The 144,179-nt window shown below is 40.9% G+C and overlaps 5 protein-coding genes, 1 long non-coding RNA gene, 1 other non-coding gene and 1 pseudogene across 9 annotated transcripts; 5 read left to right on the top strand and 3 right to left on the bottom strand.

Annotated features, from left to right (window-relative positions):
- The first annotated feature begins 14,685 nt into the window (after nucleotides 1-14,685).
- Nucleotides 14,686-15,923, top strand: LOC147636493 (uncharacterized). The gene has a single exon (XM_086801951.1). It carries the CDS (start codon nucleotides 15,194-15,196, stop codon nucleotides 15,707-15,709), a length of 516 nt encoding a protein of 171 aa, XP_086658077.1. The 5' UTR covers nucleotides 14,686-15,193; the 3' UTR covers nucleotides 15,710-15,923.
- Nucleotides 15,924-20,740: 4,817 nt separating this feature from the next.
- LOC147636492 (uncharacterized) lies at nucleotides 20,741-22,158 on the top strand (annotated as a pseudogene).
- Nucleotides 22,159-22,830: 672 nt separating this feature from the next.
- On the top strand, nucleotides 22,831-24,195 carry LOC147636491 (uncharacterized). Its single transcript, XR_015266412.1, has 3 exons — nucleotides 22,831-23,308; nucleotides 23,403-23,753; nucleotides 23,844-24,195. It is a non-coding gene; the product is annotated as an uncharacterized LOC147636491 (long non-coding RNA).
- A 30,106-nt stretch (nucleotides 24,196-54,301) lies between these two features.
- Nucleotides 54,302-55,712, bottom strand: LOC147636490 (thioredoxin-like protein CDSP32, chloroplastic). The gene has a single exon (XM_086801950.1). It carries the CDS (start codon nucleotides 55,539-55,541, stop codon nucleotides 54,546-54,548), a length of 996 nt encoding a protein of 331 aa, XP_086658076.1. The 5' UTR covers nucleotides 55,542-55,712; the 3' UTR covers nucleotides 54,302-54,545.
- A 38,501-nt stretch (nucleotides 55,713-94,213) lies between these two features.
- On the top strand, nucleotides 94,214-94,286 carry TRNAR-ACG (transfer RNA arginine (anticodon ACG)). Its single transcript has one exon. It is a non-coding gene; the product is annotated as a tRNA-Arg (tRNA).
- A 1,482-nt stretch (nucleotides 94,287-95,768) lies between these two features.
- On the bottom strand, nucleotides 95,769-124,185 carry LOC147636487 (Phosphoglycerate mutase family protein). 3 transcript variants are annotated; one of them, XR_015266553.1, is made up of 5 exons: nucleotides 123,698-124,185; nucleotides 122,757-122,856; nucleotides 122,474-122,653; nucleotides 122,179-122,312; nucleotides 95,769-96,208 (listed from the first exon to the last, which is right to left on the bottom strand). XR_015266553.1 is itself a non-coding variant. In XM_086801947.1 (5 exons), the coding sequence occupies exons 1-5, from the start codon at nucleotides 124,125-124,127 to the stop codon at nucleotides 96,137-96,139; spliced, it is 900 nt and encodes a 299-aa protein (XP_086658073.1). In that variant the 5' UTR covers nucleotides 124,128-124,182; the 3' UTR covers nucleotides 95,769-96,136. The 3 variants fall into 3 exon arrangements, 2 of the variants coding, with proteins under 2 accessions (XP_086658073.1, XP_086658074.1); XM_086801947.1 differs by having other exon boundaries at nucleotides 122,179-122,296; nucleotides 123,698-124,182; XM_086801948.1 differs by having other exon boundaries at nucleotides 122,179-122,296; nucleotides 122,757-122,884; nucleotides 123,698-123,837.
- LOC147636488 (uncharacterized) lies at nucleotides 96,217-102,387 on the bottom strand. The gene is made up of 3 exons (XM_086801949.1): nucleotides 100,905-102,387; nucleotides 99,640-100,792; nucleotides 96,217-99,509 (listed from the first exon to the last, which is right to left on the bottom strand). The coding sequence occupies exons 1-2, from the start codon at nucleotides 101,977-101,979 to the stop codon at nucleotides 100,350-100,352; spliced, it is 1,518 nt and encodes a 505-aa protein (XP_086658075.1). The 5' UTR covers nucleotides 101,980-102,387; the 3' UTR covers nucleotides 96,217-99,509; nucleotides 99,640-100,349.
- A 6,586-nt stretch (nucleotides 124,186-130,771) lies between the features above and the next one.
- LOC147636486 (chitinase 2-like) lies at nucleotides 130,772-132,314 on the top strand. The gene is made up of 2 exons (XM_086801156.1): nucleotides 130,772-131,105; nucleotides 131,205-132,314. Exons 1-2 carry the CDS (start codon nucleotides 130,958-130,960, stop codon nucleotides 132,077-132,079), a joined length of 1,023 nt encoding a protein of 340 aa, XP_086657282.1. The 5' UTR covers nucleotides 130,772-130,957; the 3' UTR covers nucleotides 132,080-132,314.
- The last annotated feature ends 11,865 nt before the right edge of the window (nucleotides 132,315-144,179 follow it).

The raw sequence follows: 144,179 nt of genomic DNA, 5'->3' as shown, positions 1-144,179 counted from the left end.
TGATAGTGCTGGTGTCAGTAGGAAGGGATATGAAGCCATCTACAGGGTGTTTACACTAGGTCATCGTGCTAAAGGTTTTCTTCGACCCATGCTACCAACTCCATACAATGTAACCATGGCAAGAAAAAGTGCAAACTCAGAAATTGCGACCATGTTAGGTGGCTACCGTCATGTGGAGGATGCTCTGCCTGTATGTACTACAAAGGTATTTGAATACAACAAGTACAACAATGTCTTTATTGATTTAAGGACCCTTCAAAGAGCTATGATTTCTTATTATGGTCTAAGCATTGAGGAGTGCCAAGGTCAGGCTGTGTTTGTGTTAAAGCTTGATGAGTGTCAAATTGTAAAAGGACGAAAATTAGAAAGAGTCAGCCTAACACTTATGAACAGGGCTATCAAAGGAAATCTGGAACAGGATGATAATCTTCTTGACTGTAGTGCACAAGCCTCAAATTCCAACAAGGGAAGTCAATCTCAGGGAAAAGATTACTATGGAGTGCAATCAGAAAAGAATATATGGTGGTTGGCAGCATTTGAGCTTCCACAGGAGACGAATGATACATTGCGATGGTACCTTACCCGAACAGGCATCCCAAATGTCATATCATTGCAATCTAAAGGAGAAACTTTGCATGTGGAAGATGTAGGAACATTTACAGTTGAGTGGCACATGGCAGGTGATTTAAAGACATTGAAGTGTATGCTGGGATGCAAGCTAGGAGCAAATACTTTTTTTCCATGTATTTATTGCTGCCATTCAAAATCAGAGTATATTGATCGCGGCAAAGCTTCAGGCAAGGTTGCAGCCACCAAGACGACCAAATCTCATGCAAAGGGCAAGAAAAATGCATAACCAACTTCAGTGAGTGTAACGCAAAACAAAGATCCAAAGAAACCTATGCAGTGGGTTAATGGCATCATGAATTGTAATACCAATTGTCCGCCTAATCGTGATCAAGAAGATATCTCATGGAGCCCTATATTAGAGATTCCACTTTCCTGTGTTCATATTTGCACGCTTCACGCTAGGTTACGCATAATGGACAAATTATTGAAGTTACATATCAATTATGCATGGAATATGGAGCCTGAACATCTTCGCAACGAATGCATCAGTAAGCTGGAAGATGTCCTTTCAAGTGTGGGGCTTCATGGTGGTGCTGTAAAGTTGACTAAGGATACTAAAAAGTCAGGTCCGGGTCAGGATAATCCAAACAAAATATGCATGGGTGGGTCCAAAGCAAGACACCTTCTCTCAAATTACGAGGGGTACAATAGTCACACAAAATATGAATTATGGAAGGCCATTTGTGAATGCACCACTTATCGTGGGAATAATGCAGAGCTTGGTCTCAAGCGGGCAAGGCTGTGGGAGTCACTTAACAAAATGATTCAATTGCTAGAAAAGGCTCCACTTGTTGCTGAGGAGATTGCAAACTTAAAGACTGCAATACATACATTTACTCAGCAAATGGTTGATGCATGGGGAGAAACACATATCACCCACTATATGGTATTTACCTTTCTATCTATTTACTGATATTAATCACCAAATAGTAAAATTCTGATATGATCTTTGTTGCAGCACATTATATTTGCCCACGCACAGTTTTTTCTCGACGAATATGGTCCAATGGCAATTTGGAGCACCCAAGGAATGGAGTGCTCTCATTATCAAGCTAAGGCAGCATACTTTAAGAACACGCGACATGGTGGAGGTGGTAAGGAAAAAAGTAATGCCTTGCATGAGATATTTAATTGGTTTTATCGCAGTTTGGGAGGTCGACGCCGACAGAAACCAAAAGGGCAGGTGTCATTACTACGAAGGGTTGTAAAAAATGTCAATCTGCAACGAGCAATTGCATGGCGAGCATCAAGTGCCGTGCATGGGATGCGTGAGTGGTTCGCTGCGCGGAGGCGTATGGGTCGAAAATGGGTTCCATATTAAAAAATTGTAGCCTTTTTTAAGTTAAAGCTTTTTTATTAATGTCGAGATTTTTTTTTATTAATAAGTTTTTTTTCAAAAACTATATAAACCTGTAAAAGTGAGTTTTAAAATTACATTTTTACGTTCATTCACTCGTGTAAGTCAATGGATGGCTAGAACTAAGCACACTGCACGCAAAACTGAGAGCCCAAACGTACCGTCTGGTGCACACAACTTAATACACGCAGTAGCCACGGCACATGCATTTCAACAAGTGCAAAAACGTATCAAAAAGAAGCATACAAGCATGGACAGAGAGGTAGAGACCCGACAGGAAGATGTACAGCCGGATGTGTTCTCAGGACTGGACAATATTGAGGATGTCTCCAAGCAGCCTGGAGACACCGGCTCATTTAGAGCCACGCGTACACCATTCCCCCGACCTCTCTCAGAGGCTGAGCAGCAGGAGCGTGTGCTGGAAGAGCAACAACGCCAGATTGATGAGGAGGAGCATAGAAGAAGAGAGCAACAGCAAGCCCTATTCCCTCAGCAGCTAGAAGAGGAGCTAAGGGTTGCATTTGAGGAAGACCAGGAAGCACTTCTGTGTATTGAGCAAGAGCAGTATCAATAGGCTGCTGACTTCTATGAAGCAGAGGAAATAAGCCATCATGAAGAGCAGGATAGGCTCTTAGCACAAACACTACATGAGGAACTTGAGAGGCATCAGCCCCCGTCTCCACCTAAAAAACAAAGAATAAAGATTCGTGTCAAGAGAAAGAAGGAACGTGCAAACAGGCAGCAAGAGGTGGAGATGGAAGAGGAGGATCGACGACAAGTAGAGGAGCAAAGGGAGAGGGAAAGACTGGAGCAGGAGGAGCAAAGGGAGAGGGAAAGACTGGAGCAGGAGGTGCAAAGGGAGAGGGAAAGACGGGAACAAAGAATTCAAGAAGCACACAGATTAAAACAAGAACAAGAAAAGAAGAAGGCAGAAGCAAGTAAGAGAAGACTAAATCTAGATCCAGCCGAGCAAGAAAGGCGAAAAAAATTTAGAAATGATAGACAACCATGGGAAGAGAGGTCGCATCCACCACCACCCCCTGTAGCCAACAAGAAGAGAAGATGGAAACCAGGGACCGTGGCTCTGCGAGAAATCAGAAAGTACCAAAAGAGCACAGACCCCATCATGGCGAAGGCCCCTTTTGCAAGAGTTGTAAAATAAGTCATCGACAAGTACAGTGACAGGGTCACTCGGGTACAGAGTACGGCACTGGAGGCCCTCCAAGAGGCGTCAGAAACAATTTTGGTCTCTCTGTTTCAAGACTCGGTGCTGTGCCATGCTCACGCCAAAAGGGTGACCCTAAAGCCTGTTGACATGGCACTTGCACTACGTTTACGTCAGGATAAAGCGCTCCATAAGGAAGGCTTTATAGGATAGGATTAAGCTTTTAGGCGGTGGCCTTTGTGCCTTTTGTAATCTCGACATTGTAATACATTTTTTTGAATCTATAAGATATTGTCAATGACTCGTTAACCAACGTATTCATTTGTTTCAACTGTTATAAAAGCAGACATTTCATTTCTTGTACTGTTGTTTGAATGGGTAAAACTGTTGATCATGTATTAAGAGCCTTAGTTAAACAGGAACAAAATTTATATTATTGATAAGGTGATTGTGAAACATTATCTTGTTATACGTGGTATTGTTGTTGGCATTGAACAGAGGATCCTTACATAGTGCAGAAACAAAATTATATTGAATTTATTTTCGGTCCGAAAAAAGGGCTTAAAGCTCAATAAGGCCTTAGAAAAGCTCAGGGACAAAAAAAAAAGTTATTTGGGGCTCAAAATCACCTGGTGAAGTCTGGCATTAGATAGAACATTTTTTAAAAAAAGCAACAGTTTTCTTTTTTTTAATGTTTCTAGGCAGAGTAATCATCAAAATAAAGTGCACACAATGCACTTATGTGTGAAAAAATGATAAAAAAAAGGGCTGTGCGCTACGGCGCGAATTTAAGCCTGGCCTGCAATTTGAAAGGCTGAAATTCGCGCCGTAGCGCACAGCCCTTTTTTTTTACTTTTTGGACTCTTTCCAGCATTATGTGCACTTTTTTGATGAAAAATATGCTTACAAATATTAAAAAACATAAAAAATTCTGATTTTTTAAAAATTGTTCAGATTTTGTACTGCAAGATTTCAGCTGGATGTTAAGTGACATTCAAAGAACAAATATTTGATCATTATAAATGAAATTTTCTACACATTCACATGCCTGCCAAAAGTTTAGAGGGCACAGTGCTGACACAACAAATAAACAAGAGAAATGGTTCAGACTTCTTAGAAACATTACAATTAAAAAAGTATACATTTTGTATTGATTTCGTAGAAAGAAAATTACAAGTTCCTGAGAAGATTTCTGAGAGCTTCTTTAGCTTCGTCACTCTGTGTGGTTTTCTCACCTAGGCTATTCGCTTTAATAATAGGATTGGTTACACCTTTGGAGATTGAAGTGGCACAATGGCTTAGCACGTGGCCAGTGTAGTTGCCTGCAAATGTGTACATGGCTGCCTCCCTGCTAATAAGTATACATTTGTTTGCATTATTTGCTAGCCCATCTTCGGTGAGAACCCCACTTAGAGCTTTACACTTGATGAGCTCTGCTTGTGCCTCCTCAGAGTACTCTAAATGGATTACTCGAATAAATGATGGAGAGAGGCTAGGAAGGTAATGAATCAGGGAGGTGTCTCGTCCATCGGCGGATTGCACACGAACTCCACCTCCACGTGCAGCAAACTTGTCAAAAATATAAGCTTTCTACAAGAGAAAAAAATCAGGTGTTAGTAATAACTCACTTATAAATATGAAGGCACAACTTTGATTTAACCCCACCTCAATGTCATCATCACATTGGCTAATGCGTGGGTTGCATATGTCTATACTGCTTCCACGCTGCTCAACTGATGTATCTACATGCAAGCGCTTATGTGGTTGAAATGCTTCTTGAGGGACACTTTCATACTCTGCTGCTACATTTTCTATAGCAACAAGAGCATTGGAAACAGTTTCCTCAATTGTACGTTCTGTATCATAACCTTGGAATGCTAGCGCTTTGGTAAGATCATGGTCATCAAAATCAATCTGTACACCTGCAGTCTGTTGCTCAAGTGTGTCTTCTTTGCAAAAACCAGACCCAATTGCTAATATGCTTAAGGCCTCATCCTCCCTTAACCCCAAGGATTTACAAATGTCATCAAGGAAAAGAAATTCCTTGTTGTCCATGATGATGGGATTCAAAGTGGTTACATCCAACTCAGGGATCTCCTCCACAATTTCATCCCCTTCGAGGTCACGATGAGGCTCTTCATCCTCAGTTGACCCTTGTTGGAGAAGCACCAAGGCCATGGACGCTTCAGCTTCTTCTGAGAAAACCTCTTCCACCTCGCCTTTGGATTCCTTCACAAGAGCTACTTCCTTACTCACTGCCTTTCCCTTCTTTTTTTCTGTATCCCTGGCTTCTTGCAGAAACAGTGCTAACATCATATCCCATGAAAGGAAGGTGGTGCCTACATTACCAACCTGCAATTCATAAATGGTGTCATCATCTTCGACCCTATAATTGCTAGATGTAAGCCCTTTCAAAAATCGGTTGAGCCTGAATCGGAACGACTTGTCACCATGGTACAGATGCGTGATTAAGTCCACTGGAACCCATTTAGTGGTGGATTCAGGCAATTGCACGACATATTGTGCCACTACATCATTCATGTACTGGACCTGCTCTTGAAAAGCCTCTGCATGAAGGTCTATAGTTTTTTGCATATCGATCACCCCCTCAAAAATGGCGATGTTCTCACCTGCACCTGCTCTGAGAGCCCAATTTTCTCAAGTTTTGCGCCTCGGGGGGTGCACCTCAAAAAATGTAAGTCTACCACGTGCGATCATTAGGTGGGGTTTTTTTAATCCAAAATATTGGGTAAATTTACAGAAATACAATTACAAGAGGGGTATTTTAATTGTACTTTGGAAAAAAACCCGTAAGTCTATAAAGAAAAAGGGGTAGTTTTATTAGCTCAAAATTCACAGATAAGGGGTTTTTTAAATACCCCTTGAATGCACGTCGTAGGAGGGGCTTCCATATAGTGCACCCCCCGAGTTTTGCGCGTAGCGAGTTAGAGCTTGAAGCCATGGCGGGATATTGAAGGGAAATAGAAACTGCAAGATCTTAAGAATGAAATGAGCTTTATAGAGCAAAACCTATTCTTATAAAGCATTCCACTATAACGTTTAATAAATTTATAGAACATACTTAAAAATTTTAAAATTAACAAAATTAAAATCCAAATTGCAGTGAAATACAGAGGACATTGGGACTATGGTGCAATCAATAATTTTGTATTCAAAAGTACACCGCTACAAATTATCGCCCAAAATCACTCAAAATGTTACCTAAGTCTGCAACTTAACAGTCTTTCAAGCTAAGGACCTTAGGGGGCTCCAATGACACACAGAGTGTATGTTTCTCTGACCTTTGACACATGGGTCGATTAGAAACAACAAACTTGAATTGGTTCCTTACATTAAAGGACATGACAATACAATCTCTCAACTGAGCAAAATTCCAATCATCATTAACTACCACTGTATGCTCCTCTCCTGGGTGAACTTCAATATGAAGTTCTACCTCCTCCCTAGCATAGAGATCAGAGTCCAAAGCCTCCCATTCACCATGCGAGCATTTCCACCTTCTAATAGGGTACACCATAGTTAGATTTTGCTTGCCTATCTGATACCTGCATCTTACCATTGACATTACCGCTGAGCACTTTATTACATCGCCCTTATGTTCTGCCACCTTGGTGGTCCAATCGCCTTTTAGAAATGTATCTAGAGCTTCAAAGGCCCCATCTTTGCTTATCCACATTGTTGGGGTGCGATGGAACTTGCCTACTTTGAAAATAGTAATAAACACATGTAAAGGCATGAAAAGAGATACACTTATCCTGTGGGATCCATATGCAGCCTTTAGGCTTGACTGAATGTCATGGAAAATCCTGCGCTGAAAGCTCTCCATTGTAGTGGGTCTGGAATGGGCCATTCCGGGCTATTTAGTGCAGGAGGAGAAATTGGCTCAAGTGCTCCAAACCTTCCCCTCTGTGGCACAACATATGTTGCAGCAATGAAAAATACTCCTCTATTTGCAAGTTCGGAACTTGTTTCCCCAGCATACATAAGCCTACCTAGATCAACATGACATGCTTCGAAGGTCCCTGTAAAACATTCTAGAGGCTGCCATTCCACACATGTTGAAGGGAAAACATCTGCATACAATAGAATACATTGGAGTTCTTGATATTCACATAGTCTTCATGCAAGCATTTCTCCAAAGCAAAGAAACATTAAACAAGTACTGAAACTTACAGTTAGTTGGGAACCGTGGTGAGTTCTCATCTTCAAGATGTATTTGGCTTGAGGTGTAAACATGTTGCACCTTTGCAAGCTGCTTTCCATCCTTGTTGCAAACTTTGAATTCTAAGATCCTTCCTTTCCAGTGATGGCTTGTGGAAGCCATGTGCCTTCGAGGAACCTTGTGTGCACCCCTCAAACTGTGGGGGCTGCATTGTTATCCACATGAACCGCTTAAAAACGGTAGGAATCCAATAACCTTCATCATCCTGTACTGTGGAAATAGCCATGGACTCGATAGTGGATGATGGCCTGCGTACACACTGAAGAGCCATAGATGGCCCAAATGAAAAGAAAGTGAATGTTAAGAATATGGCAAAAAAGCAAATGCCTGCTCAGAGAGAGAGAGAGAGAGCTAGCTAAAGCTTCAAAGAAGTTTGCTGCAAATCCATACACACACACACACAATACACACACACACACACACACACACACAAAGCTAAACCTTCAAAAGAAAGCAAATGAGAGATTGCATTAGGTGCCTGCATGCAGAGAGAGAGAGAGAGAGAGAGAGAGAGAGAGAGAGAGAGAGAGAGAGTCTGATAACAGAGCTTCCTCTAGAGAGAGAGAGAAGGGCTGATAACAGAGCTTCCTCTGAGTAGCTGGTAGCAAAGAGCTTTCCTCAAAAGAAAGCTAATGAGAGATTGCATTAGGTGCCTGCTTGCACAGAGAGAGAGAGAGAGACCTAGAGATAGAGTCTGATAACAGAGCTTCCTCTAGAGAGAGAAAGAGGCTGATAACAGAGCTTTCTCTGAGTAGGTGGTAGCAAAGAGCTTTCCTCAAGTTGGGGATGAAGATAGGGCTGCAAGTGAGGGTGTAGTGAGTGGTAGATGGGGAAAGTGGGTTAGTCTAAAAGGGAGGAGAGAGAAACACGCCCCGACTTTTGGAGGGAAGAGGGAAGTGAGGGGGGGTAACTTTTTGAAACTTTTCCTTTAAAAAAATATTTAAAAAAAAGATATTGAAGATTTTCTTTGCTGGCAGATCTGAAAAAGGTAAGATTCCACCTTTGACCACAAGATTTAGGGTCTTAATCAACCCAACGTTTTTGTACACATGTATTTTTCCTATTGGCCTTCACACTAATCATCTCCTTAATCTCATGGCAGCTTAAAGGGCCCCCATAGACCTCAACCTTCCCCTAATGAAACTTTGGCAGTCCTGTCACAATTCCTTTAGTCTGCATAGACTTCATTCTCTGCACATTCACATGTCCAATTCTTTTATGCCAAATGTCTGTGTGTCTGCAACAATTCCTGAACCATTTGCAAACATCGCAGCACTCACTTCAGGCATGTTTACATTCAATGTAAACATTCTACCCACTCTGTTGCCTTTTGCAAAACTAACCTGCACTTGTCTTTAAAGTCTTCAACATAACAACCATGAGGGTTAAACCGAACCTACAAACCCTGCTCAATCATCTGGCCAACTGAAACCAGATTCTTTGTTATGTTTGGAACATGAAGTACATCTGCAAGGTACTTCACTTTGCCATCCTGCATAGACAATGGCACATCTCCAACATGGGCAATTGGATGAGCAGTGTCATCCCCTGTTTCTACAAAACCTGGTCTTTCAAGGTTTTTCAGACATGGCATTAACGACATGCTGTACAACAAACAACCTTTCATTATCCTCATTGTTTCTGCTCGAGGATGCATAGTTGTTTTGCTGTCCATTTTGCATGTCAGCCTACTTCTTATAACAATCTACCTGCACATGTCCAGGCTTACCCCACAATAAAAGTATCCACGTGTATCATTATACTGCCTTGGCCAATTTCCACGACCTCTTTGACTCCCCCTGCCTCTGAATTAGCCTCTTCCACCTGCGTGTTATTGTTGTGAATTCTGGGAGGACTGTTGTTGCTGTTGCTGGCCATATTTCTGATTACCTGTTCGGCCACCTCCTTGGCCGCGTCCACGGCCTCCTCTACCTCGTCCTCTTCCTGAACATGTGTAGAAGGCTTGTTGCTCTTCTAAACTGTTTTTGTTTTGTGAAGACTGTTGGTCTTTATCCAAGCTCTTCTCTTCTATAATCAACATAGACACCAAATCTATGAAATTGGGAATGTTTTCCCAAGTCTGAATAGACGTCTTAAACGCCTTGTATTGTGGCCCGAGACCACGTAGACACACTTCCACCTTATCATCATCATCTACTGAAATGCCAATAGATGCAAGGGATTCCACAATACCCTTGATCTTCAATGCATAGTCATTTACAGACATACTCTTTTTCTCCACAGTATGAAGTTCATTTTTCAACTATATCTTTCGTGCCTTGGTATTCGTTTCATAGAGTTTTACCAAGGTGTCCCATGCCTCCTTGGGGGACTTGGCATCCTGTATGTGTCCAATCATGGTGTCCTGTATACTGAACTGAATAGAGAGCCAATACATAACTTTTCAGGCTCCTTGGTTCCAATCCTTGAACTCTTTCACATCTGCAGCAGTCAGATTGATCTCCAGTATCTCCGGTGCCTCTTCATACTCACCTTCTATATAGTCCCAGTAACCCTTTCCCATCAGGAAATTTGTCAACCTGAACCTCCAAGCATGGAAGTTGTTCTTATCAAGCTTCTTAGCAACAATCTGGTTTATGCCATCATTTGACATCTTGCCAGACACAAATTTACCAAAAACAGTACTTTGGTTTGTCCTGCACAAACTACTGTATTTTCTGCAGCGGTACTGTACTACACTCAAATGTCACAAACTAGTGACCTCAATGTGCATACATACACCCAATGGCAACTGTTGACCTCCTTGCAACACACACAATATCTGCGTAACCAATCTGTCTTCCTGTAGTTCTTAAAACAGATTTTTGCAGAGAATCGATGACTTACCCGCAATGCTCGAAATCACCTGCTTTCTGAAAAACGGAGGTCGTAACGTGCCCAAAACGCGTTTTTAGCCCGAAAAATTAAGTCCGATAGGATAGTATAGTTACCCTATAGCTTCACTCCCGCGAAGAAAGCTCCTCAATCAGAGATCATTTGCCAGTGTCTCCCGTAGAGCTCCCGACAAGGGTGTAGTCGCTAACACAAATAGGGAAGAGTAGTTGAAGCTCTTACCCTCGTACCGCTTCCTGTGCTTCTCTTGCTTGCAACTCAGTCTCCTTAGCATAAACCAAGCTCTGATACCATGAAAAGATGCAGGGGAGAAGGGAGCTTGAGCTCTTGCAACAAGCACACACACATTCACAAAACCCTAAAAGAGAACACACAAGGTGAGAGGCTGAAAATCTTCTTCTTCTTCTTCTTCACACAACACTCAACACACCATATACAAAAGAGTACACACAATGAAAAGGTACTCAACCAAATACATACTTGGGTTCTCTATAGTGTGAACCCAACTAAATGAGCTGGCGCTATAACTATGCCAATCTCTAGAATGGCTGTCACACAGCCTATCATCCCACTGGCCGCATATCACCCATGATCTCACCAACCATGCCAGTGGTGTAAGTGTAGGGCCTATCCCCCAGGCGGGTCATCAGTGTCCACCGCCTCACTAGATGAGCTCGATATCTCAACAATGTATCATTAGAATAGTATGCATGTTGTTGTTGTAAGTTTTTTATTTTTGTGAACTTTGGTACAATTGTGAGTTTTGAGCTTGTATTTAGGGTTTTAATGAATAGATCAAGCATGTGTGTACCCAAATTTGTAATTTATTTAAAAAATGAAGTCAATTTTTATGAATTTTGAGTGTTTTAAATAATAAGGAACAAAACACATGAATTTTAAAAATGAATGCAAAAAATGAAAGAAATTAAACCTAATTTATACACATGCACCCATGGATAAGGTTTTCCTAAATTTTCCAATAATGTTCACCCTTCAATGCAAAAGAAACAACATATAAATAAGTTTTTTCTCTTTTAGCACACACCAAACAACCCTTTCTTAATCACCATGCTCACGAGAGCCATGATCAGGCAAGTCTTACACATCTAATGATCTAAGAAAGTGTGTAAAAGAAGGAAGACAACAAGCCATTCTTCAACTTAATGTTAGGAAATCTAGCCCATATGGGCTTAAGTGTATGATGATTGGAAAATTATGGGCTTGAGTTGAGCACTCCATGTTAACCCCAAATCAAGCAACAGTGAGATGAAATTCAATAATTTCTATGAGCTAAAATCTAAAGTGTGATTATATATGCTATTAGCTTTAAAAGGATTATCAAAGGGAATCTAGTAAGTATAGTACTCTTACCATTCTATCTAACAAAGTGTAATAAATTTCACTTCAATGATGAAGATTCTTTAAAGGTTGAATATGCATTAAAGTAACTAGCGTATGGTGCATCACTTGCTCATGGCACAATCATGCTTTAGAATATATATTATAATCTTTAATAGTGTATCTATAATAATGTAAGATCTCTACCGAGTATTGAATTTATGTTGGACAATTGCAAGAATGCCTCTCTACCATAGGATTTAGTTCTATTTAAGTAAAAGTACACAGTTAACTGATTTAAATGCCATGTTGGACAATTGTAAGAATGCCTCTCTACCATAGCATTTAGTTCTATTTAAGTAAAAGTACACAGTTAACTAATTTAAATGCCATGTTGACATGCATTGTATAATAGTTTGCATCGAGAACACCTTATCTTTATAATGCACTTTGAAAGGACTACTCCTAAGGCCTAGGAAACATCCAACCAACACATAGGATGGTCATGACTCATGAGTAAGAATTTGAAGAGAATACTACCTACCACTGCTCGATACAAACATTTTTAAAACCATTAAAAGAATAAAAACTCATTAGATCAATCAATTTTTATTAGTAGAATACATGTTAAATATTGACATTATCAATAGATTTTATGAAATGGGAAGTTTTCTTTAAATTTAGTTGGTAAAGTACACTACAATGCTATTATTTTTTGACATTTCTATCCATGCTTGAAGAGGGTTTCAAGAGCTTGTAGCTTCTAACCCACATGTAAGATTTCTCCTAGTTATAGGGCAAGATGACCAAAGATTGATCCTACCTAGTAAGCTCATTAGATCAATCAATTTTTATTAGTAGAATACATACTAAATATTGACGTTATTGGTAGATTTTATGAAAAGGGTAGTTTTCTTTAAATTTAGCTCATAAAAGTACACTATGATGCTATATTTTTTTGGCATTTCTACCTATGCACATAAACTAATAGCTCAAAGAGGGTTTTAAGAGCCTGTAGCTTCTAACCCACATGTAAGATTTCTCCTCGTTATAGGGCAAGAGGACCGAAGGTTGATAGGCTACCCTTTCCTTGCCCTTTGTATCTTTGATTTGCCCTAGTAGGTTCTTATGATGTCTGTATGCTATGGTCTTGATTCCCTTTCTATATGGATGATAAAGCACATCCAACTCAATCTATAATGCAATTATGGACTCACATTTGTGACAATCCTACAAACCATGAAAAAAAACAAATAGTTTACTCATTGGAGGGACCATCCATTCATTTTCAAGACTTGTTTAAATGGATAATTACGAATTTAGCATTTAATGTTAGTAAGGATGGCAGCTTAGCGAACATGTAAAGAGAAAATATAGGCTTACATCTTTTTTAAAAAATTTATGAGCGAGGGTACTAGAATAATATGCCACCACTTTCCAATATGAGATTGCATAGTTTCAAACCATGTACCTCTCTTTCACACAGGAGACAAGGGTGCTACTGTTGGGATGAACCCCATGAGGTTACCTTGCATCTCTCACATCAATTAGCTCATTGCTCAAAAAAATTATAATGTGTAATTTGGCTTATATTTAAAAATGTGAATTTACAATGTATTTTTTTCATTGAAATGTTAAAAAAATAGTTGAAATACCTTGGCCTTTATTTTCAAGGGATAAAAATTGTTTGTTTTAGTTATAATCGGGTAGTTTCCCTAATTTTTATTGCTAAATCCTGATTGGTTTTGGAGCATTGTTTTTAGTTTGATTGGTTTGTAGAAACATATTTTTCGAGCATTGGAAATGCTTACCATGGTGGTGAAATTGAGTGCCTTTGTGAACTATTGGAGATGATTTAACGGTTGTGGTCTTTTTCACTCGATGAAAAAATCTTGCTAGTGGAAGTGGTACTTTTGTCATCATGGTTCCTTGGTATTGAAGCAATGTGATGATATGAGATTTTACAAAGGGCTTGTGACTACCAAAGGGGGAAGTTGGTGAATGGGGAAGCACATAAGTTCCAGTTGAAAGCATCACATCAAGGAAGCATATAAATGTTTTCTTTCACACATGGAGGTAGGCATGATACATGTGTGATATATAATCTTCATTTTGATTGCAATTTGGTAGTACATGGCAGAAAATTATATCAAGAAGATTCAAGATGTTTTCTCCCGGTGGTGTGTTGGGAGATGGATTTTTGGCGGTGGTGAATGCTAGAATCGTACCTAGCAGGGTTGCTTTTTGATGGGCATCATGCCCGTTTTTAGGCATTTTGGTCGTAAAAATACAACCACTTATTTTGAGCGACCGATGAGATCGAGTCTGTCTCAAAAATCATCCTTGGTACTAGGTAAAGGAGAGGGTTGGGGAAACTATTTTTAGGGAACATTACATCAATCCTTTTCACCATGAATTGAAGACGAAATTATAATTTTGAACAAGCATTTTTCTCGCACTTTAATCTAATTATGACAAATTTTGGAGTAGGTATTTTTCATTCTTCAATACAAATTTGAGAAGAGGTATTTTTGAATCAATAATTGAACTAGTGCTAAGGTAAGCTGAACCTATCTTTTCGCGCGAGCCCGCCCGTGAATGCAGAAATGGGTGAAAGTTGTTGAGGAGAAAATGAACAGTGGAGGCCAACAGGGCCACACGGACAGGTCGGACTCACGAAAGGCTGATAAATCAAAATTTGAGTGGATAGGATTCTATCGTATTTCTTTTCCCTGCATCTTTTATTATTATTATCACAATGTACCGGATGGGTCTTTTGTGTCGGAAGGCATCTGGCAGAGATGGGCCACCAAATGCTCTCATTGCCAGGATTGCAAGGAAGCTGAACGAATGATATGTTGCCACAGTATGGGGGAAGGGCACGCGCGCGGGTCGCTCACGTGCTGGTTCAATCAAGTGACGTAGCTGTGAGAGCGACGCTAGCTGACGTGGATTTAGAGGATTAATCTATTCTGGGGTGTGGGCGGGCGGGCGGCGCTAACTAGCAGCACTACTCTAGTGTGTAACGACGCGCAAAAGGAAATGAAATGAAATGGAAGTTATTTTATTTTTATCTTCATCTTTTTGTGCTTTCTTTTCATCGAGTGCAGCTGTGTTTTGGAGCCACCAGGCTAACTATCCTCATACTGCTTTATCGAACATCCACCTATATGTAACCTCTCCTCCTTGCATTTGCTCATGTTGTAGGCTTTGCTCTGCAAGCTGCTCAAGACCAGCCCCCCTCCTTCAACCATTATACCTCCACCTCCACCTTTGCCCAACCCCTTGGTGCAGAGTACATGTTTATCCTAGCATTGGATAAGAATTTCTTACATGTGCTTTTCGGGTGGCCTTGGCCCCTGTGCCCTCTTGGCCGGATCGGCCTGGCGCAAGCTCTACTGTCTTCCCATGGTGGTCTTCAAGACCCTTAAGATGTATCACTTGATCTAGCCCTGGCTTTGATTTAGGCAACCCTGATCCGAGGCACTAGCTAACGATCTCTTCCCAAGGTTCTTGCTGCTAAATTGGCGAGCAATTATGGGTCTCTCTCGAAGCACTCACTAGCTAGCCACACCCCTAGTCTTGTATTCCGGGGATTGATGCTGTAATGGCTAAATTGGCCACCAATTTTGGGAATTCTATTGTGGGCTCATTTGCTCGGAGGGATCACATGTTTTTCGGATGCTATGCTGGTGAGGGGAAGATGGTGGAAGGTGGCGGTGGCGATGATATGGGTGAGCTGAGAGAGGAAGAGATAGTATGGGGGGAGGAGATACATCATCATGAGAGTACTGTTGTCATGAGGAACAAGGGGAACGGCGATCAACATGGCTATCGGTCGATGCTAAGCGTGCAAATTGAGCAAGGGTGCGCTAGATGGTCAGGCCGTAGCACCATCGGCAACTCCGAGTTGGGCAAAGAGGAGGAGGCGGCCGATGAAGCTGAGGAGGAGAAGAAGGAAGAAGACGGCACCATAGAGTTGCCCCCTCACGAGTTGGTGGCCCGTGAGTACGCTGCCACTACCACCTTCTCCGTCCTCCAAGGTGCTGGCCGGACTCTCAAGGGCATGGATCTATGCAGGCTTCGCAACGAAGTGTGGAGGCAGACCGGCTTCCTTGATTAGGCACTTCTCCGACAGGGGCAAAACCCAACAACCAGCTCGTGATCAGCTTACAACGGTGCTCGAAAGAGAGAGAGAGAGAGAGAGAGAGAGACGCTCTCACCCCACGATCCGATCGCATATCTCACATGTACGCGTTTTCTTCTAGGTATTCTTGAGAGGCGTCTGCATCTTCCTTGGCAATGGTTTACTTCTCAAAGAATTCATTTCATGATAATTATATTTCCATGTCTTTCTTAGTACAAATGCTTATATAAACGTTAGCAAGTAATTCCTCAACAATTAAAGGTTTTCGTCAGGCTTGCTTTGGCGTTTTTAACAGGGTAATTGGTTAGTCGTGTGAGACACGTGATATTTGATTAACTTCGTTAGCTCACCATGTTACAGACGAAAAGGGAGAGGGGAGAGAGAGGGTTTTGTATGGGTTCCGAGTCCCAACCTCACAGATAGCCGAACACAAGCCAGAAATGTGCTAGTAGGGCTCCGACCACGGTGTGTGTCTGCAGACGCTTGCTACGTTTTGTCTACGTTTCGACTTGTTGAAATATATGGTGTAACTTTTTAATTTGACGACGTGTTTTTTTGGCGACCATGCCACGGCGGAGTAGAGAGAGAGAGAGAGAGAGAGAGAGAGAGAGAGGGGGGGGGTATGATTATATAGTGAGAGAATGAAAATCAACATTGGAAGACACAGAGAGAGAGGGGGAGAGAGAGAGATATGTATGATGATATAGTATAATGCTGCCTTGATACACCTTGTGTGATGGATAACATTTGTGATCTGAACTTTGAAGTGTGAACTCTACGTTCTTTTAAGCTTGAATTAGAGGTCTAGTAGTGTTTCTATGACGCACATACCTCTAGGGTAAGCTATGGCTATGATGAGGTGCAATGATTGGGCACTCTAGAGTGATGGGGCATCTCGTTGCTTTGCAGTACGTCTTTTGTGTCTAGGTGCCTTTTCTTGAAAGGAGCACAAGAAATTCCCCAAGGTGGGGGGAGGGGGGCAAGATTAATTGCATTAGTACTAGCTAATAGCAAAATGCATTGATATTCTCCTTGGAAAAGTACTATGGCTAAGAAGGTATTTGGGGTTTTGCATTTAGAACGAAGCCAAAAAAGATAGGCGTGGCATTCATGTCAGGTATTCTCTCGTTAGGGAGGAAAGGAGCCACGTGTTGTGAAGTGTCTCCATGCAAGATGTTAGTAAAGGGCTCCATCCAAGAATACTTGGAGGTCTTGCTACGTTTGGAACCAAGAGCTACAAACCATACAGGTATAGGTGTTACTAACATAGAAAATATAATCTCCATGCATGGAGATTATAGGTGTTACACCATACAAGTATAGGTGTTACTAACATAGAAAATATAATCTCCATGCATGGAGATCGAGAGGTTGCTTATGTGCTTTTTGACCATATACACGCTCTCCTCTATGGAGTGATAGTGAGAAGAATCAAGCTTTAGACTTGGATATATTTGGTATCATTGTCAAGGACTAGCTTACAGCTTCGCTCCATTCATCTATCCATTTTAAGCTATTGGGATCACTCAAAATTGCTTAGTGTTGATTGGGAGGTCATGTTCCAAAAAACATATGGTTTTGGAGCCTTGGATATTTTAATTTTGTTGCTTTTGGTTTTTTTTTTAAGTTTATTTGTAGTACCCAACATTCTAGTTTCCTATCTTGGAAGGACAAAATCTTGGTTTTTTGGTGATTTGTATGATTTTGGAGCCCAAAAAGCTTAGATTTTATTGCATTGAGCTAAGGAATAGCTTAGTAATAATTGTGATTAGGAGAGTGAAATCCACTCCAAAAACATAACCATTAAGCTCCATTAGGTGGATTAGATTTGGACAGCTAATTTATGTTTATGCATTTTATATTTTTTCATGTATTGTTTGAATTAGTAGCTTAGGAGCATGCAAAACCAACAAAAAACAATCAAAAATCATTTAAATATTTGTATAATTACCATTAACTAGACGTAGGATTCTCAATCACCTCCTATCAAGTTCAAAAAATCTCAATAACACCAAAAACCATGTCAACGGGTTGGGACACTCAAGTCCATAGTCATGTAAAAAAGATGTGAGTCAAACACGAGTCAACAAATGTAAGCTTGGAGATGTGAGCCGTGAGCTTAGACATGTGAGTCAACTAGACATGAGTCTAGAGTTAGACATGAGTCAACTAGACATGAGTCTAGAGGTAGATATACCTAATATTATACTAGCCAAATAAAACTTACATGTGAGTCAACTAGACATGAGTCTAGAGGTAGACATGAGTCAACTAGACATGAGTCTAGAGGTAGATATACCTAATATTATACTAGCCAAATAAAACTTATATCAGTTATAATTTCTTGTTATACAGCTTATACTAGTTATAATTTCTTGTCATACAGTCTATACTAGTTATAATTTCTTATCCTTTGTAATTATTAAGATATTAAAGTATAATTGTTGCCCAAGTAATTGCATATCAACCTTGTTTTGTTAATCACTCTCTAGGTTAACATGGTTTCATCCATCTCGACCTATTGTAAGGCACTTTGTCATCTACTCAAACGGGCACTTATCTTTTGTAAGACGACGCTAGAGTATATAAAACGGCTCTAACTTGTGCTTAATGTCAAATACGAAAAGTCTATGGACTTCATGTACATACTTGCTTAAGACTAATAATACCATATTGAGCCACTTTCAAGTTTGGTTAGCGTCGTATGAAAACTAGTCACTTATATTTAACTTATTTTTTACAATAAGCAATAGATAATCATCCCTTCGTAATAGTTTACTTACGGGATCTTCTCTTTCCTCTTCTTGCTTGCTTCTTGCTTGCATGTACGTTATTGAATTCTAGATAGGATTGGTTGTAGTAGGTTGTCTTCTTGCATTGGCTTCCTCTTCATTTCCTAATATTTATGAGAGAAAGCCATCTCACAAAAAACTAGAGTCTTACTGCCTCCATCTAGGTATAGAGCGATTGCCTTTTGCCTCTTTAGTAAAGGAGAATTCTGGTGTGACAACGAAGTGAGGATGCGATTGAGAAGCTAGTACACCCACACATAGGGAAGTTGTAATTGTGGCTCTAAGGCAAGACCCAATAGTAAGGCGAAGGTAACCTCTTGACCTAAACATATATGGTACTACTACCAGGGACTAGCCTAGGGCTTAGCTTCACCTATCCATCCATTCTAAGCTATTGTGATGATCACCCAATATTGCTTGGTGTTGATTAGGACATCACATGTTGAAAAACATATGGTTTTGGAGTCATAGATATTTTTAGTTGTTCCTTACCATGATTTGAAGGTTATTTGCATTAGGTCAAGGCAAAATCTTGGTTCATTGGAGATTTGCATGTAATTGGAGCCCAACACTGCAGGGAAAAGCGACCGTAGGTGCGTTTATAAACACGTTTTGACAACGTGGTTTAAAATGTTACGGGCACATTTATAAGTGCGTCTAAAATTGCATCTATCGATAGGCATCTATATGTGCGTCTATACGCACGTCTATATGCACATCTATATGCACGTCTATAAGCACGTCTATAAAAGTATAGATGCAGTTATAGACGCACTTATAGTCTCCATTATAGATGCGCTTTGGAATTTTAAAAAAAATTCCAGAAAGCTGCATGTGCAGATATACAGTTGCATTTTTTGCACATGCAGTTGCATTTTCTACATATGCAACTCTGTGGTTTAAGGTTTTACTTACTTGTACATAGATGAATCAAGATCAGCAAAGTTATCAACATAAAGACTTAAATTAAAGATAGATATGCACAAAAAGATTTGTGAACACACTTCAAATATTGATTAAAGAAGATGAGAAATTATATTTTATATCCAAAAATTTATCGATACATGATCGCAGCCACATAAGGCTTGAATAAAAACATAGATACATAAAGAAGATAAAAAATTTCATCTTATATCCAAGAAGTTGTCCATACATGATGGTAGCCACATGAGGCTTGAAAAAGAAACATAGTTACATAAACCAAAACTATACATGAAGAAAAACTAGTAGGTGACTACTCGGAGGAGTCATCACTCTTCGAGTCATCTTGTCTTCCTTCTTGTCCACCTTGTGCCTACACAAAGTGAAGATATATATAAATACAAATAGAAATTATTATAAAGGTCGAAACATGTTTTGTAAATAAAAATAAAAAGTATTATCTGCATTGGTGTTCTCCTTGCTCGATTGTATTGTTCGTCGGAGATGATCCTTTCATCGTGAAGGTAATCCCATGTATCTCCTCTACTATGGCGACGATGGTAGCCAGTCTCTGCTGGGATAGGATCTCTACCCACAATGTCACGCTACATCACAAGACAAACATTATAACACAACTCAAATAGAGAGAATACAAAGAAAAGACATGAAGTTGCACTATACATACAAACTCGGCCTCCCATGATGCACGACCTCTAGATCCAAAGTGCGACGATCCATATCGTTCCATTTGTATTCACTGCGCTTCTATTTGTTGCTGGTTCACTACTACTTCTAAGATCTCCTTCTTGGCTTTCTTCCACTCGTCCTTATGATGAGTAGTAGATGGCTTATCGTGTCCATTTTGATCGGCATCTATTCGAGCTTTCTCGTCCTTTGCATGTCTCCTTATACTAGAGACCTATTCTTAAGTATGTCTTGATTTTGTGTCACGTCCATGTACTGTTAAACCTTTGGTCTGAGGATTAGGATACTTCTTATGGACAGCTTTAATGCAATCATCCACTAAGCTTTTCCTTTGCTGCTTAAAATGTATAAAGCAGTCTTTATAGTGTTCAAAATTTACTTGGCGCAAGTAGTTTACCACCTCCTTCCCCCACCACGAGAGTCATCAACTATGCCACCCACATCTATGATATCATAATATGATATATCACCATGATGTGGTGGTGACTCTGAAGAACTATCCCCACTCCCAAAGCACTGCCCTAGGCATCCTCTATCTCCTCTACCTCCACTCTGAGTACTAGTGCAGCGTGAGGTGCATCAAGTTTGAATGCACTTCTCAAGTGAGTTTTCTACTTTCATAAATTGTCTACTTCCATTATAGATATATAAGAAGAAATTATTTTTTATATTAATGTATTTGATTATTTTGTCGATAGGCTTTTGTTAAAGATGCTTTCCAAAGGAGGATAGATTGCCAACCTCAAGAGACTAAGCAAGGTGCTTTGTGACATCACTTGGAGGCTTGGATTATACTCACATCTATGCATGTATCAATGATTGTGTTCTCTTCCGTGGGATATATGCGGCGGCTCAAGAGTGTTCTATTTGTGGCAAGCCAAGATATCGAGAGAACCTTAAAGCTCTACATGTGCCGCGTAAGGTGTTGCGACATTTTTCCATCATTCCTCGCATCCAACACATGTTCAAGTGCAAATCTATTGCAGAGCTCATGTCATGGCATTCTTCTCATCGATCCAATGATGGAAAGATGAGAATTCCCGCAGACACTCCTGCATGGAAGCACATCGAGGAAATGTGGCCAAGCTTCAAGGAAGAGCCTAAACATTTAAGACTTGGATTGGGTATGGATGGTGTTAATCCTTTTGGAATCAAGAGCACCTCATATAGTATATGGCCAGTGGTAGTGGTGAATTATAATATTCCTCCATCCATGGCAATAAAGAAAGGACATGTCATGTTATCCCTTCTCATTCCTGGTAAACATAAGGTAAAGAATATGGATATATATCTTGAGCCCTTGATTGATGAGCTTGAGATACTTTGGAGAGGTATCCATGTGCATGACATATGTTGGCCTCCATCTTCACGAGACTTTCTCTTGAAGGCCATCTTGATGTGGACGATGCACGACTTTCCCTGTTATGGTGAGTGTTAAGGTGAGTCAAATGGGTTTCTATTCATGATGATTCTTTATTATCATTGTACTGTTTTTTGACATGCTTAAATGTGTATGTTGTTTAGGTCTCTCCACATCTGGATACCATGCATGTCCTATTTGTGGTCCATCATTGGTGGCATCTAGGCTAGAGAGCTTGAAGAAAGTGATGTATGAGAATCATCATCGATTTCTCCCTCATCTCATCATCCCAAATTTGTATGTTCTTGGATGATGGGAGTCCCTCCACATCCACTAAGCATGGGAGATTGGATGATGGGAGATTGGAAGGCATTATGGAATGGAGTGGAAAGTCCTCCTCCCCCCCGGCATGAATAGGTAATATATCTTTGACATAGAATTCCAATACAAGCTTTTATTTGAAAAGATAATCCTCTTAATATTTGTTGTTATTTGATAAGGTACTCTATCTTCTTTTGCCTACCATTTTGGACGAGCCTCAAAATCAACCATCTTCTTGATCCAATGCACATCTTCAAGAATGTCGCCTCTAACATTTGGGAGCACTTGAGAGGAACACGAGACTCCTTGCTTGTAAGAGAGGATCTACAAAGCATAGAGAGAACGCAAAGAACTTGACCACAAGAGGGACCAAATGGGAAGACAATTCTACCTTGAGTACCTTGGATATTGACAAAGAAGGAGGAGAAGTTGGTGGAAGATGCCATTACTACATTCCGTACTCCAACGGGATGCATGAGGTGTTTTAAAGGTGCCTTCACAAAGACAAAGAAGAGAGGTGTTAAGAAATTATATGGCTTGAAGTCGCACGATTGGCACAAGATGCTTCAAGTAAGTGAAACATTGAAGTTATACATATTTAACTTGTTCAATCATGATGTATCTAATCATGGTGTATAAATGTTTATAGTTTATTCTTTCTACAAGCATTTTCAATTGTGCATCCCACGAAGTGCAAGAGACAATTTATAAGATGGGGAAGCTTGTGAGGTTTGTACCCCAAACACTCATAGCCAATTTTCTACATGTGTTTTCCTCAAAATGATTTGTTTACTATTTCACATTGTAGATATGTGAGCTCAAAGGAAATCAATCCATGTACATTTGACTATGCAAGGGTCATGGCGGTGGAGGTGGCTTGTTTGGTGGAGGAGACATTCCCACGGTCAATTCTCACAAGCCAACTACATCTTATGGTTCATTTAATTGATCAAATTGCCATATGTGGCACTATGCATGCTCGATGGATGTTCTTTTGTGAAGATTTTGTAAGGCAAAATGCAAACCCAAAAGGTAGTATGGCTGGGGTTGGTTGGTACAAGAATCACTTGTTTATATCTCAGAATACCTTGCCAAAGTGAATCCCTCTCTCCCTCGCCTATGGAGCAATGAAGAAGACTTGAGGATGACCTCTCATGTTCCTCAAGGAAAGGGAAAGACCAAAGTCATGGATACAGAGATGTATAGTAAGCTTAATACCTTTTGTGTGCTTAATAGTGATGTGATGAGAAGATGGGTGGCAAAGTATGAGGATGAAAAGGCAAGAAGACAAAGTGAAAGGTCGGCATTCCGTAAGCACCATGGATGTAGTGTGCCATACCCCGAGCACCTACGATCACTTCCGAATTATCTTGATGTAGATTGGCTATATATGAGAAGATGGAGAGAGTGGCGCAAGACGAAAACATGCATATCACATTGGAGGAGTGGGAGTATGCCTGAGGATGCTTCAAAAAGGTAAATAAACTTGTGTTCTCAATCATATTTTAGTATGTTAAACTTGCTAAAATTTATTTTGAGGTATTTATAATTTTTTTTTGTCTTGGTATAGTACTCAATGTTTAATGCTTTGTGGTCGGAGGGTAAACATTTTCGCACACAAAGGATTGATGTGAAAAGAGGAGCACCCAAGATTGTGGGGTAATTGTAAGCTTTGAGGGAGCCAATGGAGCCCTGGATGATTATTGTGGATTGATCCAAAATATCATTAAGCTTCACTTTCGAAGCTTCTTTGTATATATTTTGGATATCAAGTGGTTTAAGGATGTGGCAGAAAGAGGTCCTAATGCAATAATCAAGCGCAACAATCAAGCGTCATGCAAGTGCCATTGTGACCATTGACTCTATAAAGTTTTGGCAAGGAAAGGATAGGACTCTAGTGTTACCACAACATTGTGAATAGGTACATATAATTATTGGTAATTACAATATCTGCATTTACAAATAGTAGAGATGTAATTTTTTTGTATGATGTATCTTTGTGCTTGAATAGGTTATGTATCAACCAATAATTGACAATAAGAGATGGTGGCATATAATCCCAATCTCACTACATTCAAGAGTCATTTATAGGACATTCACCCACATTGAACATATGGAGGAGCATGTCAACTCAACTATGGAGGGAGATAGCTTGGAAAACATTGATGATGATCGTGCCATTGGAGATGATGATCGTGCTATTGGAGACGATGATATTGCCTCTCATAGTGATGATTCTAGTAGTGGGAATATTGATCTCTTTGTAGATTTGGATATAGGCATGGACATTGAGATAGATACTTTAGCAAGGGTTGACCTCATTGACGATGAGGTTGAACTCTAGCTCTTTCATTGTACTTTTATTATGGCTATGGTCTTCCTTTTGGTTGTTTGTTATTGGTGGTTGATTAATTTTTAAATTAGTAATTCATAACTGTAGTTAGAGAAATGAGACATGGATAATATGAGATGGATTTGTGCACTTTTTAATCGACATGGATAATATGAGATGGATTTGTGCACTTTTAATCGACAAGACTCACAATGCACACGAGTCTCGAAAATCACCTTATTTATGTGTCCTCCACATCAGTCTATGGCATTCCCATATGTTTATTATCAAAACTACAATTAGATAAATGAGACATACATAGTCCGATATAGATTTATTGTAATATGTTGCTATTATGTTTTTGAGATTACATGTAAAGATTCATGCCTTTTTGAGATTACATGTATAGATTTATTGTGATATGTTGCTTTCCTGACATTACTTAATCATTCACCTTCTTTAGACTGGTTTTCATGGAACTACTTGATATGCCCGAGTCTAATTGTTAGGCTAGCAATGGGTGGGAGGGCCATCTTGAAGGAGGGAAACCTCAAGGCCACTCCCCAACCAGCACCTCAAGCATGACACCCACATCTACTACCACACGAAGAGATATGGTTTGATGCAAAATTTACCACCAAAATCATATAAGTATAAAGTACCCAACGTTGATGCCTATACCATAATAATTTTGTGCCACAGGGACCACCATGACACATCTCATTTATCACTACTAAGGAAACATAACAAGGTGGAATTTGACTTCATGAAAGATGTTTCATGTACCTACACAACCATTGGCCTTGAAAGATGTTTCATGTACCTACACAACCATTGGCCTTGAGGACCCCACCAGTCACTCCTTAACATGAACAAGGTCTAGTGCTTAAGCACCTATCAAAACCCTTTACCATGAGGTATGGATAGATCGCCCCCATTGCCATATCCATCTCTACTACTACCACCTAAACTGGTTCCACCGAGAAACCTCTTCCAATATAGCAATTCTCGATGAATCTATCCACAAAGACAAAAAACCAAGAACAAGAGGGCTATGAATCTTATTACCAATAAAACCCATATGAGCATTAATAGTATAATCCCTATGGGTACCTTGAACAGGCTTCATCCATAAACTATGCCTCTCTCTTCAAAGCCATGGTGTAATAAAGAGTAAGAGACCTTAATAATATGATATGTAGGCAACTGATGCAAAGGCCCACCCCATATTGTAGAGTGTCCTCACTCACAAAGACCCTGTTGTATGGACTCGACCATGCTTTACAAGAATTTTCCTAATAGAATAATAATAGTCCCCGTGTGCAGAAGCATTTGCTACTACCATGTTGATGACCCTTAACTTATTAAGCATCCAAGGAGTAATAATTCACAAAGCCTCCTTAATGCCATCACAAGACTCCAAGTCAAGACAAGGGTGGTGATCAAAGGACCATTCAAAGCTACCAACTAGTAGAAAGCCTACACTTCAACTTCAAATAAAGTAGCCAAAGAGCCAGAGGTTCAAGCCCCAAAGGCTATAGTAGCCCCCAAAAAGGCCAATGAACTAGAACAAGGCTACTAACTAGTAGAAATCCTACACTTCAACTTCAAAGAAGGTAGCCAAAGAGCCGGAGGTGCAAGCCCCAAAGGCTATAGTAGCCCCTAAAAGGCCAATGAACTAGAATAAGAGGTCCAAAAGAAGAAGACCTTAAAGAGTACATAGAAACACAATGCATGATCAATTGTCAAGGGAAATGACTTCGTAACCATTGAAAGTGATTCTGATGAGAGATCCTAGGCTACCTCTCTTGCAGAGATAGCTAGTGATCTCTTGATTAAACTCACTCTTCCAAAAATAAAATAAACCCATAGATTAAGAAAACCTTCCAAATAAACTTAAGGAGAATCCCAACCCCATTTTTTGGGCAAAGAGTAAATGGAACAAGGTATATGATGAACTAGAGACAATGTTAGAGTAAGTGGTCAATGACATGTATAAACCATTAACCCCACCTGAGCGTATCCTAGACCCTATGCTAGAGCCAATCATAGACCTACTGAGGGAACCTTAAAGTTTGACAAAGATCTCGAATAAATCATCAGATAAATCTATAAAACCATTCTTAAAGAACAAGTTCGTGAGCTTATGCCCTCTACCACAGTGCACCAACCAAGTCTCACATTGCTAAATGCTAAGGGAGGCTTCAATGGGACATGAAAGTTGGTGGCGTTCTGTGGGTCATCAAAGCTAGCATAATATTTTATCAGCAACAACTTTTTCTCGTCCCCTTTAAAGACACAGCATCTTAGGAAAGGATGAGTGTAATCCCTTACACATTATAGTCTTAGCCCACCTCAGAGCAAGTTTGAATACATTGAGTGTGAACTCGTATTTCACACAAGACATACCATGCCTCACATCCTTCTTGTCTTTGGCCTGAGTATTGATAAGTTCTCTTTTGCAATGAAATTCGCAACTTTGGAGAAACTTGTTTGACTAGATGAATGAGAACTTAAGAGCCCAGATAGTTGGAGCGTTGTTATAGGAACTTTGGTACATGGAGATTTGAATGATCCACAAATTGATTAATAAAGAAAATAAACCATAGATACCATAGCATAACACAAGAGCATCATTAGAATATTTCGGAGGTCATTTAGAGGGCCTTTTAGAAGAGAGAGAAAATAGAAGTAGACCAATGATTGAGCAAGCGAGCAACGTAACGTTGAAAAATAGCTATATTCAAATAAAAATTTTTAAAAACTTTAACTCATAAAATAAAAAAACTATCGTATTCATCTAAAAAGTAACATTCTTTTGGAAAACGTGACTAACAATAGCAATAAACATGCCTAAATTCATCTAAAAAGTAGCGCTTTCTTGGAGAATGTGACTGACAATAGCAATAAAGAGGCTTGACCAAGTACGAAGCATGTATTTTCTTTTGACGCAAGAGAGGCAGAACTTTGAATGTTCTCTTCATTCCTCGATCTTCTTCTTCTTGTCTTGCTCTTCTCATAGTCATGTCTTCTTCTTTTCTTTCTGTTCCTTTTTTCCAAAAATAGCTACAACACACCAATGCTCAAAAAACGTTGTTTCCCAACACACCAATACATTAGATAGCCATTTTGAGCTATAAAAGAGAGAGCAAAAACAATCAAGCTAAAATTATGTGGCAATCAGCTATGTGATTACATCAAATAGCCATTTAAATCTATACAAGGGAGAGAGAGAAATCAAAGCACTAATATGTGCCAAATGGCTATGATACCCATTTGGATCCATACAAGGGAAAGCAAGGAGAATCAAAGCACCAATGTGCTTGAAATGGCTATAATAGCCATTTGGAGCCATTAAGGGAGAGCAAGGAGAATCAAAGCACCAATGCGCTTGAAATGGCTATGATAGCCATTTGGAGCGATATAAGGGAGAGAAAGGAGAATGAAAACACATATGCGCGCTAAATGGCTATGATGTTAAAATGTAATATGAGTGCGCATGTGTGAGTTTTTGGATTTAAATGTACCTATAAGCTTACTAAAGTAGATGAAGCATAAACTCACAGCAAACACAAGTTTAGTTTAGCAAAATAGACCTTGGATTTACACGTGTATGACTACTGTTTGACACATGGTATCATCCAATTGAACCTCAAAAATTGATTCATTGGGCACGCCTTTTGAGACCGTTACACGTGTGAGGTGATATGCCGATCGTACGGTTGAGGTTTAACGTTCAGCCGAAAATAGAAACTACTATTTTTTTTTCAAATCTAGTTTCTATTGTTAGTGGAGAGAGAGAGAGAGAGAGAGAGAGAGAGAGAGAGAGAGAGAGAGAGAAAGAAGTTCTTTCTCTCTCTCTCTCTCTCTCTCTCTCTCTCTCTCTCTCACACACACACACACATGCACCATCTCATAGATACATATATGCACAAGGCAAGACTTAGATGGCCATTTGGCACAATAAGGAGGTCATGTAGAATTTGTGATCTCCTATGCATGCCAAAAGGCTCTACACACTCTCTCTCTCTCTCTCTCTCACACACACACACACACACACACCCACACATAAAACCTTTTATAGTACATAAAAATGTGTGTGTTTTTGTGTTTATGTGAAGGAGTGCCATTTGGAGTGCATAAAGTATTCTAAAGCAACTCATGCACCCCTATGGAGTACATAAAGTATTCTTCTCTATCCCCTTAGCCATTTTAGCACACACATGGTTATCTTTCACACACACACACACACACACAATCACAAACACAGACACACCTACATCACTATAAGTTGGTGTGTGTGTGTGTATGTGTGTATAAGATAGCCATTTAGAGCTATAAGAATATTCTAAAGCAACTCTACAGGAGCACAAGATACAAAGCCAATGGTCCATAGCCATTTAGCGTGCATACTACGTTCCAACATTGTTAAGATCTAAATATTGCTGCCAAACAGCACTAGAATTCAGAGTGTGTGTGTGTGTGTGTGTGTGTGTGTGTGTGTATATGTTTGTGTGTGTGCATGTACACACACAAACATATACATACATACATACATACATATATGTGTGTGTGTATATGTATGTATGTATGTATATGTTTGTGTGTGTGCATGTATGTACATGCACACATGCAAACATATACATACATACATATATACATATATACACACACATATACACACACACACATACATACATACACACACACACATACATACCTACACACACGTGTGTGTGTGTGTGATACAAAAGAGTACTAAAATTTTATCATACTTTCTTTCAAGTTTTCTTCTTTGTTAGAACATTTAGCACACAAAATAAACTTTCCCTCTCATCATCTTCTTCTCTATCCACTTAGCCTTTTTAGCAGACATGGCTATCTTTCACACACACACACACCTACATCACTATAAGTTGTGTTTGGGCGGGTAGGTGGGTGGGTAGGTGTGTGGGTGTGTGTGTGTGTGTGTGTGTGGGTGGGTGTGTGGGTGGGTGGGTGTGTGTGTGTGTGTAAAAGATAGCCATTCGAAGCTATAAGAATACTCTAAAGCAACTCATGCACCCCTATGTGCATGAGTTGCTTTAGAGTATTTAGAGTATTCTTATAGCCATTCGAAGCTATAAGAATACTCTAAAGCAACTCATGCACCCCTATGTGGGTAGGTGTGTGGGTGTGTGTGTGTGTGTGTGTGTGGGTGGGTGTGTGGGTGGGTGGGTGGGTGTGTGTGTAAAAGATAGCCATTCGAAGCTATAAGAATACTCTAAAGCAACTCATGCACCCCTATGTGCACCAAATGGCTATCAAGAGGAAAGTGTTTTGTTTGTAGCATTTACTTCCTTTTTACTCTTCCCTTACATTCCAAAACTTAAGTTTTGAAAGTGATTTATTTCATTCAAAGTTCACATTTTTTTGGATGCATGCATGCATGTATACATGTGTGTGTGTGTGTGTGTGTGTGTGTGTGTGTGTGTGTGTGTATGTATTGAAATGGAAAAAGATATATTGAACTTGGGCTACCCTACGGCCCAGCTGGGATTTGAACCCTAGACAGCTGGGATTTGAACTCTAGACCCCTAGCTTAAGGAGCTCATGACCTATCCATGTGCATGTGAGGGATTTATTGATGCAGCTGGTGGCCATGTTTATTATATTTTTTAACTTAACCCTATTCCCTAAGTGTAAGGTCCCTCCCAAGTCATGTATGTGTCTCTTTTAATATAGATTTCAATAAGGAAAGAGAGTGCACTTAGAGAAGAGTGAGACAATAAGGCTAGAAACATTAGGAAAGTGTTGGAATAAAAATATTAGCTCCAAAAAATCCTAAAAGAAATAAGAAGACAAGAATAGTTCTATTAAGAGATAAGTATCTCCAAAAATAGGAATTCAAATTTAGGTGATAAGAGGTCATATTTAGAGTACTTTTATATATTTAGAGTCCATGCATACTAAAAATGTGGAAAAGCAACGCGTTTCTAAAGATGGTGAGTTTGCGGCTATATACAGACGTTTTTGTCTATTCTACCCGCGTTAGCTTATAGTAGACTAGATGCCTTCCGGCTCTTTTGATTGGTTATATGACCATATTCTGAGTTTTTATCAGAGAGTTATGGCCGAGACAATTTGTTGATTCTGTGTCTCAGGGTCTCTACACAGGGAAAATTGTAAAAAGGCAGCAAGTAGCCTCAAGGTAATCCTAGAGCTTGAGATATATATATCCCTTCATTCTTATCTAATTTCTTAGAAGAGAAGGTTAGATTGCTATGGCCTTTCGGAGGAAGAGACCAAAACTCCATAGCTTTTCTTTTAAAGCAAGAATAGTATGCCGTAGCCCTGTAAGAAAAGGCTATTTTGCCATAGACCTTCGAAAGAGAGAAAAGTCAGAGTACGAGTAAGAGGAGATAAAGCTTGGAGATGATCGGATGATTTTAATCATAAGAGAAGGTATTAGAAGACTCTTTATTCTCATATATCAAGTTCTGAAACTCTTATTAACGAGCAAAGACAAAGATAAAGGATAAAGTTCTATAAGGTATATATATTTTTTGTTTTTCAATTATATATCATTCTTAGGGGTTCAGGTATGGCCCCGGCTTCTCTATTGACTGTTAATAGTGATCTATTTGATTGATTTACTAGTTAAAATTTGTATTCTTTTAAACAATAGCATATGCCGTAATAAAGAATGTCTTATCACAATCTCAAATTGAAATGCTAAAATCTTTGTGAAAAGGATTGTTTTCTTAAGAAGGTAACATGGATTCTAGTCCTATGGTTTAGTTGAGTAAATGGATTGTTATCTTGGTTAAATTAAGGTACAGGTACAACTCTCCCTGCCTTGACGCTGCCCTGTTCTTGTGCTTGTATTGCCAGACGGCGGAGACATTAGTAAGGCCCGGAGTTGGCCCATGGTATCCCTCATACCATTGAGAGAATGAGGTTCATCGATTGAGGCGAGTGATTGTGATGCTGTCTAGTTCTGAGGGCCCAGGCTAGTGCGGTGAATTAGCCCACCCTAGTGCGTAGATATCCCTCTGAGGGGGGAGGATCGAGCGACAGAGCCTGAGAGAGCGACAGGCCCGGCCTGAGTCTGAGGTGTATGGTCTCATAGGGTTTTGCCCAGCATGTAGAGGCTAGAAGACCGAATTCTAGATCATCAGTAGTATAAAGGAAAAGAATGAGAGCCGGTTTGGCTTATATGAAATTGATTCATGTATAAACTTTTTTTATAAATCTTATCTTTGGCATTATTGTAATATGGAAAAAGGATGTTTTAACAAACCTTGTGAAAAGGGCCTTAATTAAGGAACATGTTTATTTATATCAAACAGTGTGGTAGGATTAATTAGAAAACAAAATTGACACGTGAGTAGGGTGGGAAGTGGGAGGATGGAATGCCCCGATGGCACCATCCTACGGATGGGTGGACCCGATTAGTCGGGTAGCTTTTCAACAGATTAAGTGAAAGCCCTACGCTAGATAAATAGGTTCTCGGACAATTCTATTCTAGAAGACCAGGCCAGCGAGCTGTGCCTTGCATGGATATGAGGAAAAAAGTATTGTCTCTAAGGAATCAAGACTAGTAGTTGCCCGAATTATGATCAATTACCCTATGAGTGATTTGCTTTTTAGAAGACCACGCTCCCCCTACAGGAGGATAGGACTAGGTCTTACCTATGAATCGTATCCTTGAATCTCTGCATGGTCAAGGTGTCGAGTAGGAAATTTTCTCCAAGATAAGACTTAGTTGGTATCAGAGCCGATCTTAGTTCCTAGGATTTTTTTTTCAAAGGTTAACTGTCAAGGGATTAAAACAAGTGATTGTTTATCATATGAGGACAAATCAGTCATCTCTACTAGCCATAGAAGTGATTTGAATATCCTCACATGTTGAGACAATCATCCTATGAAATTGTGCTTGTATCTTGGGGGTGCACATGCAAGATATTTGTACAATAAATTTGAGAAATAAGATTGAGGAGGAAACCTTTTGAGGAAAAATGTAGGGCGATTAAATTAAGAAACTAGTGAGAGACTGAACGACTAGAAGGATAGATCAAAACTTTGTTTAGAGAAATTTTCAAGATATATCTCATTAACTTGCATATTATAAATTATTAAGATTATAACTCCATTAAGGTTCGAATAGTTGACGTGTGAATGCCATCCATTGGATGCTTTACACGAGGACGATCATCCAAGATCTTGAACCCATCTCAGAGACAAACATGGGTTTAACTTCGGATGTGTAATTCCTAGAGGATCGTGCTCTTAGATATGTTAATCCCAAGATACTAGATGTGTAATTTTTGAAAAACGAATCATCTCAAACGTGTTAATCCTGATAATCTTTGGATGTGTCAATCCCAAGGCACCAGATGTGTAATTCTCAAAAAATAAAGATCTCACATATATTAATTTAGCGTGCCTTTAGATGTGGCGCTATGATAAGTATTTGATAGTTTTGAACTTTTCATGGTGGATACAATGAAAGAAGCAAGTTCACCCTTGCTCGTCTAAAAATCGTAAGAAATGCCAAATTAGTTGGAAGCACTGTTGTCAATCTAACCGGAACTAGAATCAGTTATGAGATGCTATGAAAGTACACCTTCGAGAAAGGTTTTGTCCTCCAGGATTTCGAGAGGATAAAATGAATGAATTTTTGGAGCTAACCCAAGAAAGGAAGACCCTAAAAGAATAAAACCAAACTTTTGTTAAACTTCTCCAATTTACTCTAGAGATGGATGAGGTAACTCTTCTCCATCAATTCATTTGGAAGCTTAATCTACCATTGAATAACCTTGTCAAGAATGCAAAACCATCCTCTATTTCAAAAGCCATAATTATAGCCAGAGACTATTATAAAGTTTTTTTATATAGAAAGTGTCGAGAAGGACATGAATCCTTCCATGTTAATCAAGAAGAGGTCCCCTAATTCAAGAGGAACGTCAAGCCCACCCTTAGCTACAAGGAATCATGAGCTAGAGCAAAATTAGGTCAAGAAATAGGGATAGCAGGGTTAAAGATAATCAAATTCAACAAGTATTTCTATGAGTAAATAGAAGAGGATTGGTGCAAGATTCATGTGAAGTAATGTGCATGATGAATAGAGGTATTCTACAAGACGATACTAAGATTATAAAACTGCTATCATAGGTTAGATTGCATAAAGGATTGATTCTCTTACGTATCCCAAGCCATGTATGTGTCTCTTTTAATATAGATTTCAATAAGGAAAGAGAGTGCACTTAGAGAAGAGTGAGACAATAAGGCTAGAAAAATTAGGAAAGTGTAAGAATAAAAATATTAGCTCCAAAAAATCCTAAAATAAATAAGAAGACAAGAATAGTTCTATTAAGAGATAAGTATCTTTAAAAATAGAAATTTGAATTTAGGTGATAAGAGGTCATATTTAGAGTACTTTTATAATATTTAGAGTCCATGCATACTAAAAATGTAGAAAAGTAACGCGTTTCTAAAGATGGTGAGTTTGCGGCTATATACATACGTTTTTGTCTATTCTACCCATGATAGATTGTAGACTAGATATCTTCCGGTTCTTTTGACTGGTTATATGACTATATTCTGAGTTTTAATCAGAGAGTTATGGGCTGAGACAATTTGTTGATTCCGTTAGGGTCTCTACACAGGGAAAATTGTAAGAAGACAGCAAGTAGCCTCAAGGTAATCGTAGAGCTTGAGATATATATATCCCTTCATTCTTATCTAATTTCTTAGAAGAGAAGGTTAGATTGCTATGAGAAAGAGACCAAAACTCCATAGCTTTTCTTTTAAAGCAAGAATAGTATGCAGTAGCCCTGCAAGAAAAGGCTATTTTGCCATAGACCTTCGAAAGAGAGAAAAGTCAGAGTACGAGTAAGAGGAGATAAAGCTTGGAGATGATTGGATGATTTCAATCATAAGAGAAGGTATTAGAAGACTCTTTATTCTCATATATCAAGTTCTGAAACTCTTATTAACGAGCAAAGACAACGATAAACGATAAATTTCTATAAGGTATATATGTTTTTTGTTTTTCAATTATATATCATTCTTAGGGGTTGAGGTATGGCCTCGGCTTCTCTATTAATTGTTAATAGTGATCTATTTGATTGATTTACTAGTTAAAGTTTGTATTCTTTTAAACAACAGCGTATGCCTTAATAAAGAATGTCTTATCACAATCTCAAGTTGAAATGCTAAAATCTTTGTGAAAAGGATTGTTTTCTTAAGAAGGTAACATGGATTCTACTCCTATGGTTTAGTTGAGTGAATGGATTGTTATCTTGGTTAAATTAAGGTACATGTACAACTCTCCTTGTCACCTTGACACTGCCCCATTCTTGTGCGGAGATGTTAGTAAGGCCTGGAGTTGGCCCATAGTATCCGTCATACCATTGGGAGAATGAGGTTCGCTGATTGAGGCGAGTGATTGTGATGCTGCCTAGTTTTGAGGGCCCAGGCTAGTGCGGTGAATTAGCCCACCCTAGTGCGTAGACATCTCTTTGAGGGGTGGGAGGATCGAGCGACGGAGCTTGAGAGGGCAATAGGCCAGCTTGAGTCCTTGCCCTCGGGCCGACGATGAGGTATATGGTCCCGTAGGGTTTTGCCCAGCATGTAGAGGCTGGAAGGCCAAATTCTAGATCATCGGCAGTATAAAGGAAAAGAATAAGAGAACCAGTTTGGCTTGTATGAAATTGATTCATGTATAAACTTCTTTTATAAATCTTGTCTTTGGCATTATTGTATTGTGGAAAAAGGCTGTTTTAACAAACCTTGTGAGGGCCTTAATTAAGGAACATGTTTATTTATGTCAAACAGTGTGGTAGGATTAATTAGAAAACAAAATTGACGCATGAGTAGAGTGGGAAGTGGGAGGATGGAATGCCCTGACTGCACCATCCTACGAATGAGTGGACCCGATTAGTGGGGTAGCTTTTCAACAAATTAAGTGAAAGCCCTACGCTAGATAAATAGGTTCTCGGGCAATTCTATTCTAGAAGACTAGGCCAGCACGATGGCTGTGCCTTGCATGGATATGAGGAAAAAAGCATTGTCTCTCTAGGAATCAAGACTAGTAGTTGCCCAAATTATGATCAATTGATTTTTAGAAGACCACGCTCCTCCTGCAGGATAGAACTAGGTCTTACTTATGAATTGTATCCTTAAATCTCTACATGGTCAAGGTGGACAAGTAGGAAATTTTCTCCAAGATAAGACTTAGTGGACTATCTTAAGTGTTTCCCCTATTTTGGAAGGGGAGAACCTTACACTCAGCTGGAATTTACTAAGCATGCCCGAGTTCAATGATGCTACCAATATCAAATACCTGCGTTCTTCTAGTGATGTGTGCCTACGTTTCACGCCATTAATTCCACATCTTTCACATCATAAATGCAATGTGGGGTATAAACATGAGGTGCATGGACTTTATGACAAGCTTCCAAATGTTCTTAAATGAAAGAATAGAACTTTTACAACTTGAAATTTAGTTTTTATTTATTTTATACACATTTTCTAGAGAGAGAAATTAGAAATTCGTGAATTTCTTTTTACAAGGCCCTACAAATGACCTCCAAAATGTCTTAATGCAAAATCAAGGAACAAGATGGGGTTCAATCCTCCCCCCCATGTGTGGCTCCTCTCCCACACATGGTATTTGAAAAATATTTCATAAATTTAGCCTTGGAGCCATAAATCGCATAGCTTTTTCCAAAATTGAACTATAGTCTAATGCTTTTAAAGTATCCCATCAAAATAAACCTTGCCTAGCATATGTACAATGGGCCAAACCATACAAAATTAATTATTTGCACACATGTACAGGGCTAGATAATTCAATCCAATGTTCACCTTTGTTGTCTCAAACTTATGATCTATACTCAAAAATAGTCCACAATGTTAGATCACAATTACTTTGGAATCACTCCATAAAAATAATACTGACAAGTGGAAATCATTATCTAGATTCACTACCATGCGTCACACATAATTAATCGGAGTCACTCGTCACACAATGTCTTCACACGCGTCGCTCATGTCACAAAGTTGATCGTATTCACTCACAATCAAATTCACACCACACATCTCACACGTCTTCACATGCATCACACGTATCATCACAGAGTTAATCGGATTCAGTTACTATCAAACTCACACCACACGTCTCATACGTTACCGTTGATCGGATTCACTCACAATCAAATTAACTTAGGTACGCCTTGAACACGTGTCATTGTGGATCAGATTCACTCTCACAATCAACTTAGCCCAAGATATTCTTTTCATTTATTGGGTCACCCAACAATTAATAAATTAATTACCATAGCATCCCTCTTGCTTAGGTTGTAACTATCCTCAGTTGCATATTTAATTTTAGCAAGTGAAAAGAGTTAGGATAGAATATTCTCCATAGATAGAATCCCTCTCAACACTTAATTATGATAAGTTATCCATCACAGATAAATTTCAATAAAAGTCTCCATCATAAACATCAAAAAGAGTGGCGATTTGGAAATATCAAAAGTATAATAAAGGTTTTTTTATTGGGATTAAGTGACTTTGGTTAACATATCGACTATACCACAAATATGGGGTCATATCTTGCATTTACCAAAGGTAATCTAGTGATAAAATCCATTTTTCTGCATTCTCATTTAATCTATGGTATATCCAAGGGATGCAATTTTATTGGCATTTTCACTCTCTCCATCCGCTGGCATCTTAAAAGACCATATGAGGGAGTTTGGAAAAATCCCCATACTTTGGGAATTCCAAATTATGGCACTTTAAATGTACTTATTAGAGTATCTTGAGCATACCAACTCTAAATTTTTCAAAGATTGTATATTTAGAGCCTACATGTGAAGAGCCTACATGTGAAGAGCTTTCCAATGATATGTCACATGATGGGTTTTTGGCAAAAGATGGATAGGGTTCGCCATGCTCCCCATTTGTAAATCTTTGCAAAGTGGAAACTAGGAATTTCTCAAACTCCCTAATATTGTCTTTTAAGCATTAGAGAACAAGATGGAGTACATTCTTCTCCTGGTATTTGAGCCTTAATCAAGATTCTGTTTCTGGTATTTGAGCCTTAATCAAGATTCTGTTTCTGAATTCCCCTTCCCCCTAAGGAACACACATGCTATTATTAAAATACAAAACAACCGTCTTGGATTTTGTAACCTTGGAATTTTCTAAGTTCTTGAGAGGCCTTGCTTTTTTGCTTTAGTAAGGAAATGATTGGAGTAAAGAACTTATATGTCTTGATCTTCTCCTTAATTGTAACAAGTAGAGGATTGGAAATCATGGGTACAAAGTAAAAAAGCTTTTCTACTAAGGGCATCAAAAACCACATTCTCCTTTCCTAACTTGTACGTTATTTCAAGGTCAAGTTCTTGTAAAGTTTGCATCCATCTCCTTTGATGCATGTTGAGGTCATTATCAAACGAATATCCATTGCAAGCTCTTATGGTCAGTTACTAGAGTGAACCTACGTTCCCAAGAAGATAATATCTCCACAGCTATAGGGCATACAGTACTGCCAAAAGTTCTAGATCATGAACCACACAATTTCTCACATGAGGTTTACACTTCAAGACTCATAAGTTGTAGTTCATCTATCTTACATCAAAATCCCACCAATAGAAAATCCACTTGCATCTGTGATTACCTCAAAAGACTTGTTGAATTTCAGTAATTTTAAAACTAGGTTGGTTATCAAAGCAACCTTTAGCTAATCAAATACACTTTGGCATATTGAAGTCCATTGAAATGGTGCATCCTTTTAATAAGAGTAAAGGCGAGGCAATCTTAGCATACCTATGGATAAATATCCAGCACCATCCAATTAAGCAAAGAAATATTCTAACTTCGTTCTCACTGTTTTTTGTTTAGGCCAATCAATGATAGCTTGAATCTTTATTGGATGATAAGCTAAAATTCCACCTAAAGATATGATAAATCCCAGATACTTAATACAATTAGTAAACGAAAGTACATCTACACTTCTTAGCAAAGAGCTTATGTGTTTTCAATATCTTCAAGACCTTATAAACATGGTTTTTGTGATCAGCAACATTCTTAGAGTAGATAAAGATGTCATCAAAAAACACAAAATCATCTAGATGTTCCCTAAAAATTTCTTGCATGTTAGATGATTAAAGTAGTAGGGGAATTTGTTAAACCAAAGGGTGTTATTGTGAACTCTAATATATCTACCTTGTATTAAAGGCAAACTTTGGAATGTCTTGCTCTTTGATCTTGATCTGATAGTACCTTGATTTTAAATCTATCTTCGTAAAACATTTAAGTGCCATGCAAACGATCCAAGAGTTCATCTATCCTAAGGATATGATATGATACTTAATGGTCAACTAATTCAATCCCCTATAGTCAATGCATAACCTCAGGGTTCCATCTTTCTTTATTTGAAAATGTAATGTTGCACAAACTTGGCTAGGCAAAACCTTGTTCTAAAAGCTATATCAATTGTTCCTTGATTTTATTAGCCTCTGGAACAATTATAGGCTTTCAAAGTTGTAGCACTTGTGGCTGAGCTCCAAGTATTAAGTCAATCTCATGATCCACTTCCCGTATTGGGAGTATTTTTGTCATCTCTTCAAGAAATATATCAGTATACTCATTTAACCATTCTGGTTTTTTTGAATTTGACTCTGTTAATCCTTGTTGGAGATCTCTATGGCATCGGCCATCGTACCATTTTCACCACCTTTGGGCCCCATAGGTGCTGGAATGGCCAAATTCACTTGAAAGACATGTATTGTATATTTTACATGTGTGCTTGCCACTTTTCTATTAAAGGTGCACCATGGGATCTTAGGTAGAGAGTACTATTTGTGGATTAGGTGTTTACACAAGCTAGAGTGGCCAAATGAGCCCTAGGACCTAATCTTTAACTTTGGCCACCCAAGAATGTAAACCCTTAGAAGCAAAATGTAACTCTCACCACTCATTCGTTTATGTATAAGCTAATAGATTTCTCTTCTTCTTTACTCTCTTATACTATTACTTGCTTGCCTTTTTCTTGTTTGAGATCTTATATGTGCTTGTTTGCATGTGTGTGAGAGAGAGTGAGTGTGTAAGATTGAGTGGTGAGGAGGAGCTTTCGATGGTGGCTGGCGACATTGGAGTGGAGCTTTTGGGTGTGGTTGTGCGACAAAATTGTCTCCTACAAGAATGCCAGGCAACCAGCTTTCATGAGGTGAGTGCATTTATGTGCTAGGCCACGGTAAACTAGGGTTTTTCAATTGAGCTATTTGTATTTCCAAGTGTGGTTGGGCAAAGTCCCACGATATTGGATTGTTCCCTATGTTCTATGGCATTAAGGCTCCCCATAGGTGGCACCAGTGCTGGGGAATAGCCCCACTGCATAGCCATAATGCATTTTAAGATCTAGTGAATGATGGAGCTAGTGAATGCTGGGAAATAGTCTCGTCGCATAGCCATAATGCATTTTAAGAGCTAGTAAATGCATTTTAAGATCTAGTGAATGGTTAAATTGATTATATTTCTCATTTTTGCAAGAAAATAGTAGATAGGAAATCTTAGAACAACTTTGATTTTATTGCATATTCTGTGTTTGATTTTTCATGTTGCTCTAAAACTGTGTCCTTTGATTTTACTGCATATTCTGTGTTTGATTTTTCATGTTGCTCTAAAACTGTCCTTTGATTTCTTCAATTCAAGTTTTTTGTCAATTTTTGCATTGTCAATTATGCACATTAACCTAGCTTAATCCACCTATAATTTGGACCACAAGTCTTTTGGCTAGCCACATTTAATATGTGTAAGGGAATCTTGGAAAAATCCAAAAGCCTTGACCTTTGGGTAGTTGCGGTGAAACCAAAAACCAAAAAACACAAACCAAAAACTGAAAACCACAAAGCAAAAACTATAAACTGCAAAAGAAAAAGAGAAAAGCAAAAAAGCAAAAAGTTTAAAATTTTTTAAAAAAGGAGGAAAAAATAGAAAAGGTAAAAGAGGTAGAAGGCCATATTGAAAAGTGCATGCACAAACTTGCCTATTATAGGTTTTAGGCCGTTGTAATCACATTTTGGCGCACTTGATAAGAAACCCAAAAATTTACAATCTCATAGTTCTCATAACTATAGGAAACCATCTCAGGTCAGCCCAAAAAAAGTTCATGCACAAGCTTTCCCAAAGCATTTAGAACTATCTGAAACCCATTTTGCTCTAAATATATTCCATGACCACCTAGCTAGGTCTGTAAAGATTTCCTGGGTTGCATCGAATTCCCAACTCTCGACTTGTAGTAATGTGTTTGAGAATCTCACACCTGGATCTACCTTGGATATGAATTCATGTGGTGTGGTGCTTTTTAGGCTGTCAGTCACCCAGGCAATTGGTGAGGCTTGGGTGGCTTGCCCAATCGATGCAGTTTGGGTGGCTTGTCCATTGGGTGGTTTGCCCAATTGGTTTTCCCAATTGGTGTGGTTTGGGCTGCTAATCACTATTGGGCATAACATAAGGTCTCTTTCTCTTTCATGCTAGTAGCTTGGATTAGTTCTTTTGGTTCTTGCACCTCCTCCTCACTCCTACCCCATCAGGTAGTAAGGTTTGGGCAAGGTTTTGATCTATAAGCATCGAGTTGCCAGTCAAGATTGGTCCCATGTGGACAATGATTTCCACATGCATGGGACTCGCAACATTTGTGTAAGGCAACACTAGGTGTGGCCTTGGAGATAACCTCAACTCGCTCATCCCCAAATTAATATGCCACTTGGTGGAAGCCAAATCCTTGAAGTAATTAGTCATGCAGTCTATTAAGCTGGTGGTGGGTCTAGCATTTACTATTTGGGTCAAGTTTTCTCCCCCATAATTTGGTATTCCTTCCATCGATTCCAAATAGGAGGAAGTATTGCTATTTGTTGAGTCTTAGGTCCTGTACCACACTGAATCTCCTTCCCACGCCGAAGAGGGTCTCGAGACAAAGGTGGGTTGATAAGAGCCTCCTTGGGTTGATGTGGTTTTCTCTAAATTTGTCTCTAAAACGTGCCCGGATCGTAACTTCATATTATTACAAGCTGATTTAGGGTTAGGGGGATGTTTTTGATAGTTTCATTTTAAAATTTTTTTTTTTTTTTGGGGTGTTAGAGAAGAAGCGCACACACAAGTTCAATGGAGATGGCAATCCTAGAAGACATCTTGAGGTCTTTGATCAAGTTTGTGAGGCCTTAGGTGAGAGGAATGAGCTTGCAAAAGACCAATGCCTTTAGCCTTACACTATATGGCAAGGTTGGTGATTGGTTTTAAACCTGAGAATTAAAGAATGCCTAAACTTTATCGAGCTTTAACGGTTATTCCTAAAGCCATTTGTGCATAAGGGAGCTTTGTGAAATGTGGTTTCACAGTTACACAAAGCTAAGAGAGAAGAAGATGAGTCCGTGAGAAAGATTTTATTTGTCATCTCAAGCATTTGACTTTCATTGTGCTCTACACAAGCGCTTCTCCAAAAATCAACTGCTTAATTGATTTATCCACGAGCTTAAACATGAAGATATCCAGGAGCTTAACCACCATGAAGATATCCATAATGGTTTAGTGATTAGAGGTATCACCACACCTGGGAGGATGTCATAGCTAATTTCATCCAACTTGAGATAACCTGATGATAAAGGGGAGTCAGAGCTTCAAACTCTAAGTCTGTTACGTCAGCAAAACTAGCAGTTGTAGCACCATCATTATAAAACTTGTAGATCTAAAGGTATTACCTTAGCAAAAATGACTTGGATTGATGTCTCAAAAGCTCTCAAAGAGAAAATGAAGATTAGCAAAGCTTTGGACAATGTGCACATGTACCCAAGGAGAGAGCTACATTGGTGTTCCATTTTCCATCAAGGACATACCACCAGCAAATGTCCAATTTTAAGAACTCATTACAATGGTAACTGTAGCTTTTGTGGATGCTATGGTCACAAAGCCCAAGATTGTCAAGCACACCTACAAGATATCACCGACACAATGAGAGCACAAGTAGTTTTTTTGACACCGCCACAAACACTAGCCCTAGGCCCTGTAACAAATCAAGAAATTGTTGAGTATCCCATGCAACAAATCCTATCAAAAGGCATGCACAATGCACGCAATGTGCCATTAGCTCCACTAGTCATCAGCACCACAACCACCTCCACCAAGGGTGACACCTCTTAATCAAGTAAGCTTCGAGGAGCCTACTATTTATTACTATGGATATGAGGTAGATGTCAAACCCATTCCACACCTCTTTGTTGAGGACCCAACAGAGCTTCATTCTGACTATTATATGTAGTAGATGGAAGAGGGGCAGTCAAGCTAGTTTACCAACTTTTCGTGGATGGAAAGGGATCATGACATTAATACAACAAGAATGATAATGCCTGTTCAATTTCACCGTTGTTTCAAGGTCTCCATCAAGATTTGAAATACCCTAAAAAATTTCCTCAACCAAGCTGTGCCCTCAAACATGCCACCAGCTACTTATAACTGTTGTGGGTGGCATAGATCATTGGATTAAGGATTTCCCCACAACAAGATTATGGGGTAGATAAGTCCACAGATGGGGGACAAGTCCACAGATGGGGGACCTATCATCACACCCCTAAACATGATTAGGATAAGTAATCAAGCCAAAAGGAAGACCTTGAAGAATCAAGATCCCATGGCTTTAAATGCTATCACCCCAATACAAGATCAGAACTAACATGTTCTTGAACAATGATCTATGACCTCACTAGCAAAGTCTAAGAAGAAGAAGGGCCATGGGAGAAAAAAGTTGATTAAGAATGGTAAAACAAAGGAGACCAAAAAGACAAATCTGGGAATTTCTCAAGAGCCAGTCTTCATTTGAGACCTACATGAGGACTCAAACTCCTTGGACACAAGGGCCAATTCCAAACTTGGCAAGGAGATACCACCCAAAACCAAGAGCACGGGAAAGGAGACCCCACAAGAGCCTATAATTCCTGAAATTGAATCACACATGACGAAACTTGGCTCTTATCCTGACTATTAGAAGGCAATTGAGCAAGTCTAAGAATTTAGTGATTTAGTAACAAAAACACAATAGGAGCTGGAATCAAAGTCCAAGCAAGTGAGAGTCTCAAATACTATACACTCTAGTACCTTAACAACTACTACTGAGATTCACAAACCCCTAGATGTGCCCAATGTCATCATGGAAGAGACTAAGGCCTCCATCACTCATAGTTTGATCCTTGATTGGTTCAAGGGACAATTATAGTATGGAAACCCTGAGCCCATCTTGGAGATGGATTTATGGGAGTCCTAGATGGTGGTGCATTGTGAGCATAATCACCAAGAAATGTTGGGAAAAGATGGCCAAGCCGAGTTTGAAAGTCTTGGATATCATTGACAAGATGGCTAATGGGACTGTCGCCAAACCTATTGGGATGTTCTGAGATTTAAAGATCAAGGTTCTTAAACATTGAGTTAATTGTACCTTCATTATTATTGACTTTTCCAAACAACCTGAATCATGAAATGATCTTAGGCGTCCCTTCATTAGAGAGGTAAAGATTGTGTCGATACTGATCTAAGAACCATGTCTAACTCCAATGTGATGATTCCATCATTAGGGTTGATCTTGTGATTGGCCGCATACATCTTATGAGTAGTGGAGAACTTTTTAAAAATCATTTGGACACCACCAACAGTCATTCATCCTCATTACTATACTTGTAGAGAAGAGACCAATGTAGGGAAGAACCCACCCTACAAGGATGTTAAAAAACAAGCTATTGAGCTTCAAAAGGATCTAGACTAGATACATATGATGGCTACAATCAATAGTTGGGGAACTAGAGGATCTACATGGGTTACACTTTGATGGTGAGGATCTCTCCAAGGTTAAGCCATTACGAATGATTCATTGTCTACCTTCTAATGTCAAGGGGATTGGTTATAGTGAACTTGATTCCACATGGGATGACTTTGACACAAGCACCAATGATGATGAGGAGTGTGAAATAGAGATCGGCAACACCAACTCCTCAATTACTGCTATGAGCAAAACAAAGCTAACAACATCAAGAGAAACAATGGGAAGTGAAATAGAAAGTACAGGGAGTAGCTCTGAATCTGATACTAAGTCCCAATCTGAAGAAAGGTGTGAAGTTCTTCAAAACACCAAGGAGCATCTCCGAAAATGGTTGGAGACATAAATACTATGTGGCCAATCATCATAGAAGGCTATAGTAGAGAGGACAACTATGTTGGTGCATTCGATGCACATCATAATTTTATTGACAAAACTAGGGAAAGGAATTACACAAATTTATATATTGCAACCCTCCTCACATTGAGTTGATAGCCAAAATTAATGTTGTAGATGAACCAACACTTAATCGTCCTACGAGATGGAAGAAGATCAAAGAGTTGGCCCAGAATGAGAGGGAAGCGAAAGCTACAGCAGGTAGGGTAGCTAAAGAAAATTAGGAGCCCACAACTAACTTGTGCCCTGCCCCAAAGAACTATTAATCTTTAACAATTGGGGACCGCAATAATTTAGTGTTTGATAATACCACATGAAAACCACCAAGTGAGGCAAAAGGAGTCTATAAGTAAAAGAAGTAGACTTGGCTGAACTTGGGGAAGACCCTAATGCGATCTTCATAGAAAAAGACATCAATCCGAATTAGGAAGCCGAACTCATTAATCTCCTCAAGGAATATAAGGATTGCTTTGCATGGACTTACCATGATATGGAGGGAGTACTTTCTAAGGTTCTACAACACACAATCCCCATGGTACCAAATGCTAAACTTATCCCATCAACAACCTTATCCAATGAATCCAAAGTAAGCTAAAATTGTTAAGGAAGACATAGACAAGCTCATCAAATCGGATTCATCTATGAGATTGAACATTTGGACTGGATATCACCCATAGTGGTTTTGTTGAAAAAGAATGGAAAATTACGAGTAGGTGTCAAACTCCAGTAAAAAGACTAGATCATTACCCCTTGCCATATTTAGAACATGTACTCAAACGAGTGGTCGACAAGGAAGCATACAGCTTCTTAGATGGGTATTTAGGATATAACCAAATTTCCATTGCTTCTTCGGAGGATCAAGAAAAAATTGTTTTTGTTACAACATGGAGTTTATGCTTATAGAGTTATGCCATTTGGCTTGCCAAATGCACCAGCCACATTCCAACGGCTTATGAACACTTCCTTTAAAGATTTTTAAGGACATTTCTTGAAGCTTTCTTAGATGATTTTTGCATTCATTCATCATGGAAGGAACATTTATATCGCTTAAAGGTATTTAAATGATTCATTTTATTGCCTATCTCTAAACCCATTCAAATGCCAATTCTAGGTTGAACACGGATCATCTTAGGACATATTGTGTCCAAAAAAATGGAATTTTCACAGATGAGAGAAAAATCAAAATTATCTTAGAATTACCCCCACCAACAAACTACAAGTGATTCTAAAGGTTTATGGGATATGTAGGCTACTACAGGTGATTCATCCTCTTCTATGCCAAGATCGTGCATTCCTTGTACAAGCTTCTCATCGTATTTGAGTGGATAGAAGAATGCCAACAAGCCTATGATACGTTAAACTGGGATTAAAGCAAGAGCTTCAAGAAAAGAAGATGAAGTGGCAATAGCTAAGTCTCTTTAGAAGAATATCATTACCTGCTTTGGTTATCCTTTCGAGTTAGTGAGTGGAGTCTTACTAAACAACGAGTAACCTTTTTTGAGCGAGGTGAAAATTGGAGCAAAACTTGGGAACAAACCCCAAAAATTTGGAATTAACTTGACAAACTTTTAAAATAGAAATGTACCTAGAAAATAATGCAACATTGTTTGCCAATCAAATGGGCACAAGACATAAGCAGTTACACTATTTTCCATTCACGTGTAGGATAATCTTTGATTGGAGCAACACATTTCCTATCATTGAAATACATATGATCATGTCAATCACTAGATTTTCACATCATCAAAACACAATATTCACATGTTAATAGATATTTGAAATACTACACCAACTACGTTTTTGCAACTACACAGAACATAACCCACTGTCAATGGGCTCCAAAAAATGTAGAGCTCAGTATCTGCATTAAATGAGACTGAAATAAAATCACCAATCATGGCTCACAATTGAACACAAAAAACATGTGTTACATTGTCCACCACATACACCACAACAAATCAAGTTTAGTCACACTCATCGTCTATAAAAACAAGATGAACGTGACATCGTTCTGCATGGTCCATCTCAAAACGTGCGTCTCTAGACATGGTTCTTGCCATTGCTTCAGCATACACTAGCATAACACTTTGCACAAAAATAAAGAATAAAAATTGTTTAGGTTTTACAAATTCACATCTTTAAGTATATCTGTGTCTTGAAGATCAAGCTTGAATGTTCTATTTTTAAAACATATGCACGAGATAACCAAAATCACAAACTTGGATCCTCAAGCATTGACCTATTGTAAAACACCACTAAATCCATATCAAAATAGAGTCTTGTAGTATCCATAGGGTGAGTGATGCATGACAATAACACGGTGCCAAATCTCCAAATCCGATACACGGCAATAGCAATCAACCTAGCCCATTGTCTCTCCTATAACATATCATAACTTTTATCAAACAAATTGCAAGTCAAAAGGAAAAGCTTGCAAGCTTCTAAGATATGGAATATTACATCCCATCAACCATAATCAACAACCAGCTAGAATCACCAAGAGTCGATATAGCCAAACCAACTCCATACTGCACATGGTCCAAGATTCCAAGATATGGAATATTACATCACATCGACCATAATCCGATATGGATGCCATAATACAAAACCAACCAGAATTTGAGCGTGACATAACCTTCTGTTACACATGTTCTACACATGTAGCTACCATATCAAGAAAATAACCATAGTCTACACATGTGCTACCCTCTTCAGTAGAGCTAAAGTTCACAATTTCTCTTCTGCTCAACCTAAACAAAGTTCATTAAAAAAACCCAGAAAATAGGCCGCGATAGGGCAGCTTGTTTTCTGGGTTTTTTCAATGTGTGAAACCCTAAATAGCAGGACTCCAAAACTTGAATACAAATTAATTAACTAAAACCCTAAACACTTGGACTTGAAGTGACCTGGGCATTGGCGGATTCCTCATATGCATATTGAGAACCTCTGAGTAGACAGTGCTCCAAGAGTGCCTCGCGTGGGTAGAAGCTGTGAGTCAATAAGATGAGACCAGGTGGTAGTTTGCAACATATGTGGGTCCATTTCGACCATGTTCACAGGGTGTCTGGATGGCCCACAATGTCTGCCCACGTATATGATCCATTCATCCGTGAAACTTCTCACCATAGCTACGTGCGAATTTAGAGTTGAGGATCGGCATGCACAAATAGGATTTCGAAAAATGTTGAATACAATGGTTCAGCAAAATAGCTTTAACAAACCTGAGTTCTGTGGATTCATGGAAGATGAAGCAAATGCTAATTGGATTGTTGTTTGCATTATTTATTTTAGAGGGGCAAAGAAAATATTGCTTGAGAAAGAGAGAAGTTGTGTTTTCCATTGGGAACAAAGTATGGTGAGGCACTCGCATAAGTGTATTCGACCATCTTTCATTGAGGAACACAAGTATCTATGTAGAAAATAGAGAAATGCTCCTTCAGAGACAGCCGCCATAAAGGCTTGTAAAAATGAGATTAGAAAGTTTTGGTTTTTCACCCATGCTGTGCAAGGAGAGATTCTTGCATTGGAGACATGGCTAGCTTGGTGGGATATTGGGGTTTTTCATTGGGGCTCTTAGTTTGTTACTCAGGAGGACTCGAGAGTTTTTGTCCCATGGCTAGCTTGGTGGGATATTGGGGCTTTTCATTGGGGCTCTTAGTTTGTTACTCAGGAGGACTCGAGAGTTTTTGTCCCAAGGACAAACCTTACTAAGACAAAGCATGCGAATATGAGAGCATCAGTAGGTTCTAAAAGTCAGATTAGCTTGTTCGAGGCCACAAGTGCAGACATGGCATTGGTTGTTTTGCAAAGTGTTAAGTATAATGCTTACATGAAAGGCGTGCACTCTCACACAAGCCCAAAGTTATTTCAAGTACTTAGAGGCAGGCAATCCAAAGTCGCACCTTGAAAGAGCCCAATTGAATGTGGATTTTTGTCATCATGGATGTTTATGCCTTTTTGGAGTCTGCAAGACATGGGATTGTTGTGCCCATTTGCTTCACTTCAGTTTTGTGTAGTTAGAATGTTTTCTCTACCTATGTTTCGGACTGGTTTTGTGTATTGGTGGTTCAGGCAATTTTGGGATATTCCAACTAGTTTGTGGTTATGTATGAATGGTCACTTATATCTGCACTCTAATATAGACTGGTTTTGTGTATTGGTGGTTCATGCAATTTTGGTATCTTCCAAATGGTTTATGGTGAGGTATGAATGGAAAATTATGTAAGTGCTTATGTCTTATGCTTGTTGGATTGGTGAAAAATGTTGAACTATGTTCTAATTACATTTGTGTTTTGAAATTTTCTCTAGAAAATTTTAAATTTTTTGGGGTTTATTGCCAAGTTTGGCTTTAATTTCCACCTCACTTAGAGAAGGTTGCTCGGAGAATGTGGTTCCTCAGTGAGTGACCAAGGAAACATTTTATAAATATTTTAATCCAACATCTCACCACAACGTTCATGATCTCACAACACAAGTCCACTCCATACTACCCACAAGAAAATGGTCAAGATGAGAGCACCAACAAAGTCCTCATTTCCATATATAACAAAAACTGTTGAAGCTCGACGCAATGATTTGGAATTCAAGCTCACAGTAGCTTTATGGAGTTACCATACCTCTTACAAAGTTGTAATTGGTTGCACACCATTTAAGATGGTATACGAGGTTGTGGCAGTAATGTCCTAGGAATTCATGATACCCAACTTACGGTAGCAGTGGCTAAAAGACTTGAGGGTAACATGGCCGAGCGGCTGTTTATTCTTGAACAACTAGAGGAAGAAATATAAATTGTTGTACAGAACATGTTAACAAAAAAGAATCGATGAAAAAAGTTATTTGATAATAATCTCAAGGATAAGGAAATCATTGAGGAAGAACTTGTATTTTTGTATGTAGTCCACAATGAAAAAAAAACTAAAGTGTATAAAAAAAGGACCATTTTGAGTTTGCAAAATAACACCTGAAGGTACCATGGGTGTTGAAACCCTTGACGGGTTGAAACTGTAAGCTTCCTTAATGGTAATAAATTCAAAAATTATTATGGTACTCTTCTTGAGGAAGCCTTACATAGGATAAAAAGGTAGCCAAGGAAAAAGAAGAATCAAAGAAAGCTCAAGCTTGACAAGAAACTAAAGAAAGGTAAATACGACAGTAGCAATGATGAGAACTATCCTTGGATCCGCACAAGCCTTTTGGGAGAAGTGGAAGGAGACACAGATTAGCACATAGCTATTAGCACCTCGAAGAATATCCATTCAATTACCTAGTCCTTATGGCAGAGTGCTCTACAATGCATTGCTTGTCACGATTTAATTGTCTTCAATGCATAGAACCAGTTGGGAAAACCTCAACTCGTAGATACCTTTAAAGGTGAAAGGTATCCATGGTAGGAATACCAAAGTTCTTGGGCTACTACAAATAGAAACATATTGTGATAGCAACAAGAACCTAGGGGGGAGACTTCTTGGTTATGCCTGCAAGAGCACATGGATGAACGCTACTAGATGTATGATAAACTGATCAATGAGGCATGTCTCTGTGGGTGAAGCCACGGTTGAACATTCTACTCATAACCCCCTACCACCTTTCACTCTTGTGTCGAGAGTTGCCAATGAGGAGGAAGCTTCAACATCTATAAAAACTAAGAAAATCCCCTCCACTTCATCGTCTACTATTCAAGGAACTCTCGATTCTTTTACCTCTACACAACAAACACCCCTATGTCAAAAGGACGAATAGATATGATGGGCTAAAACGTAACTCAAACGTAACAACCCAAATCTACGTTGAAATGGGTTCCCAAGATGTCTCTATCTTTACCACCTGAACCAACCAAGAAAAGAAGTCCTCAACATAATAACCGATGTAGGAAGTCCAAATATTACAAGTTACCTCAAAATGGACACCTAAAGGCTTATTGAAAGCTCAAGGCTACTATGAGGATAACTGTTGTATTTGGATCCCAAAACATAAATGTATACCACTAGCCTCACGGCCCCGCTACTTATACGAATTCCCAAGTCTCAGTCATGGAGAAAGGCTTCAATAACTCAAATTCAAACAAAGGGAAGACTATTCAAAATGAACCTTCAAATTTCCAAGTCTCCTCAGTCATGGATAGGGGACGAGCATTTTTCGAGCAAAAACATATGAGCAATCCGAGCGACAAAGTGAAGTCATAGATAAGTTTCAAACTTCATAAAACAGTATTTTTCATATAAATTATGAGAACCATGTATATAAAACCATTATTTGACATTATCCAAATCATGCACATTGAATCACTAAAATTCATTAGATCAAAGATACATATTTGAATATTACCTTGATCAAAACATTGTTGGAATTTCTCTAATACTTATAATTTCAATATGCACAAAATATATTTCTTTAATAAATATAGATGTAAATTCTTCATTGACACCATGGCATTTCCCTTTGAGATCCATTTTCACCTATTTCGCTGGCTAGGTCCAAATGCATCTCAACTGTGGAAGTATGTGGTGATGAAAATGTCTATGTCCCTCATACGCATCAACATAATGAAAGTCACATCCGTTATGCACATGATACACATCATGGTGAGATGGTGTTTGCCCACGAATGCTTGATCTATAGCTCTAAATTTATAGTTCTAACCATTAGAACACGTCTTTTTTGTGTTAGCCAAATGACAACTTAACATAATATGTTTTTAAAAAATAATCTTTCTTTGAGCTCATCACCAAGCGAGGACACACACACACTCTCTCTCTCTCTCTCTCTCTCTTCCCCAAACACAAGCGTATTTTGCCCCAGCGAAATAGTTGCAAATGGAGGCTGGCGGGCACTTTATGCATCATGACCCAAATTGAGAATCATTTTTTTTCAGTCATGTTTCTCCAACCTTACTACAATTTGAACTTACTATGCTCCTCGGATTAATGAATCTTCCATTTTAAGCTAATGCACTGCAAAGGACCGGCATTATTGTGCGTATGCTGAACTTGTCGATTCTTCTGTATAATGAAACTTCAATTCTAAGGCTTCTAGGCTTATGCTTCGCAAAGGACCATCAAGATTGTAGGTATGGTGGCAGCAGACATTGTTCTCATGAGAAGCACCTTGAAGATGTCATCACATCCATACACTTCTCAAAAAAAAATTATTTTCTAGGATAAAGATAAACTATGTCTGTGCTTTGGGCTATGATGTCCTTGCACTACCTCTAGCTGCTGGAGTCTTAATTTCCTTTCATTGGATTACACCTGCCCACCATGGGTAGCTGGAGTAGCCACCATGGTTGTATCATCTGTGAGCATAGTGTGCTCCTCATTACTTCTCAAGTCTTACAAGGGGCCTAAGAAACTAGATTCTTTTGAACAGAACTTGAACACAAACAAAGTGATGATACAACATAGGCAACCACTAGTGGAAAAACAAAATGTGGGAAAAGACGCTATCGTAGGCTCTATGGATGGGGAAGGTTCTACATCACAAAATGTTACATAACCATTATTGGTTATCCAAGCCAAGACCCCATTGGTTTCCCTAGAGCAACCCCCACTACACAAATAGAAATTGCCCTCATTCACACAATGTAGGGAGCATGTATTTTGGGATAGGTTTGCACTCCCACTTTGGTGATCTTTGCACCTCACTCACTTTGATTTCCTAGAAGACATGAGTTTTGACCAATCCACTGCATTTAGCAGCTTCAAACATGGCCCTAAGGAAAACTACCACATCAACATCACATTTCTAGAATTGCACCATTCAACTTCAGCTTATCTACAGTGAGTGCTCTCTTAACCATAGCACTTGCCCCATCACGTTCCCCTTTCCCATGACCTGAAGCAAAGAAGTTCCAAGTCATCCCAATTCCTATCAACCCAAAGAATCTACCAACAAAGTAGAATGGTTACTTTGCTTTGAACTATGAAGCTACTCCATCAGACCACACCCAATGGCTCTTATACTGAACACCTTGACTTTTCAACCATGCATCATGCAAAAGAAACCAATGTTGCACAAATAAAGTATCATGCACCTTATCATCTGAGATATAGTAATGTGTGCTCTTCTTCACCTCACCTTCATTAGTGTGATAATAGCACAGCAAAGTCTATGCCTGAAACAACAATATCACCTAGAGCAAAATACCAAGAGCCAAGGAAGTAAAAAGGGATCTTACCAAGAAAAAGCAAGGAGATCTCAAGCAAGCAGTAGTACTAAGTAACCAAGAAGCTACCAACCACTACCCTAACCTAATGTTGTAATCCACCAAATGAGTGAGAAAATCTCTTTGTTTGTAAGCATGCTTTACCACCTAAGAGTAGCCAAAGAGCACCTAGGGGAAGTGATGCAAATGGTAAACACTCCTAACCACCTGAGACTAGCTAACCAAGCACCCAAGGGGGGAGAGATGTCCCATGTCCAAGTCCAAATGTCAACCCACCTACCACCTACATTAAGGGGGGGGGGGGGGGGGAAGTATTTATAAACCTCGCATCTAACCACCTTTTTGCAGTAGCCTAAGAATATGGCACTAAGGGGGGTGTTGAGAAATGTGGTGCCATTGGGCACAAGGAAGTGGTAGAGAGTGAGTAAGAGTCAAACATCTAGCAAGCAGCCACATAGGCAAGCAAGAATAATCCCACATATGGAATAATATATCACTTGCACTTATCTCAAGTCTCTTTATGTATCCAAGCTAATTTATCTTGGTGTGTAATTATACTTCAGTGCATCTTAATTAGCACACACTCATGATGAGTTTTCTTCATTTTTATCCATCTTAGATTAGTGTTATCGTTATTGTAAGATTAATTTATGACTAGGTAGATGTCTTGTCATTAGGAGAGCTTGATCCATGATTCTTAACATTTTGGACCTTGTTTATTCACACTTGAACCTTCTCCATGCTTAGTTGGTATATTAAAACCACCTCCTATCTTTTCCCAAAGCTTGCATAGCTCGCCCTTGATATATAATTGATGCACCCACATCACTCCCCCTCAATGTGATGAGGGTATGTCACCTTACATACATACACCATCGTACATACACTCCTAGTCATTTATTGGAGTGGTCCATCTGAGCTACTTAATGAGCTACAAGTAGGCTTGATTTGACATTTTACACATGGGAGGTTGGGTTACAAAACAAGGTAAGAGCCATGTCCTTTTATTACAATGCACTAGAAGAGTTGCTTCCTTCCTGAGAAGCCTCGTTTTGCCATGTTCTTCTTTGACCATCATGTTGGCCTCTTCGGCCCGCCTTTTATGCCAACAATCTTTAGCAATATGTCCTACTTTCCTGCAGTAGTGCCACGTGCCTTTGCTCCTAGTTCCTTGATTAGTCCTTGGTCCTTTTGAGAAGAATGCCTTCTCCTCACTCACGGCGGCAAGCCTAAAATCCTTTTGGATTCCTCTAGCAATCCTACTTTCTAGACCTTCAAGTGATGGCTCTGGGAGGTTTCAAGGTAGACACTACAGGATTGAATCCCTCTAAGGTCATACATTTTGATAGGATGGCTATGGCATAGATGGCATGCATAACTCTCTCTTTTTTTTGGCCGCTCCTAGCTTGCCAAAACTGGGGTCACTTCTTGGACTTGGAACTGTTCCTTCCTCTCTTAATGCTCTCATCGCCGAGCTAGAAAAGATTCCACCATGGCATACTCCTTTGGAACACAAATTCAAGCACTTAGATCGTGAATTACTAGCAAGAAATGATGTGCAAGTTATTGGAAAACAATGTGAGTGCGTTTTCTGCATGTGCTTCAAAAGCGTGTACTTTCTTTTTACTATAGATGTGAATGCACCACGACACCTACAAGCACAAGCAGATGAATAGAGTTTTGTTGCCACTATATACAAGCAAGAACAAAAGCAAGCCTTGGGAGATTGATGAAACATACTTGCATATTAAGTATTAGCACATGTACATACATCCCCAAGTTAAAGCTATTGACATATACTTTGAGGCCAGCAAGGTATGCTTCAAGGAGGGGACTCTAGTTCCTAGTCTAGGAGGCACCATAGGCATGAAGAACTCCACAAGATATCTTGTGTGTATCTAAGAAGGGCACCAGGACGATATGAGGATAACACCATGAATGGTGATGCCATATAGAAAAGAGAATACTTTTAGTAAGTCACTCGAACGCCTTGATAGCGGAGGATTTCTCCGACAAGTTCGCCTTTGCCGGAGCCAACGTATCGGCCGCGGAGCTTCCCGTCACGGACGAACAAGAAGGTGGGCACTTCCACGACATCCATCTGCTTCAGGAGCTGCATCAGCCCATCATTCTCGTCCCCGTTGATTCTGGCAAACACAGCGGTGTCCTTCATCTTCTTGGCAAGCTTGACGAACGTTGGGTAGACCTTCACACAGGGGCCGCAGTGCTTGAGCCCCACATCTATAACAAGCAGCTTGCCATCCTCAGAGTGTTTTTCGATGAGCTCCTCCATCTCTTTCTTGCTGTGAAGCTGCAAAATGGGTGCGTCTGGGTCTCCGTAGTAGAGCACATCGCCCAAGAGCTCATCCGGCCCTATACCTTCCTCCTCATGGATGATCTCTTTGTTCTTGTAGAAGATGAAATGGGGCACTTTCTCGATGCCCACGCGCTTGCAGAGCTCCTTGGTCTCTGCCGACTCATCCCCCATCACTAGAATGAAGACCGCATCGTGGCATGTCAAGCTGAGCTCCACCATAGATGGGTATATCTTTCTGCTGTTTGCGCTGTGGCTCGCAGCATACTCCACCACCACGAGCTTGCTTTTGGCGGCTTCCAGCGCTTCATCAAACTGCTGGATAGTGTGCACCTGCATCACCTTCGCATCTTGCTCGTATTTGGACCGCTCCACATACTGCGGTTGAGCTGTGCTCGCTGCCGCCATAGCCACCAGAGGGGGGGCTAATGTAGAGCGCAAACTCCTTCCATTTCTGGTAGGTCTCCAATGCATGAAACCCCTCTTCTGAAGGCGTTCAATTACACTACTCCCGTCGCAAACAGAAGCCTTCATTGGAGGCCGCGTCGGTGAGACTGATGCAGGCGGACAGACCACAAAAGGTGTCTCATTGCTTATTCCAGTTACAGTTCTAGAGGAACCCAGAGACATGGTCATTAAGCGGCTAGACATGATGGATGTGGAAGGGGGGCAGGCGGAGTTTCGCTCCTTCCGCTACAGTGCAGAAGACAAGCAAGAGAGAGAGAGAGAGAGAGAGAGAATCGTGTGGAGCTCCTAGCTTCCCCTCCTTTTCAAAAGGAGAGGTGAGGCGAAAGGGGTATCCTTCTGCTCACATTCCCGGATCTTCCCAAATTGCTTTGATAGAAAATCAGATTACCTTTGTGTGGTCACGAAAAGCTCACCCCTCCCCGACGTACGTGTCGACGTCTCTTCATCCCACCAAGGTTGGTAGGTCATTTAGAGAGAGAGGACAATATTTAAAGAGAGCTGGCATGCTCTTGTGAACCCTCCATATAATAAAATTGCGCTTTAAATATCTTTAAAATGGCAAAAAGGTATTTGATGGCCACTTGGTCTACAAACAATTGGTGATATAGGTAACATTGCGAGACATAAATTATAACAGTTATAATGTTATAATGTGTGTCCACCAAAGGGCTTGTGAATCGATTATCATCGGAGGACGCACAAGCCCACAATAATGGACAAGGCCTTTGGGTGCTTTCCTCAGGACTATTGTGAAGCCATCCCTAGATCCCTCGACCACCCTACCTACTCAATCTCTCCATTGCAAAGGCTTACACGTAAGTTTCCACATCTATCGGTTCTCATCGATGTGTGTCCATATTGCGGTTAAGCATTTGGAAGGTCAAAGGAGTTGAGTGCAGGACACACACAAACATTAAAACTCAAAAGGGGCTTGAGGAGATCCTCATTGTAGCGCATTTGCACATTTTATAGCTAGGGTTGCCTTTCATTGACAAGTTGAGTTGTGAGCACCCATCCCATGTCTAGTTGCCATCATTTTCTATTTATGAATCCTTGTTAGCAACATGGTAGCTTTTGTGGTTTTATAGTTAGGGGTGCCTTCCATTGATAGGTTGAGTTGTTAGCACCCATCCCATGTCTAGTTGCCCATCATTTTCTATTTATGAGTAACAATTGCATGGCATCCTTGTTAGCAACACTCTAGTTGCCCATCATTTTCTATTTATGAGTAACAATTGCATGGCATCCTTGTTAGCAACACTCTAGTATCCTCTCTCTTTTTTTGTTTAATAGATTGAGTGCTTGCTCCACATAAGCTAATGATTTCACTACTTAGCTTCAAGAACGATGGTGGTTGATCATACTTTTTTGCATTTGGCCTTATAACTATACCTTGCTATGATCTTATGGCAATAGAAAGGGATTTCTATTATTGTAAGTAAGATGGTCCCATGCTTGATACACATTTGATTTTGTTGTTGGGCTGATTATATGATGCACTTTGATTTACAAAAGGGACATCAAATAGTGCCCTTGCTCCTTGTTTACATCCATACATACATTTTTTTATTTTCAATAAGTATGCACATAAGTACCATTCTATTATTTGAAATGTGAAAAGTAGTAATCCACCATGTATTTTCCTATGATTCAACATAATAGAGCATCGAATCTTCCTTGATAATTTTTTTTAAAAAAAAGGCATTAGGTCCTCCTTATTCATAAGCACTTCCTTTAAATGTCTGACCATCTTTAAGTGTCCTCCTAATGAAACTATCTTTTAGGCTCAAGTCACCATGTTTATGGAGACTGTCATTGCCTAGTTAACCTTCTCTTCCATTTATGTTACCAAGTTTAGCAACAAGCGGTCATTGGATTTTCTCATGTTTACATTTTTTACTAACATGCACACAATATCTAGGTAAAGATGCATCTGTTTTTTCAGGTGACCTAGCTTTTTACTCTGGAGACATAATATTCCCTACCAACTTTCTTCATCTCTAAGGTGATGTCTACTTGTTTGTTTTGAAAAGGATGTGTTCTAGCTTAATTTTTGGCTTAATTTATTATTATTTTTATGTTTAGATTGATTTAAATTGTTCATTTAGCATGCACATAGGTTAATCTAAGCTTAGAATGCATCATTTGCATTACATTAAGCATTAGGAAGAATTTTCATGAAAGCTTTGCTCTCTTTTGTAATTTTTACATAGACTTTAGATGCTATTTTTACACTTCCAATGAGCTTTTTGATGTATTTGAGTAGATTCTATTATAGTTAGCTTAATCATCATAGAAAATTTAAAAACCATAAAAACTTTTAATTTTCATAATTATATTGGTTTCTTGCATTAGGAAAGTGATTAATGAAGAGAAAGAGTACAAAACTCCAAAACATTAGTGGTTTTAGTGGTTGTTGGGTTAATGTGAGCTTAGAAAAAAAGACTAGGAGTGCATGTTGATGCATTATTAATACCAAATTAACACACATGACTCATAAAATTAAGGATTCTAGCTTTCTTGTGCATAAAAGAAGAGCCCATTACTAGGAGCTTAATTAATCATTCATTATTTGTTAATTCACACATTAGGCAATTACACATGCCTTAGCAATTCATTACTCGATCCAAAGATGTGCTTAATTATGTGAACTAATTAGTTCAAAACCATGCCCCTACCATACAAACAAGATCCCAAAAGCCATTATAAAAACTCGAGAAAACAAAAAAGAGATAATCACATCAAGGGCACATGAGAGATATGCACATGTGAAAAAACTTTAAAAAATCACGCGGTTGAAACCACATAATCATGCGAAACAACGGTGCGAAAACCAAAGAAGGTCACGCCAAAAAAATTCATGAAAAATCACTCTGTAATTTGAGAAATTCTGAAAGAAAGTAGCATCTAGATTAGCCTCGATTTAGCCTAATTAGCCTAGATTAAGATGATTAGCCTAGGTTTAGAGAGAAGAGAGAGTAATTGACTTGTATTATGATGGTTATCAAAAAGGTACCCAAAATATGGCATAAATGATCTATATACATGACCCCCCTTTCAATGACCCCCCTTTCACACTATCATAAGTGTTGTCCATAGGCATGGTCAATTGGCCTTGGGCCCATTATTCATATGAGACCATTCCACTTAGTTACAAATGTCATGTATATAGGTCACATATGCCATATTTTGGGTACCTTTTTGATAACCATCATAATATTACTCTCTCTTCTCTTTAAACCTAGGCTAATCCAAGGATAATTAGGCTAAATCAAAGCTAATCTAGATAAAACTTTCTTTCATTGATATTAGAGCTATGTCTTTGATCCATTTCCATCTTAGTTTCAAGAAAATTTGAGGAATTCTTGGATTCCTTGATTTTCTTGATTAAGAAATGTGGACATGATGATCTTGTTTGAGTCGAATTGATATTTTGATTCACCTTTCCTAAGTTTTGGGGTCATGGGATGACATAGGACCAAATTTTGAGGGATGTGTCCCTAATTTTAAATCATGGGACCAAATTTGGGGAAAACTATTAATCTTGATTAGTGTGCCAATCCAAAAACGTTTTAATCTTCCTCTTCTTCTTGCTTGATCTTGAAGGAAATAGGGCTTCAATCTGTTGCTTAGCACTGGCATTGACTTAGGGTTTTTCATAGGCACATCAAGAGCTTCACAAATATCTAGTTCAAGTCACCTTTGAGGGTTGTGAAGGTCGCTTGATGGCCGAAGATGCGTTGGTTGCCGTTCGTGCTTATTTCTTCTTCAATGTGGAGCTTCAAGGTCACAAGAAGCTTGACTAAGCTTGGAGAAGCTTAAGCAAGCAAAAGACTTGATCATTGGGAGTCTAGGAGGTGGATTGTAGCACGAATCCACCAATGGTGGCTGCACGTTTTCTTTCAGCGCCATTGAAGCTGCGTTTTTAGGGTAAACCACTGCCATTGCTTCACATAAGGTCTCCAATGGTTGCTTTCAATTGAATGGCTTCTCAATGGTTCCTTTCTCTTGGATGGTCTCTCAAGTCTTGCAAAGCTTGGAACAATGGTGAGCTTTTCGTTTTCTTTGGACTGAAGTTAATACATTATTCCACCAAGAAAGTAAAAGAGAGAACCATCTTTCAATAAAAGCATTACTCTTCATCATGTAAGCTCCATTGAGTAATGGAGCTTACAAGATACATGAGTAATGGAGCCATGCCATTTCTTGATTGTATGGGGTTGTCATGATGGCCATACATGTAAACATGGGATTGCATTTAAATCCACATCAACTTGATGGCCATACATGTAAACATGGGATTGCATTTAAATCCACATCAAATTGATGATTCAAATGCCAATTATATCTCTATATCAAATTGATGATTCAAATGCCAAATTATATCTCTATATCAAATTGATGATTCAAATGCCAATTATATCTCTATATTGTCTTGATTGATGCATAACTGGTGGATAGAGGAGTACATTGAGCTATTTGGATGAATGATGTTGCAAATGAGACATGTTTATGCTTCTTTGAGATGCCTTTTATGTGTTTCTTTGAGCTCATGGTGAAAGGTTGTGTACCGGATTCATACGGGAGGCATAAAGCTAGTGAATCTTGATGTTATAATCATTTGGCATGTTTTTATAAACGCCATTGGTATGTGATCTTTACTCTCATCCATTTCTAAGCTTTTAATTCATCTTTGCATAACTAGAAAGCTAGATATGTGGTGAGGGTACCTTGGCATATAGACGGAGAGGCCAAGGGGAGAATTTTCTTGAATCTTCTTTATCATGAGTGCCGTGGGGTAAAGCGGTAAGGAAGAGGATTAGGTACTATGGTGGTGAAGACTTAGCCCAAGCCCTTGCTTTCAAATTTCAAACTTGAGTAAGGGGGTTGGAAGATCTTGGTCACGAGATCGGCAAGCTTCAACGCGCTACATTGAATTCCAAGTGCTCTTAATGGATTCATTTTGATGGGTAAAGATTTGGCAAGCAATGGATATAGTGTTGCAAATGAATTTCAATTGAGTTTATATTGAGATTTTGTTACAAATACAAAGGAGGTGCTGTCAATTATTTTGTAAAAAAAACGCATATGCAAGGCACTTGAGATTAGATTTGGATACCCAAGATAAAATTTCTTAATGTGGTGCATGCCTTTGAATGGGTCCGAGACATTATCAACAATGCAAAGGGGAAGTGTGGATAGCAATTGGAGACAATCTTGATAGCTTTTTGTTGTGTTGCTAAAACCTAATTTCAAGGTTGGGGCTATTTTCAAGGTGTTTTAATAGCTTCATTCTACTCTCCAAGGGCTACATTTGGAGCCCTCAAGTGCTCCATTCCAACTTTGTTTCTCCAATCAGTAAGTCTCCCCCGCAAGGCAAAAGGGGTGCCCAATCAAAAACACATAATTAAGTTGGAGATTTGAGCATGTTGGGACAATGCACATACCATTAGCTCCTTGACAAAAAAAAGGCTCTTGATTTTGGCACTGTTGACTTAGTCAAATGACCATAGTTGACTAGTCAAAGGGGTCAAAACAAAGGATGGTTGCCAATCAAATGTGGTCAAGGCATTGACCTGGATGCATAGGGCTTGTTTTAGAGAATTCCATCAAGCTAAATACTTCCAAAATCGGCCTTCGTTTGATCGAGATATGGACACTTTGGTGTTAAAGTTAACTTTTTAAAAAAAAACAAAGAATAGCAGAGGGTTGCCCAAGTCAAATGCAAATACATATGTGGATAGAGCATTGAAATACCTCTCTATAGAGCTAAAGACCATTCAATTTGGAGTTTGGGAACCCTTCCAAACGTCTTTTGAGCCGAAGACCAAACTCAACAAGGGGAACTACAAGGAAGCTCTTAAGTATGAAGTGGGCACATCAAAAGCAAGACAAAGAAGCAAATCAGGATGCTCAAGGACCTATGCAAGAAGAAATTAGTGGCAATGTCAATGAAGGGGTACGTCAAGAGGTAAATGTTTCATAAATACCTAAAGAAGGCGGGGACATGAAACATGATGTATCTCATGCAAACTATGATCGAAAGGATGTACCAAAGATTTTAGTTCATGGTGGACAAGTTTGACTCTATGAGAGCAAGGAGTTCCATAATGAGATCTTGAGCTTGAGGCAAGATGTGAATAAAGGTAAAGAAGCTTACGGTGGACCTTTGTTGCATCCATATGCACGAAACACTTTTCCACCAATGGGGCTACAAGCTTATGGATCTTTTGCGGAACCTTCACATGCAAATGCATTGCATACTCCTCAAGCTAGTATGCACCATGTTGATGGGAATCATGGGTCTATTCTTGGAAAGGACAAGATGCCTCCGTCATTGATGCATCAAGGTGGAACAAGTATGCCCGGTATGCCTGTGCATTGTCCTATGAATGGGGTTTCATCAATGCAAGGGAGAAATATGGACAAAAGCAAAGGCATAGTTTTGGAAGAATTAAGGGTGAATGGAAATTGGAATCATCCACACACATGAGTGGACAACACTTTGATGAGATGGTTCATCATCCTTCACACATGAGTACTCGTCGCTTTGATGAGATGGGTCATCATTTCAGTGGGATGGAACCTAATCATGGTAGACCTCATCACTTCAATGAGTTTGGGGGCAATCATGTTAGACCAATGGGGCATAGACCACATGTTCATCATCGAGGTGGGAATGAAGATGAGTTTAAGGGAGTGAAGGACAAGTTGACTTTTACTAAGTTCAAGGGTGAAGGCTCAACTAATGAGGAGTTTGAAGGGAGTGAAGGACAAATGTCATGGTAGACCTCATCACTTCAATGAGTTTGGGGGAAATCATGTTAGAACAATAGAGCATAGACCACATGTTCATCATCGAGGTGGGAATGAAGATGAGTTTAACGGAGAGAAGGACAAGTTGACTTTTACTAAGCCCAAGGGCTAAGGTTGAACCAATGAGGAGTTTGAAGAATGGATTGACAAGATGGAGCTTTACTTTGAACTTAGTCCTTGTAGTGATAGAGCCAAGGTTTTGTTTGCTACTTGCATCTAGAAAGTTATACCCATGCATGGTGGCGGCAATACTCATGACTATTTGATCACTACTTGGGATGATTTCAAGAATGAGATGAGGAGAACCTTTCTTTCAGCCCTCAATGGATCAAGGATGGTGGAGAAATGGGATGATCTCACTCAAATGGAAAATGTCAAGGACTATGTGCACAAGTTTATGAAGTTTTCACTTCATGCGAAAATCTTGAGTGAGGAGTAAAAAGTGAGGAAGTTTATCAAAGGGCTACAAAACAGCACCAAGGTTGATTGGATGCTCAAAGGCCTGAAACCATCTAGGAGGTCATGCTTCCCGGAGATCTATGAGGCAAAGTATACACATGCTTGTGGATCAAGGCATAGATTTAGGGCTGATATTGGCACTTCAACTTTGGGCAAATCTTTAAGTGGAGTTGCTTATCACACGGGTCCTCCTAGATTCCCAACCGTCTATGGAAGAGGTGGACGAGGAAATCTTCAAGTGGAGTTGCTTATCACACGGGTCCTCCTAGATTCCCAACCGTCTATGGAAGAGGTGGACGAGGAAATTTCAAATTTGGAAATTCTTTTCCTTGACCTCCAAATGGTGATGGGAAGCAAGTTGATGCGAAAGCATCTAACAGGAGCAAGGGTATTGGAGAGGATCATATATTAAAAATGATTTGAAGGAAAAGGGCTTGTGCTTCAAGTGCGATGACAAATGGAACAAGAATCATTGGAAGGTTTGTAAGGCTAAGAAGATTACCCTAAGTATGATTCTCATGGAACCTTGCCATAAAGATATTAAGGAGGATGTGGATGAATATGAGGAGTAATTTGAAGATGCCAACAACGAAGTTGAGGATATAGAGAAGGATGGTGAATTTCCTTTTGATCTGTGTGGATTAAAGAAGGGAGATGTTAACTATGATGATGGATTACTATTACCTATGTGTGCTTATTATGACAAAGACAATATGGCTACCCTATGCAATATCTCAAGTGATGCCTAATGCTGGTTGCAAAGGAGAAAATACATTAAGGTTGCAAAGGAGAAAATACATTAAGGTTGAAGGCATGTGCATTAATGGAAGGATGGAACATGTTTTGATTGATAGTGGAAGCACACATAGCTTTATCAACACCAAATCCATGTGGAGACTCAAATTATAGTCTGTAGCTTTATCTTTGTGGCATGAGGTTCCAGTGGCTAATGGAACAAAGATGGATTGCACAATGGTATGCAAGGATGTGAGGTTTATTCTCACAAATGATTACACTTGTTGCAAGGCTGATTCACTTGTATAGATATGGGTCCCATCATTGACGTTGTTTTGGGATGCAATTGGTTGGCAACTCTTGGGTTGTTTCACATGAATTTATAGCAAGGGTATATGAGTTTTATGCATTGAAACTATGAGGTTACATTGACCGAAACTCATGTGCCAAGTATCAAGATGATCAATGCAACTATTAACCTAATTCTAGGGTTAACAAGAGCTACCAACATTATCTTACATCAAGGAGTCACAGTAGATACATCAAAGGGTCATACATTCAAGATATGAAGCAATAGTATCCAAAGCTACAACTTGGATGGGCGCCCGTAATGTGTGATGACGGAGTATTTATGGCCATTCCTGCTTCAAGAGCCTGTTGTAACAAGTTAGGATGAATTCCTAAGTGATGTACTTCATGGATATATTATGAGAGTAGTCATTGTGATTGCATTAGGCCTCTTTTAAGCCTAAAGTGCCCAGCCAGCCCATAATTTAAGTGAGTGTGAACACTTATGGCCATGTATTTAAGTGAATTTCTTTCATAATACAACATACTCTCCCATTGTGCAATTGAGTCTTGCTCTTGCTAATCTCTCTCCCTAATGCATGCTAGTAGTGAGTGTGTGTGAGTGAAGTGAGATGAGAGGAGGGACGAGGACCCATAGTGTAACGCGGCGGTGTGACAACACTCGCGGGAGGCGAGGTGGAATTACTTCTCAAGGAGTTGTAGAGCTTGGAGACCTCAAGGGTTATGAGCTCGGCCATTGAAAAGATCCTCTCACGACAGTTGTGGTTCACCAGGTAATCTCTTTTTGAATGTGTTTCAAGGAGGGTTAGGGTGAGTGATAACATTTTTGGCGCAGATTAATTTACACATTTATTGATGCACAAAGATTAGCATTCCCTTGCTCTTTCCAATGATGTGCTCAATTGTGTGAATTAATTAGAGATTAGTCGTTAATTAGAGTCCTTGATTAGTGTAAGAGAGGGAAAGCTTTATTAGTGAAAGGATTAATTTTTAATTGCTTTTATACATAACTCATTAAGGCTAATGAGCATTCAATGAGTAGATGCTCATGAGTTGTCAATTTGTCCATTTTGGGGGTCATTTATGAAGGGTGTAAGGGGTGTCATTAAAAGATTGATTTTTTTAATTCTCCCTTACCTTTTTGGAAAAATGCCCATATCCCTTTCATTTTAAATTCAAAAAAATATTCCCCCCAAAAAGGGAAATTTGTATTTTCCACTAGACTCCAAATAATAATAATAATCAATCAATCAATCAATCAAATTTAATATTTCGTGAAGTTCGGTTCACGGCATGAACCATTTTCTACAACTTCACGGAACTTGAGTTCATGCCCAAAAGGCCAACGTCCTCGGGAACCACATTAAAAAAATGAATTTAATATTTTATGAAGTCTGGTTCATGATGTGAACCATTTTTTGTAACTTCACGGAACTTGAGTTCACGGGAAAAATTAAATTAAATTAAAAAAATTAAAATTTAAAATTTATAAAACCCTTAAAGTTCGTCGGTGTGAAAAGGGGTCCATCGGCAAATAAATAAATAAAAGACTCTGGAAAACACCCCTGTTTGGAGGCTCAATCTCCTAAACCGTATATCCGATGAAGGCACTCTAGGGCTCATCGAAAAGCTGACATCAAGCTCTTCGACTTTGGACTCCGTCGTCCAAAGTCAAAATCAACCATTTTGGCCTTCGACCAGCAGTCTCAAAATTCGACCTAGAAATCGAGGCAAAAAACAACCCAAAAACCACAAAAAATCGTTTAAAAAATAGCACGACAACGACGACGAGCCATATTCGAGCTACTTTTTGAGGTCCAAACGACAAAATCACAAATGACTTAGGGAAAAAAAGTTGTAGTACTCCAAAAATACTACAAGTCCCTCATATAGAATTTTTCAAAACTCCTTTTGGAACACCCTCAAAAACGTGCTATGAAACAAGAAAAAAATTTTCAATTTTTTTTTTGTCTTGACACAGTGATGGAAAATAGGCTTTAGGACCTCCTCTTCCATCTAGGAGGAAGGTACTAGCATATGCTTTTTCCGAAAATTATCTCTAAGGTCGTTCACATGCGTATAGCGCCTAAGCTAATTAGGGCGAACGGACACCCATTTGACCCAACGAAGAGTATACCAAGCCTCTCTTGAGGCTGTAATGGGGGCCATGGGAGAATATAAAAAGTTAAAAAAAATATGTTTTCTCATTAAGGAGCATTTAGGCACTAACATGGCCACGATAGAGGGATTGCCAAGGATCACACAAGGACTGAACCCAATGGTTGACATCTTCGAGCCATTGAGATCTATGTCGCAAATGCACCTCCCAATACCATTGGCTATGCCTATAACAAGCGTGCCATCGGGTTTTACACCCCCTATCACTTCAATCCAATCAGGCTTTGGTCCCTTACCTAACATTTCTGCAAATCCTATAAGTATCAACCCTTTCTTGGATGCCCACACCCTGGACATACTAGGAAGGGGGATGGCCCAAGGACTCAATGAGTCTCTTCCAACATAGCACTCACATACGGCCTCAGTGACTCATATAGAAATACGGCCGTACAAATTTCTAAAATTATAGGCAAATATGACAGAACAACAGACCATGTTCAATTCATTCAAATGTTTGAACAGAGATGTGAAGCCTTTGGAAATCCCAACTGTCCCACCAAGGTACATGCATTGAACCTATGCTTAGAGGGAAAAGCTAGTCGATGGTTCATCACATTGATGCACTTGCGATCAAGACCAACTTCAAAACCTTGAAATCATCCTTTATACATGGCTTTTCCAGACAAGGTGATTAGTGGAGTGCAACAGAACTCTATTCAGTCAACCAAATGAATTCATTAGAGATTTTATCCTTCAAATAAAACTTTTGGACTCACGTTGTGAGTCATGGAAAAATTTAAACGATGTTCAATTGAAGAGATGTTTCATGATGGGCTTGAAGAATTGACTCAAAACCTCCATCTCCCGTGCACCAAACAGAAACAGCCTAAAGGGTAGAAACTGCTTAGGAAGCAGTTAATCGAACACTCCAGTATTTTTATTGTCGTGGACCTCACAAGGTGGCAGACTACATAGTTTGGAATACTTCCATGCCCATAGTCATTGACCCCTTGCGACCCATGTGTGAACTATGTGACATTGAACACATGTTTCAAGATTTCCCAAGACGAGTTGCATCAATGGATGCAACTTGTCTCACAAAATACAACTCTTAACATCTTAAGTGTACAAAACGGGCAATTGGCCACGGTACCCTTGAATGTGCTTACATGCTTACAAGCCAAGGCACGAGAAATAGTCAAAAAGAATGCAGAAGACAATACCTCAACATGGGTAGAAGAACGTGTTTTAAAACAAAACCCAAAACAAAAAACAAAACCTTCTAAAACCAAGAAAAACAAGGACAACAAACTATTGAAACCAAGGTTGAATTAAAAGATAGGGAAAAGAAGCCTGTATAGAGGACATAAATCCAAAAGGGAGACATAAACACAAGAAGAGCCAAAAGCTATACAAGATGCAGAAGCATCCACATCAAAAGCCACCACACAAACCACAATATCCATATGTGCGACATAGGATACAAAAACCTAAAAGAAAATTCGATCTCGTCACATGGATAAACATAATGAAAAAGTGATAAACCAAAGAAAGAAAGAAAATGAAACAAGTTCTAGTACATCACTAAGTGAGGATGAAACAAGTTCTTACTCTTCACTCAGTGCACCACATAAACCAATCAAGAAACTAGAACCCACCCAACCACCCCAAATGGATAATAATGATCACATGAAATATGCGGAACGCAAAAAGCTAGCTCAAGAGAGCATGCTTAGCTTGGTTGAATGTCTTACAGGGTCACCGGTTGTGATTGAGCTTCATAATGCCAATCCTAAAAAAGCAACCAAAAAACAAAGCCCAGAGGCGTACCACTTCCCCTTTCACAAGAGGAAGACATACTCTCTACAAAAGAGTCATTTGAAATAGATTGTACAAACTATACGCTTGAGAAATCACGTGGGGAATTTGATAATTCCCTTATAAGATTAAAACAATCTCTCAAAACCTCATTTGGAGGAATGCTCTTCTCTCATGATGAAGCCAGCATCACATCAGCACTTGCACATTTAAGGACTCAACATGAGTTATACCAAGACATAAAGAACTCCATAAAATAGGACTGTGAGGATTCACAAGTTTCCAAACAGACCTCATTAAGAATTGTCAGAGGGCCAAGTGTGTCAGTGTACGCATTGGGCACTCTTGAAAAAGCTGAGAGCCAAACAGAGGATGAAAGTGAATGGGAATATGAAATTGAAACAGGATCTGAAGCTAAAACAAAAACTAAAACATCCATGGTTCCTTTGGAAGATTCTATCATGGTATGGTTAGATTTCCCTACAGGCAATGATGTTAAGCGCAAACGCGCATTGATTAGCCCTTACGCTATCATAACATCATGTCAATAGACACTTGTACATTCCATGTTACCCTAGATTCCCTTGAGTATGATGTCATCCTTGGTGGAACTTGGATAAGTGAATCAATGTATTCAATATATGAATCCATGCAAATAGTCACCTTGAATACTCGTGCAGGCAATGTACAATTACTATTACGGGAGGAAGAAACCTCGCAGGAGATGGAACTTCCAACATATCTTACTGAAAAGATTCCTAGGATTTTAGTTGGATTGGAAATGTCAAATAAAATCACCACAGCTCAAGCAAAGCTTTATCCAACACGAGAACACAATCTCATGACCCTCGAGCTATGGAATTTGTTAGGTCAACCAACACTCACAGCCCATCCAGAAAGAATAAACTTTACACGAGACTTGAACATGCCATGTTTGGGGTACTTGAACATGCCATGTTTGGGGTACTTTGAACATGCCATATTTGGGGTACTTTGAACATATAATGTATATTGCAACTAACCGCCTTACTTGCAAGTTTTTTGTGGTTGAATATGTGTTGGAAGCAGATTTGATCTTGGAGTATAAATGGCTTATTGCTGCCCAAGCACCACTGTGCTTTGCTAGCGATAGAGTTATCATGATGGTCAACGATAAAAAGTTGACAATACCATACTGCAAGGAAGATGATCCAACTTTAATGGATATCTATGATGCTGAACGAAAAAGAATACAAGCCTCTTCCACACAAGGCCCTTTGTACAAGCCCCTTCCACCACACAAGCCTCTTTGCACAATGACCTACCATCTGCATCAACAGCCGACTCCATAAGAGCATCTACTCTTCAACCCCATCCTCACCTACGAAAATCGATGCCAAAACTTTGCATCCATGGCTATTCTTGAAGAAGTCCTCACAACCCAACCATCTATCTCTAACAAGGAGCTCAAAGGAAAAGCCCCATAGCCTATGCATCTTCATCGACAAACCTCACGAAAGGAAGATAACCACATGCTCAAAGGCCTCGTCATCATCAACAGCCACTCCACAAGAGACTCCAGCCTCATTGTTAAAACCCTAAGATCTCTCTAGATAATTGTTATACATAAACATGCATAAATCAGGCATAAACTCATCCACTCGACCACCCCCGAGCCCAAGGGATGCACACATGAATTATAATGAAGTACATCATACCTTTACCTTGATGTCCCATACCATTAAGAGGTATAACTCCAATCCAATAGCATGTAGCTATAATGTGAAATGGTAGGTGAGTAGATATAATCCTCTATGCAAGAGAACATCATATCATAGCCTCAAAATAACATAGCCTTAGCCTCCAAGATAACATCAAGAGACCATCCCTTGAGTGTGCCCCATGTCCCTATTATATAGGAGGACCCTCAAGTGACTCTTGACTCTCCATTTCCCATGTGTGACCCTTAGATGCCTGACCCTAACCTTAACCCTTAAGGTTAGTCCTAACTCATGCTCCACTAGAGCTTGTTCCCATGCTCCCATGCTCACAAGCCTAATGTGGGTTAGCCTCCTAGTATATGCACACATAATGAGCATATAACATACTTCCCCTCTCTCAAAACATTGCACTCTTGCAAATGAAAAGAAGGAGAACTGCGCTGAACAATCTCAACCGACTCTCAAGTTGAATCCTCTATTTCCCTATCTTTCCACCTAATTTTAACCTCACGGATTAGTCAACTACAAAGTTTCCTTTCCCTGAATTCAAGTACCTTATTAGGTTCATGTGGAACATAGGATGATTCTTCGACTTCAACGAGTTCTTGAGGAGTAATTGTGTTATCCTCACCTCCCAGTTTTCCTTTCAATCTATTGATATGAAATATTGAATGAACTTTAACATGTGGAGACAGTTTAAATTCATACGCAATTGTGCCAATCCGATGCATAAATCGAAATGGACCACAATATCTAGGAGATAAATTTGAGCATTTTTCCATTGACAAAGTCTGAGAGTCTTTAGGAACTTTTAAATAAACCAACACTCTTGGTTCAAAAGACTGAACTGAGAAGATGAGCATCCTCTATAAGCATAAAACTATGCCCTATCCTGAGAGCACTCCTGATAGAATCCCAAGCTTCGGTCAGCATTTCTTGCATATCACGCAAGAAATCCCTCGATGCATCAAGCCGATGTCCTTAAGACCGACATTAATAGGTACCCTGTGTTGATACCCTACATAAGTATGCACGGACTAAAACCAATAGCCGTATATTTAAAATTGTTATAGGCAAATTCCATCATGGAAGATACTTTTCCCAATTCGATGCTTTTCTAGAGACATATGCACGAAGCATATCCTCTACAATCTGATTCATATGCTCTGTTTGCCCATTAAACTGCGGATGATCATAGGAATTCATACTCAAAGTAGTTTTCTCGTTGTAAACCATTTGGAATAAAGTAGGAAAACATGGCATTATAACAGCAGGAACCAGGTATCCATCGGCGGCCCGATGTACCCCACATCTGCTCATGGAATTATCAGCGTCCCGAGTTACCCATATCAACATAGAGTCATCAACGTCTCAATGAGTCACATATGCTCATCCGTAAAACTATTAGGTTGATTGTTAAAACCCTAAGATCTCTCTAGATAATTGTTATACATAAACATGCATAAATCAGGCATAAACTCATCCACCCGACCACCCCCGAGCCTAAGGGATGCACACATGAATTATAATGAAGTACATCCTACCTTTACCTTGATGTCCCATACCATCAAGAGGTATAACTCCATTAATCCAACAATAGCATGTAGGTACAGTGTGAAATGGTAGGTGAGTACCTAGTTTTTCCGAGAATCCCATCATTCACGAAATTTTCAATTCCGCCCGACAATTCTCAAATCCAATGAAAATTTACAATTTTAATGGATTTTTTAAATTTTTTGGGTCAAAAAATATATTTTTAAAGGAATTTGAATGGTCACGGGTCCCCAAATGGACACACCACATGCCAAACACCAACCCCACATTTCCAAAAATTTAAAATAACCTTTGTCTAATTTTTCATTAATTTCTTAGAATTTTTTAAAATTTTAAATTTATCCCGAGCGCATTTAGAATACGAATGGTCAAAAATTTTTGAAATCCCAACGGTCTTCCCAGAATAGGAAAGCCAACAATTTCGAGAAAATGAAAAGAAAAAAAAATTGGAATGTGAAAGGTCAAAAGTTTCCAGAAGCCGAAAGGTCAAAAGATTTTCCGGAATTCGGAAAGCCAAAAGGTTTCCTGAGAATGCGAAAAGCCAAGAGATTTCAAGAAAATAAAATATCAAAAAAATTCAGAGAATTTTTTTCTCAAATCTCATATTTCCTCATTTTTTCAAGCTTTTTTGAAAGGATTTCAAAAGCTCTTTTTTTGGAATTTTATTAAAAAAACTCTCTTTTTATATAAATTAAAGCTTAATTAAGCTTTAGGTTTTTTAAACCTTCAATGTTTTTTAAAAAAACAAATAATGGGGGGGGGCTTTTTTTCCACCCGCCATCCTGCAGTGTCCCCCCCTCCCTCGCATCGCTTTTCGAAAATAGGAGGAGAGGGAAGAGCCCTCTCCTCTCTCGTCTCTCCTCTCTTCCATTCCCCTCATACTCCATTCTTCTCCACTCCCTCCTTCTCTGTTAATAGAGACAGGAGTTTGCTTACAATTTTAATTAATATTTTCTAATCATAATTATCATTTAATTATGATTAGAAGATTAATCAAAAAAGTACCTTGTAAGAGGGTGTTCACACACGTGAGAGAAAAATAGAAGAGAAATTCAAATTTGAGAGGAGAAAAGGGTCCCACGCACACGGGAGACCATTCAATGCATCAATTGACTGCCCCACACTGCATTTTAGTAGAAAATTGGCAGCAAATCGAAAGCATATCCGCGGAAAATCCGTAAAAAATGCATTAAAAATATTTTTTTCTTAAAAAACCCTAAAATTTAAAAAAAAAACCTAAAAATCATAGAAATTCAGGGAATCCATTCTACCAAAAATATCCGCGATAAAATATGCGGTATTTTGGTTAAAATTTCCATTAATGCTTATTTTAAACCACAAAAAATAGGAAAAAATAGCATTTAAACTCACGAAATTTCCCCGCAGCATCGATTCATCCATTGAATAGAAGAAACACGCATTCCAACCACCATATCAATGATCCACGTGATAATCATCAACACAAATCAATAAAATAATATTTTTATTTAGTAAATATTAAAATTTACTTCAAAAAATGTCAAAACTTTACAATAAGAAAGAAAAAATAACAACAACTAACTAGAGATTGCTCTGATACCATTGTTAAAACCCTAAGATCTCTCTAGATAATTGTTATACATAAACATGCATAAATCAAGCATAACCTCATCCACCCGACCACCCCCGAGCCCAAGGGATGCACACATGAATTATAATGAAGTACATCATACCTTTACCTTGATGTCCCATACCATCAAGAGGTATAACTCCAATCCAACAGCATGTAGCTATAGTGTGAAATGGTAGGTGAGTAGATATAGTCCTCTATACAAGAGAACATCATATCATAACCTAGCCTCAAGCTAACATAGCCTTAGACTCCAAGATAACATCAAGAGACCATCCCTTGAGTGTGCCCCATGCCCCTATTATATAGGAGGGCCCTCAAGTGACTCTTGACTCTCCATTTCCCATGTGTGACCCTTGGATGCCTGGACCCTAACCTTAACCCTTAAGGTTAGTCCTAACCCATGCTCCACTAGAGCTTGTTCCCATGCTCCCATGCTTACAAGCCCAATGTGGGGTTAGCCGCCTAGTATATGCACACATAATGTGCATATAACACTCATCATCGTCAACAATGCCCATGAGTCTCAAACCTGCAGCCTCAACCAAAGTCAAGGAGGGCCCCAAACCTTCCAAATCAATCCAAAAGAAAACTCCACCACAACAAGACAACCACAATCAAGGTATCTTAATAGTATCAAAATGTGGGTGGAGAAGCAACTACTTGTAGCTCAAGGCTCCTATAAAGGTGTCAATCAAAATTGGGTGCCTCGATAGTCAAAGTCTCTTCCTCAACGCAACACTCGGAGGCCAAGGAAAAAGAAAAGTATGCCACAACACAGTCCACAAAAGCCTATGCGATTTCCTCAAAAAACTCCACCAAGTCATCAAGTGTGGGTACCAAAAAACACTGATCCACACACAAGGGTCCTACCAAAGAAATACCAAAGCTTGGGTCCCCAAGTGCATCACAAAGTCCCCTAAGCTTGCACAAAGAAGAAAGCCTCAACACCAAGCACATCGCCCTCCAGTTTACAATGTTCATCAAAGATGGGTGCCTGTGCATGTGCTCCAACAACAAGGATACTATGATGGTAATTCCATCATACAGTTGCCAAAATCGAACAATGTGAAGAAAACCTCACCACCGACTTCAACCCCAACAGCTTCACCTAAAGTTCGACAAAAATGGAGGCCCAAGAAAAAACAATCAAATCACTCAACCACTCTCGTGCATTCAGCACCAACACAAGAGCTAGTGTGTTCAAGTAAACAATCAGCAATCTTACCTACTGCCTCGACAACATTTAAGCAACAAACTCAAGAATCAATACCCACGTCTGCACGGAGACTTATGAGCACATCAAGGACAAAATAGCAATGCTCTTGTCGCCCCTCTGGATGTGAGAAATAAGTGCACAAGAACCTATTGGTCACAAGTCAAGACCTGGTTGTCTCATAAAATAAAATATATAAAAAAACCATCGGGGTCAAAACCTGCAACTTCACCAAATTAGGCCATCTCATGGAATAACCCTTCACGGCCAAAAAACCTACAATCTCACAAGTTCAGGTTTCTCTCGAATTACTGTCGCACAGCATGATTTAAGCCTCATCTCACGGATTAAGCCATCTCACGCATTAACCTTTTCCAACGATCTTCAATAGCCACTATATATTTGTTAAGCTTATTACTTACTATTCTTTTGGCTAAATTAATATAGCAATTGCTCCATGAGTACATATCCATACTTATGCACTGGAGAACATTTGTGCGAACACCTCACCATTGACAACTTCCAAGTACATCCTTGGATGGGGGGAACATGGTGGGCAAAAGCCTGGTCAATGGTACAACCCATCACCTGGAATTGTTCCCCCCATCCAAGTACATCCTTGGATGGGGGGAACATGGTGGGAAAAAGCCTGGTCAATGGTACAACCCATTACCTGGAATTTTTCTTCAACTTAAAAACCTCTCCAAACGATGCCACAATCTTCACAACTCAATGATTTTCAATCCCTAGTGAAGATCTCTATATTAGCCTCGCAAGTTGACGTAATTCTTTCAATCCTAACTAACAAGTGGCTACTTAAACACAGAGCAGTTCAATAAGAGTCTATATGACTCAATTCTTATACTTCATGTAAATCTACTTCATAAGAGCACTTAAATATACATAAAAACATAAAAAGGGGCAGAAGAAGACAGGAACTGGTCCTTCTCAACAACATTTGACAAGAATCCTGCCACACAAAGGGACATCATCAAAATCCAATTACTTCAAAAGATGAATGTCGCTTCAATGAATCAAATGAGGAACTGAGAATCACCATCTCGTTTTGATGATTAAGTCTACGTTCGTCTGGATCCTTCCCTCCTCTCCTATTATTAACATCTCTTAGTGTCCCCACTAACAAAAATCAAATGTAACCTTGTCGATGATTTCCAAAAACAAATTGAGCCAAAGAAAAAGGGGCTCACACAAATATAAAAATGCAATCATTCACAAAAACCCCACCCCCCACCCCGTTAGGAATTCCCAATACACCTCTAATCTCTTCATTCATTAACTAGCGTTTCTTATTTCTTCCAAAGGAACAATGACCATTGAGCATCAATCAACTTCAAAGCCATCGACAAAGCTTGTCCATTATCCCCACACACAACGGTCTGTAACACGATCATAAGGATGCAATCACCATTAGAGGGGGAGATGTTAACCTAATTCTAGGGTTAACAAGAGCTACCAACATTATCTTACATCAAGGAGTCACGGTAGATACACCAAAGAGTCATACATTCAAGATATGAAGCAATAATGTCTAAAGCTACAACTTGGATGGGTGCCCATAATGGTGTGACGACGGAGTATTTATGGCCATTCCTGCTTTTCAAGAGCGTGTGGTAACAAGTTAGGATGAAGTCCTAAGTGATGTACTTCATGGATATATTATGAGAGTAGTCATTGTAATTGCATTAGGTCTCTTATGAGCCTAAAGTGCCGGGCCGGCCACAGTTTAAATGAATGTGAACACATATGGCCATGTATATAAGTGAATTTCTCTCATAATACAACATACTCTCCCATTGTGCAATTGAGTCTTGCTCTTGCTAATCCTCTTGCTAATCTTTCTCCCTAATGCATTCTAGTGAGTGTGTGTGAGTGAAGTGAGGTGAGAGGAGGGATGAGGACCCGTAGTGCAACACCGTGGTGTGACAACGCTCATGGAAGGTACGGTGGAATTGCTTCTCAAGGAGTTGTAGAGCTTGGAGACCTCAAGGGTTACGAGCTCGGCCATTGGAAAAATCCTCACGACAGTTGCAGTTCACTAGGTAATCTCTTTTTATATGTTTCAAGGAGGGTTAGGGTGAGCCATAACAGCAACACAACTCAAGAGGAAGCTAAAGAAAATGGGATGCATATATGTTTTACAGCTCTGCAAAAGAAGAAAGCAATGAACAAAAGGGTGAGGTTATGCATAAAGGTATGAAGGAATTGTTAAAGGATTATGATAATGTGTTCCAAATTCCAAAGTGCTTGCCGCCAAAAAGGGAGGTGGATCAAGGGATAGAGCTTGAGCCCCATACCAAGCCCATTAACAAACCACCTTATAGATTGTCAAAAATGGAGAAGGATCAAGTGGTTAAATAAATCTACAATCAAGAATAGATTCCTCATTCCATGAATTGATGAATTACATGATCAGTTGAAAGGCTCATGTTTCTTCTCTCCAAGATTGATTTGAGATCGGGCTATCACCAATTGAGAATCAAGGAAGGTGATGAGTACAAAACGGCATTTCGGACCGAGAGAGATCTCTATCATTATTTGGTTATGTTGTTTGGGTTGTGTAATGCGCTGGCAATATTTCAAGCTTTAATGCACAATCAAGAATAGATTCCTCATTCCATGAATTGATGAATTACATGATCAGTTGAAAGGCTCATGTTTCTTCTCTCCAAGATTGATTTGAGATCGGGCTATCACCAATTGAGAATCAAGGAAGGTGATGAGTACAAAACGGCATTTCAAGCTTTAATGCACAAGGTGCTTGGACCTTTCCTCTCTACAAATGGGTGCTTGTATTCTTTGATGATATCTTGATATATAGCAAAGGGGAGAAGGATTACTTGATGCATGTAAAGGCTGTTTTGGATGCTTTAAGAGTCAACAACTTATATGCAAAGGAGAGCAAATGTACATTCATGGCACAAAAGGCTGAGTATCTTGGACACATAGTGAGCAAAGAAGGCATTATGGTGGATCCTAAGAAGGTTGAGCGTGTTAAGAATTGGCCCACATCTACAAATACCACTCAATTAAGGGGATTCTTGGGCTTGTCATCATTTTATAGGAGGTTCATTAAGAGGTATGCTCATATTTTCGCACCTCTTACCAACAAGCTTAAGAAATAAGATTTTTTTTGGGATGCTATAGCCGATAAGAGCTTCTAATAGCTCAAGGAGATACTCACATCATCCCCTATACTTGTATGTCCGGACTTCACAAAGCCATTTGTGGTTCAAGCCGATGCATGTAGAAGAGGCATTAGGGTTGTTTTGTTCCAAGAACATGGAGTGATCACTTTTGAGAGTCGAAAGCTTGATGAGGGGAAAATGGTTATGCATGTCTATGATAAAGAGATGTTGGCAATACTTCATGCAATAAAGAAGTGGCATCATTACTTGTATGAGAGTCATTTCTTTGTAAAGAGTGATCATAGAGTGCTTCAATACTTCCTGTCTCAACCTACACTCTCTCCCAAGCAAAGAAGGGTGGGTACATATGATTTTGAAATCTCTTACATGAAAGGGAAAGAGAATGTTGTGGGCGGATGGATTGTCACGTATATGGGCTACACTCTCCCAAGTAAAGAAGGTGGGTGGCTGCATTGCAAAAATATGATTTCGAAATCTCTTACATGAAAGGGAAAGAGAATGTTGTGGTGGATGCATTGTCACATATAGCATGTAGATGCATCAGAGGTACATAAAGATTGGATTTTGGATATCCAAGAAGAGTACCTATTAGATCAGGAAGTGACACCAATGTTGCATATTCCCCATGGAAAATGGACACACATCTCTATGGTTTTCATCACGGGGCTTCCTCATACAAGGAGGAGATGGGACAATATATATGTGGTGATAGATCGCTTGACAAAAGGGGCACATTTTATTCCTTCCAAGGTCAAATTTTCAACATCTATGGTTGCAAAACAGTTTGTGGATCATGTGTTCAAGTTGCATGGAGTGCAGCAACAAATTGTTAGTGACCGAGATGTGAAGTTTATGAGTTCATTTTGGAGGACATTGTTTGAGATCATGGGGATTGTTTTGACACCTAGCACTGCCTATCTATCACCCCGAAACCAATGGACAAACTGAGAGGGTAAACAAGTGGGTGGAAACTTACTTAAGGCACTATTGCCATGATATGCAAGGTGTTTGGGATGAGTGGTTGGCGCTTGTCAAGTTTTCTCATAATAGCATGCATCAAGAGAGCATTAGCATGTCACCTTTTGAGGCACTCTATGGGTACAAAGTGAATATGCCAATGATGGGTCAAAAGTAAGAAGGGATGAATCCTAATGCAAAATAGGAGATGGAAAAGTTGGATGCACTCTTGCAAAAATGCAAAGCTAATATGAAGCAAGCTCAAGAAAGGATGAAACATTATGCTAATTCTCATCGTAGGCCATTGAAGTTCATGGAGGGTGATTGGGTATTCTTGAGGATTCCCAAGACAAGATTTGGTTCTCTCTCAAGGGTGACACAAATACCAAATTAGCTCATCGCTACTATGGGCCATACAAGGTGGGGAGGCATGTTGGTGAAGTTACTTATTATCAATTGGCACTTCCATCAACCTTAAAGATTCATGATGCCTTGGATTAGCCCAGGTTTAGAGAGAGAAGAGAGAGTAATTGAGTTGTATATTATGATGTTTATCAAAAGGTACCCAAAATATGGCATATGTGACCTATATACATGACCCCCATTTCACACTATCATAAGTGTTATCCATGGGCATGGTCAATTGGCCTTGGGCTCATTATTCATATGAGACCATCCCACTTTGTTACAAATTGTCTTGCCAAGTAAAAAATATCCTATCTTGGAAATTTTATCCCCAAATTTTGAAAAAAAATTGGCATGAAAAATAGCCTGGATTTTCACAGCCAAATCACTTCGAAAAAATTTACGGTTGAGAAGGTGATCAAATGAAAGAGACTTTGGAAGTGATTTTAAACTCAGAAAATAAAAAGGTTTGAGTGTGAAAAACTAGAGTTTTTCACCATGGTCATGATTAGCACGAGTTTTTCATGTCCAAACAATTTCATTTTTTAAGGTTGCTAAGGCAGACACATGATTTGGACAATTTGTTAGACCCCATTGATAGTGATTTTGAACTGGCAAAACTGCTCATCTTAAAGATCTTTTTGGGCTCTTTAAATATTTCCTTGAGTGAACCAAGCTTATTTTCATCATTTTGGCTGCCGTAAAAGTCGATCCGAAAAAATCGAGGTGAAAAAATGTGCTAAAATAGACAAAAATAAGCTTGTGGACCACTTTTGGACTATCATTTAAGCTATCAAACGTAAGAATTTTGATAGAGTCAAGGGAGAAAAGTTGTAGTATTCCAAAAGTACTACAACTCTTTCATAAAATGCGTCTCAAATTTTGTCAGTAATATTCAAAAAAGGGTTACACCACATACTAAAAGTAATTTTAACATTTTTCAAAAAAGCATGCATGATTTGATACTGATGGAAAATAGGTTCTGAGACCTTCTCTACCATATGGGAAACTATTGTTCACCAATTAAGAGCACTTGAGCTTTGCAAGGTAAAGAGAAAGAGAAGAGAATGCAAGGGTCTTACCAATTTTTGCCTCAAGCCACTCTTGGTATAGTAACTTTGTCTTGTGGAGAGCTAGGTTCCTCAACCTTGCCTCCTCGTTATTACCATAAAGGAGCTTTGCAAATGGGTGGAGAGAGAGAGAGAGAGAGAGAGAGAGAGAGAGAGAGAGAGAGAGAGAGAGATATGGAAATCTTAACCTCTACTTCGATGCCATGGTGAGTGAGAGCATGAGAGAGGAGAGAGGGAGAAGAAAATATACATCAATACCATCAATCACCCACATAATCCTTGAGTATGCATGCAATAAGAAGAAGAGAAATCATACAAGCTAATTCAACCACCATAAGATCAAGAAGACTCAAACTCAATTGTGAGATTGGAATTATGTTCTTTCTCATTAGTCAAAATGTCTTATATATAAGACTCTTTTATGCAATGCCTAGTCACCCAAATAATGTTCGGTATCCCAATAAGTTAGTATAGGCTAATTTCCTAATCTAAATGTACATTACCAGCATCACACAAGTCATAAGCTAATTTTCTAATCTAAATGTACATTACCAGCATCACACAAGTCATAAGCTTGAGTGTTTGACTATCTTCTAGCATTACACGAGTCATAAGCTTAGAGATTTCCCTTAATAATTTTACACATAAAGCACATGTGTGGTACAAAAATATGGCTTGAAGATATTGTTGCATATTTTTGAAGTAATGTTAGCCAATGTGGTTAGCATACCCCCCTCACTAAATAGGGAGGCTAGTGATAGAAGCCACTAAAGTTCTAGTATAAGTCAAAGCGAGGCTGTCTCGAACATATCTTTGAATGTTCAGAAGTTTCTCTTTTTAGGATGTCCAAAAGGCTATCTAGAACATATCTTTAAATGTGAGCATGTGCCAGCCTTGCATCCATTGTACTTGCTTTTATAGTAGCCAAGTATTTGGCAAAGAGTTGGACCCTTGTTGATGTTAACCTTCATCAAATGTATGCTAATCAGGGAGCTCCACCAAAAGAATGATAATGAGCCTCAAAAAGAGGATGGTGAGATGATCATATTAGGGTTCGGCACTACATCATAATCTTGGATGAACTTTCGCATTGTGTGAAGCATCCATTCTTCATGCAAGAGTAGGGATAGTCGAGGTGGAGGTATCCACAAGAAATTGAACTATAGGTTTGGGTTCTTCTCCAGATCTTACTTGAAGAGGTCATATGCCCATCTTTGTTCGCTTGGGAATATAAGAGGGCTTACCCTAAGACACCTTGGAGATTAGGAATACTCTTTCCAACACTTGCTCTAGAGAAGGTAGGGGCATCACCACATAGGTTTCTCCCCCATGAGGTCGTGTGTTATTGGGGGTTGTCCTCAACTATGGTCATTTGTATCACATGGTCGCTCTTGTTGCGGATGAGGTCTCGACCCACTAGTTGAACTTATGTTCCAGATAAAGCTTGATAAGGCATATATTGAGGCGATCAGTGATCCTATTGGTGTGAGGGGTAGGCTTTGGGTATTACAACTGGTCCAAGATTTTAAGGGCTCTATCAATATAAATCCCGAGAGGATCATGCCAATTGAATGGGAGGTTAGGGGGTGTATCTGGCTACTGCTCTACTGCTCTCTACTAACGGGGGATTCTAGGATTTCACCTTCTTCTAATACCTATGATGGGAGAGAGGAGTGATCAACTTGAAAGGTTGAGGCCTTGGTGAGCATTGAGGATGTCTCCTAGAGAGGTAAGTGGTGGGGGTGTCTTAGGAGATGAGAGGGGGGAGGGTGCAAGTGGGGTAGTCTAAGGAGGAGTGGTTGGTGGTGAGGTGAAAGCAAGGAGAGGGGGAGCTGATGTAGAGGGTTGATCTAGGGGACTTGGGAGCTCAAGGCATGTTCTTTTTTCTTGCCTTTGGCAAAAATTCCTAAAGCATGTGCAGTTGAAGAGGAGCCTGATATTGCAGGTCCTTTTAGTGGAAGATTTGCCGAGGCCACCTACAACTAATCCTATTGAGAGGCCTTCTTTGGACTTGTCTTTGTTTCCAAATGCATCATCGTCATCCTTTTGCCATTGACAATGTCCATGGTGTCCTCTTCCTCATCGTTCACCCCGAGTTCCGGCTTCATGGATCGATAAAAGTTGTATGCCTCCCTATATTCTTCATCGGAGACATCTTGGTGGTAGCCCACATACACAGTGTCGAAGAGGTCTAGCGTGCATAAGTTGAAGCTACTTCTAGATCCTACGATATAAGACGACAATGTCGATCGATGCATAGATTGTGCTTGCCTCTACAGGTGAGATGGCTATAGGCCTCATCCACATCGTGCTATAGCCATGTGTATGCATCCACTAAATGGCCCTCCTGATGATATTTATGGATGCAGGATATGGGCATAAGTCAGTGGGAAAATAAAGGTTGATGAAGTCCTCATCCATGCTGTCAGAGAAGTTAAGGACTCAGATTAGAGGTTGAGGTAGACGACATGGTGAGGGAATCAAAAGATGGTAGAGGACTCGGGGGAGATGATGGTGTTTTGGAAGAAGAGCATGGTGAGGGCGATGTGGGAGGCATACGAGACTAGACGACATGGTGAGGGAATCAAAAGATGGTAGAGGACTCGGGGAAGATGATGGTGTTTTGGAAGAAGAGCATGGTGAGGGCGATGTGGGAGGCATACGAGACTTTGGAGAGGATGGTGGAGAAGAGCATGGTGAGGCATACGAGACTTTGGAGAGGATGGTGGAAAAGGTGGAGATGGGAAGCTTATCATTCGAGGAAGATGTTGTGTTAGAGGAGGTTGAGCTAGAGTGTCATGTGGTGTAGTTCGAAGAGGCCAAAGGGTGGTTAGCGAGGGATGGCGAGGTTTGGCAAGTCGACAGCAGCATCCATAAGGCTATCGACCTTCCTTTATATTTCTAAAGCGACCTGCACGAGTTGGGGGTTAGCTTGCAACTCCGTAATGGTTTCTTCAAGCAAAGCGATCGTTGGCACTTAGATTCAATTGCCCTCTGGAAATCACGGTGCTGCTCGGACATTTGGTTGTGGACTCTTCATGCTGCTTGTTGTGTGCCATGGTCTCAGCTTTCTATAGTGTATCGATAGTAGCAAGGGTGAGTTATTCCTATGTTTGTTCTCTATCTTCCTGGGCTCCCTCTACTTCCATGTGTGTATGACCTCCAGCTTACACTGCAAATGAGTGATCCTAGAGTCAGCTTCAAGACCTTACATTTGCAACGTATTATTGAGGATGATGGCAGTATTCTTCTTGTTGAGTTTCATGGATCAAGCTCTCCTAATGACAATCAACTACCTAATTAGATTCTAATCTTACTCTAATGGCAACACAATTAGCAAGACTAATCCAAGGTAGATGATACCTAAGTGAACTCATGATGATGAGTATGTGTAATAGACTCAAGCACAATTAGGTTACAATATTAAGACTTGTACTTATAAAGAGGCTTGAGATTTGTGCAAATGATATGATTTCATTGCTTGAAATGGTCCCCTTTTACGTGAGGAGGTACACCCTTGGACTTGTACATTAATGTGGGATATCTCCCTTTTCTCATGTGGCTTCATGCTAGGCTTTTCACTTTCTTAGCTTACTCAGACTCACTTCCTTCCTCTTCCTTGTGCTCTTTGGCACCACATTTTACAACACCCCCCCTTGGTGCCAAATCTTTGGGCTACTCAAGGTGGTTGGATGCTACTCAAGGTGGTTGGATGCGAGGTTTGATAACATATTTTCACCCACCCTTGATGGTGACTTGACCTATCTTTGAGGCCTAGATGTCATCTCTAAGAGTGAGGCCCCTCCTTGATAGAGACGACCTATTTTTGAGGTCTAGATCTCTTCTAAGTGTGAGGTTACAACAATCATTAACCCCCTTGGGTGCTCAACTGGCTACTCTCAGGTGGTCAGGTAAATACACATAACAAACAAGATGAAATGATAAGATGGGTGTCTATTCATATGGTGACTCCTCTTTTACAACAGATAGCTAGGGTAGTGGTAGTAGCTTCTTTGTTGCTTAGTGTTGATGTTAACTCGATGCTTTTTTTTAATGCACATGCACACTCGCATACTCATTTGGTTGTGGTGTTTTTACAAGAGTTGTACGCCTCTTTTACACACCAGCGTGCTGATTTGGCCGTTTACAGCATGGTAATTTTTGTTAAGAGTTTGTCGATGCCGAGGTTGAACATGCCGATGAACGATGACTTTAAAATTCTCGTCAATGATGCCCATGTTGATGAAGTTCCTGAGTTTGATAGATACTTCAAGGCCCAAGTTGAATACAACATTTTTGAGCCCCACATATTTTTATTTTTTTTGTGCGTGTGAACCACCTCTTAAAAAGAATTGAGCCTTAGAGAAATTTTCTTTTATTTTAAATTATCTACAGCCTTAATGTGTTACACGTGGTCAGCCTTCTTCTCGCTGGCGATGGTGATGGAGCTCTTTGCGCAGACTCCTTCTTCTGTCTAGCGATGGCGATGGAGCTCTCTTTCTGTTTCATAGTCTCCTTTCTCTCTGTGTGTTACTGTCGGGCTTGTTGCTGCGGATGACGGCAGCTTGCGGGTACACTAATGCAACTACTCACGGGGTACTTGTGTGCATTATTTTGCCGCCACCATGAGGCATTGCTCTTGTGATTCTGGCTTCTTCTATTTGCCGAATAGGCTGCCTGTGCTAACGTATGCCGGAGTTTACTTCTTCTCATCTATTGCTCTGCTATGCTATTGGCGATGGTGTTCTCTGCGGCCCTAGGTAGATTTCGGGGTGCCTCTGTACGTGGCACTCTCTGGGCCCAGTCACCCAGTCAATGACCGGTGATAGCCTATTTGTAGACATATGTCCCCATAAGGTGTTATGGATATGTGTGTATATCACAAGTGTGCACGTGGTGTAGTGGATAGGAGCTTCGCCTCCCTTGGCAGGGACCTGGGTTTGAATCATAGCAAACACATCGACATACGGATGTGTGTTCATAACTCTTTTGCACCGCTGTCTAGACCGAGGCGGTCATCGGCTAGGTGACCGCTCATGCTGGGGCCCGTGGGGTACCACGTATACAGGCACCCCGAAATCTACCTAGAACCGTTCTCTGCCCGTCGGTCTACTATGTGTCACTTCTACCACTACACACCTTTCCTCTACAACTTCAAGTTGGTCTGCACATTTCTCAGCAGCATCAATAGGCGTTCACAAACAGTCGCTCCGTGCTGATGGGGCCGCCTGCTCTCTACTAATTGTTTGCTTGGCTGCACCTTCTTTTTTCTTCTTGCTGTGATTAGAGTGACTACCAAAAAAACTTGGCTACTTTCTCTCTCCAACTCTGGGCTCTTTCTCTATCGTTGGTGTCCCCCAGTACAACTGCTACCATGTGTCAAGTGAACACTAGTTATGCCTTGTTGATGAGGCTTCCTGCACCTTATCTTATGCTCCATGTGGGCACCTCGCCAAAACACCAAGGTGCTGCTCCTGATTGAAAAAACCAGTGCTGGAGTCTACGCTTATTGCTGCTACTGAGTAGCTTCGCGTTCCATAATTGTAGCTCCTCCTTGCTAGCTTGCTTTGTCTCCACACAAGCATTGCTTCTTCACTTGAGTGTTGAATATGTTTCTAGCTGGACTGGATGAAGCTGAGCTTGATTAATGTGTTGTACTCCTGTTATAAGTTTCTGTGAACAAAAGTATGGTTTGAAACACAAGTATCACTAATGGAACCCTAAGTGTGGAGAAATGAAAAGAAACAAATTGAGAAACCCTAACTAGACAAGAGGGTTACCCTAATAACCTTGCTATTGAAATAGAAACTAAACTAATAGAGAGCCTCACCTTATAAGGCTCTGATACCATGTTGAGTTTCATGGATCAAATTATCCTAATGACAATCAACTACCTAATTAGATTCTAATCCTACACTAATGGCAACACAATTAGCAAGACTAATTTAAGGTGGATTATACCTAAGTGAACTCATGATAATGAGTATGTGCAATAGACTCGAGCACAATTAGGTTACAAGATTAAGAATTGTACTTATAAAGAGGCTTGAGATGTGTGCAAGTGATATGATTTCATTGCTTGAAATGGCCCCCTTTTATATGAGGAGGTACACCCTTGGGCTTGTACATCAATGTGGATATCTCACTTTGCTCATGTGGCTTCATGCTAGGCTTTTCACTTTCTTGGCTTGCTCAACTCACTCCCTTCCTCTTCCTTGTACTCTTTGGCACTACATTTCTCAACACGTCTAAGTCTCCAGCTAGGCAATGTTGGCATGTGCTAGGAGGAGTGTTTACTAGGCCGCATCCATCTGCTCTTTTTTTCTAGCCATGTACGTGCCTAGCAAGGTTTGGGATCAACAAGGAAAAGACAGCGAGAAAGGCTGGAGGGAATCCCTGAGAGTGGAAGAGGACCTACCAGAAGCTTTTGGTGGTAGGGAATTCATATATCCACCAATGTGTTTCAATAATATTTTGCACCTTATGAGAACTAAAAAAGCTATTGCTCTCAAAATTGACCGCTTACTTGGTACTTCCTAGGTACTCTCTCAATGATATCACATAGCCCCTCATTGATTCTTTCTCTAGCCTATGATTGATTCTTTCTCTAGTTGCTTATAACATGGTAGAGTTGGCCGATTGGGTTCCATCAAGTTTCCTAGATAGGAATAGCCAATTGTGAATGGGTCTTCAAGTTTCTTGATGGGGGAATAGCCAATTGTGAATGGGTCTTCAAGGTTTCAAAATCAGCCTTGTCTTCTAGTTTCCTGATAGGAATAGCAAATTGTGAATGGGTCTTCAAGGTTGTGTCAAAATCAACCTTGTCTTCTAGTTCCAGTGATCGAAACCACTATCCCACCTTCTCTTCCATGGTGAGGCTGAAGACAATCACCCTTACCAAGTCATTGGTTTAACCACATGTATCGCACATTTGATCAAACACTTCCAAGTGTGCAATGGGATTTTAGCATTAACTTCGCAATTTGCATCGATTTGATTGTATCTACTTATTTAGGATTTGGTACCACCACTATTGGTGGTGGAGTTGCTCTGTGGTGAGTCTTGTCGAGTCTTATTGCTACCACCTCCCTATTTGTGCTACTATCCTCAAAATATCTTCCTAGTTAGTGTAGTTGTGGTGGTGTAGGTGGAGGTGGAGGTTGAGGTTGAGGTAAGGGGGCTACAAGGGATAGTATGAGTATTGATATATTGGTGCAGTAACATGGCATATATAGGTATTACACTTTCCTTTGAGGCAAGTTAGGGTACTCCGGAGGGTAGCCATGTAAAGCTAGGTAGTATTGTCACGTGTGGGCTCCTCTTAATGATGGACCTATTTCAAAGCCTCATGCTCCAGGATGCAAGGTTCCTATTGTGGTGTAAGTAGTACCTGGGTTATTTTTTGGCCCTCATAGCCTAGGTTGTTGGAGCAGATACCCGGTGGCAAAATTGAACCACCTGAAACCCCTCACACTACTTAGAGTCTAATGCTATAAAGCCTGAAGATACAGTACGTCTCCATGCAATTCCAAATAGTCCTAGGTTTGTATTTTGAGCTAGCTGAGCCAAAAGTTACAAATGTAGCCGCTGTCATTCAGTCACACTAATTGTGGTTCTTGGAAGGATTACATCCTCCCCTACAAGGTTGGCACTTCTAGTTCCTAAACTAGGCTGGTTAGGGTCCACATCAGGAAACGGATGGCTCCATGGCTTGTCTTTCTAATTTGGCGATCTCTTATTTGTTGGGAAATTTAGTGATTCTCTGATTTCCACTCTCATTAGTTGGACCTCCTTTGATAATGTCTCTAATTATGGTTATAAAACTCCTTTGAGTGGTTGTAGGGGAGTTAGATACTCCATCTTCTTGGTCCGTACAAGGCTCTACAGTATAAGATCCTAGTAATAGGCCTCACTTGTTTAGTGCACTCTTAATCTACCTAATAGCATGCTCAATGTAGCCTAATGGTGTTTCTACTACAAGGTTTAATGGTGAGATTAATGCCTAGAATGAACCACAACTTAAACTTAGTAAATGCACAATAAGAAAGAGCTTGAGTCAAAGGAAATGGAAGAGAATGAACCAAAACTTAGAAACTTAGCAAATGCAAGAAGAAAGATCTTGAATCAAAGGAAATAGAAGAGAATACTTAGTTGCACACGTGCAACGTGAGCTTGAAGGGTTGCAACATGCTCTATTGCACCAAGGTAATCAAATAAACAACAAAACATGAGTTAAGCAATACTAACCGGTGCATTTGCATTCCAACTGGGCTATGCTAAGAGTCCAATTGCAAAGAATAGTAAGAGAGTCCTAAGGCAGGGTGATTCCCCTGGTAGCAACGCTAAAGATATTCACCGATTCAAAACACTTGAGCTTGGTACGAGGGAGAGAAGAAGATGAAGAATGCAAGGGTCTTGCCAACTTGTACCTCTAGCCACTCTTGATAGAGAAAGGGTCTTGTTGACTTGTACCTCTAGCAACTCTTGGTAGAGCAACCCTCTCTTTTGGAGAGCTAGGGTCCTCAACCTTGCCTTCCTCATCGTCTCACCATAAGGAATCCTTGCAAATGGGTGGAGAAGCAAAGAGGGAGAGATCTAAACCTCTACCTCAATGCCTTGGTGAGTGAGAGAGAGCATGGGGGAGAAGGGCAGAGAAGGGCAGAGAAGAAGAGAGTGAGAGGAGAGCTAGCATCATCACACTATCACTCACACAAAGATCCTCAAGCAATCATATGTTAAAGAAAAGAGAGCACACAACCAAGCATGCATCAAAGAGAAAGCACACAAGAAAGCATTAATCACAACATCAAGAAAAACATCAAGAAAGACTAACTTAATTGTGAGAATGGGATTATGTGTTTTTTCATTAGTCAAAATGTCTTATATACAAGACTCATATTTACAATGCCTAATCGTCCAAGTAATGTCCTAGGGCCCAAAAGCTAGTCTAGGCTAAATTCCTAGTCTAAGTGTATACTACTAGTATTACACAAGAATTAAGCTTAGCTTTGACTATCTTCTGACACTACACATGTCGTAATCTCAGAGATTTTCTATAATCATTTATATGAAGCACTTTGGCAGTACAAAATGTATGGCTCAAAACATGTTGCCATGCATTCAAAGTAATGTTAGAGCCAATGTGGTTAACATCATCAAACATAACATCCTTCCAAACTTGCATCTCACATGTAGTGGGGTTATAGAATCTATAAACTAATGAATATTTATTTGTATCCCTTTTGATTTAACCTTACTTCTCATCACCTCATATGGTACATGTGCATAAGCAATGCACCCAAACAAGTGTGCTAAATCTGGTTTTTTGCTAGTAAACTTTTATTAAAGTGTCATGACATGACTTGATTGCAAATGGGTATTTTGTTCATAATATACTATAGTTGCTACTATTTGAGCTCAAAAATAATGATGAATCCCTTTCTCATTCATCACCAATGCATTGGTAACTTTTGCAATATGCATGTTTTTCCTTTCTGTAAGCCCATTTTTTTCTCAAGTGTACCTACATGTAAACTATCTCTTTACTCAATTCATTGAATATATTAGGCATTTTATGTGCTTGCTTTTATCTTTCTCTACCATATCTTTAAAGCTCTCAAGGTGAATAAACCCTTCAGTTTTCTCTTTCATACACCCATTGATGTCACCTTTGTTGGTCTCTCCAAACATCATAATGTGCCACATCCAAAGGTCTTTGACTCACATGCTTATCATACAAAAATGCATCCTTAACTTGCTTGCCTAATTATCATGCTTTACATACTTTGTACATTTCATCCACCTTGAACTTTGGTAAATGTGTAATAATACTTTGGGCATGCATATTCTTCAACCGCTTTGAACTTTTACAAATATGTAATAATATTTTGGGTATGCATATTCTTCAGCCACACTGCTCGCCCACCGAATATTAACAAGTCTAATGCATTTTTTCCAAAATATCAATGTGTAATCACACATGTTTCATTTGCAAACATGTGCAATCACACATGTTTCATTTGCAAACATTGCAGCCTTCACTTCAGGCACGCTTACATCATACCAACTCCGTTTCCTTGTAAGTTTTGGATCGCCTTCTAGGAGGTATATTTTTGTTTTTTTTTAAATCTTAAAAATACAAATAAAAATATTTGAGTTATTCCAAGAGCATGACTCTTAGCCATATTGGGAATACTACACTTTTTGAGCAGGGAAAATTGAGATTTGGACTAGCAAAATTAGAGATCGATGCACATTCTCTGTTGATGTAGTCTCTGATTTATTCTCTCTCTCGGTTCTTCAACATGGTAGAGTGGGTCGATTAGGTTCCATCAAGTTTCCTGACGGGAATAGCCAATTTTGAATGGGTCTTCAAGGTGTCAAAATCAGCCTTGTCTTCTAGTTTCAGTGATCGGAACCACTGTCCCGCCTTCGCTTCCATGGTGAGGTTGAAGACACTCATGCTTACTAATTCATTGGGTTAACCACATGTATTGCACATTTGATCAAACACTTCCAAGTGAGCAAAGGGAGCTCACACCCCATTGAATTTGGGCATTAGCTTTACAATTTACATCGGTTTGATTATATCTAGTTATCTAGGATTTGGTACCACCACTGTTAGTGGTGGAGTTAGTAGGGCCTCAATCATATGATGTGCATACCTAAATAGGTGTTTAGTGTATTTCCTTCTAGTTTTATTTTTTGAATCTCTCTTTCCTTTTTTTTTCTAACCCAAATTACCCTCTAGTGCATTCCAGCCAATATTTCTTGCAACTCTTTAACTTCATCAATTAGTTCTCGGGTTCCAAGTAGAAGCTCCACACTCCTCCTAACTACTCTGAAATATGTCGTGTTGCTCGCCAGAAAAGGAGCTTTATCATCTTCTACTACTCGGTATACTGGTTGTGAATCTAGAAGTTGTACATATGTCGGATGTTTGTATGGCATGTATGTTACCGAGTAGGCTACATATGTCATTGGTCATCTTCTTATGTACAGCTTTTCTTCCTTTGTCATTTCTTCAAATCGCTCCAATGATCCGACTTCTTTCTGCATTTTCTCTCATCTTTGTTTCTCGGCGATCTGTTCTTCCAGGGCATTGTTATCTTGCTCCAACTTCTCCTTTCCGTTGTCCTTGATTGACTTTTCATTGCCCTTGAGTGGTTTTTTTCTTAATTTTTCTTGGTCCTGATTTTTGCCTCCTTGACTTAGGTTGCTTGTGCTGGAATCTTCTTGAAATTTCGACTTGCCTATTCATAGGCCTACTCCTAAGTTTCCACTACTAAATCGATTGCCCCATATCATCTCCATCTGAATCATCTCCAATTGAATCATCTCCAATTGAATCACGTTCCTTTGCATCATCAGGCTAGGGGTTATCTTTTTCTTCTTCCTCCTCCAAAGTTTCTTCTACTTCACTAACCTCCATGTCTTCTAAATTCTTCATAATTTCATCAACTTCCCTTTTTTAGGATTATGCTTCCCTATCATCATCCTGAATAATCTCATAAACTCGGTCCTCTTTTTTCTTTGAGAGCGTGGCCCTTTGGCATAACTTAGGAATCACCTAGGAATGTGGATCCCTCCATGGTTGTTCTAGGGCTCCTAAAAGTACTTTGCCTTCATGCCTTCCGTAATTTCTTTTAGTGCTTGGAAGTCAATGGTGACATCTCCTCCTTTCTTGACTAGTTCACTTAAGATATGTTCGAGAAAGTTGCTAGCCACTTGTTTGTATATTTTGCAATAGGTTCTTCGGAGAGTGTCATTGGCCATGTTGAGATTTGTGTTAACCACAACTTGCTCTTTTAGAGCAGCTGTCTTGCCTCTTTGTTTTTACCTTCTGCAAGTGTAGCTCGTTGCTCCCATTTAAGGAGATTTGCCTTTATTATTTTGAGCTCGGTGTCTGCTTCCTAAAGTTGTAGTGTCATCTCTTTGCTCCCTTCTAGCAATTCCAAATTTTGAATTTCCAAAGTTTTGCCTCTTTTCTTTCTCGGCCCACAGTTGCCTTTGGAGATCCTTGGCTTCTTTTTGTTTAAACTCAAAAATATTTCTTGGCACCGAGGTAGCGAGAGCTTGAGCAAGAATATTGATGCTCGTGAGCCCAGCCCTTAGCGAGGTTTCCCTTAGCTGTGTAGCATTTGGTGTTGATACGAGCTCAAACCTTGGCTCCAACCTCGGCACCCCACGGTAAGGTACTTATTTTGATGTAGTGGTCCTGCTGAAAAAGTTTTGGGATCATTAGGTAGCTCCCATTCTTTCATTGTTAACGCGTTCTCTTCCTCTCACGATTTCTTGTTTCCCCTTGGTTTGTTTTCTTTTCCCTTAAGAGCTCCTTGCTCTCTAAACAACCTAGAAGTATTTTAATTAACTCCCCGCCGAGAGTTATGGTGAGCTTGAGCTTTTTGAATTGTTCCGATACCTCCTCATTTCTGCTTGATCCTCCACCCTTATGTTTCTGTGTTGGTGAGTCCACTTCCATTTGCTCAAGAGTACAATTTGCCAAGAAGGCTAGAGCTCAAATTTACTCGTACAAAGTTGACTCGGCTATAGGAATGATTGGAACTACTCGAACCCTTTTTACAAAGTTTGTAGGGTTTTTATACCCATGTAGGATCTTGATAAAGCCGCTACCGGCGTGCCTTGTGTCACTCTAGTTACAAGAACAGGATCCTACTATGGATTCTCCCGTCGAAGCTTCTTTTACCTAGGTTCGTGCTTCTTGTTGTGTTAGTTGTGTTTCTTCTTGGTCTTCATGCTCGCCTTCATGTTCTTCATATCCCCAAGTCCACCTTTGCCTACAGATTGTGCGAGTAGACTCGGCCTAGCGGTCTTTATCTTCTTGCTATGGCCACCTGCAAATAGGCTCTCGCTATACCCAACCAGCCTACTTGATCGGTTGGCTCGTTGTTATCCACTCGAGCTTGGAATAGTTATGTAGCTTCCCAAGTGAGGCTTTCATGCACCATGGGGTGCAACAACATTAACATTGGTTACTCCTCTTGGAATTTTATTTCATCATCACCATGTGCAAGGGATCAATGCATGTCCAAAGCGATCACCTATCTAGAATTTCAAACAAAGAACCCCTTCTATGAGTGGAAGATGATCTTCCCAATGCTCCATTATTCTATGAGCAGTATATGATCTTCTATGAGTGGAAGATGATCTTCCCGATGCTCCATTATTGTATGAAGATGATCTTCCATGAGTGGAAGTTAATCTTCCTAATGCTCCACTATTCCACATTGACTATGTACCAGAATTAGGTGAAGACATTGCTTCTTGGCCAATAAATTCCAAATTTATTGTCCCATCGAGAAGGACATAGCCCAAATGCCTCATTTTAGGAAGTTGGTGACAGCACCCTATTGATTGCAAGAATGATTGCGTATGGCCTCTTTGGTTCTTTTTTTATTGAGGACATTCCAAGCATGCCCTTCATTGTAAACCTCTCATTTCTCCTTTTTTTTTTGTGGATTTGATAGAGCATGTCCTATAGCCTGTCTTGGGTGAGCCTCTCCATAGTAGTGTTTTAGCTCACTGCCATTGAAATATCCTCCCATCTCAACCTTATCCAAGGTCCCTATCTTTAGTGCACCTTGAGGAGTAATTTCTGTGATGATTTGCTAGGGACCTTGGCCTCTGTACTTGACTTTCCATTTGGTATTCACACTGTACATGAGTACCATGTCTCCTATCTCCATGTAGTTGTCCTTTTAAGTTTTCAAACCACTTTTTTTGCTGTAGTTTTCGGCCACCATCAATCCATATGCATTGAATTATAATCTTTGCTCACTTAGTTGCTCTAAGGCAACTAACCTCTCCATGTGAGTGGTTTCCCTTGAAATGTGTCTTGCTGGAATTCCAAGTCTTGGAACCAAGTGTTCCATTGGCATGACTAGGTCAAGACCAAATGCAAGCTGAAAAGGTGTGCTATTGATCGCCACCTTGTACAGGCAGTTTGGTAGACCCATAAAGCATAGTGCAACTTGTGCTTCCAATCACTTCTCAATGCCTCTACTGCCTTGTTGAGAATAGTATAGCATCTTGCTTGTGCTCTCAGCTTGGCTGAGGGAGTAAGGTGTTGAGTTTGTGAGAATAATAATATGTCTTATTTGTGCTCTTAGCTTGGCGAAGGTAGCAAGGTGTGCAGCACCACACATCTTGGGCAATCAAAATGAGTATTCACATTTTCATAGAGGAACTTGGTTATTTGTTCTCTTGGCTTGGCGAAGGTAGTAAGGTGTGTGCAACACCACACATTGTGGGCAACCAAAACAAGTATTCACATTTTCATACAAGAACGTGGCAGTAGATCTCACATTAGCATTCTCCTTGGCTTTGGCCTCAACCCTCTTCGTAAAGTAATTAGTGGTGACTATGATGGAATATGTGTGGGTTTGCTTGGCGAATGGGGTAATGGGACCCACAAAGTCTAAGCCCCATTTTCCAAATGGTTGTTCCAAAATAATGGGGGCTAGGAGCATTTGATCCTTCTCTTGGACCATGACAAACCTTTTTCATCTATCGTCGTAACATTTAACAAACTCTCAACTGTGTCATGCATGTGTACATACAAAAAACACACAAACGGTTGCATGTGCGCACCACCCACACATGTGCACAATACAACACACACGCACACACACCCCCACCCACACACCCACATAAACAACGTTGTAAGCCCTTGTTTGTCGGGGCATTGGATGCCATGTGTAGTGGCTGATACTATTGGTTGGCTACATGAGCACCCATGTTTGGTTCACACGTAGGCATGTCCGTGCCAACAACAAGGCCACCAAGTGGCATAAGAAACTAAAGATAATGTTACAAGCCATTGCACCCCGACTTTATTTTTGCAGGTTTGCCTTGGAGGCGTTATAAAATGTAACTTGTTAACGTTGACTTTTGTCAAGTCCGGGTCCTGTGGCCCAATGGATAAGGCGCCGGTCTACGGAACCGGAGATTCTGGGTCCGATCCCCAGCAGGATCGACGACATGTGGCTCTGCTCTTGAGATTCCTTTTCTAGCATCCTCGTTGCAAGTTGGAGAGAGCGATGATAACTCATGACAAGGTTGTAAAGGGCACATGCCCATGTGTTTACTCGCCCCTGGGACCTTAATCCCAAGATTTACCCTGAGGTCCCTCTCAACAATTCTCTCTGTTTTTTTTCTTCCTTCTTTGGAAGGAGTCTTAGTTGCCTCATGGATTCGTGGTCCTATGTTCCATGTCTTCAGAATAATTCACAGCACAAATTTTGGAAGCATCTGTGGCTGAAACTAACGAGCCAAACTAGCTTTTGCAGATTAAGAGCACATTAGGTTGACATAAAAAGGCAGGAGTGAACTGATAAGCTAGCCTATAAGAACTTTACACATTGAAAATATGCTCCAAAGATTTATGACCACACGTGTACGATCATGGCCATCACAGTCAAGAAGAGTGAATTGAGAACTTGTTTTTGTCTTTTGGGTAACCATTTTCCTTTTGAAAAATGACAGTTCTTTTTATTTTTGTGGTAACCCTGTTTTCTCTAGAAAGTGATCAAGTAGCTCATATACATCATTACTGCACGCATGTTCACAAACCAAACACCAAATCTCACACGTGCAAAGAAAACAATGAAGGACATTCAGATGGGTCCTCACGACTTCGATGGATTCGGGGTGTCTTCGTTGTTTTTCCCACTGTTACTGCTATCATGTTAAAACAAGTTGTACTGCACTTGCCAATAATTGAATGGACAAAGCTTGATTCAATTTCAATTTTTGAAAAGTTAGTTTAATTAGCCAAAACTTGTTAATGACAGCACGGCGAGAGTTCTTTTCGTTGAGAGTTTTTTTGCCCATTGAGGATGCCAGGGTTCAAACATGGGACTTGCTATTTAGCACGCAGATAGAGGAGTTATTGTCTCAATTTGATGTTGTGTAAGCAACTTCTAAGATCACGGAGTAGTGTCAGACCCAAATCTCGATGGCTTTAAGGAGAAATCTAACCTAACCCATATTATGTTGCTCATTAATAACATGTAGCTATTGCAAAAGCAAGCTAGCATTGGGCTATGTAATTGCTCAAGTCTAAGAAAGGGACTCGCTTAACAGTCTACATCAGTCTACCATGATTTTCCACGGGGTGCGGCAAGTTCTAAGGGAATGGTTATGTGCAGTTAGCTTAACAGTCTAGAACAGTCTACCATGATTTGGAATGGCATGAGGCAAAGCTCCAAATCATGGCACGAGGCAAAGCTCCAAGGAAGATGTTTTGCAACTAATGTCCTCATTGGATAGTATTAAATGCTAGAATAAATGACTCACAAATCTTACTCCAGGAATAGTGAATCGTTGCACTATCGTGATGCCTCAAAGATGCACCTGATCTAACATAAACATGTGTTCTCAAAGTTTGAAAAGTCTGTTTTGCACACGTCCACCATTCACAGACACTCAAAATAAGTTTCATAAATAAACATGGCCATTGAACATCAAGTGACATGATGGCAGGCAATTAATGGCCAATTCAAAAACAGTCTAGTTCAAAGCAACTTTATATTTTAACTGATACACTGTGATTTAAGTCAATAGTAAATACACACTCTATTGGTAGAATCTCTTCTGAATGGATGTGCCATAAAGAACTTAAAAAAGACTCAACCTACACTGTAGCTGAAACAGCTCTTTTGATTATGGGTAGTTTATATCTGTTATCTAGCTGAAAAAACTCTATAATAATTTGCCCTGGGATTAAAAAACTTTGCCAACCATCGATTTGAAATGATTACCAATAAATGTCACTTTGTATGTCAAAATACGAGGACTTCCAAAGAGAAATCACACCCTGCATTTTCATGGCTCATCAAAATCATCTGGTTTTACGATTCCTGAAAGAGTCCAACCACCTACTCCAGAATCAAAAGCCTATGCAAAACAAGAAATATCAGATCTCTCTCTCTCTCTCTATCTCTCTCTCTCTCTCAAGTAGGAACACAAGAAAACATGCACGGCCCAAGTGATGAACTCCTGTAAAGCTGGAAAATAGACACGTCATAGATCTAAATCGGGACTCTAGAGCCTATTAGACTAACACAAGCTAACTTTGATCTGCACTATAGAATGCTTATGGCATTCTTTGGTCGACCTCTTGGAACTTTAAAGGTTGCGTTAAGAGAGAAATCACATATTTCAGACACACCAAAGCATTGTCGGAATCAAGGTCTTACCTGTGTGTGAACCCACTCTTATGAGTGTGGTAGTACGTTTGTGTGTGAACCACCTCTTAAGAGGGGTATAAATAATATCAAGATATTTGTGTGTGCTATGGCATAAGCAATGATGTCAAGACGTCAACCTTTGTAACCTATAAAGGTACATGTACTTCATTCAATGAATCAAGGGACTATCACATCATTCAATTGTGTACTTTACTCTCTCTCTAGTTTGTCATCTCTCACTTCTCTCTCTCTGTCCGATGTCATAGCTATGTATCTCTTCAAGCCTCCATACCCCAATAAACTCCTCTCCCCCTTGTACCATCATTTCGTATCAGAGCATGATCAGCCCGTCTCCACGTCGGCTTCTACAGCTCATCGTCTGCAGCTGCCCAATCAGCATCGCCGTCGCCTGCACACTGTTGCTGCCACCTTGCCACCAGCAGCACGCCTCTCAACTCTGCCGCCCAGCACACAGCTGCCGCCTTGCCCAGGGCACTATCCAGTCTGTGTATGTCATGTGCATGCATATGGACATGTTTAATCCTTGAGTTACAGCAGATAAACATTAGGGTTTGTGAGGGCAAAAGGACAGAAGGACCAGATATACGAGAAATCAGAGTAAAACCACACAGCGTGACTCTGAGCAGAAAGAAGACCACTGCTGAAGCAAAGAAGACGTCGGAGCTGAAGCACGGTCAATGACGAAGGCTTGCATCGATGTGAGGCAAAGCACTTCGAGCTGATAGTGGCAGCTGAAAAAGGTAACGTCGATGACGATGATGGCGGTGTCAGCATACACAGCGGAGATGATGACCAGATCTAGGAACACGAGCAAAACGCAGTGCAAAAAATCACAGCACAAGAGAGGGAGAGATAGAGGCGTGTAACTCTGCTCTATATACACAAGAAGATCCCGAGTATGATACAAAATGACAGGGGGGCTGGGGGCCATTTTATATGGCCCCCCATCAGCAGTCGGCCTGCTGTAGGGCAGCCGACAGGACACAAAACACCTCCACGACTGAGAATCCACAGTCGGCCAGCAGCAAAGTGGGTCGGCCAGCATCAAGGAAGTCCACGACTCATGCAGTGCAGTTGGCCACTTCCAGAATCTCCACAGATGCAGTCGGCCAAGTTCAAGGTCCTCCTGCCACTACTAGACTGCCTCCCATGCCACAGAAAAATAGGGAAAAATGGGGGAAAAATACGGAGGGTGGGGAAAAATGAGAAAACACCTCATAAGGGCGGGCACACCCACAACAAAGGCCCTGGTGTATAAAAATAGACAGGAGATGACTTCTAACACCCCCTCTCAGCTCCAAGCTGTGAAACCAACCACAGGGAGCTGGGGTGCCGCCTGAGCACATCCTTAGATAGCGACTTCGTGAAGAGGTCCACCGTACTGTCCTCCGTCGAACAGAACTCTAGCAAGATGTCATCAGCAACGATCTGTGTCACAAACAAAGTGCCTCTGGATGACCATGGGTTCCTCCAGTGGAAGCCCAAACCTGCAATAATGCAACCTCTGCATCCTCACCACCTCACAAGCAGCTCGGTACTCTGCCTCTGTCATCGACAAGGCAAAAGATGACTGCCTCTTACTGCTACGTAAAACTGCTCTTGGGCCTGAAGTAGATATCCTCGTGTCCGGATCTCCTCCCCAAACTGAGTCACTCCAACCATGGAGTTGGACTCCTACCGTGGAGTTGGACTCCATCCAACAATCCCCCTCCTGTGTACAAGAGTCCATGATCCTTCGCATGCCGCAAAAACCACAGGAAACGCAATCCTGCCTCCCAAAGAGTTATCCACAGCCATGAGCTCAACTGCCTCATCAGGAAGCTCCCGTCCAATCTGGTGTCCATCAACCAGATCAATGAACCATTCTGCTTCTGAGTCAAAGAGGCATCACACTGCTCACAAGGATCAACACCTGTTACGGTGCAAAAACAAGTCCTGGAAACCTGTTGAAGACAACGCAAGGCCTTCTGAAACCTGTCAACCACCCCCTCTGAATCCGGAACCACAAAGCCTGGAGTATGCACCTCCTTCTGCAAGTAATCAACTGCCACCTGCCTCGCTTTCCGAAAGGTCCCCGTGGAAAGCAAGGTGGTTCCAAACGTTATGTACTGAACGGATCTGTACGTACTGTACGTTGTTTGGTACGGGAAAAAATTTTAAGGTACGTAAAAATACGTACCATTGGTAAAAATACATAAAAATACATAAAATCTCAGAAACTTCAGCCACCTACATAAAATTTCAGTCCATATCCACATTGACATATAATTTTATAAAACTTTCGAAATAGAGACACAACAAGGTCAAAAACCTACTAGTTCAAAAGTGAGAAATTAGAATCACAAAGTCGTCAATCATACTTAAGTTAATCGTACTTAATACTTATTACTTATTACTTAAGACAAGTCACATTGTCACAAGTGAGTCGTGACAACTCACAATTCACATCAAAAAATGATGAAATTTGAAAATGAGTCTATGAATAATGACAAAATGTGCCATGTCCATACAACACCAAATCAAAACTAAGGTAATCCAAATCAAAACTCATCATTCGATGAGGATGATGACCTTGGAGAATCAAGCATATAACCCTCCGTGATGACATTGCCCTCGTCATCATACTCAGGCCCTGTCATCATGGGCACAGGTGGGTGGGCTGCCTCAGATGTCCCTGTCCCTGCCTCTGCATCATCCTGCTAGGTAGTGTGAATGAGGCGAACGGCCTCATTCGCACGTGCTCGAGGAGTCTGAATAGGCAGCTTCCCTCTCTGGGCGCCTCTCCGGTCAGAACTCTCTGCATCTGCAGGTCCCTCATGTAGCTGAATTTTATAAGCCCGGGCTCTCGATCTCGTCACCCGCCTGTCTACACTCTCCAGCTCTCTATGCAGGAGTTAAAGAATCTCGTCTTGCTCATCTCTCAACCGTTGCTCTGCCTCATCAATGGTGGTAGGATCTGGGACCAGCTTGACCTGTGTTGGATCCACCTATTCAACGTAAAACCAAAGAGAATGCGGAGTGTCAACGACTCAACTTTTTGTATACTATAGTTACTAGTATGAAAGCTATGTAAATGGAAGGCCAATCCCCATAAGAGAATGAATAGGATAAACTCACCTGTTTTGGGGTGCCCAAAGCATGATAAGCTCGTACGAGCTTCATGTTGGCCCTACAATAGACCAGTCTCTCTAGTTGAGAGGTGCTCAAACGATTGCGTATCTTTGTATGTATGAGCGAGTAAGCGCTCCACTTGCGCTCACAAGCACCTGCTGAACAATCCTGCACTCCAATTCAAAAAAAGTGCTTCATTCATGTGAGCTCGGCAATTCCCAACAAGCTTCACAAGACTAGTTCAAATGGCATAGTCCATACATGATATACATACCTGAGATAGCACTCGCAGAGCTATATCTGTAAGCTGTGGAAGACCTTGTCTTCCATAGCTTTGCCACCAAGTAAGAGGAAGCTTGGTGGCCTCTGGTCTAAGAGCAACAGCTCTAGCAAATGAGGGTCCCAAGTTGTTGACCCAGTTGCAGAGCTCCGCATCAATCTTCAATTGCTGCTCCACATCATACATACTATTAATGTACCTATCTCGTAAGGTGAGCAGCTCTCTATCATGAAAGAGAAGTGGCGTCTTGTAGAAAGGATGGAGGAATGCAGCCATCCCATGAATGGGGCGACTCATATACCCCCATCGATAATCCACAATAGCCAATATATCATCTCGGCTGCAAGAGTAAAATAAACAGAGAAGTAGAGCAATTAGTAAGTCAAGACTCAAGAATCAAGATTCTGTAATCGGCCATCAAGAATCAAGATTTTACTTACCAATTCTGTGTCAAGGACGTACAGGCTGCAATATGACTCTTCATCTGCATGAAGAGGTGGTACACTAAGCCCAAAGTGGAGCCCTCCATGTCTGTGACTCGCAGAAGTACAAATACTGGCTGCAAAGCCACTAAGAGAGTTTGCACATCCGTCCAGAGAGTCTCATCCAGTATCCGTCTCTGTATGTATTTGGTGGGCTCTGTCTGTAAATGATACATATCTCTCCACTTTGGATCCACAACTGTCTGTAATAGTGGATCTCTCAATTTGAAAAGCCTGTGTAGCACCAAATACATATAGGCAAATCTTGTCTTGGATGGCCGCACCATATCTAGGTTGCTGTGGCTCCTAAAGATAGCCAATGCCTGCTGCTTCTTTCTGAAGAATGTAGTGATCTTCGTGGCATCAGAAACTGTGGGTTGCACCCAACTCAGCTTGCCTATGTCCTCCATAAGCAAATCAAGGCAATGGGCATGCCTGCTGCTTCTTTCTGAAGAATGTAGTGATCTTCGTGGCATCTGAAACTGTGGGTTGCACCCAACTCAGCTTGCCTATGTCCTCCATAAGCAAATCAAGGCAATGGGCTGCACATGGAGTCCACACAATGCGAGGAAACTCCGCCTCCACCATGTCTCCCATTGCCTTGCAATTAGCAGCATTGTCTGTTACAACCTGCACCACATTCTCTGGACCAACCTCAACAATTGCCTGGCGAATATGCTCGTAGATACTCTCAGCAGTGATGCGTTCACCTGCCTTCCCAGCATCCACAGCGCGTAAGAAATACGTACCAAGACATGAAGAGACAAGAATATTGATGATGTGTCGTCGCCGTGTGTCACTCCAGCCATCCGAAATGATAGTGCAACCAAATTGTTGCCAACCTGCTTTCACTGGCACCAATGCCTTGTCTATCAAGGCCTTTTGCTCATCAAGCATCGTGGTGCGCATCTTTTTGTACTCAAGCCCTGACCGTGACTCCGTGTGTCCAACCTGGGCTATAGCTCTGACCATCCTCTTCCATTGGTTAGTCCTCAAAACACTGAAGGAGATATTGCACTCTATGAGAGTGCGAGCAATCTCCATCTCAGCCACCTTTTGCCTTTCTTTGACCCAAGACTGTGCATGCACACGAGAAGGCAAGGTGGTTTGCCTTTCCGTATGTGTATCACCCTCATTCTCATCTTGCATGACAAAAGGCCTCTTTCTCGCAGACGATGCCTGCTCAGAAGAGGCAGGCTGAGATTCATCAACCTGCGTGGATGGACCGGCCAAGTCCCCAAGAAGAGCATCATGAAGCGCATCTTGTGTCTCTTGTGTGCCTCTTCCTCTTCCAGCTGCCCCCATTGCAGGGAAATTTTCAGCAATCAACTGATCTCTCAATGCTTCTGGCACTCTCTTGCACCCTGCACAATTGTTGGTGGTGCCAATGCTTGTGAGGTGCTTGATGACACGAGTAATTGTACTCGTGAGGGTGAAATTGCAGTACTTGCACTGCCATTGTCGAGTGCCACTACCTGCCTGCCCTGGAGTAGTCACAATGCGAATGACGTTTGTGTGCTCCTTCCAGTATGGATTCTCTCGCTTCGGCATGATTGCTCTGACAAATTCAATGCACAATGCCATACAATTTCAATCAAGATTCAGCAATCATGCAATGCATAATATTTAACGTAAAACTCAGCTGAGAGTGAGAGTGAGAGGGAGAGGGAGAGAGAGACTGAGAGCTAAGTGCATGGTCCACAGATGGTGGCCTAAGGCTCAGAGAGAGAGAGAGAGAGAGAGAGAGAGAGAGAGAGAGAGAGTTATGTTGCTGCCTTGGGGGCCTGAGCAAGGGTGGGTGGGGAAAGGGGGGCAACACCATGAGCACACAGAAGATGGCGAAGCAAAGGGAAGGCTTGGAGAGAGAGAGAGAGACTGTACCGGAGGGTGTGCGCTGGTGGGCTGTACGGAGTGACGAGTCCAGGTGGCGACACCACAAGAACACAGAAGATGGCGAAGCAAAGGGAAGGCCTGGAGAGAGAGAGAGAGAGAGAGAGAGAGAGAGAGAGTGTGTACCGGAAGGTGTGCGCTGGCGGGCTGTACGGAGTGACGAGTCCAGGTGCTATCGCTGGTGGCAGTACGGAGTCCAACGCGCTATCGGTGAAACCCCAAAAAAAAAAAACGTTTATCGCAGGCGAACCCAAAAAAAAAACGTACGGATCCCCGTACTGTACGGATGTACGGTACGGATTGAATCCGTACGTACGTTTTGATCCAACCTTAGTGGAAAGAACATCCTCATCTACAGGAGGTTCTTTGTCCCAAATACTACGAGACATCAAAGCATAAGTTACCTGTTCAATTTCCTCTGACTGACAAACACAAGAACTACCAACATCAGTACTGGAGAGTTCCTGCCAACTGCGGCCATCTACTGGCAAGCTATCCACCATCTAGTCCCGGAAAACCTGCACCTGCAGCGTATCTACACTTAAGTGGCCATTAACAGACTGCCACTCATCACAAACCTGAGGACCTGGGAGAGAGAGTGCTGAAAGCTTGTAAACTCCATTCTCCACTCCGCCTTCCCAAACCACTTGGCCTGTTGTTGCTTTGTCCCGGAGAGCAACAAAATGCTCATCAAACTCCACCCGTACGCCAGTCTTGCAAACCTGATGCACTGACAACAGATGAAAACCAAGTGACGGAACATACAACACCTGGGAGGAATGCTTCCCCCCTCTTGCCATCGGGAACTATCTCCATCCTGCCCTCACTGTGAACTGGGATAGTGGATGTATTCCCAGTAAGAATGTGACCAGAAAGCCTGCAGAGATCTTGTAAACCGGAACGGGAAGAAGTCATGTGCCTGGAAGCACCACTATCTAGAATCCACTCCCAAGTATCCGTTGCGGAGAGTCCTCCAATCTCCTCCCTGCCTGAAGAAAATGAAACATCGGTGTCCACCACCTCCAGGTGCACAAAAGCCGGAGTCTTCATGATTGCTGCTGAGGAATCTTCACCCTTCTCGGTCTTCCGCTTGGGACACTGTCTCGAATAGTGGCCTTTCTCGCCACAATCATTACAGGTCCTCTCTGCCTTTAGTTTCTCGCGGTCAGTAACGGACTTCTTCTCAGAAGACTTCTCCGACGAAGCCTTCCCTTTGCCCGTGTTACGGCCTTTTGACCGTTGGCTAGTTAAGGCCTCCGAACCTCCACCCTGAGGAGGGTTCGTGAATCGTTCCTCCTGGTCCAAGACCATGGGCACAAACTCCTCCCACATGATGGTGCTGAGCCTGCCACTGGTAATCAAAGACGAATAAAATGCTGAGTACTGAGAGGGCAAGTGTGACAGCAACGTTATGGCCATGTCCTCTGACGATATCTCCTTCCCAGCCAGAAGAACTTCCTACTGAAGAGCTTGCAGCTTGTTAATATGCTCCCGCATCGTCGACGACTTTGCAGGGCTCATAACCCGCATCTGTACTTCCAAGGAAATCCTCTTCATGGGCGATACCCTGTTGTAAAGAGAGGCCAAGTGCTGCCATATACCTCTGGCCAGCATCATATGCTTTACATGATTGATTACCTGCGGTGTGCAGTTGAGAAAGATAAACGAACGGACCCTGGCGTTGACACGATCCCACATCTGTGTCTGAGCCTCCCGGTCCTTTCGGATCGACAGTAACTCCCCTTCCTCTACTTCCCGCCGTGGAACCCCAACAACGACGAAATCAGCAAGGTCGTAAGACTCCAAAACAGATTCCATCATAACCTTCCATATGCCATAGTTGTTCCCGTCCAACTGACGGTCCACCAGGAACGTGGGGAGTGTCGAGATCTTCACATGCCTCTCGGCCATCTCAAACATATCTGCCATTGCGGGGATGTACTCTGAAAAGGGTGGGTCGGTGGGAACAAAGAAGAACTAACACTTGCAAGTGGCTGTCCAGCAAATCAGCCCGCCGTCCTCTTGCTTCTCCTCTTCCCGAATAGTCCCAAACAGTCCACTAATCAGCAACACAACAGTCCCCCTCTTGCTCACACAAATCCCAAGAACTATCTAGAGCCTAGGCTCTGATACCATGTCAGAATACGCAGCTGTAATATGCGGAAGCTTCGGAGAAGGATCGGTACTTCAAAACTCAGAAATCAGCACTCTTTTCGCGACGGAATTAACGCACAAACTGAAAGACGATGTGCAGAAAAATAGAGAGAGAAGGGGGAGATGGAGAGGACACGGTATTGGGTCCCAATTACCCTCTGTAGGGCCCCCACCACGGATGGTGTATTTGCTTTATTAGAATGATGTAAATCTGAAAACAAATACAAAGTACTTGACCTTTTCTTGGCTGGAAAACCTGCCCTTGACCTTCAGTCCTTCACCCCTTTGCTTTAGCAATGTTCTTGGCTGTCCTGGCCCTTGTTTGCTTGGAGCACTTGGTGAATTATGAGATAAATGAAATGATCTATGTCTTGGGTATTTATACCCTCTACTATATGGGTCGGCCAGCTACTAAAGAGCCTCACGACTAGGTCTTTGGAAAAAGTGTAAATAAATGGTTTCACACCATTTAATGGGCTGGGCATCTTGCGCATGAACCAAGAAGAGTACCCCTGACTGCTGGACAGCCCTGCGCAAGGGTACTGTACTGCTGGGCAGCCTGTGTGGGCTGTCCCACACTTGGCTGACAGCCATTCAAGACCTTGTTGCCCAGTCGGCTGGCTGTCCCAAGGCCCTAAGGCTGGCCGACAGCCCCTTCCAGCCTGTCACATGGCTGGTGGGCACAGCCGGGGCCCTCCTGGCCCCTTGGGGGCGGGTCTACACCTCCCCCATGCCCACATCAATGGTCTTGGGGTAGCCCTTTGGGCTGGCCCCATCTCTACATGCAAAACTACATGCCTACAGAGGCCTGGCATCCAGTTGCAAACCAGATACACAGAACATCTGACATCATTCCAGAGGGAGACTCACAGCGCGGACTGGCACTGCTTCATGTGCAGGACAGTGCACACCTGACCTTGGACTCATGTGCAGGACAATGCACACCTGACCTTGGACGACTGAGATGGATCCTTGGCTGACTCGTCCCGGACTGGGCTCACATGGGACCAGTTCACCATCCCAGGTCCTGCACCTTCTGTACAGAAATGTCTACGTGGCATCCAAGTGCGGGATGCACGTGACATCCCCTTCTGCTTAACTTGACGGAAGCTGCATAGCCTCCAAATAATCCGTCAATAATGCCGGATAATCTTCGAAATATTCTTTATCGAGCCATACCGCTTCATGAGTTCCTCGGTCCTGAAACTTCGTGAGGAACTGTCGTAGTCTTCGGCCTGAGCCATGCTTGAAACGGTGCAGAAGGATCTGTTCTGGAACCATTACTTCTGCTTCATCAATGATGTCTGGTTCCGCTTCGTCTTTGACCTCTGAAGGGGGTGGACCTGCATATGGCTTTAACCAACTGACATGAAATACATCGTGCATAGTCCAACTCGGTAGCTTTAACTGCATAGACACATCATTAATCTTTTTCCGGATGGGAAATGGTCCGAAGCTCATGAAAGACAACTTTGGGCATCGCTTGCCCACCTGCTTCAATCTTTGCTTCATAATCCGAAGATACACCCAATCCCCTTCCGAAAACTTCATGTCCCTTCGGTCTTTATTGGCCTGTCGAGTGTAGGCCTCTTGCGCTTTAGCCAATCTGTCTTTAACGGACTCTAGGATCTCCTGGTAAGACTCCGTCACTCTGTTCGCCTCCGGTACTGAAGACGAAGTCTTGGTTAACAACGACTGGAAAGGCCTTCCAAACGCTGCCTCATATGGAGTCCTGCCAATAGCTGAAGAAAAAGAGTCATTCAAAACAGCTTGAACTAAAGGCAAAAACGATTCCCACTTACCTTGCTGATCGTGGACATAACACTTCAGCACATCAAAGGCCAACTGGTTATATATCTCTGTCTGGCCATCTGTCTGTGGGTGGAATGCACTGGAAAAATTCAACTTAGTACCAAAATTATCAAACAATGTCCTCCAAAAATGACTGGTAAACTTGGCATCTCGGTCTGACACTATGGTCCTAGGAATCCCACCAATCGGGTACCAATGCCGAATGAATAGCTGGGCAACATCCTCGGCGGTCACATTGGCCCTGCAAGGAATAAGCATAACAAATTTGTTGAACCTATCAACAATAGTTAAACACTGTGTATTACGCTTACTCGGACTGGGAGGCAGATTTGTGACAAAGTCCATTGAAATGTCTTGGAAAGGACCCTCAAGAATTGGCAAAGGCTGTAACAACCCTATCTTCTTTCCACGAGGAGCTTTCACCTTTTGACAAATGTCACAGCGTTGTACATATGTAAACACATCACGCCTCATCTTTGGCCAGTAGTATTGCCGTTCTAATTTCTCCAGAGTCGAATTCATGCCTCTATGACCACCTGTAATGGCGTCATGGGCATCATGGAGAAGAGCTGCCCGGAATGATTTCATGACACATAGTCGGCCTTTGTAGAAAAGCCAACCATCGCGTATCAGAAAATGGCATGGTCCTGTGGCATCCAATGCCTGTTCCCACTGTGTACCGAATTCCTCGGAATCCGCGTACGTGTGCTTCATGTCTTCTAGTCCTGTACCAACAAGGTCCAGTCTAGTGGTCTGAATCGCAGATACTTGTCCCTTCCTGCTCAAAGCATCGGCCACTGGATTGGCCTTTCCTGGAAGGTACTCAATCATGCCACCGAACTGCTGGAATATCTGACTCCAGCGGTGTTGTCGATCACTCCACTGTGCACTTGGCATCGTCTGAATCCAGCGCAATGCCTGATGGTCAGTGCGAACCTCGAAGTCACGGCCATACAGGAAATGTTTCCAATGTTTCAAGGCTTGTATAACTGCTAGGAGTTCACGATCATACACTGAGTAGTTCTTTTCGGCGGGCAGTAACTTACGCGACATGTAAGCTACCGGATGACCATTCTGTTGCAATACACCTCCAATTGCGATGTTACTCGCATCGGTGATCACCTGAAATGGTTCGTCCCACGAGGCAAGGGCTAAACAAGGTGCTTCTGACAAAGCCACCTTGAGGTTCTGGAATGCCTCCAACACTCGTGGAGTCATTCGAATCTTTTGCCTCCTTGTTTTCACTCCCTTTAGCAGATCGGTGAGGTCTGCCGAGAGATCAGAAAACTTGTCAATGTGGGTGGAATATGCCTGGCATATACCCACAAATGATCTAATGTCATAAGCGGTCTGAGGTACTTCCCAGTTAACAATCTCGGCCACTTTAGCCGGATCAAGTCGAATGCCTTCAGCACTGATTATATATCCCAAGTAATGTACCTGGAACAGATAAAATTCTGACTTCTTTTCATTGACATAGAGCTCGTTGCTTTCCAGCAACCTAAGGACTTTCTCCACATCAATGTCATGCTGCTCAACTGTAGCTGAAAATATGAGTATGTCGTCCAGAAATATGAACACACACACTCCAATCAACCCCCGGAAAATACGCATCATCATGCGGTTAAATGTAGCTGGGGCGTTCGTCAATCCAAATGGCATAACCACGAATTCATAGTGGGCCTGTTCTGTACGGAAAGCTGTCTTGGGGATGTCCCCCTCTACAATCCGTACCTGGTGGTACCCACTCTTTAAATCCAATTTAGAGAACACCTTAGCTCCATTCAGCCTCTCGAGAATATAGTCAATTCGAGGCATCGGGAATCGGCTCTTGATAGTCAGCTTGTTGAGTGCACGATAATCGACACACAACCGAGAAGACCCATCTTTCTTCTTGACAAATAAGATCGGTGCTGCAAATGGCGACACGTTGGGGCGGATGAAGCCAGCTTGCAACAATTCTTGGAGTTGGCGGTCCAACTCCGATTCCATTGCCTTAGAAAGGCGATACGGAAACTTGCTCGGGGGTTCCGAGCCTGGGAGGAGGTCAATCTTGTGATCCTCCAGTCTGGACGGGGGAAGCTGGGGAGGGAGACTGTCCCGAAGAAAAATCTTCTGGAACTTTTCATGGAGAACCGAGTACTTCTCGGAAGCACTGGCCACCGTCTGGGCTGTCTGGATGTAAATCATCGCACACTGTGCGCCTTTCCTGATTGCTCGCTTAGCCTGCAAGTGGCTTATGAGCGGAAAGTTTGGAATACCTGGCTCACACTTAATGGTCACTGGGGTGTTTGACACATTCCGATCAATCTGGAACGTGTGCTTGTCCCACTTGACATCAGGAAGAAACTTGTGAAACCACTGGATACCCAAAATTATGTCTGCTCCTACTAGAGGGGCAACCATAAAGTCACGCACAAACTCTATGCCCTGAATCACTAACTTAGTACCTAGAGCTTCATACTTGACGCTCGTTGTCATACCTGTGCTAAAACCCTCAACCTGTTTGTCCACCGGAGTCAGCTCGAAACGGGCACGCCTAGCAGCCTGTTCCGTGACCACATCCTCTGTGCTGCCGCTGTCAAACAAGACAACGACTCTCTGGCCACCTATGTAGCCAAAGGACTTGAGCAATTCGTTGCGCTCATACTCCTGGTCATGGGCGCCCTTCTGCTTATCTTCGAGCTCCCGGCTAATAATTGCTCCAACTGAAGCACTGGGGGTTGAAGAACTAGGGGTAGCCGCTGGGGTCTGTGTGGGAGCTGTGCTCACCACGGCAGCTGTGGAGGCGGCTGCGGCCTTTGGAGGCTTCTTCGGACAATCCCGAGAAGTATGTCCTTTTGTGTGACAAAAGTAACATCTACCCTCCTTCCTGTACTGAGAAAGCTCCTCAGCACTCAACTTGCCACCTGTCTTGCCTGCCTCCGCTTTTTGGTCTGGAGTAAGCTTAGACGCATTGTTCGAGTTCTTGGAGCCAGAGGCTCCCGGGCTCTGTCCTGGGGAAGACCCCGTCTAGTTCTGGCTTTTCCCCCCCGAGGCGTTAGCCTTGGGAGAAGCCGGCTGGGAAGTCTTGGGCTTGCCACCATTGTGTTTCATTTCTGCACTCTGCGCAAGCGAGAGTGCGTCCTCAAAGATGGCTGGCCTAAACATACGCACCTCCCATTGGATTTGCGTGTCCAGGCCATACAAAAACTGCCCTTTCTTGTCCGAATCAGATAAGCCTAATTGTAGACACAAGGTCGAAATTTTATTGGCAAACTGAAGGACTGGTTGCGCGTTCTGACGCGCACCCCTGAACTCGTCTTCGAGTCGCTCAAGGTAGTGGGGCGGTAAAAACCGCTGCTTAAGGTCACGGACGAACTCGTCCCACCCATAAGCTGCCATACCTGATCTGGTGTGGGCATGAGCCCACTGAGTCCACCAAGGAATGGCCTCACCTTCCAAGTACCAACTGGCTAAGATCACTTTGTCAATTTCTGATTTCCTAACTGCGGCAAAGTAAGCTTCAAATTGATGTAACCATGAATACAGAGTAGTGGGATCGAGTTTACCATTATACTTACTGAAATTCATCTTCTCGGGAAAATGATTCGAGGGCGCCGCTGGTGTCAATCTGGCGTCCAAAGCTCTGAGGTAACGCTCGTGTTCCACTCGTCGCATGGCGTCGTCTTCGCGTTGTCGAATCTCCAATGCGCGCATCTGCATCTCAAGCAAGGAGCTTGGCTGCGGCTGTGACCCTGCGAGAGGGTCCCTGTGACGAGGATCTGGTATCTGGGATAAGGAAGGAGAGGGAGGAGGAGATGGAAAACGCGACGCTGGAGAGCGAGAACGCTCCTCCAGAGCCAAAATCCGCGCCTTCTGCTCATCCAACTTGGTTGTCTGGTCTGCAATTGCTCGCATCATCTGTTGGAACATATCTGTTACACTCAAGCTGGGTGCCCTCGCTGCGCTGCCTGGTGCACTCTGGTCCCATGGTTCTGGTTCTCTCTCGTCGCCAAAGTTCGCCATAGCGGGAAAATGCAATTCCTTTCCGGAGCGCAATCTGACCATCCACTATCTGTGTGGGAGACTTCCGGAGGCTTCCGGAGGCTAAAAACCAACCGTCCTTCGAGGGACAGGAGTCACTCCGAAAGGGGTAGTCCACCGGCGTCTAAAAACCAACCACACGAGCGAAAAAATTTTCTGGTTTTCTTTGCTGAATCTTTGTCCTTGAAGTGAGCTCTGATACCACTGTAATATGCGGAAGCTTCGGAGAAGGATCGGTACTTCAAAACTCAGAAATCAGCACTCTTTTCGCGACGGAGTTAACGCACAAACTGAAAGACGATGTGCAGAAAAATAGAGAGAGAAGGGGGAGATGGAGAGGACACGGTATTGGGTCCCAATTACCCTCTGTAGGGCCCCCACCACGGATGGTGTATTTGCTTTATTAGAATGATGTAAATCTGAAAACAAATACAAAGTACTTGACCTTTTCTTGGCTGGAAAACCTGCCCTTGACCTTCAGTCCTTCACCCCTTTGCTTTAGCAATGTTCTTGGCTGTCCTGGCCCTTGTTTGCTTGGAGCACTTGGTGAATTATGAGATAAATGAAATGATCTATGTCTTGGGTATTTATACCCTCTACTATATGGGTCGGCCAGCTACTAAAGAGCCTCACGACTAGGTCTTTGGAAAAAGTGTAAATAAATGGTTTCACACCATTCAATGGGCTGGGCATCTTGCGCATGAACCAAGAAGAGTACCCCTGACTGCTGGACAGCCCTGCGCAAGGGTACTGTACTGCTGGGCAGCCTGTGTGGGCTGTCCCACACTTGGCTGACAGCCATTCTAGACCTTGTTGCCCAGTCGGCTGGCTGTCCCAAGGCCCTAAGGCTGGCCGACAGCCCCTTCCAGCCTGTCACATGGCTGGTGGGCACAGCCGGGGCCCTCCTGGCCCCTTGGGGGCGGGTCTACACCTCCCCCATGCCCACATCAATGGTCTTGGGGTAGCCCTTTGGGCTGGCCCCATCTCTACATGCAAAACTACATGCCTACAGAGGCTTGGCATCCAGTTGCAAACCAGATACACAGAACATCTGACATCATTCCAGAGGGAGACTCACAGCGCGGACTGGCACTGCTTCATGTGCAGGACAGTGCACACCTGACCTTGGACTCATGTGCAGGACAATGCACACCTGACCTTGGACGACTAAGATGGATCCCTGGCTGACTCGTCCCGGACTGGGCTCACATGGGACCAGTTCACCATCCCAGGTCCTGCACCTTCTGTACAGAAATGTCTACGTGGCATCCAAGTGCGGGATGCACGTGACAGCAGCGGAGATGATGACCAGATTTGGGAACACAAGAGCAAAACGCAGTGAGAAAATCACAGCACAAGAGAGGGAGAGATAAGAGGCATGTAACTCTGCTCTATATACACAAGAAGATCCCGCGTATGATACAAAATGACAAGGGGGCTGGAAGCCATATAAAATGGCCCTCCATCAGCAGTCGGCCTGCTGTAGGGCAGCCGACAGGACACAAAACACCTCCACGACAGAAAATCCACAGTCGGCCAGCAGCAGAGTGGGTCGGCTAGCATCAAGGAAGTCCACGACTCATGCAATGCAGTCGGCCACTTCCAGAATCCCCACAAATGCAGTCGGCCAGGTTCAAGGTCCTCCTGCCACTACTAGGCTGCCTCCCATGCCACAGAAAAATAGGGAAAAATGGGGGAAAAATACGGAGTGGGGAAAAATGAGAAAACACCTCATAAGGGCGGGCACACCCACAACAAAGGCCCTGGTGTATAAAAATAGACAGGAGATGATTCTAACGCGGTGCAGTCTCTGATAACACGGGTGCTGCGTACCTAAAGCAGAGAGGGCTGCCATCCCAAGTGGTGCAAGCTCTGGTGACCTAGGTGCTGCGTACCTAAAGCAGTGAGGGCTACCGTCCCGATGTAGCAGAGAGGGCTGATGTCCCGAAGTAGCAGAGAGGGCTGCGTCCCGATGTGTAGCAGAGAGGGCTACCGTCTCAAGGGCTATGGCAAAACGCACAAGATATGCTGAAGGTAAGCAAAGATGTGAGCCCTGATGTATGCGCTGATGTAAGGCTGAGATAACGCTGATATAAGCCTTGACATAAGCCTGATGTAAGCGCAAATGTAGGCTGATGTATTGCGCTGATGTGTGCTGCAGCAAAACGCAGATGACTGCTGCAGCAAAGCGCTGATGTCTGCTGAACCAAAACGCAGATGTAAGCTGATGTATAAACGCTGATGTATGCTCTGATGTAGGCACTGACATCTACAGAAGTAAAACACAGATGTGGAGCAGAAGAAAGCCTGATGTAAGCGCCAAGAACAGCCTGAGGTAAGGCTGATGTAAGCCCTGCAGATGGCGGCCTGGACCAGCAGAGGAAAATGCTGATGTGAGCCCCTGCTGTAGGCGGCCAGATGGTACCTGATATGGCGATGAAGTGGCACATGTATGATGAGGTATAGGCAATGCTATATATAGTGAAGGGGGGGTGCTGGTTGGTCACCATAAAGGTGTAGGCCAGCAGACAAGACAAAAATACCCCAAAAATAAAATATAAAATATCAAAAAAGTCCCTTTTTAGGGCTGGAAAAAGTGTTGTTTCTTCACACCCCCTCTCAGGCCAAAAAGGGGACCATGAGAGAAGATGAAAGAAGATGAAGTATGCGAGGGTCCCACACAAACACAACAGCAGAAGAAAAGTATCCCCCTCTGGAATCAAAATCTGATAAAGTCAGAGAGGGCAATCGTAATGGCAAAGGTGGTGTGGATGAGGTGATGTGCATGGGTTGATCGTCTCCCAAAGTATGATCTTGAACAAGATTCTCCTCTAAGTAAGAAATCCCATTCCCTATGTGGTCCAGATCAGAGTTTGGAGAAGCATCTATAGGTGAGAAGAAATGGTCCTCTGCGAGTGCGGGTAGAAGATCCATGCTTTGTGCTCTCGAGGTCTTCAATTCCTTTGCTCACGATAGCTCTGATATCATGTGAGGGCAAAAGGATGGAAGGACCAGATATACGAGAGATCAGAGTAAAAAAACACAGCATGAAATATGTATATATAAAAGGGTGAGTGCAAATATGTACAAGAGCCCTCATATGAGAGGTGACTCTGAGTAGAAAGAAGACTAGTGCTGAAGCAGAGAAGACGTCGGAGCTGAAGCACGGTTGATGACGAAGGCTCGCGTCGATGTGAGGCAAAGCACTCCGAGGTGATAGTGGCAGCGGAAAAAGGTAACGTCGATGACAATGATGGTGGTGCAGTCTCTGATGACACGGGCGCTACGTACCTAAAGCAAAGAGGGCTGCCATCCCGAGTGGTGCAAGCTCTGGTGACACAGGTGCTGCGTACCTAAAGCAAAGAGGGCTGCCACCCCGAGTGGTGCAAGCTCTGGTGACACAGGTGCTGCGTCCCTGAAGCAGAGAGGGCTGTCGTCCCGATGTAGTAGAGAGGGCTGCCGTCCCGAAGTAGCAGAGACAATTGCCGTCCCGAAGTAGCAGAGAGGGCTGCTGTCGCAAGGGCTGTGGCAAAACGCACAAGATATGCTGAAGGTAAGCACGAATGTGAGCCTTGATGTATGCACTGATGTAAGGCTGAGATAACACTAATATAAGCCTTGACGTAAGCCTGATGTAAGTGCAGATGTGGGCTGATGTATAGCGCTGATGTGTGCTGCAGGCTGCAACAAAACGCAGATGACTGCTGAAGCAAAGCGCTGATGTCTGCTGAACCAAAACGCAGATGTAAGCTGATGTATAAACATTGATGTATGCTCTGATGTAGGCACTGACATATGTAGAAGTAAAATGCAGATGTGGAGTAGAAGTGTCATTGTGCACAGTGTGTATCTATCATGTGCTATACGCACACAAGACTAGCTTCGAGGTTTGGGGAAGCTTGGAGCTAGGCAGGCTGATTGGCGAGCTGAGTTAGGGATAGACTAACGGGCGGGCACCCAAGTATGGACGCCCGATGACCGCCAAGAGCCTATAAAAGGGTGGCCAAGGTTAGTCATTAGTCATATAGAGTCTCGCGAGATTTGTGAGAGCTCTATGGTGTGGAGCCTGGATCTAGTGCAGACGTGCACCTGCTTTACGCAGCCGAGGCCGGCAGCAATCTCGAGGCCCGCGAGGGTAGCTTCGAGGCGGTATGGGACGTCACGAGGTGGAGATTGGTCGGTACATCAACCTAATTAGCTCATCTCGTGGCTCGGTGGGGACAGCCAAGACTGTGGGCTGGCCCACGGCTGTCATGGTTGGGAGGTGAATCAGGCCTGCACCCCCTTGTCGTTTGTTTGTTTATTTGCAGGTTTCGAGTCTCGTACCAGGAGCGTTCCACGAGGAGATCCGGTGGGGATTTGCAGTGGTATCAGAGCGTGCCTCGTGAAAGAGCAAGACGGTAGGTAGAGAAGATGAGGTCGAAGTAAGGTATGTGTTCAAGAAGCTTGCTATTTTGTTTATGCATGCTGTTGTTTTTCCAGATAGTATGTTGCTTTTTCATCAAAGAACTCGCGATGGAGAAGGTGGTCTAGTAGGGTTGATTTGTTTTGCAAGAAGAAGGCTAGATTTATGCTTGTGCAGTCACAGAAACAAGACGTATGAGAAAACAGAAAAAAAAAGCATGTTTGCTTTTGGTTGAACACGAGAGGGAGAGCGAGCGAGAGGTGCGCAAATGGGATCGTTTGTGGTGCTGGTCGAGTACTACTGGCCGGGTACAAGAGTTGCTACCGGCTGTTGTAGGCGCAAGCGCAGAGATTGTAGGCGACTAGGCTTACGTGGGCTGCCTTGCTGGCAGGCGCCCAGGCCTACGCAGGCAGGCGCCCAGGCCTATGCAGGCAGGCGCCCAGGCTAGGCTGGCAGCCGGCCAGGCCTATGTAAGCGGCCAGGCCTACGTTGGCTGGCGGCCAGGCCTGCGCAGGCGGCCAAGCCTAGGCGAAGGCTGGCGCAAACGGCTATGGACACCCGGCAGCAGCGCAGGTGACGGCAGCAGCGCGAAGCCAGCGGCACTATTTCCAGAAAAAGCATTCAAGCGTCGAATTGAGCTTTTGTTTTTTTTTTTCAAAAAAAAGCAGAATATATATATATAATTATTTTTAAAAAACACAAAAGCAAAAGCTCAAGTTGCTTTTGGAGAAAGTTATATAAAACCTTAAGTGGGCTTCTTGCCACACATCTCTCAAGTTTTCAAGCTCTCAAGCTCTCAAGTTCCCTCGCACTTTTATTGTGCAAAGATCAAATTTTCTCTCCACTTGCTCTCTTCACGATGTCGACCCAAGAATCGGAGTTGGAGCCCCTTGTCGAACGCGAAGGTTTGCCGGCTACGGAAGATACCGATGCCGATCTTTTTGACGATTACGTGTCAAAATCAGATTTCCAAAAGTTCAAAGTCGCTCTCGAAGCTTCTTCTTCGAAACGTCAGGCACAAATCGCCGCCCAGATGCAAGCTTTGCAGAACTCCATCTCTCTCTTGACCACTACCCTCTCTACTCTTTCGGGTATGGATACCTTGGCCTCTGCTTTAGGCCACAATATTACTCCGGAACCGTTCGGGGACGAGCAAAAGCAGCGTACCAAGGAGATCGTGGACACTTGGCTACATAAGTGGCAGGTTCATTTTCAATTTCATCCATATGATGATGGAAAAAAGATCCAATTAGCAGCAGGTTTCCTCTCAGGCAAAGCTTGGCTTTGGTGGAAGGAACTCAACCCTAAGCCAACAACTTGGGCACAATTCGAAGACGTCTTCAAGAAGGAATTCCTCAAGAAAGAGGATGATTATGATGTTGCCCGGTTTACAGCTTTGACCATGACCTCACAGCACCTCACTTATGAGATCTACCTCCAGAAGTTTAGGGACTTGCAAATGAAAGCTACAAAGATGGATCCCACTACTCTTTTGGGGTTCTTCATAGCTAGTTTACCAGACTCATACCATTTACAAGTTAAAAATAACAAATGCAAAACATTGGACGAGGCCATTCATTCAGCTCGTATCTATGATGATACAATGGTCTCTTCCAAGTCTAAACCCGTTAACCGAGCAGGGAACAAGCATAAAAGAAAGTTCTCCGCACCTATGGCTAACACGACTGAAGAAAAGTCTTTGGATCCAACCTTCGAAGAATTCAAGTTCGACACCAGCGAAGAAGAAACGACTCCTTAAGGCTTTAAAGCTCAAGGAGGAGGGACGTTGTTTTATCTGCGAAGAAAAAGGACACATGCGTAACGAGTGCCCGAAGCAAAAGGGTGCAAAGACCAACGCAGGACCCAAGCCAAAGACAGCTAATCAGTTGTCTTTGACAGGTAAGTTACTGTACTTTCTCGCCCTAGTACATGTTCTGATTGTCTATTCAACTCTAAAGTATTTGGCTTGCATAATCTTCTCCGAGTTTATGAAGAAGTGAATGGCCATAGAATTCACATTCTTCTAGACCTTGGCAGTTCACACAACTTTGTTAACTACAAACTTGTGCAGAAATTGAGTCTTGATACGACACCCAGCGATCATACCTATGAGGTACGCCTACCTGCGGGAAGGCAAGTATGGGATCGAAAAGTGGAGATGCTTTCAATCCAGATTCAAGACTACAAAGATACTCTAGAATGCTATGTTATACACGTAGAAAATGTAGACTTGTTATTAGGGATTGCGTGGTTTAAGACTCTTCAAGTCCAGATAGATTGGTCTAGTCATATTTTTTCTTTTCAACATAAGGACACCCAGTATAGTATTTTAGGTGATTGTATACATCTCTCTCAAGGACCTCTTGTAAATACATTTGATTTTGGAAATATAATGGATTCTTCTTTGTATACCACTTTTCATTGTGTATTGATTCCACTTTTTTCATTTCTCATCCCTTCCATGGAAGTCAATGAATTAAGTGTGTTTGAAAGCAAAGAATCACAGAAGATACTTGATTCGTTTCAAGATGTATTTCCTAAGGAACCGCCATCGGGTTTACCACCTGAACGGGCAGTAGATCATCGTATTGACTTGATCCCTGGTGCTCATCCTGTCAGTATTCCACCTTACAGGATGAGCCAAGCTGAGGAAGATGAGTTGGCTAAACAACTCGAAGATTATTTGAGGATGGGCCAGATCCGTCCAAGTAAATCACCTTCGGGTGCACCTGTGGTGCTTAGAAGAAAGAAGGACAACACCTGGAGAATGTGTATAGATTACAAGAGATTGAACAAGCTGACAATTAAGAACCGTTATCCTCTCCCTAGATCACATGACCTAATTGACCGGTTAGCAGGAGCGAAATATTTCACGAAGATAGATTTACGTACTGGCTATCACCAGATATGTATTCATGAAAGGCATGTCGAAAGAACCACCTTTCGGACTAGGTATGGCCATTACGAGTTTCTCGTATTACCTTTTGGGTTAACCAATGCTCCAGTCACTGATGAACGATCTTTTTCGTGAACATTTGGGAAAATTTGTGGTGGTGTTCCTCGATTATATTTTGATATATAGTCGTACTCTTGAGGATCATGTTAGACACCTCACGATTGTCTTATCTATTTTAAGACAGAATTGACTATATGCTAAGTTAAGTAAATGTGAGATTTTTATGACAGACATCATTTACTTGGGACACAAGATCGCTAGAGATGGATTGAGCATTGACTATGATCGAGTTCAGAAGGTTCTGGACTGGCCTATATCGCGAACAGTGAAACAACTTTGTTCTTTTCTCGGTTTTGTTGTTTTTCTTCGGAAATCTGTGCGGGAGTACTCTCAGCTCACACTACCGATGACTGACGTATTGAAAGGTCGTGGACGTAAGTCAAATCAACCTATCACTTGGAATAACGATTTGGATATGGCCTTCAGACTTTTGAAAGATAAAGTCAAGGAAGCACCTATCTTAGCATAACCCTAGTCGGCCTTATGTTCTTGAAACTGATGCCAGTGACTATGACATCGGGGCTGCTCTATTTCAAGATGGTAGACCGGTTGCTTTTGAAAGTAAAATAGACGACACTCAATCTCGTTGGCCAACCCTTGAGAAAGAGCTTTATGCTGTGATTCATGCTCTCAAGGTTTGGAGACATTATTTATATGGCTCCAAGTTTGTGGTATTGACTGATCATCAGTCAATCAAGTATGTGTGTGATGCGGATGATTTGAGAGGAAGGAAAGCTCGTAGGGCTGAGTTAATGCAAGATTTTGATTTTGAGATCCGTTATCGGAAAGGGTCCATGAATAGTGTTGCAGATGCGCTTAGTCGAATTAGAGAGGTGAATACTTTGTCGTTCACCAAGATTTCTACTGACTTATTTCAGTCATTGAGAGGGCTTTGCAGGACTGATAATTATTTTGGTCCATTTTGGCAGAAGATCCAAAAAAATCTCCAATATGCATCTTTCTATGCATAGAAATTAATTCTAGTGGAAATAACACTTTTATAATAAAAATATTTCTAATATACATTTTTCTATGCATAGAATGAAAATAGCACTTTTAGAATACACAAACTGTGGGGATTACTCTTTTTGAATAATAAAAGATAAAACCTATTTCATAAAATTTAAGAAAATTTTACCATAATCGCCTTTGTATGGATAACCATATAAATTTAGTTTTTTTCATTATCAAGTTACTTAGAAATTATCCCAAATGGTTTAAAGCATTCTAAACTAATCAAATTTCACTTTTTAAAGAGAAACAATATGAAAAGTTTAATTCTAAGAATTTGATTACATATCTAGGATAAAGAAAGGCTGAATTCAAGAATGAAGAGAGGGGGAAAGCCTTTCCAACAAGGCATAAATCATTTTTCATTTTAAAGAAAATAAAAATTAGAAAACCATTAAATGGAATAAAGAAAAAGTACGATTTCTAGCTTACACGAATTTTGTGAGCTTTCCTTTGGCTTGATGGTTTGAGGGATCTACTCTTGTTTGCAACAAGAGTGGCCACCAATTCTTTTGAAGAGGAAATGGTCAAAAACTAATGAATTATCATTAAATTCACTGTTTTTGGCTCTGGGGAGGAGTAGAGTAACAATGCATAAAAGACTATTAAGCTTCTACAAAGAGGAGGCTTCTATTTATAGGAAAAAGTGAGCCTCTAACCAAGACTGCTGCTCGTCTGAAGGGTGCTCACTCAATGGGCACTTCTAGCTCTGTACTGGTCCATCCGTCCCAGTGAAGGTAAATTCATGCTTTGTTACCAAGGAAAGTTAGAAGCTTTCTATAATGAAGAAAATGCAGTACCAATGTCTTTGGTATATAACATATTACTTTTTGCACGATCACTAAAATCTACAATTAAAACTGTAGGACAACTCTTACTAAAGAATGTCTTTTCGAAACATTTTCATTAGAGAAAGAGTTATTTTACTTCAGTAGCTTGGCTTAAGGCAACTTTTGGGAATTGGTGTGCGAAAAACTATTTTGCAGAAATGTTCGAAGATCTGTTTCATGTAGTATCCTAAACGTATCGCACTTTCTTGTGTGCGCTCCTTTATGTCAGCCATATGTTAAGGAACTCATATCCTCCACGTTCCAAGCGACCTAGTTTATAGTGAAGGGGGGGTACTAGTCGGTCACCATAAAGGTGTAGGCTAGCAGCCAAGACAAAAATACCCCAAAAATAAAATATAAAATATCCAGAAAGTCCCTTTTTAGGGCTGGAAAAATGTTGTTTCTTCACAGGGTTAGGGCACTAGCCAGGCTCAGAAAAGGCTTAGTGTAGACACAAATAAAGTCCGCCAAGCTTTTGCAGAGGATTACCTCACATTGGTGGCGATTACATGGGTTTTATGTCCACTCAAGCTGGCCGACAACAGTGGGCCAATTAATTAAATGTGCCAAGAGCCTATAAAAGGCATTGTCTTGTTCATTGTAGATTATCTCACTTCCCTATGGAGTAGGGTCATAGATTAGGCTTTTTGGGAAGACCAAAGGCCACAAAAAATGTACGTTTTTGTACTATATGAATATACCGAATATACAACCATCTCTCTCTCTCTATTCCCCCTGCCTTCTTGCCCTTTCCCTAAACACAAACATGAATCCTTCGTCTTGAAACGGACCCTGGCACCCAAGCATATCTATGTGCACATGACATCCCCTTCTACTAAACTTGATGACAAGATTCCAACCTTTGATCTTGGATGACTGTCATCATCCCTTGTCTCCACATATGGTCTCCCCATACTTGATGACAAGATTCCAACCTTTAACCATGGATGACTGCCATCATCCCTTGTCTCCATATATGGTCTCCCAGACTTGTCATCATTTCCTTCCTGGCAACCTTTTCACTGAAAACCTTGCCTTAGGTCACTAAATCCACTCCAAATCTGATGTAGAGATTTGTGCATCTATTCCACTTTGTCCCCTTGCCTTCTTCCCCTATATCCCTAAACACAAATATGAATCCTTCTTGAAATTGACCTTGGCACCCTTGGCTCCATCCCTTGGATGAACTTCATCCATTGATGCATGTCCAGAGGATGTGCACAAAACACCCTTGGCTCCATCCCTTGGTGGATCCCTTAGGACTACCTTTGGACTATATGAATTTCTTGTTACTCTTTGGTCTCACCAATGCTCCTACCACATTTAATAGGATGATGGATAGAATTTTCAAAGCCCATAAAAAATTCACAGGTACTTTCTTTGATGATATCTTAGTACATTCTAATGATGAGGAAGAGCATAAAAAGCATTTGGATATTGTTTTCCAAGAATTACGCAAGCACAAGCTTTATGCAAATAGCAAGAAGAGTGAGTTCTTCCACTCAAAAATTCACTACTTGGGCCACATAGTGTGTCCAAAGATGGGATTCGTATGGGTCAAGACAAGGTCAAGGCTATTATGGAATGGCCAGAGTTGACCATTGTTCATGAAGTTAGAAGCTTTTTGGGACTATGCTCTTACTACAAAAGGTTCATCAAGTGGTTTGCAATGGTTGCCAGACGATTTCATGATCCGACAAAGAACGCAGTGGGGTTTAGGTGGGCCAAGATGGAGAAAGAAGCTTTTGAGGCTTTGAAGTTTTATGCTAGTAAAGGATGATGAAGATTTTCAAGTCGTGTGGGACAAATTGCAGCATGGTGAAATAGTCACTTCTTATGCCATCAAGGATGGATATCTGTTAATGCAGGACAAGTTATGTGTGGCAAAGGATTTCACATCTACAGTGATGGAGAAATGTAATGTTCCTCCTTACATAGTTCATCGTGGTATATTAGCCACAACTCAGGCCTTGGAGATGTATTTCTTTTGCTTGAGCAGTATATTAGGGAATGCTTGATCTACCAAAGGGTTAAGTTTGATTGACAGAAACCAACTAGACTTCTCCAACCAGTGCCAATTTTCTACCAACCTTGGGAAAGTATTGCTATGGATTTCATTTTTGATTTGCCAAAGTCAGCCAATGGATACATTGTGTATGTTACTAAAAAACAAGAAAGATAGTTCTTAATGGATAATTTCACCATCGCTCGGATGCTTTGAGGTTTTTGCTCAAAAAATGCTTGTCCCCGTTGGAGTTATAGTTGGAAGATGAGCCATACCCATTGGTTTGTGTTCGTGAGTTTGTCTTGCAGGAGCTGTTCGGGAGTAAGGGGCAGTTTCAACAGTGACAGGCAACAAAATGGGAGGTATCTATTTGCTGTGATCAGTATGAGGGGATGCATAAGTGTTCCTTAGAGGCGGCTGCTGTACATACTAGAGTTCATACCATACAGCTGTACACCTATGCAGAGGCCAACATGGGTTTGCCACGACTGTGCAGCAAATCTGTGCTTGGATGGCCTACCTTTATAAATGCCAAGCATGCATGAACACACAAAAAAAATCAATACCTTAGAAAGCTTACATTCCAATCATGGCCAGTGAAACAAGAAAGAGAAAATGACCAAAGAGAGCATACCTCCTGCCAAGAATTGCCAGGTGTTTCAAGTAAAGCAGCATTAGCAGTCTTCAACTCTATAGATAACCCTGAGAAAATACTTGCTGCCTCTTCCCAACCACGATTATGACCCATACACCTTGTAGAAGCCACAGCTGCAAGTTTATAAGGGTAAAGAAAAGAGACTCGACCAAACAAGGCAAAGCTATTCAAAAATTCAAGCTGTGATATGAGAGAGAGAGAGAGAGAGAGATCTAAGATTAAAAACTTTAAAGACTGGTTACATATAGAAATGAACTGGTAGAGTTGTTCTTACATTACTGTACAAATGTCATCTCTTGCATATTTGCAAATGGTCTCTTGGAGATGCTGTGCAGTCTGACCATCCATAGCAGACACAGAATAAAAGCTTCCCAAAAAGTGTACCTCAACATCTACAAGCTCAGGTATGTGCTCCTGCATTATGTCAAGCGTCTCCCGTGTCCTTGCTGAGTCACTGTTTCATGGATATCCCATGCTCAATGAGATGACCTTCAATAGGCTCAGAAACTCCCTAGGAAAAGACGGAAATTTTAGAATAGCACCTCAACTCAACTAACCTGCAGAGAATGAGGTCTGGCAGCCAGCCTACCAAGCACAGCTTGCTAGCAAGACTTGCTGACGCTGAGCGCCCATGCTCATTCAAACGTCTGTCATGGTCTGGCATTTCATCACCTCATCAGCACCTCTATTCAAAAATAAACACCCGTGCAACACTTTTAAGGAAAATAAAGAGCAAGGTGAGTAGTGAGCTCTCTCTCTCTCTCTCTCTCTCTGCATGACTTTTTTCAGTTTCATTAGTCTTTTTCCGTGGCCCGATACAACATGGAACTCTTGCATCACTTTTGGTGTCATAGACCCATTGGGTCTTTTGAAGGTGTTCTTTTCTTGAGAGACCACTTCAGATTTGGGAGAACCTTGAGTGACTCGAGAGTGCCCCTCCATAGACAATGGACGTGGAGAGCCTCCATGCAAGCATCCAGTAACAATGGCTGTGGACAGCCTCCATGCAAGGATTGATGCTGAGGACCCACATTGATCTCACCCCATTGTATCAATGTATCATTGACATTCACATGGATGTTTTTTCCTTCAGTTCTAATTGGTTTTCTCTATGTTTTTTCCATTATCCAGGCACTTCATGGATACATAGACCCTTGGGTCTTTAGTAGACGTTATTAGAACTCTCTCCCTCTTTCTCTCTCTCTCTCTCTCTTCTCGCAAAGAAGGAAAGCGTGCACTCAACCGCAAAAGGGCAAAAACCTCATTGAAGACCCAATCGAAGCTTTATTAGACGATGATTAGTAGGACTATTTAAGTTTTTCTTTTGCTGGCCCAGATATTTGGCTACGCATACGACCACAAAACTTCGTTCATAGGGCGTGCGTACATGGTATATGGCATTGACAAGCTAAATGCCATACATGTTTGTGCATAAGAACTGCGAATTTAGCTGAATGAGGTTGATTATGCAGAAGAGAGAGCCATTAGAAAACCGGACCTTTGACGGAAGGGTCAGCCCAGGAGCTCCTGCCATGGCGGAGCAGGATGAGGCGGCGGGGTTTCGGGGCCGACGCGGTGCTGGTCTCGCGGGCAGAAGTTTCTGTGATGATGCAGGCAGCTTGGAGTTTTCTGTTTCTGCAAAGTTTGAGGTTTATCAGCTGCATCGGCGAGCTTGAAGAAAGCCAAGGTGCTCCCTTCTTCTTCTTGATCACCTGCAGCCGGGGCCGACCCAAAGAAGAAGAAGATGATGATGATGATGGTGATAAGACGTCACAGCTAAGCTTAGTCTCCATCGCGTATGGAGCTTTCAACATCCCGAGATTAGGGTTTGGGCAAACAGCAGGGTTGGCCTCAGGCCATCGCATGGGCTCAATGGAGAGAATCACTCCCTTCTTCGCACAATTCATCTTTTCTCTGTACCGTATCATATCATTGGCTAATAGTAGTAGTCATTTCCGTCGTTACCTTCGGTGAAAGAAAAAAGAACACGAGGAAGAGGCTACATCTAGAAGGGAAGGGAGTAAAACAAAACTAGGCAGATGTGCCTATGGTTCCTCATGTACATTAAATGTACACAACGTGTTAAGGGAGATGCAAAGAATGTGTTTACTAAGGCACAACTAGGCAATGAAATCAGGTGAGTTTATAGTTGGTTCTTCCGGTCCCTCTCACTCAATAGCTGCCAATACTAATTTAGAAGCCCACAAACCGCGTACCTTGCATGTGATCTGTCTGGCTTGCAAGCAGCTACTCCATTTGGTCCATGATATCCAAGTATCAAGTTCTCACCGAATTCCATGAGAACAATGTTTCCGAGTGCACATGGTTGACTTAATTTTGGGGACATGTCTATAGATAATGAGTGAGTCTACTTTGAAATTTGGGACACGACAACAGATAATGAGTGAGTCTACTTTCCTCAAACAGCACACCAGATCTTAAGTATATCTCAAGCATTGAGAAGATGGACTTGCACTAACAAACCCATTTGTCTATACAACTCAGTCACAGTTGATCATGAGAAAGATGAAGGTTTGAGTGATAAAGCCCTTTGTTTTGCTTTGCATCTTCTCAAACAATAGATCACCTTGTTGAATGGTGCCATTGATGCAAACCTAAACATAATTATGGACATCCTTCTTTAAACATGCCCAATAAAACTGTCTTTTAACACGTGCATAGGTCTTAGAAATTCTCGGGTGCCCCTCACTTGGATTGTCATGACATTCTAGCAAAATACTCTCACGAATATTTTCTTCTTTAGGTACACAAATGCGACCTTTATATAACAAGTACCCATGATTGATGGAAAAAAATTTCCAATGATCTTTTTCACTTATTGACCTTCAGATAGTGATTCCTTTGAACCACTATCTTTTTTAAGTGACACCCTTTTATCACTAGCAGCTACATTTTCTTTACTCTATGTTTGAGAGTTATTTTTTTTAATCAAGTAATTCCAAACTACTTGATAGTAGCTAGGGTCATTGGCACATTTTCCTTTTAAGTGATCCAGCAACTCACTTTCTAGTTGAGTAAAACTCAACTCATTTATCATGGGTGCTCGACTTAGAGCATCTACCATGACATTACATTTTCTGTTTCTATATCTAATTTGAAAATCAAACTCTTATAGGATTTCAGTCCATCTAGCCTTCCTACCTTTTAACTCCTTTTGAGTACTTAACCATTTAAGACTTCCATGGTTAAACAATACTTCAAAATTGGCACCATACAAATAATGACGCCATTTTTTAAGAGCATGCACAATTGTAAATAGTTCTTTTTCAATTGTAAATAGTTCTTTTTCATAAGTTAAATAATTACTTTGAGCTTTGTCTAACTTTTTACTTTTAAATGCAACTGGCCTTCCCTTCTGCAATAATACTGCTCCTACAGAAAAATTACTATCATCCGTTTCTAATACAAATGGTTCATTTAGATCCACTATTTAGAAAATAGAAGTAGTAGCTATTGTTACTTTCAATTTTTTACAACTAGTTTATTGATCATGAGTCCAACTAAATTGTTTTCCTTTTCTTTTAAGCTGGTTTATTATTGGACATCTATCTTAGCATAATTCCTTATAAACTTTCGATAGAACCTTGCAAGTCCTAAAAAGGTTTGTAATTTATCTATACAGGATGGAGCCTAGCTTTAACTTTATCAGGATCCATACAAATCCCTTCCTCGAACACTATGTGTCAAAGATATTACCCTTCTTTCTTGAAAAAGTCACATTTAGATTTTTTAGCAAATAATTTATTTTTCCTCAATAATTGAAATACTTTTCTAAGGACTAAAGACTAGTATATCATCAATAAAAACCACCACAAATTTTCCTAAATAAGGATGAAGTATAGTGTTTATCATGGTCATAAAAGTATCAGGAGCATTAGTTAAGGATGAAGTATAGTATTCATCATGGTCATAAAAGTACCAGGAGCATTAGCTAGACCAAAAGGCATAACTAAAAACTCATAGTGCCTAAAAGATATCCTAAATGTTGTTTTTGGCACATTATCAATTCTAATTCTTACTTGGTGATATCTAGACCTTAAATCTATCTTACTAAGATATTTAGCACCTTTGAGTTGATCAGAAAACTCATCTATCCTGGGAATAGGATATTTATTTTTTATTGTGATTACATTCAATCCACGATATGCACAACTGCATAGATCCATTGTTTTTCTTCACCAACAATATCAGTAAAGCCCAAGGAGACTTACTTGGCCTAATAAATCCTTGTTCTAAATATTCAGCTCAACGTCTTGTCTTTTAGACAAACTTACTCTATAAGGTGGCTTACTAATTGGCTTTGAATCCTTTAAAACTTTTATGGGATGATTTATCCCTCTATCCAAAGGTGAACATTTTGGTAAATTTTTTGGAAAAACATCTATAAATTATTCTAATAAATTGTTCAAAGAAGAATTAATTACTTCGCAAATACTTGAATCAAGCTTTTCAAAATGGTTTTTAAATTAAGGCATTGCATAAAGAAAAACATTTGTTCTGGAGCTCAATATTACATATCAAAGGAGAAGATAGTCCTTAGGATAATGCTTTTTATCATGTCCCAGCTCAAGCCAAGAGAAACAAAGTTTTTCTTTAACCTCTCTCTCAAAATCTTGCTTTTTAAAAAACTTAATAGGCTTGGATTTTTGGTTCTTTGAAGGTTTTTCCTTTTGAAAAAAAAAACCTTTTTGTTTTTTAGAGCCAAAATTTTCTCCATGAGGCTTATATGAAAAGTTCTTATCTTTTTCTTTACGATTACCATTACCCATGGTATCTTCAAATTTTTCTTATCTTTTTCTTTACGATTACCATTACCCATGGTATCTTCAAATTTTTTTACAAATCTTATAGCCTCTCGTCTAAGTTTTTTGGCTCTTTGGAGCGAACTTCCTTCTTGTACTCCCTTTTTAGTCCTCTATAATGAAGCCTCTTACTTTTTGAAAATTATCTATGCCCTTAAGTTTTAAGACCATTTCTCTATAGGCAAGCTATATATTGAGTGAGATTTAAATTATTTTGTTCCATAGAACAATTATCACACTCCTTCCAATTTCAATCTTCTTCATTTTCAGAAAGATATTCCTTTAAGAATAATTCCTTGAATGAATCCCAAGAATCGGGTAGTTTCCTACCTTCCACTAAACTCATCCACACCACTTATAAGCTTTGCCTTATAAGGATAAGCTAGCTTCAATGGGGCGGTTATGATCAGGCTCATTTCTTAAAAGATGTAAATCTTGCCATTTTGGTAGAAAAATATGGACCGCATCTTTATTTCTCCCCTTCTCTTCTCCACTAAAAGTGGGTGACTTTAAATCTTTGAATACCATACCATGGTCTCTCGTTTTGGGACCCTCTTCAATTATGGTTTCATTCAATCCTTTTCCTAGAGTTATCTTTCTCACCTTGAGAAGCTATTCACTCTAACACTAAGCAAAATGAAAAATTTCTTACAAAGCAAAAAAATTTGCAACACAATGACCTTACTTGGTTGGGTAATTATGAATTGTCCCCAATAATGTTAAGAACAATTGCATTGATTCCTCCTTGTTGATATTTGCTTCAAAGATCCTTCAAGGTTGTCTTGTACTCCACTTGCTCCATGTAGAACTCCATTCCCTTTTACTTTAACTTTAATGCCTATTAACCATTGCTTAGGTATTTCTTATTTGAAATCCCATGAACCTTATTTATATGCAAACTTTTGACATATGAATAATCTTTCCTAGTCTTACCTTTCAGTGTTTCTTGTCAATCTCATAAGAATGACTCACAATTTTGGCATCTACATTCACAAGGGCTCTAGCCTTCCAGCTATGCATGACACACTAGGAAATCATGAAGATGCCATCAGAGAATCATCCATCTTGTCCAATCAAATGGCCATCCCAATCATGGTCTATGGAGTCATCAGATCCACGCACCGAAATGACGATCTCCATACAAAGTGGTGACTCCATCTGCATCTCCCTCCTAGACATCAAATGTGCCTACATCTATGCTAATTAAGCGAGGTAGAGATGTCCAAAAGGTCAAAGCAACATGCCACTCGGTAATCCAAAAATTCACCCCCAAGCCATGAAAGCTCTGTAATACTTCCATTCGTCCCATTGACATCGCCATGTAGAGAGAGAAAGTAGTGTGTTAGAGTTTTCACTGAAGCTTCTACACATGAGCCAACCTTTTACCCAAAGGCGTTGCATGCCACCTACAATATATACACATGCTCTACATGTTATAGACACATAGGCATTGTTCTTTCACAAACTTGTGTTGAAACTTATCTTTCACCGGAGCTTCTACACATGAGCCAACCTTTTACCCAATGACGATGCATGCCACCTGCAATATATACACAGGCTCTACATGTTATAAACACATAGGCACTCTTCTTTCACAAACTTGTGTTGAACGTTATCTTCGGCCATCCACATGTTTCTGGAAGGGGGGGCCATGTGGTAAGCTTAAGCTTGGTCCATGGTATGGCCCATCACCTAGACCTTTCTACAATCACAACAGAGACCTTCTAGGTGATGGGCCCATGGTATGGCCCACCATCGCCTCTAGACCTTTCTACAGTCGCAACAAAGACCTTTTGTGCCTCATCTTTGATGATCTCACCCATTTAATCCACCTTACCTCTAGCCCTCATCGACATCTCCATGCTTCAAGAAAGTAGGCCTTATTGCCACCAACATTTTAAAATAAGGTTCAAGAAGCACACGAATCCATTCAGCCATGCCCAGCAAGCCACCAATCATTCCCGTTAACATCGCCATGCTTCAAGCAAGTAGGCCTTATTGCCACCAACATTTTAAATTAAGGCTCAAGAAACACCCGTTGATCCATTCAGCCATGTTTAGCAAGCCACTAATCATTTGTGATTTATCCATGTTCCTTTGCCAGCCTAGGTGTCCTAAATTCTTCCATTCTCATTGAGAACCCAATCTCATTCCTAATTTTCTTACACATCAACTATCAATTTCCTATCTCAAACCACATTGTGTAAGTGTCAAAGAAAGTAGACAATAAAGTGTCGAAGAAAGCACTATGTTGGAGTTTTCACCAGAGCTTCTACATGGGCCCACCTTTGCCCAATGCGCATGCATGCTACCTGCAATATATATACACGGGCTCTGTATGTTAAAGACACATAGGCATTGTTCTTTCACAAAGTTATGTTGAACCTTATCTCCAGCCATCCACATATGTTTATGGAAGGGGGCAATGGCAAGCGTAAGCTTGGCCCATTGCCTAGACCTTTCTACAATCACAACAGAGACCTTTCTACAGTCACAATAGAGACCTTCTGTGCCTCATCTTCGATGACCCCACCCATTCAATCCACCTTGTCTCTAGCCTAAGCACTTGACAATGCCAAGTCCATCGAGCCATAGAGATTGCCTAGCTCCATTTGTAGCTATGGGCATAGCCATGCGTAAATCCACTGGCATGCCTTTAACAAGCTATTGATCTTGAGTCCCCAAGAAAAGAAATGCCAAGTAAATTTCAAAGAAAGCAACAAAGAGACTCGAAGAAGTTTTTGTTTGGAGATGTGCATCCACACGGGCACACCTTCTGCCCATTACCCATGCATGCCACACTTGCATATCTCACTATGGGCATCACAATTTTTTCACTTCTCATATATCACAGCACACACAAACACTTGCACCTGCAATTAACCTCGTCAACATCAACCCTCTAGGGACATTTCTGATGGGGGGACTTTGGGGGAAACATGGTGGTCGCAAGCGTGGCCCATGGCATGACTTGGAGAACCCTTGACCTTGTAGGTACCTCCCTCGAGTGTGACAACGTGGTGAGGATGCGATGGGCGAGCTAGCATACCCATATGGGAAGTTACATTCGTGGCTCTAAGACAAAACCCAACGACACATGCTTCGGCAAGGATAAGGTAAGCTCTTGACTTGAACAAGCACTGAGGTAGAAGTTATTTAATATTGTTGTCTGTAACCTTTGTTTACGTGTAATTTGCACAAATTTGTTACGTAGGTGAAAAGATTATTTGTATTTTATGAATGACCAAAAACAAGCTAAGCCTAGACACTAGTGTGTAAAGGTGTCTACTCTTGACAAAGCTAGCATCATCAAACTGTCATCATGTTGCCAAGTGGCATTAGCATATGCAAGCCTTCTTGCATATGCCAATGTGTAAAGGTGTCTACTCTTGACAAAGCTAGCATCATCAAATTGTCATGCAAGCCTTCTTGCATGACAATTCATGGGGCCTAGTGCATTTTTCAAGTAAAAGCCATTGAATTATTTGCAAAAAAAATTTGGGAACGATAAATGCTAGAGCAATTAAAAAATCAACTACGAAAGCATCAAGGGGATTTTTCTAGAAGCCAAATTGAATATACACAACAAGTAAAGTACTCTCATGAGAGAATTTCTAGAGATCAAATTGAAAATAAATTAAGAATCGGTGAAAATGCTGTTCTTGGAAAAATTGTGTAGAGATCGAGGTTTCTTGCCATGGAGGGAGCTATGGATAGATCTAAAATCATGAGGATGTGCGGACGGACACTAAGGTCCAATTGGTGGTGAGCCGGCAAGGAGTGTGCTGTATGGGCGGCCGGCCGGCCGGCTACGGCTGGCATCGACGACGATCGGTTGAATGAACGCGAGCTTTCCAACTTAGCGAAGAGAGAGAGAGAGCCAGATTATTGATAAAAATGGCGGCTTGGTTGTCGTGGACAGTCCAGTCGCCAAGATGCATCGCAGAACCACATTCGCTTGCTCTGTCCTTGCCTTCGCTTACACCCTCGCGCTCCTTTGCCTTCCCATCATCAACACTGCAGCAACAGCTCTACGTCATTCTCGCAAGGCGGCCATGATCTCTCATGCAGAGCATGCTGCAGGTAATTATTGATCGATTGCAAATCTCTCACTTCTTACAGAGTCGAACTCATGCTCAATTGATTACATCGCACAGACCAAATCGTTTCAAATCGTTGCAGATGCCCCTTCCTGCAAGGTTTTCCGGCACTACATAGGAGTGAGCGATGCCGTGGATGTGAAGCTCGCCGACGTGCCCATAAGCAGCAACAGAGAGCTTGAAGTCCATTTCATCATCTCCTTTGCGATCGATGCTGTGGACGGCTTCACCTCCACAAATGGCAAGTTCTTGCCCTATTGGAACAACAGAACCATCACCCCCGAGGCCATCAAAGCAATCAAAGCCCAACATGAGAATGTCAAGGTGATGGTGAGCATCGGAGGCGACACAATTGGTGAGAAGGACCCTCAACAAGTCGAGTTCCAGCCACGAACCGCTTCTTCATGGCTTCAAAATGCCGTCGCCTCGCTTACATCCCTAATCCGGGAATACCACCTCGATGGCATCGACATTGATTACGAGCATTTTAATGCATCCACATCCATGTTTGCATCATGCATAGGCCAGCTTGTGAGCGAGCTCAAGAAGAGCAAAGCAATCAGCATTGCCTCCATTGCCCCTTTTGACAATGTGCAAAGCTACTATGTGGCATTGTGGGAGATGTATGGCCATGTGTTCGACTATGTCAATTTCCAATTCTACACTTATGACACAAATTCTAGTGTCCAAGACCTCGTGAATTATTATCACAAGGCGGTTGTCCTCTACAAGGGGGCTAAGGTTTTATCGAGTTACAGCACGGACCCCGACGCGTTCACCCATGCGAGTTCCACCGGCATTACCCCCGAGAATACTTTCATGGCTTATCACCATTTGCAGAACACACAAGATCCCCCCGGCATGTTTGTGTGGGTTGCTGATACCTCTGCCTCCTCCAAGTTCAAGCATGAAGTGCAGGCTCAAGATGTGGTTCTAGCCATGTCCAACATGACGTAGCAAAATGCATGCAACAAAAATTAAACTTCTTCGAGGATGAGCATATATATAAGGGCCTACTTCACCTTGAATCAATTGCAATGACATGAGTTCTCATATGAAACTTTACATATAGTTTTATTTCACTTGAACAAAGGTAGCTAGATTAATCTTTAACACCCCAATTCTTGTATTCAAGACCTGCACGTCTCAAGGACGGGTTGTCTTGTAGTGAATCTAAAAGGGTCATTTTCTTTATGACATATTATCTTAAGGTTATGCCAAATGAACTTTATGATGTATATGCAAAATGATTTTTTTTCTTTAGAATAGTGGTACTCATAAGTTCAATGATTTTTCTTTAGAATAGTGGTACGTATAAATTCAATATAAGAGTACATCGAAAAGGGTCACAATATTTTGAGGCTTTGATATAGCCAAGTTAAATGGCAACTGTTTTAGAAGAGGTATGTGTCCCGATGATGTGCCTATATCTGATTTTGCAAGGTGCTACCTCATTCTTCACATAGGGTCAAACATCTAGTGTAAGTTTCTTTGTCTTTCATTGCATCTAACAGTGTGGGGTCTAGTTGAATCAGAGGGTCAACTATCTAGTGTAAGTTTCTTTGTCTTTCATTGCATCTAATAGTGTGGGGTCTAGTTGAATCAGTTCAGAGGCAGAGGCCAGAATGGTTATAGGCCTTTGGAATGCTTTACTAGCACGCTCTAAGGCTTGTTTATAATTTCTACGATTGGCTCTAAAATAGGGTCTAGGATACCCTCAAGTAGGATCAGTGCTTTGTACTCCACCAATTGCTTAAGGGTAGGCTCTAGTTCGACCATACATCTTCCTCACAAACTCTTGGGCTTGTTTCATCATTCGCTCCATCTCCAACACGGGGTTGGGGTACTATTTGAGTTTCTTGGGAAGGTTTGCATGGTCAATGGGCTTATTTTCTTTGGGAAGAGTTGGTTTGAGTCAGAGATCATTCACTATCTTCGAAGGGAGGTATCTTTTTTTGCTACTAGCACTCATAGAAGAGGGAATCTATTTCAAGCTTCCATCAAGCTTGAGGGGATCTACCTCAAGATTCCATCATCTAGGTGCCAAGAATATATGATAACTAATAATTTACTCTCCTTAATGATTCCAATAGCACATATAATTTATTCTCCTTATTGATTTCGATAGCACACACAATTCTCACCAAGCTATTGATAGAATGAGCTTTGTTAATTCAACTAGCAACAAGTCGGAGATCGGACAAAGCCAATGAAGTGGTTGATAAGTTTGCATTTGATTTGGGAGGATGCCTAACCCAATGCTCATTTCATGTAATGTATCTTGGGAGTCATAATGCTCTTTCGGGGATGCGATGGCTTCATGTAAAATGAAGCACATAAGCAAAGCTAATATTTTATGCAACAAGGGGTTAATTCAATTTAAAGAGGCTAATGGTAAATTTAATGAAGTGCATGGATAGAATAGTATTACATATCAGTTCTATAGCAAAAATTACTTAAAGTTTATCAAAAGGGAAATCCTATGTATGTGGTTAAAATCAATGAAAAGGATGTAAATGCCATAGGAAATGAATCTGGTTAAGTGAATATATGCATACATTTTTCCTAAGGAATTAACAAGTTTACCCTCATGTAGTGAATATGCATACCTTTTTTCCTATGGAATTAATAGATTTATCCCCATCTACTAAGGAATAAACAAATTTACCCTCATCTAAGGAATTAATAGATTTACCCTCATCCAAGGAAGTTGAAGTAGAGCTTTTGCCCCCATCTAGAGAAGTTGAACATGATATAAAGATTTTGCCTGGAGAACTTGAAAACCTTATCGGATAACTCAACTAAAACAATTATTAGAGAGCAAGCATGTATTTTACCATGGGGCATGCTCTCTTTAAAAAATAAGACAAATGGAACTCTTAGGTTGTGCATTGGCTATAGAAGCTTAAATGCACGATCGTCAAATTCCTGCCTATTTTTAGGTTGTTAGCAAACAATTAGTTTCGAGGGTAGCATTGATATATAGGGCATTGACTATCTGCATATCAAACCTTGGGTCTTTTTGACAATTTTTAACCTATTTTGGGCCCTATCAAAAATCCCTTGGACTCGCATGTTTCTTGGTTGAAAACTATTTTAACTTTGAAGTTTAAGGGCTGAAATTAATCATTTCCACACTTGGTCATAACTCATAGCATGTTGATTCAAATCAAGTAGGGTTTGGTACAAGGGAGGCCCATGCCCCATATCTCAGCCCTATCTAGTCACTCTATGGAATAGCTAACGAGTATGAAAGAATGGACCGGACTCGAAAACCTCTTGGATTTTCATGCTTGGCTCTATCTCTCACCTTGAGTAGTGAAACTCATATCAGAGTATACACTAGTGCTGCTCATGGAAGCTAGGACCACCTACACAGCAAATTTGGTCCCAATCCGATACTACCTATTTTTAGCCTTTCTTACTAAAATTAACAAACATTCATAAAAAAGCTGGGTTGAAGCATCGTAGTGTGAGTGACACTCTAAGGAGCCCACCTGTCAAGTCTCATATCATTTGAACAAATAATGGATGAGTTAAAAACCTTTTACGACTTCTTTTTGAGAAAAAAGCCAAAATGTGTCTATTTTAAGTCGAGAAAAACGTTGGAGAAGAGAATTTTTGGAGAGACTATAAATACTAACGAGAGAGTCCATTCCAGATAAGATTTTGTATAGAGCAATTCTATGTCCCACAGTCCAAGCTTGTCAACTCATCCCTTTGAGACAAGATTCTTAGAGCTTATGTAGGCAAGTCAAAAAAGCTGCCAAGTGAGATCAATTTCTTGCACATCACTCCAAAACACTCAATTTGAACCTATTGTCAAAATTGAGCATAGGGCTAATGGAAGCTTGTACCATTGATGCCAAATTTGGGCTTATTTTGATAACTTTGGTTTACTAGCATGTTCTGCATTGACTTGGCTTAAATCAATGCTAGATTCGCCTAAGGTTGGATCTATAAGCTAGTCTCATTGAGGATAAGAGTCCCATAGCTTCAGATGGCATGAAAAATAAATATTTCTAGCAGTCTTTGAAGGTAGCCCCCCTAGTGGGGCTTAATTTTTTAAATGAGTTCTTAGAAAAGTTCTCAATTTTTCACAACCAAAATAGGTTTTTGAGGCCAAAAAAAGTTAGGGATCTTAGCTTTGGACTATTCGGAGTCATACTGAGAACAAGGACATTCCCCAAGTGGTGAAGTCTCCCAAGGCTTCTATTTTTAGTAGATCTTGATTTTTGCATAAAATTAAACATTTTTGCACTTCTAGTGTTTGGTTTTCTTTCCAGACACGAATAGAGAACATGAATGGTGTGATTGTAGATCCATTGTTTGCACATATAAAGAATTTGCATGAGAGTATCTAGTTCAAAATACTACAATTAATTCCTAGATCTTAGAGCTAAGAGGAATCATTTGGTTAGCTAATTACTATTAGCAAGCTACTTGGGATCAAGATTAGGAGGAGAATCTTATATACATCCAATTGTTCTACATCCTTAGAATTGCAAAACGTGTTAAATTTATCACTGCCACTTTTGGATATGAGACTAGTTTATAAGAGAATACTTTGTTGACCTAAGGGTAGCTCCTTTCCAAAATTTTAGAGAATACTTTGTTGACCTAAGGGTAGCTCCTTTCCAAAATTTTAGAGAATACTTTTTTGACCTAAGGGCAGCTCCTTTCCAAAAATTTAGTCCATTTTTGAACTTGATTAATTGATCACCTTTCTCTTTTGACAAGACTGAGCAAGGTGCAATTGAAGAGACGTAGCGACCTTGGTTATTTTTGGAGAAACTGAAAAACCGAGTGGATGAGGAGTAATTCCCCGCTTTCCCTAGCTAAAAAGTACCTATTATCAACAAGGAACTCTGTTGATTAAAGGTGGAGATGGATATAAAGCGAGCACGAGTGAGCATATTTTTATTTTTAAATTATGTTCTCGATCTTTACAATCATGATTGAGCGAGTATACGAGTGAGCATATTTTTATTTTTAAATTATGTTCTCGATCTTTACAATCATGATTGAGCGAGTAGATCTAAGTTTTATGATTACATTCTTCTAGGAAAAGCCTAAACAGGTGAAATTATTTCAATTACCACTTATACATAGGTGAAATACAATGTCAAATTACCATACCTCTTCGTAACTCAATTTTACTTCTACATGCATGTAACCACCATCTTCATGTTATCGACACAACAATAGATGAAAGAGCTTTTCATGTGGCAATCTCTCAACTCTCATGTATTTTCATTAATTATCTGTTGGGAGTGCAAGGCTACTGCTTGTGAAACTTTTGGCAATCTCTGCTGGTTTCTGCCTTTTCTTAAATGAGGATCATTGGAGAGGTGCATAGTAGGCATGAGCCATATGATGTTTTGCTAATTTTGGGCTCCAATGAGGTAAACTATGTGTGCCAACATGAACCAAAATTTAAATTTTATTAATTTGATTTACAAACCATGCATGGAGTGTGTGGAATAGTATATGAATAAATGCAGTTATAGAAAATAATAATACTGACAATATCTTCACACCATAAAACAAGTTTAAGATTGTAAATCTACACTGGCACAGATTTATTTAAAGTCATTTCAATAATAACAATTGCATGCAGAGTAGCATACATAAGAAACACCCTTTTGATACTCTACAGTAGCAAAATTGAGATAATGTCTATAATGTTTGAAGCTCTACCACTAAGAGTAAGCATAGCAAGCAAATGTCTACAATAAAGAAACACAAATAATGCCCATAATGTTCAAAGCTTTAAGTGTAAGAGTAGCTTCTAAATATAAATAAACAAATACAATAACCAAAGCATGTAACAATGTTCCAAACAAGAAGGTATCATTGGCATTTGAGGTTGACTTTGTTTTAAATCTGTTAAAGAAACACATAGATAAAAATATATATGTTAAAGAGAAAAATATGTTTGGATGCACATTAGTGGTAACTACGTAAGCTTGAAAATAATTATGACCTTGGAAAACTACGGTTCGAGTAAGTGCTTATAAATGTGCTCATCCTTCTCTAACAATATCACATTGTGATCCTCCAGATACACTGCTGCAAGACCAAGTGTCCCAATCCCAGTAAACAAATCCATAACAGTATCTCTAGGCTTGCGAAACAATGAAATAGTATACTGACATAACTTCGAGCCTCTTTGGTAACCATCTCTCCAAGTAGATTCCTTTTTTAAAACCAATTACTTAGAGGGAACTCTTATGATTCAAAAAAATATAATTCAAAATCAAACTACATGATGAACATAAAGATAATGATAACTTGATGAATATAAAGTTAATTGAAAAAAAATACATATCATGAATGAGTTCAAAAAAATATAATTCAAAATCAAACTACATGATGAACATAAAGATAATGATAACTTGAAGAATATAAAGTTAATTGAAAAAAAATACATATCATGAATGAGTTCATGATCCACATCAAGTTCCTCTCCAAGGTTCAACTCTTTAACTTGATCACTATGAATTAAGAAAAAAAAAATTTGTGAAGGAGAGTGTACAAATGTAGTTAGGATAAGAAATGTCACGTGTTATACATTTTTCAAGGTTATGAAGATAAAGTTTCATTACCATTATATGTAATAATATATTTTATAAAAAGATTACCTTTGTTGAGATTAGTCCCTTTTTCCTTCCCATCAGTAGTGTACACTTGACACCTTGGCGATGCACCACCATGAAACCCTAAAATTAGGCACTCACAAGCTTCAGAAGACACTTGTTTATTGTATAAGCTGATGAGTCTATAATGATAATTAATAAGTCAAGAAGAAAATAGAAAAAAGGTAACCTATAAATAACACGTTGTGTAAACTTGTGAAGGCTGGTTTGATGCTCAATGTCATTGTTGAATCTTATACTTCCTTGATGAGTCTTGAAAGCCTTTTTAAAGCACTTTCTTCATATTGGTCATGACATACTCTGTGTACACATTGTCCATCAAGAAGCAACACTCTATCTATATTACGTATATTGTATAATAATCTAATCGCCAATTGAGAGTTTTGAAGATAATAAAAAACATGTGTAGCCAATATTTTGTCTTCGTTTCGTCATTATATGAGTACTCCAAGGTGTATATAAGAGATTGGGAATTGTCGAGCATCCCCATGAGATAGGCCTTGCCTTCATCTTTAATGTAGGTGTACTAATCATGTTTAATTTCCCCTCTATGTCCATGTATTTGTTTGGCTCGTGCCACAACAGAGAGAGAAAAGTACACCAATAATGCTCACCATTGTGTGAGGATCTATGAGTCTCACATACTTCCATGATTTTCCTTTATATAACACCTCTACCTCTCTTATGAACTTTTTCTTGGCCTCATCATCCATGTCCTTTGTTCTTTCATCCACTTTTTGTTCCATTTCATCCTTTGATAGAAAACATAACGATAAGAATTAGAACGAAAGAAAATTGGGAACAAAATGTAATCTCTAATTAAAAAATATAAGTTATTGGAGAAATCATCTTAAAAACTAGCTATGCAAGTATCTAAACTAGAATCTTGTACCAACCCTTTTTTTCTCTTGCATCAACTATCTTGATCAACTGTTCTTCAATCCATTTCTTATATTCTTCATCAAACCGAGCAATAAGTGTAGTAGTTTTCGATTCCCCAAGTTTCCCGATCTAAAAAAGTTTATCTCCAAATGTGTTGGGAACATACCCAAACGCATTGATCCTATCACATGTGACATCATTTCAAGTGATGGTCCAAAACACATATAGTTTAGTTTGATTGTATATTCCTGACTCAAATCAGACGTTCACTAAACTTAATTCGGATACATGGAAGTAAGACTGACATCAGAAATACATGTGGATAATTTATGGTATTGTAAGTAGAGCCCTAACACTGGCACAGCCTGGTGGCCTGAGCCTGCTGACTAGGCAGACCCGTTTCCCATAATCCCTTGATTCGACCAAAAATTCTCTATTGATTTAGGATAGCAACTTCCTACTTGATAGCAAACGGTAGTGCTTGGAACCAAATCCAAGGTCCCGAACATACGATCAAGCAAAAAAACCACCATCCCCCTCATCCTCTGTTGCTGTATTTGTTTCCCAAAATCTCTGCATCATTAGCCAAAGGTCTTGATGTCTTCACCAATTCAAACTGATTTTCCATCTCCTCAGATGTACTAACCATCAAATTCTGACCCTTAGCCATATCACCTCCTGCTGCAACCATAGGCGACAATGCCTCTTGTCCTCCTATCTGCATATCCATTGCAAACACACCAAATTCGACTGGAACTACATCCTTAACCTCCTGCAATGTCTGCTGTAACAATTTATTAGACATCTTCATATTCTCTGCCTCAAGCTCTTTAATCCGCATGACATATTCCTCATCCACTTCAGAAGTAAACATAGCCTTGACCTCCTGATACGGCTTTGAAATCCATTCCTCCATTTTCAACAGCAAAACTTCCCACAATTCTGATGCATGCTCTGTCACCGCTTTCTTCATCACTTCAACAGCTATTATCACTCCTTGAACGTGATTCTCTTCCAAAATTTCCCCTTCTAACTCTGATAATGCAGCAATCCGAGACTGTAAAAACTCGTTCTCTGCTTGAACTGCTGCCACTTTGTCCATTGTCTGGGTCCACTCAGACCTGCATTCTTGCTTAAACACCTATGTCCACTCTCTAAACAATGCTGTGGAATTCCGCACACCCAACAACTCCTCCTTATGTTGCTTCCTGAGCTGAACATTTTGCTCCTTCAAGTCCTCTATTTCCTTACGCATGTCATCCAATCCTGCTGCTTCATTATTAGCTACCTACTTTTCCAAAGTCTCCATAGCAGCCTTCTGTCTCTCTCCCTGCTTAGCTTGCTGCCTTATATAATGCTGTACTGAGTATAACTTTGTGATGGCCTCTTCAAGCCTCATGGCTACATCCAACCCTGTGGATATGATCATCTGAACTGCTGGTGATACAGGAGTAGATGGTACAGAACTCCCTAAAGCTTGTAGTGCGAATCCGCCAGCGCCCTTTCGTTTTGGCATCTTTAACTTATGTCCGACGATAGTCGATTCAGGCTTGCTACCTCCTGCTTTATCTCCATCAAACACCACTAAAGAAGGCTTCTTTTTAGCTACTGCCTCTAACACCTCCTGCTTTGAATATCCGGCAGCAAGTAGATCCGCTTCAACAGTTGCCTTCATACTTGACCCTATCATGTATTGCAGCTTTCTCTTGAGGTTTCCACCATCCACAGGCTCCTTCAGTGACGCCTTTGGCTCTGCATGAGTAGGATTGGAACGAAGCCAATCCCTATATGTAAATAACTCGGCCATGTATGGGGCTAAACGGTCCACCGAAACTTGCCTCCTTTTATCCCGAAGCCCTGCATAGAACTGCAATTTCTCATGGAGAAGAGAACCCCAATCAATACTCAATCCTTTTTTTGCACTGTGCAGCATTGCATAGGATTCCTTACTCATATACAAACTTTTCACCAACAGGCACACCTTGGATAAAAACCATGTACACTGCACTTGCCTCTGTGGAGATGCATTCCTAACCATGAAATACCCCTTTGTACCTTCGGGAGAACCAAACTCCACCCTCATCATCTGGTCGATCACTTTTAGGACACTAGAATCCTTCGTATAAGGTAAATGAAATGCTGCTTCTGCTACATAGTCTGGTGTTACCTGCATCTATTGTGTGACAAACCCGCCTGTAGATTTCAGGTAGTTGAACTGCTCCTTTGCATGCGGATTCTTCTCCTACTCCGACCATGGAAGATTTGCAAATTCCCACAGCTTTATCCGCCTCAGTCAAGCTTCTGTCTCACCATTAGTCAGGTCCAGACAAGCCTCTTGCTCATCACCATCATCCTCAATCTCCACAGGACTATTCTGACCCTCAACTAGCCCTATCTGAACTATCTCATCCCCCGTTTTCTTAAGATGTCCTTTCCCTTTCTTCATTGCCGTCGGGACAGAATTACTGCGGGTTTGGGGCATGTCTAGCAGCGCTAAGCTTCTTCTAAGCTCGTTCAAGCGGTCCAGCTTTTCTAAGGCTACATGCTGCATGGCCCGCTCAAAAGTAGGACACTTGCTAATTTGAAACTGTGTCCCGTCTACCATCTCAAGAGATTCAAGCAGATAGTCTGTCAGTCGAAACGTGCCTTGCCCTAAATCCTCTGTAATTTTATAAGGACCCAAATACCTAAGTTTGAGCTTACCAGGATGTGATCCTAGCTTTGAGTTATACATCATAACCCAATCACCCTTCTGAAAAATTTTAAACTTGATCTGCCTTGCCATCCATGCTTGTCTCCTCTTTTGTATCACCTCCACTATAAGAGCACTAAGTCTTCATCCAACTGTAACAGCTGCTCCTGCCTGTGCTTTAATGACTCCTCTGGTGACAATCTATATTCTGAAGAAATCCTCAGTGTCGAAACCACAAACTCCATGGGAACAACCGCTTCTATCCCATACACCAATCGGAATGGCGTCATGCCAGTGGTGGACACTTTAAAGGCAGTCCGAAAGGACCAGAGAGCTGAATCTAATTTACCATCCCAATCCTTATAGTGGACACTTTAAAGGCAGTCCGAAAGGCAGTCCGAAAGGACTAGAGAGCTGAATCTAATTTATCATCCCAATCCTTATAGTGATCTGCTACTATCTTCTTCAAAATCCTGAGCAAAATCTTGTTTGAACTCTCCGCTTGTCCATTTGCCTGAGGATGATACGGGGATGATTTCTTGTGTACCATCATGTGGGTCCTCGTCAGCTCCTGAATTATTGAATTTAAAAAATGTGTCCCCTGATCCGAGACCAACTCCACAGGACATCCAAACCTAGTCATTATGTTCTTGTATAGGAACCTTGCTACACTAGCTGCCTTGTTATCTCTCAAAGCCACTGCCTCTACCCATTTTGTGGCATAATCAGTAGCCACTAGTATATACCTGGCACTTGTTCTGCTAGCTCTTGGCTTAATTGGTCCTACAAAGTCAAGCCCCCATTTTTGAAATGGTTCCAAAGGCATTATTGGATGATCTTGCATTCTATCCGATGATCCTGGCTGTCCCATTTTCTGACACTGTAGACACTCTCTCTGGAGAACTTATAAGCATCTTTAAGTACAAGAGGCCACCATAAACTAGCCTGCAGGATTTTCGGGCCTGTAATCTCTCCTGAGAAATGTCCGCCAGCATTGCCACTGTGAGCCTTCTTTAATACAGCTTCCTGCTCTTCATCAGGCACACACCTGCGTATAATCTGATCAATACCTCTTCTATACAAACATCCTACAATGACTACAAAAGGTCTACTCTTCAAAGCAAACTTCTTTTTCTGATCCGTTGTCATCTGTGTTGGTAGCATTCCATCGAGCAAAAAATTCAACATCTCATCATACCAGTTTTCAGCTTGAAAAGTCCTAACAGCATAGAGACTGGCATCTGGTAACTGATCTGAAACTCCAACTGCTGCTTCACCATGCTCAATTCGACTCAAATAGTCTGCAATTGCATGTAACTTGCCTGGAGTATGAATAACAGTGAAATCAAATTCCTGCAAACAAGAGCATCCAACGTGCCAGCCTTCCTATCAACTGGGGCTTCTTCACCAAATACAGCAAAGCTTGGTGGTCAACATGGAAAACCACTTTGTTGCTCAATTAATAGTGTCTGAACTTCCTTAATGCATAGACCATGCCCAAAGCTTCTCTCTCGAGTCTCAGTCACTGTGTAATTCTTCTCAACTGGTGACAACATTTTACTTGCATAATAGATAGGCCGATACCATCCTTTTTGCTTCTCCTACATTAAAACAGCTCCGATTGCAACATCCGATGCATCTACAAACACATGAAAAGGTAAAAGCCAATTTGGTGGCTGCAATATTGGTGCTACCACCAATATTTTCTTTAGAATTTCAAATGCATTCTTCTGTGCCTCTCCCCAGACATATGGAATGTCTTTCTTGGTGAGATGAGACAATGGGGCACAAATATCCGCCAGATAACGCAAGTATCTACCATGCCATTTAATCTGACCCAAAAACCTCATTAACTCTTTCTGATTCTTTGGAGGTTGAGCTTCTTGAGAACTGCTCGGATCTTGTCGGAATCGACCAACATTCCTTCTCCTGAAATAATATGTCCTAATAGCTTTCCTCTGCGGACTGCTATTGCGCATTTGAATGGATTCAGGGACATTCTAAACAGCCTGCATTTTTGCAAACATTTCCTCAAATGCTCCAAATGCAATGACTGTTCCCCAAACACTGAGAAATCATCCATGAAAATCCTCATGAAATCTGTAAGATATGGCTCAAATGTTCTGAATGCTGCTTTTGAAAAAGATGGGGGGCCATTCTTTAACCCAAAACTCATCACTATATACACAAATGCTCCCCACTCTGTTATGAATGTAATTTTCTCCATGTCTTCTTCTGCCATGCTTATCTGATTATACCCTGAGAATCCATCCAAAAAACTATACATTTCATGGCCAACAACATCATCAAGCAATGTGTCTACAAATGGCAAGGGAAATGGATCAGTTATTGTAGCTGCATTCAGCTTCCTATAATCCACACAAACTCTCAGCTTTCCTGATTTTTTCGGAACTACTACAATGGGGGAAAGCCATGCTGCCTGATCCACTGGCTTAATAAACCTTGCTTTTAGGAGCTTATCCAATTCCTCCTTCACTTGTCGGGCATAATTCAGATTCATGCGGTAACGCTGTTGCAGGGGGTGGTCAAAAAGCGAGCCAAGAGCAGCGAGCACAAAGCAATGAGTAGAGCTCATGTTCTTGTGAAAGTGAGCAGGTAGGGGCATGGTATGATGTTAAGCGAGCATGCAATGTTAAAGAGAAGAGTGGAACCACAGTGCAATTCTGTAGCAATCAAACAAAGAAGACATGAAATGTTCTAAAATGACCATTGCAATAATTTTTTTCGAACCAATGGTGCAGATACAAAAAATCACTATTAAACCCATATTGCTTGGCTCGCTAAAAAGATGTTGAATCTATAG

This window comes from Cibotium barometz, chromosome 8, assembly GCF_041138505.1.
Source record: "Cibotium barometz isolate CiBa-2024 chromosome 8, ASM4113850v1, whole genome shotgun sequence".
NCBI lineage: Eukaryota > Viridiplantae > Streptophyta > Polypodiopsida > Cyatheales > Cibotiaceae > Cibotium > Cibotium barometz.
Note: the sequence above shows the minus strand (reverse complement) of the source record. Positions and strands in the feature narration are given on the sequence as shown.

Excerpts from the sequence above, each read along its gene's own strand:
- LOC147636493 (XM_086801951.1), top strand. The coding sequence starts at position 15,194 with ATGGCTAAATTGGCCACCAATTTTGGGAATTCTATTGTGGGCTCATTT.
- LOC147636490 (XM_086801950.1), bottom strand. The coding sequence starts at position 55,541 with ATGTCTAGCCGCTTAATGACCATGTCTCTGGGTTCCTCTAGAACTGTA.
- LOC147636488 (XM_086801949.1), bottom strand. The coding sequence starts at position 101,979 with ATGGCATTGTGCATTGAATTTGTCAGAGCAATCATGCCGAAGCGAGAG. Across the intron at positions 100,793-100,904 it reads TTTGCTTATGGAGGACATAG|GCAAGCTGAGTTGGGTGCAA; the intron begins GCAAGCTGAGTT and ends TGGAGGACATAG.
- LOC147636487 (XM_086801947.1), bottom strand. The coding sequence starts at position 124,127 with ATGATACGGTACAGAGAAAAGATGAATTGTGCGAAGAAGGGAGTGATT. Across the intron at positions 122,297-122,473 it reads GATGACATTTGTACAGTAAT|GTGTATGGGTCATAATCGTG; the intron begins GTAAGAACAACT and ends GGCTTCTACAAG. Across the intron at positions 96,209-122,178 it reads CTGGCAATTCTTGGCAGGAG|GCTTTTGATTCTGGAGTAGG; the intron begins GTATGCTCTCTT and ends TGTTTTGCATAG.
- LOC147636486 (XM_086801156.1), top strand. The coding sequence starts at position 130,958 with ATGCATCGCAGAACCACATTCGCTTGCTCTGTCCTTGCCTTCGCTTAC. Across the intron at positions 131,106-131,204 it reads TCATGCAGAGCATGCTGCAG|ATGCCCCTTCCTGCAAGGTT; the intron begins GTAATTATTGAT and ends AAATCGTTGCAG.